We start from the raw sequence: 122040 nt of genomic DNA, 5'->3' as shown, positions 1-122040 counted from the left end.
TTGTAGGGAATGGGAGGGAAGGCTTCTCTGCTTAAGTAAATTGCAAATGTTGGGAGGCAGTAATCCAGCTAAAGATCTGTAAATAAAAATATTCCAGTGGTACTAAGAAGTCCATCCAAATTGTTCATACAGTTCACAGTGAATTTGTCATCAAACAGATCAAACTGTCCAAATGTAACTGACATTCAAACCATAAACAGAAAAAAGAATTTTGTTGTTTCTATTGCTCTTCCTCATAGTTTTTTGTGTTCAATCTTACAAACACTACATAAACTGGCCTCCAATCTGTGAAAGTTTTTTCTTACAGTAAAAACTTTAAAACATCAATATCCACAAAGATATTTTAAAAACAGGATAGTGCTTAGGATCAGTTTTTTATTTTAGCAAGGCTGACGGTTTTTGGTAAAATAAACTTCAGACTTATGAATGATCATTATAAAATAAGTATAAAAACACATACGCGCGTGTGTGTTTTTGTGTTCCTATACAGAGTGACATATTAGGAAGAGGGGTATTTCAACTGAAAGACTTCCCAATTGTTTCAAATTTATACCTGCACCTGTGCTCCAACAACTATGACTTTTTTTAAATAGGCATTGATGAGGGGGTAATTGCATTTGGATTTACTGAGGTGTTGATACTGCATTCCAGTGAGAGAGAGAGGGGGGGGGGGGGGGTGTTTATGTGCATGTGTTTGCTTGCCTAAAATGAGCTTAAAGGATTGCATTAGTCAAGAATTTGCTTTTTACCTAAATTGATTCATTTTAAGAAAGTAAGGAACCCAGACACTTCTTCAACTCATTATTGTCATTTTTTTTTTTAGAATTTACTGCTTGATTAAATGCCTCTGGAAAACTTTTTTTATTTTATTTTGCACGGTGATGCAAAAGTTTCAATACAGAAAAAAACACCATTTCCATTGTGACAGTGATGGGGTAATGCTCCGTTACTCTCTGCACAAATGTTTTTTCATATTGGTTTGCTTGAACAGTTTTAATCAGGAAGTCTCCAAAACCAACATGCTGATGGGGTTTTACCACAGCAGCTCTGCAGAATGAGGACAGCCTGAGGGGGGGGGGAAGTCAAAAGCTCTGTGGTTGATCTGTAGCTGATCTCTCCCCCAGACAGATGCCAAAAGTGTGTGTGTTCCTCTGAATGTGAAGTATTTGCTTTGGGAGAGCAGGAGCCGAAGCGCGAGCTCTGATGATATTTTCATATCTGTGGCTGCCTTCTTTTCTTCCCTCTTCTGAGCTGCTGTGCCGACAGTGGAGTTGAGGCGGGGGCCAAGTGAGCTCCCCGCTGTAGGCTGACTGAAGATATCTCCTTACACTCTGTGGGCTTCGGGGGGCCACAGCAGTCCTTCTGGAGCACAAGCTCTCATGGAAAACAGTCAGGACAGCCAGGCGATGATTTAAAAACACATTTGAGCCATATTGGTTTTTCGAAATAAACATGACCCCCCCCATGAAAAATGGCACGTCTATTAACAGGGAAATAATCAGGGGGAAAAAATAAAAAAAAACTTCAATTTCTGGAGTAAAATTTGCTCATCTAATGGTTGTATGACAAAAGGATGCGATGGAATCCTCCTGACAAAAATCTTTAGAGAAAGGTTTGCCCTCTTGTCTGAGCTTCATCCAACCAGATGTTTTTGACATTTTTTTTTCCTTTGGGTAAGCATCTCCTGCAAAATGTCTGCTGTTGTGACATGATAACTTTTACCCAGTAAGAACAAACCCCCTAGAAATAAGACAAAAATGAGAGAAATTGTATTTTAATTTGCAAAAATCTGCCTATGGGGTAAGAAAAAGGCTCTAACCAAGAATTCTTATTTTAAGAAAGAATTCTTGTCAATGAGACATGTTTTCCTAAACTAAGGTAAATTTTCTGTTGAAATCCATCTATTTTCTTAATCTGCTGTATCACTTTTGAGGTCATGGAGTTGCTGGAACCTGTCCTAACTACTGCTGGGCGAAGGCGGGGTACACCCTGGACAGGTCGCCAGTTTGTCGCGGGGGGAAAAACTGTCTTGATAGGATTATTTTTCTTGCAAGACAGAAAAATAAGAACAATTGTTAATGTCTTAGCATTATGTTTTTGCAGTTTACTATGCATAAACAGTTAGCTTCTTTTGGATGAATATTTTGATACATGCAAATGTCTGGAAATAGATTTTAAAAAAAATCATTATATAAAACAGTTTCAGAAGATAGACTGCAGTCTCTTCTGTGTCATCACAAGTAGGAGCAAAGTTAAAAGGAAACATCCAGGAAAAGCCTCCTTTGTTTCCATGGAATGAAAAAAAAACCACACACCCTCACATATGTTTCCTCATCTTGCTCGTAAGAAGGGAATTTCATGGAAATTCCCATAAAGTTAATGACAGAGAGAGGCGTTACAGATACAGGAGGGGAAATAAAGGTTCTCTTTGAATTGTAAAAATAAATAAACATGTTTGGGCTTATGGCCTGCAGCATTAAGAATCTTTCCTGGCAGAGTCCCAGCAGAAGATGAAAGGCAATCCTGCTTTAAACACATGAGAAGAAAAGTATCATTTATCGTTCCCCATTATGGCAGGTCAGAGCTGTTATGATCTGATGGCTCAGGTGGAGCACATTTCTCTTTGTTTCTGGAATATTCACATACAAATACTTTGAGCCCGATCTTTGTGTACTTTTTGACTTTTTGTGCAGCGGAGAAAAACAATATCCTGTTTTTGTATGTTCAAAGCTATAAAGATGAACCTCCTTCAGTACTTAATTGATTGAATTAATCTCACTAAACATCATGAAGTGTCTTTTAGCTTTTTTTTTTTTTTTTTTTTAACTTGTCCTGTCCAACAGCTAGGCAGGCAGATGAGAGCTGAGGGCCTCTTGTGTTGGACATATTTTACTTTAACAAGAGGGGTTATTAATCTTCAGACAAACCAAAGGTATGACTGAACAAACCCCTTTTGTAATTGAGGCCAAACTTTTATTCATTTCAACCATGATTGAAAATCTTTGGTGTTGGACCGGACGGAAAATGAAAGAAGGGAAGAAGAGGGAGGGATGTCAGAGGGGGGGGGGGGGGGGGTGATAGTGAGAGGGGGGGGTAAGACCATGAAGCAGCATAAAGCAGACAGGTTTACTGGTTGTTTATCATTACGGTACAGTTCAAATGTAGTACAAAAAGGGCGGGGCCTGTTCACACACACTCAAATATTATCAACACACCTGCTAGCTGCAAAAAAATGTTCACATGTCAACATGTACACAAAACAGATAGTGTTCACGAACGCATACCTATGCCTTTAAACCAACTAGTGTGAAATCTTTCATTCATTCAATCATGCAAACTATAAGTGCAAAGTGAGCTAACACCTGTGCTCAGGTGAGTGTTTATGTTCTTCTAAAATGGATGGTGGAATGTGAAAAGAAGGAGGAGGAGCGCCCAGCCACCCCCACACCCAGACCCCCACCACAGCAGCAGCGGCAGCCGGAATTCCCCCAACGCCACACGGGAACAGGCAGGGAACGACCGCCCCCCGGGCGACCAAGACCGCCACCCAGGCCAGGGCCAGCAGGACCGCCGCGAGGCCCCCAGAGCCAGAGAGCAGGGAGGCGCGGAGGGAAAGATAGCGCCGCCCCAGCCCAGCCAGGAAAGCAGCCCCCCAGCCGCGCCGGAAGAGCCCAACGCAGGGCCCCACCGGAGAAGGACGCCCACAGCCCCAGACGAGCACCCCTCCACCACCCAGGAGTTCCGGGCATCCCCCCGCCCCAACCCCAGGTACGAGCCAGGACCCCCCAAGGGAGACCCGCTCCGCACTCCAGGCAGCCACCCACCCGGCCCACGGTTGGTCCAGGGAGGAGCAAGGCAGGGGCCCGCCGCCCCCGCCCAGGAGGGGGGAACCCCGGAGAAAAAAGGGTGGCCCACAAGGGGTGTTATAAATATGGCCCGACCAGGCTCGGCCATGTTGGAAGTTTGGCGGGGCCCAGCGCTCAGGGGCAAGGACCAGGACCCACCCCCCAGGGACACGAACACCCCCGGCTCAGGTGTAATATGAACCCCCCCACCGTGCGGAGAGAGCACCGCCGGGCCCAGGGAGCCGGCACCCAAGGGACACGGCCACCATCACCAAGGGGCTCGCACCCCCCACCAGGGAAGGGGTAGGGGACAGATGGACCCAGGTCCCACCTTCCTTGCAAAATGTGTGTACGTGTATGTGTGTATGAGAGGGTGTGTGTGTGCATGTGTGTGTGTTTATGTTGGAATGTATATATTGAAGGGGGAGGGGTGTGTGTACTAAGGAGGGTGCAGTTAAAATTGGCGAGTAGGGCACAAGGGGGACATCTCCTGATTACTCACAGTGATGTCCCCTCACCCTCCCCACCAAGGGGCCCTAAATGTCTAAGGTGCGGTTAAAATTGGCGGGTAGGGTGCCAGGAGGACATCTGCTGCTTGCTTGCAGTGATGTCCAAGCACCCCCCCTACCAAGGACCCTACATGTCTAAGGTGCAAATAAAACCGAAAGAGGGGGGGCCCACTCCATACGGCAACCATAGGAGGGGGGCCACTGCCAAGTAGCCCCCCCCCAAGGCGCATCGCAGGCTAGACCCCCCACCCCCTCACCCTAATATGAGGTTATATGAGGAAGGGGGTAAGTTGGGGACAGCTGGTAGACTGTCCCCCGGTGGTCAAACAGCTGTCCCCCAGCCCCCCCCCCCCAGCAAAGAGGCCAGGGCCACCCAGCCCAGGGGCCCCACCCCCGGAGGCGCCGACACCCCAGGCCCGGCACCACCCACCCCCCACAGAGAGAGAGGAGCCAGAGAGCGCCCCCCCCCCCCCCCCCCCCCCCCCCCCCCGGAGCAAGCCCAGGCCCCCACCCCCAGACGCCGGCCCTAGAGGAGCTCTGGTCAGGCCAACATCATGAAGTTTCTAATCTTAACAGTTTATACTCTTACAACAGTAATCACCTTTGCCTTGCTTCTAAAAGCTCATATTTAATCTTTTTGGTGTTTCCTCTTGTCTGACGGAAGTGATTATGTCACGCCCACACTAATGTGAGGTCATTTTTGATTGGTTAACCCATCAGGGTATGATGTGCTGCCTTTTTTTATATAACTTACCCTTTAGAGGTGAAACACAACAATGTATCCATTCATAGAATCACAGATAGGATCACAGATCTTGGTGGGAAAAGAAACAAGTCTGCTGTCTTTCACAGCCAAAAAAACTTTATTTTGTGTATCTACAAAATCTTGGAAAATTTTTCCCCCCAAAACACTCTTTCAAACTTACATTTCAAATGTGAATTTAGGACATTTATTTCAAAATTTTGGCAACAGGTGTGAGAAGAGCAACTGCTGCAAAGTCAAACTGAAAAATGGGATGTTTTAGCCCTCAAATCCTAAACATTTCCATTGTTCAATAAAAAAACGACATAAAAACAAGTCATCAATTAAAAATGTACTGCTCGAAATGCTTGTCAAAAAAGTGCATAAAAAAGAAAAGAATATAAGAGAAGTGGGAAAGGTAAAACTTAATGATGGATGATGTTTGGCGGGCTCTTTTCCATGCATCAGATGGTGCCGATTAAAATCTGAGTTCTGAGAATCTGGGAACATCTGTTCAGGATACAGAGGAGATCTAAATATTTAATTAACCACGCTGGTTGTTTCTCCTCCGGCAGCCCAGAAGGGAAGCAACCAGTGATTTTCTTATTCAGGGGATGAGGAAGAAATAACTCCCTCTTAACAATTGAGTGCTTTTAATAAGTTTGCTAGGATTTAGAAACAATCATAAACCCATGTTTTGAGCTGAATGATTGCCTTAAATGTACAATTAGTTTTTCCATCTGGTGTTTTTACAACTTCATACAATTATTGTTGATTGAATTTATTACTTTTTAGCGTGAAAAACCCTTATACGAGCAGCTATTTAAGGGACATTTTGGGAACTTGAGGCTTTTCCTTTAAGCAGCAACTGTTTTACCATCATTTCTTTTTAGGGTCTTTTTCTGGCTGCTGGATTTCACCTGCCAGAACTGCTGTGATGCATGAATTTGAAATTCATTGGATTATCGTATCTCACCAGTAAGCCGTGAATTTTTGATTTTAAAGGGCTGCAGCATTATAACAGGCTCCGTCCAGAATGAGGTCAGTAGTGGCTGTGAACGCAGAATTGCTTATGCAGACTGGAGCACATATCAGCCCAGGAAGTTTTCATCCAAACTGAAGAGATAAGAGTGGAACGTTTGAGAAACAACCAATGAGTTTCTCTGCGGTCTGCATGGAGTTTCACAGAGGGGAGTCTGATGGCCATATGGCGACAGAAAACACGGTCTCCCACAAAATAGGGATTGCCAAAAAAAAAAAGAGCATTTACTCATTAAGTACCTTTTGTCACCTGCAGACCCATGCAAGTTCTTTGGATGTCTAGGGGTTGCAGACTGGTGCGGCACCGTCTTGCAGTTCCCCTGAGACTTGTGCAGTCATGAAAATGAAACATACTATTCCCATGCATGCAGTAAATGTATTGTAACACACTTATGACATACGGGTGAGGGCTGTCATACGGTGCCCTTACATTGAACTTTAGTGAGTTGCGCATACTGGCTCCTTACTGACTGCACACATGGGATGTCCATGTGAGGTGCAAGTGCCCATAGGACGCCCTGTGACTGCGTCTCACCTACCTCACCCTTAGTTACCCTACATGTTGTAAAAGCGTTCACTACGACCTGTTGCCCACTGCATGCCTTTAGAAAAAAGGTGCATGGACATTTTTGCTCTACGGGCTCACTGAGTGCTCTTCGATCTTAAAATTTTGTGGGGCCACCTGCGTGCCTCAACCTGGTTTCCCCATTTTTTGTCTGCAGACAGCCCATGTCCATCTGTAAGGACAGATTGGGAGTTGGGTCATCTAGACCCACTAGACAGTGCTCTGAACCTTTTTTCTTCAATGATTTGTGATCTTCATTGGTGTCCATGGATAACATGAAATCTTTCCACCTTCATCCACCTTTGTCATGGTAGGAATAACACGTCAATGTAAGGGTGGGGTCATCTAAGATAGCACAAGGGTCAATTGCATCCCATCATTTTTAGATGTTTCAAAATGACCAGGCAGTTGATTTTAGTGTTGTCTTGGCATGTAAGTGAATTATCACAATAGATGGAAGGTAAATCCCAGCAAAGTATTAAATTTGTGTTTTAAATTGAAGACGATTTTGATTTTGGTTTCTGCTTCTACTTCTACGTAGTAAAAGAAGGAAAGAAAAGAAAGAAAAAAATATGAAAAATCTGTGACAAACCAAATGTGTGAATCAGTGAAAGCAGATTTGTTGTTGTGACCCCTGAAGGGATATGCTGAAAGGCAAACAACATTTCCAGCTCGTGCACTTTAGCTTTTAATTAATCCAAAAATATGCACCAACAGTCAGTTCTAAAGGAGCAAATCCACACTCTACATCATCTTTTAACACAATCCAAAAGAGTATTTATCACTGAGATTACAAATACAAAAAGCTGAGAAATCCTCACTTGTCAGTGGTGACAACTGAAACCGAAATAAGTGCACTTCAGCCCTGTGCTGTGATCTGAGCTGAGACGACTGCAGAAAGATGTGAAGGTACTTTCTGTCAGTGGTCTTTTCCTGTAAGCATTCTCCGTATGTTCATCTGTCATTAGCCCTGCTTTACCGCTGTAACAAGCTGGCAGCTCATGCAGATAATCACCATGTGGTCCAGCACAGTCACGGCACAGCTGCTGACGTTCTGCCAGCACACAATCAAGATTCCTGCTCCAGATTATCGCGCTGTGAACACACTGGCACAGGCGCCTTCCTCCATATACGCCGGGGCTTCTTTCTTTCACTGGGATTAGCTTTCCAGTCGTCAGATGCCAAGCTGGCCTCAATACCTTTCTATGCTGTGTAATTATGTGAGTAAAAAAAGCATGACAGTCAGACAAAAACACAAATCCAGGCCAGTCAGCACACAGAGAAGTTTCCTGATCTAAATATTTGTAAAGAGTTCAAAAAAAAGAAGCTGTTACCTTTAATTACACCACACATAATATGTGACATCACTGGAGAAACGTGTGCAGTGTCAGAACATTAAGATGTGCACAGACTTGTTTTTTGTTTTTGCTTGTTTTGTCAATGCTCTTGCTCTGTAAGTAGAAAAGCTTTTATGAAGTCTTCTCTCTGAATCTCAGAGATTCTGAGAAATGTTTTCTTTTAAGCCTTATGGCATTGTCCTCCCCAAATATGATCTCGTCATTTAGTGAAGAGAAACCCAACTTCTTAAGCATATCTTTACAAGAAGAATAGGCATGTTTTAAAGGCAAATATAAAAAAAAGGATGACAGAAAGCAAGGATCATAAAGGTCTGCCCCTACAGACTAACTGTACTGTCGACACCAGCAGGTAATACAGAGCATCACCTCAATCTGTCTTCTTCTTACCCCAAATGCAGCCATGACTGGAATAGTCAATGTTGTTTCCCTTTCGGCTTTTTCCATCAGGGGTCGCCACAGCAAACGAGTCGCATGGTAAACTTGGCAATGTTTTACGCCGGATGCCCTTCCTGACGCAACCTTCTCAAAGCAACTGGGCTTGGGACCGACACAGAAGTAGAGAAGGGAATCTGGAATAGTCAATAAACAAAACAAAAAAAATAAAAAACAGCTTTATCAGGAGTGCTTTTCATCAAAAAATTCCTCCCAAAAAGTGTCATACCATTGATTTGCAGTCATTACAGGGCGGCCGCGGTGCAGCGGTAGGGCGGTCAACCCCTTGATCGTAATATTGCAGGTTCAATTCCCACCTTGCACGCCCATATGTCGAAGTGTCCTTGGTCAAGACATCGAACCCCACCCTGCCTCTGGTGGGAGGTTGGTGCCAGTGTTCGGGAGTGGAGCCACCATAAGTGTTTGAATTTGTGTGTGAATGTGACTGTAAAGCGCTTTGGGCCTTCGAAACAAGGTAGAAAGTGCTATATAAGTAAACGACCATTTACCATTACATTTTGTAGAAGTTAAAATGGACACAAAACTATTATCACTGATTTTCAGCCATCATACTTTTATAATTTATTAAAGTCAGAAAACTCATGCAGTAAAGAAGATTTATTTCCATTTTTCTTTTAGTTTGGCACAAGGCTCCGTTCAGATACATAAAACAAAGATCTCCATAGAAAACTTTGGGTTTTAAACTACCCCTAACGGAGCTTACAGGTGGAAGCCGGATTGGAGGGTGGGGTGATGAACGCAGAGCTTGCGGAAATGGAAGAAGAGGAATTGGACCGCACCTGTGGCACTTAAGTAGGACGCTAAACAGGTATGTTAATTAGACTGAACTGCCCGCGGGGAGGAGTAACCAGATAAACACACTGCTCGAGTTGCCTGCCTGAAATGCTGCAGTCGGAACAAGATGTTACAAAGGTTATCCATCCGGCACACAACAATACACAACCCAGAGATTTTGTGAGGCATTTTCTCTGAATAATACAACTCCTCTGCAGGTTTTGCCTGCATGAGGGAATCAAGATGAGCAAGGATTCAAACTAAATGATGTCATGCAAAAATGGTTACTTTTGATAAGTCTGCTATCTATCTACAATGCAAATTGTTTTTCTTGCACTACAGCAAATCTTGATTTGGGCAGTAAAAAAGAAAACTAAATGAAATACAACACTTTAAATGGTGGTCATGATTTCACAAGTATTTTTATGCCAAGTAGGTGTGGCTGACTCCAGTTTGGCTCAGACATCACATGATTTTATTAATACATTTTACAGAAATGTTGGTCGAGGACAATTAGGTATTACAAAAAATAAATCAGGAACAGTGCAAAAAAAAGCATAGACATACTTAAAAAGGACTTGATGATACTGAAACTTATTAGTTTGTCTATTCTGGGGATACATTTCTTTATAGTCATCAACTTTTTAACTGAAACCAACAATCTAAATTATTGGTGCTGTACTGCACTTGCCCGAATTAGTCAAAATAAGTTAAGGTTTTACCTCAAATAAGGGAAAAAACTGATGTGTTGTGATTCAAGGATGTTCATACATGTGCATGCAGGATAAACCCCCCGGTGGATCAAATCTATGATTGATTAAGCTGTAAAAAGAATTAAATAAATAAAACACAAAAATGTGTTTGTGAGAAGATTAAAAAGAAAGTTTAAATACCGTAATAGGAAGACTTGAATTAGTGCAGCAGATAATCATAACGCAGATCATAAATATTTCATCGGAGAGCCGTTTTAACAGGTCGTTGCACAGGTGTCTGTGCCCCGTGGCAGACTGTGTGAGGTCTTAAAAAGCCCACAACTTCTGACTTTGAACTAAAGTCCGTTGTTAGGTCTAGTTTATTGTTTCAAATAAAATCAAAATATTTAAAATATGCACTGCAAATATTAAATCTTAACAAAAAGAAGACTTGTTTAAAAACATTCTTATTTTCTTTCCTGGAAGAAAAATGATTTTATCAAGAAAGTTTTTCAATTATAAAATAATTTTAAATGTGAAAAAAACTATCTGAAGAGGCCAGTTTTTCTTACAGATTTTTCTTTTTTTTGTTTATTAAACAAAATCTACCAATGTGATAAGAAACGTACGTCTCAAGGGCCTGTTTTTGTAGTGTACTCAAAAGCAGAAGTCTCAATTAGCAAGACAAAGAAACACAACTTGGCTACAGATGAAAAACAAAATCTGACACATATCATGTTTTTGACACTGCCACAGTCTTGAAAAGCGAACACAAAAATGCAGCACCAGAATTTGGTCGAAAGTCTCCCTTTTGCCCTCTGACCTTTTGCTACTATTTGGGATGTAACTGTCTTCAGTAAATCTGGCTTGAGTCTTACAGTCTAGCACACAAACAAGGAGCTTGGCATTCCTGTGAATGTGGGAGTCAGACACTGGGACATCCATGATGATTTATCTTTCCCTCCTGCAAGCGTGCCTTTGTCTGCGGTAAGACTTGCTGACACGAAACAAGTTGGAGCTGCGGTGCTGTCCGGTCACCAGAGAAAAGGTTGTTTGCTCACTCGTTCCCCTGACTAGAGCCTTGGTTTATTTCTGTGGTGTGACAAAAGATAACTTGAACTGAATTTGGTGGAAGAAGCAAAAGAAAGGAGAATCAAAGCTAAAAATAAATGAAAAAAATTACGGCAAGCAGAAAAAAAAAGGAAATTAAAAACAGATTCACATACAAAGGCTAAGTTTGCAAAAAGGTGCCTGTTTTTTCCTAAAATATCAGCTCTTTCCACTTTAGCCTTTGAGAGGCTGCTGACAGCACACAAACCTCACTGACGGTTCTGCTTATTAGGTTTGAGAGTTCAAAACGAAGCTGCGTGGATGTACAAAAGCAAACAGAAGTTACACAACCCTGAGCTTGATGTGAGGCAATCTCTGCAAAGGGAATACACTAAGACAAGACAAAAGACACAACAAAAAATGTCTGACTTAATCATATCAAAGTGAAATGACAAATTTACATTTTTATGATATCTATCTATCCATCTATCTATCCATCTATCTATCTATCTATCTATCTATCTATCTATCTATCTATCTATCTATCTATCTATCTATCTATCTATCTATCTATCTATCTATCTATCTATCTATCTATCTATCTATCTATCTATCTATCTATCTATCTATCTATCTATCTATCTATCTATCTATCTATCTATCTATCTATCTATCTATCTATCTATCTATCTATCTATCTATCTATCTATCTATCTATCTATCTATCTATCTATCTATCTATCTATCTATCTATCTGTCTGTCTGTCTGTCTGTCTGTCTGTCTGTCTGTCTGTCTGTCTGTCTGTCTGTCTATATCTGCATGTTGACATTAACACCATTTTACAACAAATATTAAAAAAAGAATCTTATCTTAATGATTGGTTTCTTTTAAATGGGTCACTTTAATTTAGCTTTATGATTTATATTGGTGAAGGTTTCTAAATGTATTCTTGATTTAATCCAGTAAAGAAAAATAATTTTCTGCTTTTTAGCAGTAAGTACATGATCTTGTCATGACACCTCCACTGATCTGTGGCAGTTTGTCATCAAAGGTTTAGTCCAGCTTTAAGTTCAAGCCAAAAGCAACAAGGTTTCAGATTTCACTTACAGTTTTTCTCCATTGGTTTGGTTCTTTTCTTGAAACAGAAATTATTCATCTTCTTTACCGTTTATTCCCTTTCGGGGTCACAGGGCTGCCGGAGCCTATCCCGGCCACTTGGGCGTAGGCAAGGGATGCCCTGGACTGGTCGCCAGTCTGTCGCAGGGTAGAATGTCCTCAATCACACATGCATTCGCTCTCACACTCACACCTATGGTCAATTTAGAGTTGCCAATCAACCTATTATATTCTGAAAATTCTAAGATCATTTGGTCTTACAGTTCAGCACAACACTATAGCTCACTTGCAAAATCTAATATATCTCCCAAAACTGTTCACTCATGCTTCCAAAACTAAATTCATTTCCCATGTAAAGAGTCAGTGCCACAAAAATGGCAAAGATCCTTCTCAATTGCTTTGGCTCATTTCTTGAAGCAGACTGGACGTTCTCAACACTCTTGGTGCTTTTGCCAAAATAATGTGGATGGTTCGGCACAACACCATGGTTCTCCTGCAAAAGCTCATATCTCTCCCAAAACAATTCCTTCTCATTTACAGTCAGTGCCCCCAAAATACTTTCTCCCTTTGGCATTGTGTAGGCACTGCAAGTCAAAATGATTAGATGTTTTGTCACTACAGCAGAGGACCATTGAAATATCCCTCATGTCCACCTTTCAGTCTTAGCTCAGTCCATTATTGACAATGGTTACTGTACTGTTAGTGTGTAGCTAACAGAATACAATTTTGTATAAAACTGAGAAACAGAAAAAGGATTTTAGGGTAAGAGTAGCCTCTTAGGTTTACAGTAACAGCACATATTGCACTCATACTGCCAAGGAAATCGTAACCATTATCATTCACACACATATAACTTTCATACATCAGAGTAAAAAAAAATGTATACAGCATACAGTTTTTCTCAGTCGCTTTAGTACAATTCTCAGATCAGAATGAAATTCCCAAAACTATTTGTTCAATCTTCACATCATGATGTCACTTGTGCACATCATATAAGCAGTTTCTCACTTCTTTGAACAAGTTGCAATTGCTTTGGTACATCCATGCAAATGATTATGTACAGTTCTCTGCTCTTTGCTACATCATCAATTGTTTATGTCATGTTGATCAAAATGTATTATATAGTTCACTGTGCAATAGTCTTACTCCTCAAAACACCTAGTCATTAGTTCATCGTATAAGTCATTAACAGCAAAATGGTTGACCAAGTTGTCATAATGTGACAAACATATTTCGCAGCATTGCAAGAGAGGATATTCGCTGTGATGTGGATGAGAATTTGTGGCCTAACATACAGGAACGACAAGAGGTGTAGGAAGACCACACCAATTCCTACTGCACTGCCTGTACCGTTGTACAGAATATTGTCCTATCTTTTTTTCCCTTTGTGTTACTGTTTGCAGTGGGTTTTTTCTATGTTGGTATGACATGGTCTGTCAACAAATTACAATATGAACAATAAAAGTGTAAATGGGAATCTTGTCCAGTCTCTTGCAATCAAACAAAAAAGGTGTAACTTCCATTTTACAATAATTGTCATCAAAACTTTAGCCATAGTTTACATCAGAACCTCCCTCTAAAGTACACAGTTATATTGACAACGTGACTAAGTCATTTGACTGTCTTGTTCGTAGACAATGACACAAGGACTTGACATTCTGATGGCACTGACATGTTCAATGACATAAAGACTTAGTTTTGAGAGATGAACTAAAGATTTTTAAGCAAGTTACAGGCTTTTGCAAGAAATCCCTAGAGTTTTGCTATTTGAACAAATTGTTTTGAGAAATGCACACACATATTTGCAAACTTCAATTCTGATCTGAGAATTGTACTAAGGCGACTGAGAAAAACTGTAATATACTTTATAATATAAACACAAAGAAAAAACAATGAAAATGACATGCAGCTTACAGTGCTGTAAATAATGCTTGAGTTTCACAACTATCAGTTCTTCACTGGTCGCTGTCCTCACCCTCCCTCTCCTGGCCATCGTCTTCACCCTGCTGGCCATCCTCACGCTGCTGTCTGTCTGGCCACAGATTCTCGTCCACATCACAGAGTATAGTCTCCCTTGTGATGCAACGAGGGAAGAAACGGCGTGCATGTCGCAACCATCCCCTACACTGATCTTCTGTTACATCCTCACAAGCAGCATCCATCGCATGGAGCAGGGACCTCTGATCTTGAGCCCGATGCTCAAACACTCTCCACCTCCAAGCGGAGAAAAACTCCTCAATAGGATTGATGAATACGGAGAGTAAGGTGGTAGGAACACTATGACCATCCTTGGTTGAGTAGTGAACCAGGCCCTGATGAGCGGGCCACGGTGGAAATTCACATTGTCCCATAACATATAGTGGTAGGTGAGGCCCTACAAGACCACCCTCATTTTCAGGGATCAAAATGAAGGCGGTCCAAGAAGATGAGGAGCTTCTGTGTATTGTATGGGCCAAGATTGGGGATGTGAGTGGCCACACCATTCTCAGATATGGCACCACACATAGTTATATTGCCCCCTTCCTGGCCTGGAACATCCTCCTTCGTTAGTCAAGTTCTAGTCTAGACTGTCAATTTCTGTAATAAATGTATCAAACGTTCCAAGGGATTCATATATCGTATTAATGATATTATGTTCTTGACTGATTTTGACAATTGAACAGACTATTGTGCATGTGATGACTTACACAATCAAATGATGCTGAGTCATTTTGGAGCGAACAACCATTAGACTGAGAATCAACAATCAGTTTAGATCAGCAAGATCTATTAACTTGGAAATTGTGCTAAATGTAGGCTACCTGTACTTAATCAATTGCAAAGATGTACTGAGACATTGAGACATGTACTAAGACATTTGCAATTTGATGAAACTAATGAGAAATTCCATTCTGTTGTGAACAATTGCCAAGTGGTTTGGAGGTTTGTCCATGTTTTTTTGAGAATGTAATTTCTGTTTCAAGAAATGAGCCAAAACAATGGAGAAAAAGTGTAATTTAGTGCTGATCTCACAAAAAACATGAAGCGAAATTACAGACTGGGTCAAGGAAACACAGCGTGATAAATCTAAAGAGCCTCGTTCTGACATTATGCCGTAAGATGGTTATCATAAAGATTAAAGTAAAACGTCTGAAGGAGATCTTCATATTTAAGACCTAAATACGTCTTAAATTCTGCACGCTGTCTTGACTTGTAACCATTGAACCTTTTGTGTATGGCATCTTAAATCAGCAGACATGCGGCAGAATGCAAACACTAGCCTGATAAGACACTGTATTGTTCAATCAGCGCATTCCTGCAGGTTCATTCTGTATTTGAATACATTTTTTCACGCAATGCTAAAGAACCATGATTCAAAGACTGCTAATTGCTTTCATTCAGACAGGACGCACAAAAATAAATTTGTTTGCTTCTTTAATCTCATCAAGAACAGTTGCGCTTTCATTTTTGTTACTCTGAGATTGTCATCAACATTGCTGCAGAAAAAAAAACATAAGGTCTGGGGAAAAAAGTGAATTAAAAAGATTTATTAAAGTTTGAGAGGAAAAAAAGTGACTTTAAATAGAGATCATAAATTTTGCTACATAACTGGCTGCGTGGTTTCATTAGAGCCATGCAGGTGGTATTCATTTGGCGCTGATGAGACTTGCTGGAGATGTGATAACAAAATAATTTACAACCTGTTGGGAAAAAAAAACAGTCACAAAAAAATTGGGGAGTTGCCGAAGGAATTTTACCACCATCGGATATGGTTAACAGGGAAGTTGTTAGAGCAGAGGTGAGTGCGTGCTTGTTTGTGCGTGCTTGTGGGTGCGTGCGTATAGGAGAAGAATAAGTGGCACCTTTGGATAGCACTTAAATATAGATAATTCCACATACTGCTCCCTGTAATCTAACTTCAGACTAAAATGTGGCAATAAAATATCAATCAATCAAAAGCTTGATTGAAAACATTATAAATGAATGCAAAACAGTGTTTGAAGGAGCTTTTAGCTGACATGAAAATGCTGCTTTGCCTTTGTATATGTAAATATGCAACAGTAGTTAGGGTAGATTTGTTTTTCTGACAGTGAAGAAGGTTTGGTAATGCTAACCTTGTGCATGTACAGTCTTGTGTGTTTTACTTACACAAGATTTTTTTTTTCTTCATTGGGAAAGCAACAAAAATAGTTTCACTAAAATAGATGGGACCATAACGGATCTCATATGGCAAAAAAGAAGAAGTCATTTTATAAAACAAACCAGTTTTACTTGACAGGTTATTGAAATATTTTCTCTTTTCTATGCCCAGCATTTTTAAGAAAAGAATAGTATAGGGTTGTCTTTCAGTTCCATATTTTGATGTGGAGTAATCTAATGCTAATTTAGTAAAAGTACCGTAATATGTTGGCGCTGGTTTCTGTAAATATGTTGGTAATACTTTTGTGAGGTCAAATCCATCTTTTTTTACTATGCATATTTGAAACCTTTAACATTGCTTTGACATACCGTAACTCTTCAACTGTTTCTGCAATCAACATTGATGCAAACCCGTTTTTCTCCGCGACAGAATCAGCTGATTTACATTGCTTGCATGAGCACTTCACTACTGTAAAGTGTTGCATATCAACGCAAAGATGCTTTTCTCTGCATCTGAATCCGCTGGAATGACATTAGTAGCATAAACGGTTTAAGAGTTACGGTAGTCAAAGGAATGTCAACGCGGGAGTTAAAGCTCTGGTGTTAAAGGGTCTATTTAGTGTTAAATGAAGAGCAGCTGCTAAATTGTCCTACGTTTGGGTAGGCAACAAATACATCACCAAGTCAAACAATGACTTTAGAAAACCTTCCTAGATTTTGTCACATTTACAAAAAAAAAATAATAAAAAATACAGTGGCTGGGGAGTGAGGGGTGGTGGTCAGAAAGGTTGTTCAATATGGCAACTAAATGGCTTAAGTTGGGTAGTAGACATACTCCATCATGTGTTGTGCTCCATAGTAATACAACACACACAGGAATTTATATTTCTAGTGAGATGTGATGAAAGGTATGGTGCTATAATCCATGGGTCCATTTAGCTGCAGATGCATGAAACCACACATAGTTTCCTTTCATTTTACCATGTTTTCCTTTGTGTCTTTGTCTTAAATCTGTGGAGTTTATCGAACAAAGATAAAGTACAAACTCACAGCAGATATATTTCCCATTTTTTCTACTTTGATTTTAGTTGATAAAATATTTTTTTAACTTTAGACTACATCACAGAGATCATCCTATGGAATGTTAAGGTTAAAAGTGTTTACAATTCAACCGATACCTACGTTAAACACACATCCCTATTCTCCCTATACACTAAATTTATAGAAGAAAAGCTTTTTATAATAACCAGGTGTTGTTATTTGCAAATGCTTAAGGGAAAGTATCATTTACAGATGAAAATGACCAGAAATTCTTGCGCCCTGAAAACAATATAATCAAATCAGAGGTTCCAACAGACATTCAACTGCATATACAGACTCAGAGGACATCATACATTAAACAACCAGTTTTTGAAATGTGAGCTTTCAGAACAATTTCAGAGAACATCCTATGCTATATTTAATTTACTTTGAGACTACATAGTGTTATGTCATAAAAAGGATGACTTTTTTTAAGTAGAGTATAACCAAATATTTAAAAGTAGATTTTTCTTTCCATAGGAACTAAGTAATTAATACTATTACAAATATAAATAAATGAATAAATAAATGCACAAATGAATAAAACCCAAACAAAAATTTTAAAGGAAAATAAACATTATATACAAAATAATACAGGTCTATTTAGTGACATTCAGGAAAGAAAATTGAGATGAAAGCTGAAATTCATTCCAGTTTGCTCTCTTTAGTCTTTAGTTTTTTTTTTTCTTTTTTTTTAACATCTTGTCCATCCTTTTGCAGTTGTCTTCACTGGGGCTTCATTCTTGTTTTCTCAAAGTCTTTCTTGAGTTTAATCATAAATGGTGATTCCTGCAAAAAAAAAAAAAGAGTCTAAATAAGCAGCAGGACAGTCAAAGAGAGAAGTTGAAACAAACGTTTTATACAACTACGGTGATTGAAGAATCATCGAAAACTGAAAAAAAGGTAAGAACTACTGCTACTGCACCAGGAAATGCAGATTTATCTTTGGGAAAAGTCTAAGACGAAGAACTGCATTTTTTGAAGGTTTAAGCTCCTTGTCTGTAAAATGCAGTTCATAACTGTAAAAAAAAAAAAAAAATTAAACAAGAAAAGTTTGATGTGTTAAAAAGATCATAGGAACAACTTTTTCATCAGTTTGCGTTCACCAAAATTAGACTAATTCTTTTTCCCCATCAAATTAAAACTACTAATTTTTTTCAGTACTGTCAGTTTTTGGTGCTTTTCCACTTTTGCAAAGCAACATACTATCATCGTTGACTTATTCTGCAAAGCAAACCCACAAAGGAGGATTTATGTGAAGCTTGTGCTAATTTAAAGGGTGAATTCAAAGTGATGAAATAGCTGCACATACCAAGACTTTTGTTTTCATAGACAGAAAAGTCGAGTGGGAAGGCGAGCTGGTGTGGGAAGCGGGAGACACGGACCACTTGTAACACTCACTAGACACAAGAACACAACCAGAGAGTGGCTTGCTTTTACTTACGCAGATACAACTGCACTCACAGCAGAGCTTACATCTTCTTCCAGCCTAATGACATATTTTCAGTTTTTTCTTCTGGGCCTCATTGAATAAAAGACTTAATGTTAGCAAGTGCTGTCATTTGTGTTTGTATATCAACCTTTCCGCGGCGCAGTGAACAAATAGTGATAGTTTCCTGTGAAAAAGGCAGTCTTTGTAGCTCTGTAGTCGGAATGCTCAGTTTTCAATGTTTTGTAACATTGTGATTTACTTCCAGCTTTACTGTCGCACAGCAAAACCAACACCTCCACACCCACTCAAGAGTGTGAGTGATGAATTACTGCTGCTGCGAAGCAGCCACAAGCAACCCTTTGGTTTGGTGTGCTCTGCCTGTTCTTGGTTCTTGTGGTGGGAGGACTATGTTGTCATGCAATTTCACTCCAATACCTCAACACGACATTGTGTTTTTGCCAATAAACACTTTTAAATGCTCCACACTAGTTTAAAAAAGCTATGTTAATGCTTAAAGTCCCACACTGATTGTCTTTTGATCTATTGTAAAAGCGTTTCCAGTGGTTTTTTACTTATGATTAAGCCATTTTAGGCCAAAATCAAAAAAATAAAAAACTGTTGTTTTCCAGGGTTTCAGCGGAGCGGCAGGAGTTCTTTAGAAATTTGCCTCTGCGTTGCGGGTGAGACTGTTGGTGTACATGGATCTAATTGTCTACAAGGGAATGGAGTGGAGCAGGGATTTTGTGGTTCGCCCAGAGTATTTTCTACATAACAAATACAATCCTTGATCATCAGCTCCTGATTTACAATGACTTGAATAGAGAAATACACAGAAATGCAATTTTAAGCTTAGTTTTTTTACCTTAAGCTAAGCTTAGTCTTACCTCTGATATGGCGTCTTCAAGCTGCTTCAGCTCCTCATAGTGGTCACGGGAGTCTCTTAAAGGCTGAACCATGATCTCCTCTATTTGAGGAAAAAGCTGAAACAAAAATAACACAATAAACATTAGTTAATTGCATTAAATAGTGTCTCTCAGTGAAAAATGGTGGTAGTAACATGAATCTACCTTCATGACTGTCTCAAACATGGGAATCAGCACAAACTTGATGAATCCAATCTGTGCAGTGGGTTTGGTGACTTTATCTCTGTCCATGAAAGGGGCCACTGGGAGGCCCTCGGACTTCTCCCTGTCGCTCTTAAATGACCACAGCACCATCCAGTCAGTATTCTCAGCTTTTTCTTCAAGCTGACACTCGTGGTTAATGTGAGTTACCTGCATGAAATACTCTTCCAGCAAACAGTCCACCCATGGCTCAGCAACCTCGGCTGGTCTCACCTCGTTTGAAATATCACAGCACTTGATCATAACCGTTTTAAGCTGAAAACGCACAGATAAGTGTAAATAAACATTTAATATGCTTGCAAGCAGACGATTAAAGAAAACAAACCCTATCTAGCCTATTTAGTAAGGCTCTGACATGGATTTGGTGCACTGGGGTTCTGTCCTCTATTCTCATTTAATTCTTCTCTCCTCTATTCTTGATCATTTATTTATTATTTAGTTCTCCATGCCTCTGTTTGGTGCAGTGTGATTGATGGAGGAGCGGGAGCGATTCCAGAATCAAGTTGGCTCGTCTGTAATTTTCTACCTGGCCGTGGACCTCGCCTCTGGCTCGTCTCGCGCCCCTGACGCTCCTCGAATTCTATCTGGATGAAGCCAATCTGCTATTCAAACATGTAGTGTAGTGTTAGATAAGCCAATTCTGCTCTAAGAGTTCTGGTACATCGCCTCTCCATCCTGGAAGACGATCCCCCCTTCATATGGACATCCCTGAGGTTTCGCTTTTTTTTCTTTACCGAGAAGGAGGGTCTAAGGGCAGGGATGTTAAGTTTAGCTTAGTCTATATAGTTTAGTTTAGCAATTACATGTTGTATTCTCTAACTGATTTCATGTTCTTATATAATTACCAGTATGAAGCCCATTGAGACAACTATGTTTTAATATTGTACTACATAAATAAAATTGAGTTGAACTCAACTTTGCAAGCAAAACGTGTACATACACTTGCCACGTGCTCTTCATTGGTGAAGTCAAAGTGATCCACATTTAGCTTAAAAGTCTCAAGTATTTCCCCGTGTCTGGCCATGTCGGTGGCCAGAATGAGAGTGATTATTCCCTGGAAACACAAAAGTATCACATTTTTTTGGCAATCAAAGAAGTTTTGAAATCACCAAAGAAATTCCATGTCCTGTCAGCCTTAGCTACAAGAAATCCATTCTTCTTCAAATCAGTGGACTAAGACTAATATTGCAAAAATAAAAGTCTGAATTTTTCATCATATTTAGCACCCATTCTGATTATGTATTTTCCACACTATAAGGTGCACATAAAAGCCTTAATTTTTTTCAAAAAATGAATGTGTGCCTTCTCCAGAGCACCTTAAATATGGATTAATTCTGGTTGTGTTTACTGCTGTCGAAACAATTTTGAGACAATGTGTCAGAATATCAGCCTGTTTGCTCATGTGGTACTAACAAGGTTGGGGGTTAGTAAAGTCACAGGTACGTTTGTTTTAGCTGTATCTGTGGTTTTTTTTTACATTTTCCAAACAAGGTCGGGAGTTACAGGTTTTTGAAATACACTAGCGCGGCTAAAGTGCATCTGTATTGGACTGTTTTTTTTTTTTACATGTTACTATCAAGGTTGCGAATTAGCATTTTCTGCCCTACAGTTTGGAAAATATGGTATATTTTACATTTCTGAGTTTTTAACATGATTTTTTTTTAGTCATTAAGTACTAAAATGTCAATTAAAAAAAGAGGTAAAAAGCCAGATGTGTCAAAGAAAATGCAACCAAATTGTGAGCTAAAAAACTTTAAGAACATAAAGGTAGTATCTTTGTAATAAAAAAAGGTAAACAAAAGGTTTTAGCTTGTCAAGAAACAGGTATAAAGGTAGTTCTAGATTCTGAACATCAACAATAAAGTTTAAATATTTGCAAAGATTGAGTTGTTCATAATTTCAGTATTAGTTATTTTATATTTCTGAAATTTAAAGTTGTGAATTCAAACAAAAAGATATACAGTACATGTGCATTTGAATCATCTAGTCCAAAGGTGACTCTGGCTGTCACGAAAAGGCAATTTAAATTTTTAGCCCTCTAAGTAGAGTGCCTTCAAGATAAAATGATGACACTGAATAGCCAGGGCATGTAATGCCACATCTAGTAAAACATTGGAGATTTCACATCCCACCTGGCGGATCTTTTTGAACGCTTCTGGATCCACGTTGGCAAAGATGTTACACTCAGGAAGAGAAAGTATCTGAAAGGCCACGGCACAGTGATGGTTCTCCAGGGGGGAGATGTCGTTGTAGCGTACTGCCAGCTCTGTCCGAGCATTGATTTGGTACCTGATAGATGGACGACAGCGTTTAAATGGATGGCTTGAAGATGGCTAGATAGTCCATTCTCTGGGATTTTCTACTGATAAGAGGGGTTCTCACCAGCTTGAAGCCCATCCAAAAACAACACGATTATCTCAATCAGCTTGTTTTCATACCTGATCTCGATTGAAGCTGAACTAGTTTCACAGTTCATCAACAACAATAGGGGGTCAATAGGCCTTCGCACTGCTGTGCCTCTCAACACTTTTGCGAATAGAATAGTGAATCTTACGTGTTGTTGTAACCAGGGTGGTCCAGGTCATGGCACACTGCAGCTGTCATTAAAATTCCCAGATTTGTGAGAGTCAGCTTCTCCTGAACAAGGAGAGGTACTGTCAGGACAAGCAGAACTTACCTTGGGCAGAAGGTGTGGATCATTCAGATGAATAATACCCTAAAGAAGCATTCATACACATAAAAAAGTTGGCCCAATACCTGCAGGTTGCAGAGGTGGATCATGCCATACATCATTTGACTAACACAGAAGCAGTGGCGAAAGTTATGGAAGGGGTTGTTGCGGTAGTTCTCCTGAATTGCCAACTGTAAGACAGATAATTACCCATTTTATCTTTTTATTAGAAACTCTTTATTACATTTTTTTAAAATTAGGTCTGCCACTCCTTTATGGTAGCACAACTGTAGTTTTGGTGAAACTAAACTAATTGCAGTGCAACCATACCAGCCAGCGCTTCAGTGTGATGGGGTTCATGTTAAATTCCTTCACTAGGCCCAAGTCGTGGTACATGTACTCCAGACAACTCAGCATCTACCGCCGCAAAGACAAAGAAAGAAATAAAGCCAACATTTGGTCACATGGATGGTACAGAGTAGTAATAGATGATGAAGATCAACAAACCTCATTGTGTTCCCAATGCCAGACATCAAATGTTGGCTTCTTTAACGCATCAATGGTCTCCTGAGAGAGTGTGTACTATATGTTCCACAACAGTATAGTCATTAGAACACTGAAAGAATTTAAAGAACTGAGAAGTCTCCACAGCTGTATGTGTCTCAGATACCTTTGGATAACTGGGGACATCTCTTCTTGGAGTGACCTTCCTGCCATCGTCTAAGAGGGTTGATTTGCAGGGACAGTTTACCCTGTGATGGCAACAGACACCTTAAAAAAAGTCATTATGTTGTGATGTACAGGATTCAACTCCATGAGGGACTTCATGTCACCTGCCACCGTGTTTCGTGCTCATCTCATCTTGAAGTTTCCTCAGATCGTTTTTGCACTTCTCAATTTCCACAACTTTCAGACCCTCCACTAAAAAAACACAAATAAACAATGCATTGATGTTTAAGACATATTTGGTTATAATGGTTCTGCTGTGGTGTGTTCCGCTGTCTGCAGCACTCACGTTCCACTCTCTTCTCCAACACTGCCAGTCTGTTGATGACCTCAGTCTTCAGCTCCTTAATCTGAAAAGCTCTATCAGGGAAAAGCAAAACATGAAAATGGATTACTGGGAAATTTTTGTGTATGACTGACCTCCCAAGAGTCGACTTTGTGAGAGCAGACTGCGTGACTAAGAGGAGGGCTTAAGTCATAACATAAAAAGGTGTTACCTGCTGAACTGCTCGGCCACCTGGGACAGCACATTCTCAACCAGGTCTTCCTTGTCTGCGAACACACACAAAAAAACCCTGACTTTGAACCTTGTTACATTGTAAGACTTTATTATGGAGAAGAAAAAGCAGAAGAAACTCTACCTCCAGGCTGAGCGGTAGACAAAGGGACAACTTTATACAAAGAGCTGTGAAAGAATCAAATGATCATTCATTAGAATTACAAATGATCTCTTTTGTTGTCTCCTTACAAAGATGTGCACTTTCACATGAGAAAAAAGAAAAGAAAATAGGAACCACACCATTTAAATATCAATAATAAAGGTAACTAACTAACTAAAAATAAGATATGTTGGAGACTTGTAACTTTAGATTTAACAAGCAACACAAAAATAAAACGTTTGTATGTTACTTTGGAGAGTTGGCAGGCATGGTAGGATCGATGGAGACCATTGCACCTTCTGGACCCACAAGTGTGATGGCCGTATTCCTGTAGTCAGAGCATGTCTTTTGGTCATTCGATCTAATTTCTACCCATATCCACTGTTTACTTTATTTTTATTTTTACTAATCTGCAGATATATTTTTATTTTTGAAAAAGGTTTTTGTGTTTGCATGGCTTAAAGTTAGGCTTGTCCCAAACAACAAACAGCACATTTACAGTTTGGTCTTCATTACACTCAGGTTGATGTGTGTTTGCCTGTGTTCCACTCTGATTTACATGTCCCCTGCTGCTTGTTTCGACTAAAGTTCTTTTCACTGGTGAAAGCACAGGATACTGGGGGAAAGCACAAAATGCTGCTTTTGTCATTCATCGTTGCTTTCTTTGATGTGCCCTGCTAATGCAGCCTGTCCTTTTGATCACTGTGAGACGTGTTCGATATTCATCACATTCACTGTGTTTCTTAACCTTCATTTGTATTTTTGCTGCAGTTTTCCAAAGCGACGTAAATGTAAAGCAAAGACAAAAAAAACAACAAAAAAATCAAAACAAACCTGGGAATATTGGATGAGGAACATAGAAGCTCTTTGATGTCACACGAATTGCAGTGCCGACTGAACAACACCTGAAATATAAAAAGTGTTCTTTTATTGATTGGTAAGAATACATAGGCTCCACTACCTTTTTATTCTCAATACTTTGTCATCTGTATAGTTCAAATATAATTCATGAGGCTTTCATATGTTATGCAAACATTTTCATTTATCACAAATATATATTTCTAACAAATAAATCGGTCCAGCTGGAAGGCTCACTGCAGTGTCATCTGCAGCCCTCTACTTGAAACACACTCTATCATCAGATCAGCAAGAGCTCCACTTGCATGACACTAAAGCTTATGCGTCTGCTGTTCTTACTCTGTGAGCAATCAGCTGTATATTTGTTTTTTTTTCCAATGGTCCAATTATACCATGTCTTAAAGAAATGAAAGGTGCTTTAAGCATTTTACAAGGAGGTGTTTGCTTCTGTCAGTAACACCTGTAAGACTAACCCAATTTTAGCTCCAGCTCAGGTGGGGATATTCTACAGGGAAAAGCTGCTGTTCCGTCTTGGATATGGAAATAGAAAGGCTTCATTATTGTCATGCTTGTTTGGAGTTCATTTTGCAATTAGGTTTTATGTAAATACACACTCAGATTATTTCTCAAAACCTCTCAAACAATTTTAATTTACTACCAAACTCATAGAAGTTGAAAAAAATGGTTTGGATCATCAAACAAACAAACCAAAAAAGTAATTAATTATCGCTTTTTTTATTTTTACCTGCATAGTTCATGTAAACAAATAGGTTTATTCTGGACGTGTGGCACACAGTTTTAAATGTCATTTCACAATCACTGCAGTCCTGTTAGTTTAAATTATGCCACTCATTACTATTAAGCTGAAGTCTTTCCTATCTATCTAAGTGATATTTAAACCAAAAACACACATTGCTAAGCAGAAAAAAAAAACATTACCTTATTTAAAGATTTCAGTGAACTTAAAATGAATAGAAAGGAAGCTATCAAAAAATTTATTAAAATGAAACATAAAAATATAGCAATTCCAAATAAAGACACACCTTTTGCATTCTTCCATTTACATCAAGGTAAATGGTTCTGGGGGCGTAACAGGAGGAGCTGGAGCCCATAGTAGTCTGCCTCTTCTCCCAGAGCACCCACCAAGGTTATGGTTTGAAACTTTGCTAAATCTAAAGAGCCAACAGCCAGGATTTTACTTAGCAGGGTTCTGCTTAGTAAAACCATGAATGACATCATGCTATTAGAGACAATTATGTATGTGAAATGAAAAGCATTTTCAAACATTAATATAGCAGAAAAAAAAAACCATCCGCAACAGTTTCTGGTTCCAACGAACATGCAAAAGTAGAGAATGCTTATGTAAAAATGTAAAAGTATAAGACATTAACTTAACTTAACTTTTGTTGTCTGCAACTATTTACAAGTGTAACATTACATTATGTCTCCTCAATATGAAAAAAAAAACATCTCTCCCACTTAAAAAAGTTTTTTTCTAATATATACACAGAAAAATATTGGAAAGTGTCAGTGCATCTGTTGTTCAACTCACAATATCAGCGATGCGTCGTCCCCCGCAATGACTGGAAGTGATGTCCTGGGTGCTGAGAGTGCAGCTGACTCACTCACACACAGAAGCTTAGATAAGCCCATGCAAATTGAAATCTGTGGGGAGGAGAGGATGGTTATGAGTGATGTACCTGGTCATGAAGGCCATGTGATAGATCTGGAGTACTGGTGACAACATATAAACCCCACAGTGGTTGCTATGGCACTTGTTATGTGCAGAAAAAGGGAAAATCTCCTATGATGACAGAAGCTTTATCTGTAACACTTTAACAATGAGAATGGATGGTAAGATATGTTATTTCTGAACATATTAGGTTACAATTGAAATCTCAAATATGCCTTAAAGGCGGACAATATAAATATCAGTTCGTAAGATAAAAGTGACAAAATGAAATGTTTTCCTACAAGACAGTCACTTTATTCAACTGAAAAATTTACACGTACAAGTTAGGGTTAACACGATATTTCTAGAGGCATAACAAGGCCACAAAAGGATGTAATTTCATGTAAAAAGGATCATACATCGTCTCAATTTAATACAATTTGGACTCCTCCACACCCACTTGTGGTACACCAACACACTCAATATTTTTTTTTTTTTTACTCTCAGTTGTGATGCCATTCCCAAGAGTCTAATTACTTCCCACATTTCCACGATCTTCTGCAACCCTGGAGAAAACGTGGAACATGACCGGACAGAACGTAGGACCATGTGTCATTGGGAGCAAGGTAAGAATGACCCACTTTTATTACCTTTTTGTCTTGTTGGAAAGCATGAATGATTCTGGATTTTGCTTGCCTGCTGTTATGTGAGTGGGCAGGGATCCAGGATTATTCATGAGTCTGTGCGACTGTGAATGAAGACAACGGCAACAAGATCAAACCGGGAGGACCACATTTGGTTGCATAATCATTAGATTCACACTTTCAGTGATAGAAGATAAAAAGACAAGTTGATTACATTTATGCAGATTTTTATTTCAAAAGGCACCCAGCTGTGCTTCTGATGGGATCTTTTTATGCTCGGGATGGAGACACTTTATGTGTGCTTTCAATTGTATCTTTATACTTACACTTAACTCAAAGTACTCTTTGGGGGACTTTTTTTTTTCAGATCATCTCAAGGTAATATACCTACAGTTGTGTTGTACATTTTGGAAATCCCTCCTTTTGGCTTCTATTCCTGCTTGTGCAGGGTCACAAGGTTGCTGGAGCTTATCCCAGTGGATTCAAGGCAAAGACATAGCACTGGATTAAACACATTAACCTAAGTGGCAATTGTGATTTAAAAAAAAACGCATGAAACAAAACCCACAAATACTCAGGTAACATGCAAACTTTGCACTGAAAAGACATAGCCAGGATTCTGGATTTGACCAGGGTATTCTTTCTTCTTAAGGCCCGTACACACCGGGACGAATATTCGCCAGGCGTTATTCGCCAGCGTTTTTCGCCACGTTTTTTGTGTTCACACCCAGGCGATTTTCGCTGACGATGAGCCGAGCGACCATGCAATTTCATTCCCTGACATTAGATGGCGCTTAATGTAAACAGAAATGCTCCTGTACACAAGGTGGCGCTGCGCAACTTTACGCTTCTTAAAGTCGCTTTTCACTCAGAAGAAGAGAGCAAGTATTTACGTGATTGTCAGAATCAAACAAAGAAAACATGAATATTTCAAGCACCAGTAGCTCCAACTGGTGCTTGGTTCGGGGATATTGTAGAATGTCCTTCATTATTTCTTCGCGGCAGTGTAGACGCTACTTGGCGTCTATCTTCTTCGCTGGTATGTGTGCTCAGCAAGGCGGTTTTGTGTTTGAGCGCCCCCAAGTTGTGTTTTACTGTAACTTCAGAAGCTCCAGACACGTGTGCAAAAGCGCCAATCTCATTGGTCGAGTAGATTTCGACGCGATGCGTCGAAAAAAAAAAACGAACCCGAGGCGTTTTTTTTTTTTGACGCTTCGACGCCTGGCGTTTTTTCGCGTCTGTGTGCACACTCTCATTGGTGCCCTTTGTTTAGTCACGAGGCGTTAAACGTCGGCGAAAATCGCCGGCGAAATTCGTCCCGGTGTGAACAGGCCTTTAGGGTGTATTCAGAGTGGAAAGGTCCATGCACTGAAAAAACGGGAAAAGTGGGGTTGTTCAATTTACAAATAGTAAACATGTTTGTTTAATATGAACAAATTATGTTTACCTTCGAAACATAATATAATCTTGAAAATCACACATAATTTCTTGCTGAGTTACTTTTATATATTTAAATCATGTTGACAAAACATGAAATAGTTATGCTTGATCCTTTGCCCCTTAATTTTGGATAAGTAAACCCCATCGGTGAAGAAGCATTCCAGGAGGGGAAACTTTGCAGTCAGCCATTTTAGAGAAGCTACAAGCACCTGCTCTGGCTGGAGGAACTTAAAAAAGGTAAGTTAATTTACTCTAACAAATTAATTTAAGAAAGTGGAAGGCGTAAATGTATCATTAGTGTTATTTTTTTCCACGGGGAAGAGCTTTGTAATCCACTTTTGTCGTAGTTATCAAAGTTAAGGCTCTGCGCGCCACTTTTGTCCCTGCCGGCCGCAGCCCTCGGACGGCAGGTAGGGGGGAGGTGTGTGTGCGCGGTAAATTGTACTTTCACGTCGCAGGCAGATTCAGCTGTAAACGCGGTGATTTCAAATGATGTACGGGGAAGAGTGGTGAGTAGTTATGCCGTAGGAATTCGCTTTTGACAGAGGGCAGTGGGCGCTGGCGGGCACGGCGTTTTTTTTCCACAGGCAGAAACTCTGCCAGGGGAATTTTCATCGTCACTAAGTGGATTTCTTTTTGCTAAATTCTGCGTTGTGGAGACCGAAATTGAAGGAAAATGTGAGAAGCTATCATTACTATTGTCATTATATAGTTTTTCCATACCGTTCCACCATGAGCTAGTTTAAGGACAGCATTATTTGACCAGCAAACAGCACCGCACTTCTGTCTCAGTCAGCTGTCAATCATTCTCCGTGCGCGTCTCGTGCACAGAATGCGTTTGGTGTGTCCAGTTTACATAAATCTTTGGTTTCAATCAGAGCTTTGTTTTCATTCTATGATGCTGAACATATTTTTTATTTTAGCTTTGAGAGTTTAATTGAGTGAAAATATTCATGTCCTTTTGGAACAAGTGTAAAATGTGTAGTAAAAAGTTGACTGCCTTATAATAATGTCTGTAATCCTACTTCACATATTCCTCCCATTTGTGATAAATTCATATGGGAATCCTTTATGGGTGGGGGGGGATTATCCACTCCCGATCTGCTAGTTTAGTTTTGCAGTTTCCATTTCAAAATTCGCGGGTTCTCACAAGCGTGGTTTGAATCCTGTGGGGGGAGGAGGTGTCTAATGTTCTTTCTGGTCTAATTTCTTCAGAATATTTTTGCAGCTATTTATTTCAAACCAATGCATGTTTAGTTATTAAAATGATACAACAAAGCTGTGGAAGTCTCACTCTCTATATTTATTTGAAATGTAACTAATAAACCTCCGTCCTGATTACAGAGCTCATCACACAACACTTCCAACTGCTCCTCCCTGATCATGCTGGGCTCCATGCTCCAGTCTTCACTGAGTCAGGTGGGTCACCATGCATTTACTATATATTATTGGAATTATTGTCTCCTGGATTGTCATCGAATCGGGAGGTAACCAAGATTGCCAGCCCTACTCTTTACACACACCTTTTATGTAGAGAGATACATACATAATAAATAATGAAATTGATGATTGATCAGTTATCCCACTACCTCTGTTAACATGACACTAAGGATATAATGATTTTGTTAACACAGTAACTATAACATTTATTGATGAGCCAAGAGTAAGAATTGTATTTTTCCAAAGTTTTCATGTGAATTTAAAATTTTTTGACTCTTTGTATTTCAGACTGCTGAACTTCTCGCCAATATAAGCAAGTTCAGGGGTTTATTCAAAGTATAGGTGAGTTGTGTAATCTAGACGCTTTAACTAAACTTCAAATGTGAACTGTGCACACAAATATCTTCTGTGTTCTTCAGAATGAAGACCATGCAGCAATCCAGGAGGCAATCGAGGACACCACGGTGGGAATTTCCCTCCTAATGGAAACTGGCAGTGGTGAGGAAGAGGACATTCTCGTGGTCCACATCTCCCAGGCTGTGGTGGTCGACCCACCAAGTGTCTGAGTGGCAGATGCCAAGGCTTTTTTGGCCTTATTTACAGCACAAATCTGATTACCATCCTCATCTCAGAAACACCTTGTCATGGGGCCGTGACTTTGCTCCTGCTATGATCTCCTGGAGGCCCTTCCCTTCTTGAGCTCTCCCGCTGGTCACAGGTGTTGTGTATTATGTTGATTGGTTTGTCTATTTATGCAGTGTCTGATCTTGTTTCTGTGTCGGAGCGTCTTCGTTCTACGCTCTGGTGTTATGGTTCTCTGGCATTAAAGCCCCTTCGAGTGAACTATTGGATTTGGGTCGTTCTTCCTGCTCTTGGGTTCTCTCCCTTGGACATTCCGTCACACACCTTTGAGGTAATCCAAAAAAAAACTGTATTAGAGTTGTAAGGCAAAGTGGTGTCTAAGGTTTCAGGCTTAAAGATCCGACTCTTTGAATAAAATGACCTTTAAATAGTTTAACTTTTTCCTAAGAAGGGATTCCAGCTGTTTGCTTTGGCTCTGTTATCTTCTGTTTAATAAAAATGGCAAGCCCAATTTATTGTGATTTGTCATTTTATGCTACACTGTAAACATATTTTTCAAGTTTAGATAATAAAAAAGTTAAATCTGAAATTTGTTTTCAGTGTCATATGTTCATTGGATTTTCATAATGCACAAGAAAGTATTTGCTTTAAATAATAATCTGCAATTTTATTTTTCAATTTAAATTTTATTAAAATAATTTATAAATTAAATGAACTATGTAGGTAATTTCAAACAAATAATAGTGTTTTAAATGTTTGAAAAAATTATGGTAAATGACATAATAAAATCTTGTTTGTTTATGTAAAATTATTAGGTGCAGAAACAAAGAAGCATTCATTACAGTAGAACATGATTTTATTATGAGCAATAATTATATTGGTTCAACATGATTTTTTTGCGCGCAACCGCTGTCCATGATTTTTTTATGTCAATCCAACAGGTCTTTTTTTTCAGTGTGGGTCCGGATCGAGTCCCAAACCTTGCACTTGGTCTATGTGCATTTTACAGTTCACTCAGTGAAAATACACATGGTGAGGTGGCTGTTTTAATATATTATAAATTTTGTTAAAGAAAAAAAGAAAAAGTAAAAAACGTCCACATAAAAAACCCTTAGTCGGCTATGGACGTCGGTTAACCTCAACACCACTCAGCGGCCTGTAATGCTTTATGAAAGCTTCGGGTGACACCTATAGGTTGAGAGAAGTATTGCAGTCCAGAATCCCCAAAATAAAACAGGTAAATGAAAAAAGGTAATTTTAAACTAGGATCAAAAGAGATGAAGGCACAGCATAAACATCTGTGATTTTATTGTTACAAAAATACATACCCAGATACATACATTTTTATTATTTTGAGTTTAACAGTGACTCTACTTTGGGGTAAAAAATAAAGTGTGGTTTAATTATTTAACAGAAACAAATTGTTTTTAACCATAAATCTATAAACTTACATATTTACAGGGGTGTGTCATAATATCCAACTGTAAATTGCCTATTGATGCAATATCATAATCATAAAATACTACATTGTGTTGAAAAGACTTATTTTTTTTTCCCTTGAAAAGGTCTTAATCAAACCCAACACAGTAGAACGGTGCAGAACAGAAACAGATGTGACGGATAAGGGGAGCTGGCAGAAAGTGAACTAACCTCTCACCCTCCTGCTTCACATATTCTCACATCAGAGTAACAGACTATATGTTTTACAAGGTGAAAACTAACATCTGCACATGCAGGCATCAGTGTTGTGATGGAGTCTGATCATTCTCATCTGTACATTCTGGCTCCACAGGTAGGTGACTGGTTGGGATGCCTACAGGAGGCCGGATTTTTCTTATTGGGCTGAAACTGCGTGGAGATGAGCCTGGGGAGTGAGCAGGGGAGCAAACAGGGGAGCGGATGGGGCAAAAAGGAGGAGCTGGAAGTGGGTGTGGGAGAGGTTGTGCTAGTGGAGAGGGGCTGCGGGGGTATCTCCGTGGGGCAGACCAGATCGGCCGCTCAGTCCGTTTAGAGGCAGGGGGAAGCACTGGAGCGTAGGTAGGAGGGCTTAGTATTTCTGATTGGAGGACAGCAGTTCCAGAATCTTCTTCCAGACGCTCCAGCGTCTCCTGTAAAAATAATCGCACGTTACACCCCACTCCACCTAACTTCATCTATAAATCAGTCGGTTAAAGACCCACTCCAATCATCTATTGATCTACTTTAAAAACCACTGCTCTTTTAATTATTAAGATGCTGTTTTTAGGGCCCCCCCCCCCCACACACACACACACATACAAAAAAACCCTGTAATTTTCTAGGACATAGTTTCTGCATAGCAACAATAGAATCTCGCTTCTGAGTTGTGGGAAAGCAACCCCAACCCCTTACTGTCACCCATAACGGATGTGATGTATACCAGTTTACTTTGACAGAAACATTTTTAAAGGAACCTTTTGGAGTTTTACACACACAGATCTACAAAGTATTAGGTGGTGTTTCTTCTTTGCAGAAAACACTTTTTATAATTGCGAAACTACTCACATCCTCGTTTAGAACATACAGGGGCATTGGACTCCTTCTCCCCAGAGTAGTTGGTTTGGGTACAACATCAACTGCAAAAGATGTGTTGACAAGTTTAGAGTACTTTCCAAAAAGTTGCATTAAAAAATGGTCACTTTTGCTTACCATCATGCCCGTTTTCACTTTGGTCCATGTAAACCGGAGCGCTTTGAGGAACAGGTCTGTGCTTTTTTCTGTTACAACAAAGAAAAACATAAACACAAGTTAGAAAAAAATACGTTCAACCTAGAAAACTCTTCATCTCTCCTCTTCTGACATGAAGCTACTTTGAATTCAACTCACATTCTTGTGTGAAATGTCAAAGACAATGAAAGGGAAGGTGAAATAAAGGAAGAAGAGATGAAAGTGGAGCTCTCACTTGGAAGGTTTCCAACAGGCACACACAGTCACCAGGGTGATTAGAAGGAAAATGCCCCCAGTGGACAGGATGATGTATAGCGAGCTTCTTCCTGAACCACAGAGAAAAAAAGTTATGTTTAAACTCTCTGTACTGCAATTTTACCTGTTATAAAGTTTTTATTTTTCTGATCATGTTATCATAGTATTTTTAAATATCCCATTTTTTTTCTTTTTGCTCATGTTTTGAAAATACCGCCTTTCAAAATGAGATGAAGCTGTATCTTTAAAGAGACAGAACAGGCCCAGGAAGTGGAGCATGAACACATTATTTTATTTATTCATTTAATTTTTACATTGCTTGTCACTTTAGAAATGCGGCGGCATGAGCTGGAAGCAGTGAACTAAGAGATTTGAGTAGTCACTTCAAGGCTTGCCGTCAGAGCATGCTTGAGAGCCCGTAGGTGTCTGTTCATGCATCACATCACAGTACAGCACAAAGGAAGTCAGAATTATTGAGGTCCACTTAGGCAAACCATCCTCTCCACCTGCTGTAGTTTCCCTCTCCCTCCTCATGAATAACTGTTCTGCCATTGGATGAGGCCGCCTCTGCCTCCCAGCCTGACACGGATCCCCATTGGCGCTCAGTAGCAGAGGCTCTGAGCCAACTCTCATACAATAACAGCAGGGCTTCAGACTTCTTGTAAACAACATTGTTTTAGGAGGCGAGCATTTGTGGGGTGTATTGGTCCGTATGGGACTATAATTGCTTCTTCGGGCCAGAGAAAATTGATGTTTTTTTTCTCCAAGCACTGAAATGTACAATGCATTCATACCCAATGTATTTGCATTTTTTATGTTACTTTACGAAGGTAATGAAGCCCCAAAACTACTGATTTTTGGTGGGAAAAAATGAAATTGGTCAAAATTGGTACAGAGCATACTTTCATACTTTTATACTGATTTTACATAAAAAAGGTATATATTATCATTTTCAAAAATATTATTTTTTAGTTTAAAAATCACTTTTTTATTACAGTAATTAAAACCTTTTAAATTCTCATACTAATTGATTTAATAGGATCTCAGTGATGCACCTACTGTAGACTGTGAGTCTGACAGGGATGCTCTTGGTGCTGCTGATTGAGTTCTCCACCGTGCAGGCGTAGACGTCGTCATCTGACATCAGGACGCGCAAGATGGTCAGCACCTTTTGGTCGGGCGAAAGCAGCAGGCGCGAGTCGTTGGTCAGCACCTTGCCTCCCTTCATCCAGCTGTAGATGGGTTTTGTGCCGTTGTCGTGGGAGCAGTGCAAGTTGAAGTGCTCGGTGTACTCCAGGACAGAGGATGCCATCATCTGGATGTAAGGTTTAGACACAGGAACTGAGGAGGACAAAGGGAGAGGATTTAGGGTTTAAATGTGTAAATGACCACTATCTATTACTTTCATTTGATTTAGACATTCAAGACATGAGAAAAGGTTTGCATACCGTCTACAGTTAGCTCAATGTAGTGCTCCCCTGTGAATGTGTCATCTGTGATGGAGATCTCCACTTCGTATGCACCTTCGTCTGAAAGCTGCAGGTTGTGAAGCAGCAAAGAGCCATTCTCAAACAACACAATGCGATTGCGGTACTCAGGCCTCAGGTTCCCTATGATCTCTGTTCCGATGGACTGAACCACCGTCACAGGCTTCACTTTGTCCCTCTTGAGCTGCCACTTGATGACAGGCTTGTCGGAGCTGGCGCTGGAATAACTCACTGACAGGAGGGCCTCCCTGCCCACCGTGCCCCTCACCACTTGGGTCTGGCTGGTCACGTTCACACCTGAGACCCCTCCTGTAGAAAGAGAAGATTTGAATCTGAAAACAACAAACTGACAAGAAAGATTCTGAAATCATGCACACAAAAAAAACAAAACTAATATAATCAAACATACAAAACCTGTGAGGAAATTGAAAGATGCATAGAAGTATGTTAAAGAATTTATCTTCTTCAATTCATCTCTAGATTTCTTTTCAAATATAAACTTTAAAGCATTGACAAATAATTGTATTGATACAAATTTTACTCAAACCCAAATAAATTGTAAATTTAGCTAAAACTGAGTCAATCTAAACTAGAATTTTCCAGTAAAAGTAGCTCTTTTCTTTTTGCTTTTGCATTTTTAACACTCATGCTTTACCACAACATGAAACATTTATCATAATTTGACCTAAATGTTGTGTGCTTCATTTTCTTCACACTTCACTGGTTGTCAAAAAAATGAACAACAATGGAATGCACACAATTAATAATTATATCCAAATTATTATCAACCTTGATGGAGTAAGGGATTTTCTGCTCAGATCATTTTTCAGGACTTCCTTTTAACCCATTGTTGCCTATTGATGCAAATATGAATCAACCCCCTTCGGTTCCAAAATTATCTTAATGTGGCATCTTCTTTAAGGCAAAAGCATAAACAATTTTTTTTTTAATTACTGGGAATAAATTTAGGGTGACAGGGTTAACATTCCTTCTTTCTGTTTTTTTTTGTGTTCATGTGATGTAAAGTTGCAAAGCAGTAGTTCAGCCTTTTGCTTTTTCTTAATTTTCAATTTCAGTACCATTCGGGTCAAAAAGAATGTCAAGGAATCTGAAAGGAAAGCTCAATATATATTAAAAGATAAACTTTTTTTTAACTTTAGTTTCACTTTTTTTCTTTGGAGATTCACATAAAGAATTCTTAAAAAGTTGTTTATATTCCAAATTTTGTGTAAAATGCAACTTTTTACCTATTCCAGTGGACAGTTCTGCATTGTATTTACTATTCTACGATTTTACTCAGTCCGTGTTTTTCCAGTTCACATCTCAAACACAAATATGTTGCTTAGAAACTCTCCCTGGAGGAATTCCTCATGACCTACTGTGAATCTGTATTGCACTAATTCTGATTTGTGTTCCTCAGTTATTACCCGGGGTCCCTCGTGGTTATCACAAACAAGTGAGTTGTGGACGACGTGTGTACCTTTATAGGCGGCCCTGCCTTGGAAACTAAACAAAGCAGAGCTATTATGTTCACAGCAGAGGCTCCTATAACTCAGCTGTGGCCGGACACATGGAGGTCTAAACATTTGCTTGGCTTTGAGGGGGCATCCCACTGTTAGCCTCAGTGATGGAGAGATCAGCCTCAGAGAGGAGAGCGGGAGAAAAGGAGTGAGCAAGTGACTGTGCACTGTTCACTATTCTTTGCTGCGAGCCAGTTAGCAGGGCATCGCCTCATTGCCTTGGTAACCATTCGGTCCGCTTGACATGGGTTGCCAAGGCAATAAGACAAAGGGCATGATTGTTGAGGCTGGTTTCCTCCCTTGAAAAGAGTGAGAGAGAGGTTGGAGAGAGAAACTCTTTGTCACTGGTGAGGCAGGAGATTGACACGGGATCCAGTGGTTCTGTCTAATCTGGCCTGGTTGGGTAAACAGGTTCTTTGATGTGAAATCAAACGAGACATTATCAAACTTTGAACTTTTATTGAATCACAATTTCCCTCAAATTTAGCCAATCATAGGCTGACACAATGTTCTTTTGACGTCACATTTAACCTTTGCTTCTCCTTTAAACAGCCTCAATAGCCCCTCCAATCTCATTTCAGCTCTCAGTGAAAGGTACTTCCCATGAAGAAAGCTTACAACTTGAGTAATAAAAGCAGAAACATCTGAAACGTTCACCAAGTTCAATCAAAAAAAGAATTTTAACAAGTTATAAAAAGTTGTAAAACTTCCAGAAGTCCATGCTATTGCTGACTAGACAGATACTTACCAATGAAGAGTAGGAGAAGAAACAAGAGGCCTGAGAGTGACAGCAAAGGAGGAATGTCAGTAAAACTGTCGCCTGTAGAGGAAAGCTTCCTCTCCACCTTCATTTTGCGTCCCGGGCAGAGTCTTTCTCCCTCTTAGTGAGCATAGTTTATCCACCCTGGGCACGTCTCTGCAGTGCAACACTCCCTCCGCTGCCTGCCTGTCTGCAACACTGGCCTCTGCCTGGATGAACTGAGCCCCACTCTCCCAACAGCACCCCAGTCACAGCCAACAACAGCCAACTGTGTGTGTGTGAGACAGAGTCGTAGTGTAGATGAGATCCTCACATCCTCTCAACTTTGCCCTTTAAGAAGTAGCTTAAAGAAAAAGATTGTTTTTTATTTTATTTTAAGGCAGCCGTTTGTCTTGAATAGTTCAAGACTTCTTGAAAAGAGTCTTTTTTTATTCCAGAACAAACAACAAAAACTCTGTTCCAACATCATCAAAGTTATAATTCTCAAGCAACTATTAATTTAAAGGAACAAATAAAAGCTTTTGCTCATGCCCACTCTCTTGACTTAAACCTTGTACTAAATCTTTTTGATGGCTTCCCAGCAATAAAAGCAGGACATTCAAAGAAATAAAGCAACAAAGTGGACTACCTTGTCCTCCAGGTGGAGCAGAAGATATGTTGAGGATTAAGCTTATAGAAACCTAAATGTCTATAAGAAAGATGTCTTGTTTTGACATAAACTGTAATATGGAGAAAAAAATCTTCAAGGAGTAAAAATAAGAATTTTTAAATTGAGCACAAATAAGGCGGAGTTTTTCTCAACAAAAGTGAGGCTACTCGTGTTACACACTTATTGCAGTTTGTGTTTCCATGTGAGCCAGTTACATCAGAATACATCTGAACCTAAATCTTTTTCAACTTTGCCAAATCTCGTTTGGAGACAGAGGAAACTTCTTTGCAAGGACTGTTGGAGCCATCGGTCCTCCCAGTGCACAGCGTCTTCAGTGTAGCAAGCGATCAAAGTCTAGCCTTTCCCCTTCACCTCTGCCCTCTTTAAAAGTAGCACATCCCCATTCCTCTCATCTTCCAAAGCTATTTAAGCCAATAGGGACCTTTCATTTATTGATCTTCTAAACCCGTTTTGTCCCTTTCGGGGTCACAGGCTGCCGGAGCTTTTCCCACCCAGCCACTCGTGGACAGAGGCAGGGGACATCCTGGACAGGTCGGCAGTCTGTCGCAGGCCAGACAGACTTTTTCTAGTGAAAAACTAAAGAGTTTACCTGGGTGAATATTTTATCGGAGAAGCTATAATGACGTTTTTAAACAAACAATGTACACTTTTTCTTTTTTTAACTTAGTTCACTCTATGTTTTTACAAACCTGATGTACATAACCCTGCTGTTTTAGGTGAAGTATATGCAGCTTTAAGGTAGTAGTTCTGAAGTTTCTCATTATAGCTCAGCGGTGAAACCGACTTTAAAAAAAAGTCCTTCCTATGAAGGCCAAGCCAGCAGAATAACCACTGGCAAAAGTATAAATGCGCCCCCTGCTGTCTGTCCTAGCTCATGCTTCTCTAATTATCTCCCCAGAGACTGAGAATCTCCTCATGCTGACAAGCTGCTTGACTGATAAAGTGAGGCAGTTTTGTCCTATGATGTTTTCCTAAAATAGTGCAGGTCCAACTAAACATGCTGTAAATGGCAAAGATATTATGTTATGATGTGTTTCAGCTACCATGTGTTTCATGCTGATATCAACGTTCCAACACAATTTCCATGAAAACGTTTCTTTTTATCCCCTACTGTCAGTATTTCAATCTACAGCAAAAGGTGGGAGCTGTGCTATGTTTGGAGGTGTGCATTTTATTGATTGTTCACCCACAGTCATTAAAGAGACAGCAGAGCATGGCCGTGGGCCCCACCAACCCCCTCATGGGACTGGGTAGGAGAAAAAAAAAAGGCGAAATGGGTCTACATCCAACCTAAGCAGGATGTTGATAAAGAAGAGGTGGAGAAAAGATGGCAGCCTGAAAAGGAAGTCTGTGCTCCTGCTTTGCAAAACCACTTCTAACAAGATGTTGGTGTGTCTACAGCTGGTGATACAGCTCCGTCAGAGAGTGCATGTGTGTGTGTGTGTGGTATGTGTGTATGTGCACAAGTGGGAATGAGTAACTTGAGTGAGATGCATGCTGAAGCATGGGTCGTGTTCTTCCTGTGAGAGAATACATGTGCAGTTTGAGATTGTGCCATGTGCTGTGTGGCTCAGATGTGTGTGGGTGGGCTGAGTGGGTGCGCTGGGAGGCTGAAGATGCACTATCCTGCTTCTCACAAAGCGAACAAGACCGCCTGGCCAAATGAGGATGAAACTCTGTTACACTTTTTGTTATTTAAACAGCCCTGTTGCAAAGAAGCAGGTGTTTTAAAACCTTCAGCAATCAGACATGCCACTGGGTGGATCAAGTGTTTGGGATTACTTTGAAAATGGTTCCAGATTAAGGCAAAACACAGTCTTTAACTGTGCACTGAAAAAATTAATAATAATAATTAAAGCAGGTTTCATGTAATAGAGCGTTTTGCAACTGAATCTAGCATTTTCAGTTGGTTGCGTATGAAATATTCAGGGGAATATCTGATGTAAGAAACCATTGTGTCCGTTTTACGGAAACCTGCATCCTTCAATTAAACTCAATTTTTTTTGTTTTGCAGATAAACAGTGTAAAAACACTCAGTAATTCAATTATGAAACTAAAGTAACATTAGGATTTCTGTTTGGATGGAAAAACTCCCTTACATCAAATTTAAAAAGGACATTTCACTCTATTTATGGAGGATTTATTAGCACTGAAGCACGACGACTCCAAAGTTCAACAAGGTACTGTTCAAGTACTTATGTAGCACAAAGGCTCCTGCAAACTCTTAAAATACAAATACACAGCTGTATTCACAGTAGTTGGGGGAAAAAAAGTCCATTGGCAAGATGTGAAACAAATGGATTTGGAAGGAGGACAAAAAAATATTGAAAGAATGCATGCTCACTGTGGGAGATCAGATTTATAGAAAATGCTCTTAAAAGTGAAAGGAGACCTATTGTGGGTAAAGAAACAGTGATAAACAAAAAGGACATAGATAACTACTATTTTTGTTCATTTTGGAAATTTTAATAATTTTGCAATTGCAGGGTTTATTAGATACAAGCAGGTCAAAAGAAAAGAAAAAGCCAAAAGCCACTAATCACTAAAAGTGATGCACACAAAGTGTCTATACTGTAGACAATATGCACGTATCCATCAAAAAAGCCCTGTTTAGCATTTAGAGGACATTCATCTTCACATTCACAGTAAAGTAGCACACTACCAGAAGTTTCACAAGTACATGCAGTGAGTTGCAAATTCTGGGTCAAAGACATCCGGACTGATGAGGCTGCTGAAGAAGCAGAGAAGGAGTGTTAAAGTTCACAAAATTCACATAACACACCCTCAACAGTTCATTTTCTACTGCTAAATTGTGCTTAAAAAAAGAAAAGAAAAAAAAAAGCCTCCTGGGGTTAAAAAGATGTGTCTAAGAGCCATCCGATGCCAGCCATCTCTCCCCGCCGCGCCTCTCCTCTTTCTCTTCATCCAGGTAAGGACAGGGGGGCGTTAGTGTTCTGGTGCAGATGTGTCATCCTTCCCTACTGTCCCCGATCTTCCTGTCTCTTAAAACAGAAACAGGAGCAGCATAGTTTACAAAAACTGTTCCTCCTTCGTTCAAGGTTAGTCTATGACACCGAGGAAAACTAGGAGAAAACTTGTCAACAAAATGAAACTGAACCAACTAAAATAGATCAAACCCTGATTCCAATTTTTGTATTTATGTAGCTGCTGTCACTAAAATTAACACAGTTTTAAAGGAATGCGCAGACTGTGAATTTAATTCCCTATGATTTCTGATAATGACAGATGCGTACTCTAGTTATAAAAAGAGAAAAAAAAGGGGTCTACCCCAGTGAGAGGAGCTAAAGATGCTCGCTTCCATTCTGACAGGTCCATTAATTCTGCTTGGCCCTTTTAAACATAAACTGCAGTGAGAAACACCTGAAGCTAAATATACATTTCCTACCTGAGGATAAAAAGCAGCTGCAACTAGGTTACGGAAAAACCATTGATGCAGATCATTTGTGTTTTCCGCACATTCCCTCCCTACTTTTAGTTTGGATGTTTTACATACAAAGAACAGGTTTGCAAGGCTATTAAAAACATGAAAATGTTTTTTTTTCTTTTCTTTAGAAAGCATTTCAAATAGTTTTTAAAAAGCTCTGGAAGTAGGTTTCCAATGTGAAAACACAAAGCCTAAGTGGCAGAAAATATTTTTCTTGAAAAAAAAAAGTCAGATTTTCTTCCTCTAATGATGCAAAATGACATTTTCCTAGAAAGAAGACCTTTTTTGGCATATGTGATTTCACATTAAACCAAAAGTAGATTCATCCAAACCCTTAAGCAGAAAATGGCTGAAAGACTCATCAGTTGTTGAAGACAGTATGGGGTAATTAAATGAGTCATGCAGTTGAGTCTTGCGCATATCACCCTTGAGTTAAGCCTAAAGGCGCTTTAATAAATGTACTTAATTGTGTTAGGATTCGAATGAATTTCTTCATCTTTAAAATGGTAATCTCTTTGTCACTTTGTCTAATATTTGTAATTTTTTTTAATAATAACATCAAGGCTTTAAGTCTTCAAAAACATCTCCCTCTAACCCAAATCTTGCAACTTCCTGTATTGACAGCTTCTGTAAGTCAGTAACTCAAAATAGGAGGATTCCTTTGACCTATTGGTTTTGGCCTTTGAGCTCCATCTTACTGCTGCTTACCTCCTCCCCTTCTGTTTTGTCTTCTGGTTTCAGCTTCTTACGGGTCATGTGGCCACGAAATCCCGCTTGGATCTTGGCCGCTGCCCTGTTGGCCTCAGGGTCGTCCAGGGGGATGTCCATGATGTCCTCCTCCTCCTGGGGCCGGCTGCACTCCTCCTGGTAAAACAGCAATCCAGTCGTAGCTCATCTCAGCAGGAGAAACAGATTTTGGGATCATCTGATGATGATTTCTCAATAAAAGCACTACTGAGAGTGAGAATATTTCAGCTTTGACAAATTGAAAGACCATGTTTTGGAAGTGAAACGGTATACGCCCAACTGCTTTATCTCTTCGGGTGAGGTTTTCTAAGCAGCAGGTCTCTTCTTCTCTTCAAATTTGCTTTTTTTCGCAATAAATTGCTAAAAAAAATTTTTTTCTCATTTGTCACTATTTCCATCACATGTATGTATTTAGTACATAGGAAAAAAAAGTCAAAAATCTTTTTCCAAAATCTGAAAAACATGTAAAAAAAAATATTCACAAAAAAAGGATTAAAAGTTCTTGTTCTTCAAGTTTCCCAAGAAGGATGACCCAGCAGAAATGTCGCTACAGTCAACACTCTCAGCTCCTCTCTACTGCGAGTACAGTGTCCCAAAGGAAAGCGAGGGTGGGTGGAGGAAAAAAAAAAACCCTGGCTTGTCAGACTGTCAAAAAAAATAATGCCAAGGCTTTTTGAAAAGTTATATAAACACCTATTTAAACTGTGTGGAAGAAAAAGAGATCAACTGAAGCCCGTGCTTTTCCTGTGGTGGAAGACTGACATTTCATACAAAGGCAGCCCATAGAATGATCCCACTGTCATCCCACTATCTTGCTGAGGCAGTGCATCATGTCTCCAGTGAAACCCCTCCAGTGTGGGAGTGTGACCACCCACCTGTGCAGCCAGCTTTCATTAGCCTATCAGTCTGACTGCTCACCGAGCAGCCAGCATCCAGCTCTGACAGTAACAGAGATGGACTGTATTTTTACGGCCAAAATAAAAATAACAAAAACTCGCCTTCATTGCCACACAAACCTTCTGGCTTTTTATCTGACTTAGACCTCCTTTGACAAAGAACTGATGTCAACATTCAAACACTAATATCCTATAATCTTATTAAAATATATATATATATATATATATATATATATATATATATATATATATATATATATACTTTCAAGCCTTAGTTATAAGAGAAATGTACATTTTTAGAAGCACAAGTAAACAACAGATAGCATTGATAGAGGACCAACAATCCTCCAAAGCACCATTTACCACATAAAAAAGCTATTTGTGTTTTCTAAATAACTGTATTTATAGTTACAGAAAAAAGAAAACAGATTTCACGACAAAAAAAAGTTGATCGGAAGCATCTACTCACATTGTGACAGTCCATGTCTTTTCTCAGAGGTGGCTTTAGTCTTCCCGTGAGCGGACCCACTGGAACTTGCCTAAATTTTTCCTTTTGAAAATAAGTCTCTGAAATAATACAGATGCCTGGCTGGCTCTCACTAACAATCCCCCTGTATGTTCAGAAACCGCCGCTCACGCAGAATGAGAAGAGCGCGAGGAGAGAAAGAGGGACGGATGGAGGGAGGGAAAGAGAGACCTCCTACAAACACAGCAGCATGTGTTTCATCTTTTCTGTCTCATTAAGGTTTCTGACCCGCTGAGTTCATTTTACTTTAAACAAAAGAAAAGGCAGTGTAGCTACATAGACACGTTATTACCTGTGTAAGGTGACAGCAAAAAAAAAAAAAAAGAAGAGGTTTAACAGGAGTTTCACAGCTTTTTGACACTAAACTGTGAAAGTAAAAGGCATAGAAAAATACTCTCTTTTAGAAACTAACTCCAGAAATAAGTAAAGATGACCAATATAGAGTTGCACTGTAAAACCCAGATGGTCGTAAACGATATTTGCTGAGTTCCGGATTCTCCAAATAGTGTGAAAAACCAAACAGTCAAAGCATCTTGGATTATTTTACACTGGGAGGTGTTGTACATTCATTAGAGGCCGAGTGAGCTTTCAGCCCTCTCCATCCTTGTGATCCCAGTTGGTATGGCCGCCCACACGCCTCTGCCAGCCTCACAGACAAGACAGGGAGATTCAGAAAACATCCATCTATCAGAGGTATATGCCTGACGATAATGCTCTCATGTCAGCTTGCTAACCATTCACAATATATTTTAAAGTTGTGTCTAATGGCTTGGAGGTGGCTTTATCAGCCTTAGTTCATATTCTTATCAATTATGTAGTAAAACTGATGTTGAGAATGAAAATGATGCAGGTGCTTTATGATCACGGCAGAACAATCATTGACGATTCTCCACCTGACATGACTGAGGTAAAATATATGTATAGGGCTTTATAGTAAACTGTAAATTTGAAGTGTAAACTTTACAACACCATATGGAAAAGCTGCCAGGTCACAGCCGAGTGGCCGTGAGGCAGCAGTTTTAGCTGATAGAACTTGTACAAAACCGAACCGCACAGGGGGATGTTTTGCTTGTAATAAGTGAGTTAGGAACTAGTCTGAAAGGCAGATAACTGTTACCAGGGTGCCTAGCAACTATCTGCATCACCATCTTCTATTAATTCCATGACGACACCAAAAGCGAGCTGGATGGTGGGGGGGTTACCATGGTAACACTCTGAGTACCCCCATCCCACACTCCCACCCTGTTGTGATTAGAGCGAGTCCGGAGGAATCTGACAGGGCTAACAGTCACAGCATAAAAATGTTAAAGGGCCACTTCAGAGGACAAATTGTTTGGCGTTTTCCCTTTTTATGATTACAGATTACTGACTCAAGTTCCTGTCTTTGCTCCGCTTTCAGAGGGGAGGAGAGCTGATGCACTGCAGATTTTATAACCATGTGGCAGAGCACAAGGCCTCAAATGGCATCCAACACACTTCAATGGAAATTGCTGCCACGCTTTGAAGCAGAAGTCTGTGATGAATGTCACATAGAATATGGTACACTTCTGAAGACGTTTTTGATCGTTTAACGGCAGAAAGTTTAAAGCTCTGATTCTTCTTGTGTGTGACTCTTGTGGGAGTGACATCAATAGGGAGTGATGAAAGCAGGGCACACTGTAATCTCTTCATCACACCTTTAACCTCCCTGTGAGTGAAGAGGAGGTTTTTATCCACAGTCTGTGACACTCAACTTATGGTGGCAAATATAAAGCCAGCACGTCTATGTACATTTGTCAGGCACAATTTGTGGAAAAAATAAAGAGTTCAGATTACCTTTTGACTTATAGGTTCTGATGGGTCCCTTTCAGGTTCATCTGCCCTTTCTCCTTCATGGCTTTCAGTTATTATGTCTGCATTATGGGAGAGGTTGCTGGTTTGCTCATATTCCAGTGGAACACTCTTCTCCTGTGGATTTAAATCAGTCATTTCATCCTGGGCGACCTCTTTTTTTCCCACCGTGTTCTCTCGCTGTGTCTCCACAAGAGCTTTCTGACTTTCCTCCTTCTCCTGTGGTGAGAGGCGTGCACTTTCCTCACAGGTTTCGCTCTCTGCCTCCATTCCAGCCATAGATCCACTTAACTGGGTTAATTGTGATGGATCGGCATCCATCTCACCATCTTTCATTTCTTGGTTCCCCACCTCACCTTTACCCTGCATACATGTTTCCCCTTCATCTCCGTCCCCCGCGTCTGTCCCCTCGTCTTCTCTTGAGCAAGGATGTGCCTCTTTTTCTGTCTCTTGACTCTGCTCATCCTGGCCTTCACTCATCTCCTCTTCATCTTTATGATCTGCTTTATCCACTCGAATGTCATTTTCTGCCTCGGTGGTGGGCTGATCTGATGCGCTGATGCTTTTAACGCCTTTATCCTTCTCACCATCATCACTGTCATTTAAATTGGAGTTATTTTTGTCCATATCCTCTTCCATTATTTCAAATGCCAAAGACCGGTTTTCCATTTGTTCCCCTTCAGAGTCAACCTCCATTTCAGGTTTAGATTGGTCTTCTGTATCACTTCTGATTTGGTCTACTAAACCAACAGGAGGCTCAGTTAACGCTTCCTTCTGCTGCTCTTCTAACAAGTTCATTTGTGTGTTTTCAGCTGAAGTCTTTTCTTCTGACCCTTCCATTCTAACTGAACTTGAGGGCTGATCTGAGCTCAGCTCAGCCAAAGAATCCTCCTTTGGGATGTCATCAAAAACTAATGTGGCATCAGTTGGAATCCCACCATCATCGTTTTCGCCACATGAAGCAACAGCATCCTCATCATCTGCACTCTGGGCTTGTTCTGGTTCATCCTGGCTGCCCTGAGAGATTTTGCTTTGAGAAAGGAACAACTCTTCATTAGCTACCTCAAGCTGAAGTTTCACACTTTTTTCTTCTTCAGAAACAGGTGCGTCACCTTCAAATGATTCCTCAGTTTTATGAAGTTCTACATCGTCTACATCAGCTAGTCCAGAGTTTGTGGGATTTTTCACTGATTCTGCAGGTTGTAAGACTTCCTCTGCTTCTAGATCTAAAAATTGATTATGTGTAAGTGGACTTCTTTGCACATCACCTCCTTTATCCACTAACTCCACATCAACATTTGAAGTTCCCGCCAATGACAATGCACTCGTTGGTTTGGAGTCCGTGTTGCCCATTTCAACATCTGGACTGTTTAGGTTTAGGTGTTGGTCTCCGTCGGTCCCACTCGATTCATCTGATCGCACGTCAGATTCTTCAGAGCTTTGGGACAAAAGCGAATTTTCAGAGGCAGTGATGGGTTTGGTCAGAAGAGCTGAGGATTCTGTAGGATAACTTGATTCTTCTTTTATTTGAGGCTTCTCAAATGCATCTCTATGAAGTAAAAAAAAAAAAAAGAGGGTCGCAAAAATGAGAAGGAAGCCAAGCTAGTGATTAAATCAATTCTTGTGGAAGAAAAAAATAAAAAAGACAGTCTTCTACACACTGAATGGAATTCTGGGATTGCTCTTCTGTAGCTTTTGGTCTCATGATAATAAATTCTGCCTCTACCTCTAAGTTTTGTGGGATTGCAAGTCTAAACGTACTGCACTGATCTAAGCACTTAAAAAAAATTAATTTAAACCATGAAGACTCAAGGACTGATCCTTTAAAATCCTTAAACATTTTAATCCTCATAAAATTGGATGCCAACTTTAAAAAAAAGGTGTTTATCCATTAATTTCTACAGTAAATGAACTTCTTCGTGAGTACAGCTTATTACTGGTGACTGATGACACATTTTTTCTAGGATGCTTTAATTCAGACCAGATAAATAAATCACCGTATCTAAAATTGGAATCCTCTAAGAACCAGTGTTATTGATAAGGAACGCTGTAATTTTATTACAGCCCGGCTGGCCTTTGCTTCTATCTGTCCCTCTCTGTCTTCTGTTGATCCTTCTCACTGAAAACAGAGTGAGACTCACGTAGAACAAGTCATCTCGGGTGCACTTTTCTTTTCAGCCACCTGCAATAGGCAGAAGAAAAAATGTTATTAGACTAAAGATAAAAAGTAGCAAAAACAGGATCAAAGCAACTTCCCAGATTTACTATTTTTCATAAGCAATTATTACAACAATGACATAAAAACTGTTCATACCAGGGAATGTAATGAAATTATTTAATCTGTGCCAAAGGTTACATAAAGCTATAGGAAGAGAAAAGGTAAAAAGAAAATAACCAGAGAAAAAAACCCTTTTCTTTCAATTTATTGAAGTTCTTGGTATGGATAACATCTGCACAATGTGGTTTGAGAAAAGAAAGTGCAGGGCTGGGGTGGAGTCATCTTGTGGTTATGAACTTTACATAGAAATATGATATTTAAATCAGAAACAATGGTTATTGGTCTGTCTTGCTTAAAGCATATTAGGGTTAAAAATACTTTTGTTTTTTACTTATTAATTTAAAATGTGATTTCAAGAAATTATATTACAGTTAAACTTTTACAGGAAATAGTAGTTAGAATGGAAACCATACATCAGTGAAGTCATGGTTGTTGTGGTATCTATCTTCTAGTTTGGCCGCCCACGCAGCAGGGTCCACGCCACTCTCTAGGAAAGAAAGAAACAAAAGTACCATACCATTCATTCATCTTCTAAACCCAATTTGTCCCTTTCAGGGTCACTGAGCTGCCGGAGCCTATCTCGGCCACTCGTGGGCAAAGGCAGGGGACACCCTGGACCACAATCACACACCCATGCACACTCACATTCACAGCTAGGGACAATTTATAGCAACCAGTTAACCCACGTTTTTGGATGATGGGAGGAAGCCAGAGTCCCCAGAGAAAACCCACGCATGCACAGGGAGAACATGCAAACTCCACACAAAAAGGTTCCCCATTGGTGTTCTGTTTCAGGTCCCCCAGCCGGGACTTAAACTAGGAGGCCTTTTTGCTGTGAGGGAAAAGTGCTACGCCACCATGATATTATACTAGGATATTATAGAAAGTATTTTTTTCATTCAAAAAGAGAGTACAACAAGCCTGAATATAGGCATGGGAAACAGGGGGCAATGCGGTGACTGTCCCTCAAATGTGAAAAATGGTAAATCGCATTTATTTATGTATATACTTATAGCCCTCCCCAAACTCTCAGCAATTCCAGACCCCCCGGGTACTGCACGTACTGCACTTACCTTCTCTTTGTCGGAGAAGTCCATTAAAATAGTTTGCAGCATATTCTGGGATGTTTTCCGGCTGATCCCGGAGGACTTCCCGGGCCAGTCCCTCTATGACGGCACCGAGCCCCCGAGGGACCCGCAGGTGAGCGGTGAAGAAATGCGCTGACATTGAATCTCTGTGTTTTTGCTATAAGAGAAGTTTGAACGTTTTTTGTTTTGCTAGTCCAAAATTAAGCTAACCCAACCAAGAGCAAAATTAGTGGTAATATTTAGCTTAACAGAACAGAAAACCACTTAAAGTATCTCTTTTTTAAGGTTGACAAAGTTTTGTGACACTACTAATATGCCACATTTCAACCTTAAAGTATTTTTTTAAAAAGGTTACTTTCACAGTTAAACACTGGCTACTGACGAAGGTCTCTTTCACTTGTTGACATCTGTTTCCAGGCAACATCATTGTGTAGGTGAACCGAGAAGGACCAAAAATCGCGGGCAAGTGGCAAGAAAAGCGATTTTATTTAAAGAAAATATTTACACAATTTACATCCCATGCATGAAAAAATTAAACATTTATGATCAAAAGCCAAGAAAAAATATTTTTAAAGACACGTTTTGAGGCATCTCTTCGGCAGGTCAAATCCGTTAAGCGTAGGTGATGACCGCATACTCGGAGGTGGTGCTCATTTTGCGGCTAACCTCGCGGGGTTGCGGCACGTGCAGCCTGTCAGCAGAACGTGACGCGTGCAGAAGGGACCGCGAGCCGTCTCCCCACCTCTGGAAACAAAGAACAGGCAAAGGAAGGGGACCATGTTGTTAATCCGAAGCAAAGGGTGACTTAAAAGTTTTCAAACTTTGTGTCTGGGTTCTGTTATGACACCTGGACTTGTGTCGTGAGTAAAAAAAATTATTAACAAAATTAACATTAAAGACTTGACCTAAAGAAGTAAAGATTTCTTCTTTTTTTTTTAATTTATTTTTCAAATTATTTTTAATTAATTTTTCATAGTTTGTTTTGTTTGTTTTTCAATTTTTGTTTCAATGCACTTTTCAAAATAAAATTCCCATGGACTTTTAATCCTTGTGCTATCTTAGATGACCCCATCCTTACATTGACGTGTTATTCCTACCTTGAAAAAGGTGGATAAAGGTGGAAAGATTTCATGTAATCCATGGAAACCAGTGAGGTTCACAAATCATTAAAGAAAAAAGGTTCAGCGCACTGTCTAGTGGGTCCAGATGACCCAACTCCCAATGTTAAAGTGCCTAGGATAGCACAAGGGTTAAAAACCTTGCACACAAAGGAGTACAGAGGTGTGCTATCACTGATCAGTTTACACATTTTTTTTTGATAAACAAACACAATAACATACAGCATCACAATCTTTTTCTGAAACTAGAAAGATATTTTTGATTTATACCAGGCCCCATTTTAAATTCCAAATATAGAAGCAGAATGCTATTTAAAGTATATTAAGAAAATAAAGGATTGTATTTGATGCTGGAAACACTTTGAAACCACAATCTATGTCTAATTTGCTGACTTACCACTTCTAATCTTTATTTTATTCACCTGGGGGTGTGGATCCCTCCCAATTTTTCATGCTAGTGTACTGAAAAAAGTAACTTTATTTATGCAGTTCTAGCAGGTAATACGACTGAATAGGAATGCTTGATGCATGCTGCAAAACACAACTGTTTTTTAGGTTTAGTTTTACATGACCACAAAAATTCCCCAGCCAAAAAAGGAGTAGAAGAATGAAATAAAATACAAAAATTGTTGAACAGCTGAATACTGGCTTATACCTCTCCGATTGTCAGGCAGTTGACTTGTGAGAGCTCTGGTGTACTGACGCCTCGGACTGTTATTGTTATGTCTGCATATGGAACCTCAGTATCACTCTCATCATCTGGGTCAAAGAAACAAATCATTCACAGTAATCATCAGTTTATGCACTTTAGTGTATACTTTTCCATCCATTTTGTCTGAATTAAAAATCATCTCACCAGGTGGAGGAATCCGCAAAGTCACCCTTTCCCCTTGTGTTGTTTGTGTACCTGAAAAAAGGCATTTTTTAGATTGCAGCTCTAAATTGGGGAGCTAGAAACTGTGTTCATTTTATGACTTTACACTATACCTTTCCCTGACATGCTGCCAGTGTTTGTTGGTTCTGGGGAGCTGAAACTGTCAAAGATGAAGAGATTACCAATTGACACGTTAAAGTTAAAATGAATTGAAACTAAAAGTATAACCCGACTTACCTTGATCTAAATGAACATGTATCCCCTGTAACTGTTAAAACATAGATGTTACAAACGAAAAAAAGTGTTATTTTTTTAAAGCTTGTTCTTACTTTTTCTGCTAAATATTAGTGATTTATTTCAATTGCTTTACCGATCCATCTATCCATGCAAAAGCTGACAGCCTTGAAGATAAGCATCGCTGAAAAACCCACGGCGACAATGATAATCCCAGCAGTCTTCATTTCAGCTTCCATTTCTCTTGACACTGATACGAATACAATGAGTGGCTTTTACTTACATACTCTTCTTTTTTAGACAAATGAGCGTGTAGTATTTCTGCATATGCAGAGAAATCTATTGGAATGTATATCGAATAACCTTATAGTAACATAATTTAACAAATGAACCTGTCAAGACTTACCACTTTTTTCATCAGTTTCCATGGCCACTGTCCAGGTTGGGACAGCTTTTTCAACTATATGGGAAAAAATATTTTTGTAATTTTTGGTAAAAAGAAAAAAAAAAGTTTTACTTTTGCTTTACCTGGACGATGAAGAGAAAAAATACACTCTGGTTTTTTTGAAAGGTTTGGGTCGGCTGTATCTTCGGTATAGCACGTGTAGTTCTTGTTTAAGTCATTAGCTGACACATTCGATAGGCAGAGGGAAGTAGTACACATGGTGGTACTTGAAATTGTTCCACATGCACTAGAATTATCAGGCTCTTTTTCCCAGTAGCTACGAATAAATCCAGAGGAACAGTTGTAGGTGCAGTTCAGCGTGACAGTGCCCCCCAATTCTACAGCCACAAAGTCAACACGAGTCTTTGTGTTGTCACAGCTGGCACAATCTGCAAAGACGACAAATCGGATTAACTTCACAGTAAAATATTACCTCATATAACTTAGAAAAAACTTTTATAATTGACTTATTACTCACTGTGTGCGACCCCTAAAGAGAGAAAGGTTAAGGGGATAAGAAACATCATTGTTGGTCTTTGTTTTTCTGACTTGTTCCTACGTCGACATGCAGTTAAATATACTGTGCTTTTGCACTGTAGTGGTGCATGCACCTGCAAATCTCTCTGAAGCACCCACATGTATGTTCCTACAGGAAGTGGCTGATGACAGAATCCAGAGTTGTGTAAAAATAATTCACAACTTTCCATTTATTGCATCTAAGGTTCCTAAAAGAAAACGTTGGTTCAAATTTTAAATGTCAAATGGGGATTGGAACATGATAGCACTACATTGATGGATAAAGCTATGTATATATGTATATATTTCTTTTCTTTTTCGTTTTTTTGGGCTTAAATACAATATTCTTGCATGGTTTTGACACCCAGCTTGGAAAACACCCCTCTTCGTGGTAATCTAGATTCAGTAGTGTAACATCCTCCCTGCTTCAACAGAACTAAATCATTTCCTATTTTTAATGATTAATTTAGCAATTGCATAACCTGACAGATTAAAAAAAGGACATTTAACCATTTTTTATGAGCAAACTGTAGTTTTAGTATCTTACAGGTAAACCTCATGCTGCTTCATAAATTTCTTACATTATGCTACATGGCCAACATGAATAATTGCCACACTAGACACAACATCTAGGCTAGCTCTCACACAAACTCATGCATTATGAAAGCAGCAGATTCGGTTAAAGCAGCTAATTGCACTGCGCTGTCAGCCTGAACAACCATACAGGAATCACATTTCTAGCTCATTTCACTTTCCGGCTGAGGGCCTTTCCTTTTCCATTGCTCTAAACTATTCTTCTTAAATTCCTAGGTCAAACAGTATGAAATTTAACCTTTGCAATTTCCCCCCCTGAGTACTTGATTAGAATTCCAACAATAATGCACTCTTTGAAAGCAATGCACTTGTTCTGTTTTCCAACATCATGGATATATTTGCTACTGACTCAATATGGAGGCGCTTCAGGTAAGAGCGGACAAAAAGTTTTACAATCTATAATATGATATTCATTAATATGATGGCAAATTTCAACTTCCCTTCTTAAATCTATTTGTAAGAATTCCTTGAGGGGAGTGCAGATCTCTTTCTCAGTGAAAAAACAGAGCCTGATGAGTGTCCACCTGGAAAATACATCTCTAGCCAGCGTTGCTTGGAGTGTCCCGCTGGTCATTTGTGAGTCTTTCAGATATTGTACAATCTATTTTTTCTATGATAAAGCTTGCTCTCAAATTAAGTTTTATAAACATATTTGTATATTTAAATGAAATTTAATCTTTCTTTCCTAGTTGCCCAGGCAACGTATCTGCACCAAACCGATGCCCTAGGGGAACCTTCAATCTGCACACAGGGAAGCACACTATCAATGACTGCAAGGTCAAGAAAATAAAATCAATACAGATTTTTTTAGGCCATGCCTTTTCTTGAAAGTACTGAAAATTGTTCAATTTGTTAGAAAAATCATTTGCACATTTTCCTTTTGTCTTCACTGTGTAATATGGTAAGACATTTAAACTTTTGAATATGAGAAGGCTTTAAATCAATAGATCGCTTTTCTTTTGTGAAAAAAACATCAATTATTTTTTTTTCATATAAAAATAATTTTCATATTTATTGATTCAATTTTCGTTTGAATCCCAAGTTATATGGCAACTGTTTTTCCTAACAAGACAAATTTGACTGCCGTCCAGCTCTATTCAGAAATAAAACATCAGCTAGCGCTTTACGCAAGAATAAAAGATGACCCCCGAGAGGGAGTTCATTGTCATTCTGCCTACTCATAACTAATTCTTTCATGTTGCAGCCGTGTTTTCCAGGTCTGATCAGCTCAGAGGATAGAGTGGACTGTAAGCTGTGTCCTGCAGGCTTCTCCTGTGACACAGACAGTGGGACTCTTCATTTATGCCCTTCAGGACAATTTTCTCCCGAAGGGGTTCTGCAATGCTTGTCCTGCCCTGCAGATTCTGTCTGCATGGATGGCTTCCCTCATAAGGTTTTGACTAGAATTACATAGCGTGGGTAAAATTTAGTTAGCAGCTGAACTTTTCACTGATTCCTGTGATACATGATCCTCTCAGTGTGAGCCTGGAAAGGAGCCCAACATGGGAAACACTGAGTGCACCGAATGTCCACTAGGTTTTTATTCCACACCTTGCACAGTCTGGTGTCTGCAGTGCCCGGCAGGTAATACAACAACTAAAGAGCCTTTATTTGACTATATTTGTATTTGATGCTGACCATTTTGTGAGAGTTATAAATAAACATCTCCCAGGAAGCTTCTGTCCAGACAGTGGGATGTTCCAGCCACTACCCTGTCCTCCAGGCTCATCATCTGCACTTGGACAAACTTACTGTCACACCTGTAACGACACATCTATTCTGTGTGGGGGAGCTGCGTCCCCCCGCTGGAGCCACTCAGTCCAAAGGTCAGTTCAACCCACCACCTGTCAACCAGGAACATACATGCAAGCGAAAGAAGATCTGTCGTGCATCACCTGTCCTAGAGGTTGGTGTTTTCCTCTTTTTATTGATGCTTTTTTGCTTCTGCAGAAAGCTAAATGTGGTTTATTGCTTTTTTCTTCATCCCAGGTCATTATTGTGTGGGAGGTGCTGCATTTCCTTGTCCTGCAGGCACTTATAGCTCCAAAGAAGGCCTGCAGAGACTAAGAGATTGTACAATCTGCCCTGCAGGTATAGAGTCCTAATGGTTGCTCACTTTTCTTATCCTTTTTATAAAAAAATAAAAAAAATACCTGTAGAGTATCATTAGAAAACCTTAAAAACCTAGTAGCAGATTTCCAAATCCTCATACACTAGTTCCCAAACTGTTTTTTTTACCTTTGTTATGTGTGCTAAAACCCTTAAAATATGTTCTCTTTGTCTATTAATATTTTCCTCTAGGGTTTTACTGTCTGGAAGGTAGCTCGCAAAGACCCACCTCCCAGTTCATGTGCCCGCTAGGTTATTACTGTGAGGAGGGCACAGCTACCCCTCATGGGTCACCTTGCCCCGCTGGTACAGCAGGGGAACAACTGGGTCAGACAAGTAGGGCAGCCTGCAAGAGATGTGGGGAAGGACGCTACTGTCCACCAGGTAAGTCTTAGTTCTAATACGCCCACTTTAAAGGAGTAAAAAAAGCTGCAACAGATGTGCCCCATAAGATTGCCTTATTCACACTTAAAAAGGGAAATGTTAGCCTGAGATGCCACTTTTGGCTGCATTTCCAAGTAACCCAACGTCTACAGGACCAAAAAGAGTGAAAAATGACACTTATTCCCACTTTAAAAGAGCAAAGTGTAATGGAAATTCCAACAAATACTGTATCTGAAGACTGGTATTGTAATTATGTGTGTTCAACAGGCTCAGCAGGTCCTGGATTGCCATGTGCTCGTGGCAGGTTCTGTCCTGCTGGGACCCTGAGGGAAGTGACATGTCCCCCAGGCACCTACACTGCTCATCAAGGGGCAATAAGTACATATAATTGCTGCTTTTTATTTATTTCACAGTAAACAATAGTTTAATTAGACATAGATCACTGTTTTAAAGAGGCTGTACATTTCAATTTTTTTATTGTTTGTAGTAATTTTATTATTTTATAATTACACATCTAAATTCACTATCACCATCCAGAGTAATTGTATAGCCTCATTATTTTTAAACAAAATCTAAAGCCATACGTAATCCTGGGACAGTGATTCATACAAGAATACTATTGTAACTCTGTATATGTTTACCATAGGTAAACAGGCCATATGGATGAAAAACACCACCAGATGGATGCTTGAAAGAACAAACAAAAAATGTCTAATTTTAGAAAGAAAAAAGCACTATTTGTTGAGGAGCTTTTATTTTTATAGAGAACCAAAGACAGATGAATGAAAAGCAACAGAAGTCTTCCTAAATTAGAATTGACACCTTTGGATGCTGATGATATAAATAACAATGTAGAAGATTTAAAGGCATTAGCAGTCTTTTGTTTAATTTAGCTGTTTCTTCCAGGTGTAAAGGATTGCCTCAAATGTCCACCTGGTTTTTACTGTCCAGAGGGCACAAGTGACCCAATTCCCTGTCCAGCGGGTTCTTTTAACCCCTTAGAGGGCCAGGATGAGCTGACAGACTGCAGACAGTGCATTGCAGGAAAGGCCTGCACACAGATAGCTCTGAGAGCCCCTGATGTAGATTGCATGCAAGGGTAAATCTGTTTTTGTGGTTATTTATTAATTACATTTCTTTTATTTTGTAATTTACAACTGAAACTGGGCTAAATCAAATTCTACTTCTGTTTTGTGTGAATCTATACAGGCATGTTTGCCCTCCTGGCTCATCCAAACCCAATGCACCAGCCAATGGCTGCCCACCAGGAACGTTCAGCAATCGCACTGACCTAACTGACCGCTCTCAGTGTCAGCGGTGTCCGGCCCGATACGCCTGCCTTCGAGGTGATAGTTAAAATATATATTTATGCAGTTTGACTTTAATTAGATCAGGGAACAAAGTTTTGCAACATTGTAAACAAGTTGACACGTTCTTACTTTTCTGGGCATCTTTAAGTGACTTTCCCTGCCCACGGTACTGTGCCATTACAATTATATTTAGAGTATAATCACCTTGAAAGCACTTTTCAATCTATGGTAAATATATTTTCTGAGCTGAAATGGTTGGTTTTCATTTTTTTGAAATATTTAATAAAAATCTGAATACAGGTTTCAGAAGAGCATACATAGTAACAGTGTCTTATGTTGTTTGCTTGTTTCTGCACAAGCTATAGAAGTGCAACACCTTATTTATTTCTATTTTCTTTCATTACTACAGCTTAGTTTAAACATATCTCTTTGATACTTAGATGTTTTTTTCTATCTGCCTCAACAGAATTCACGTATGTATTTCAGAGTTCTGTACAGTGTGCCACTATCCTTTGATTTTTGCATCAAACCTTGGATTTTTCACAATTTTAGATAAAAAAAAATTGTTTTTTAAAAAGATAAGTTCCATCTTATAACCAGCTTAGTAGGAAAATACTGTACTATATTTGCTTGAAATACACATTCTTTGATTTATCAGGAACTGGTGGTATCCAAAGGCCGCCTCTTTTCTGCTTCTCTGGGCATTATTGTCCACCCGGAACAATGTTTCCAACCCAGTACAAGTGTCCTGTAGGGACGTGGAATGGTCAGGGTGGACTGGAGAATGAGAGCGACTGCCAGCCGTGCCCTCAAGGCTGGTACTGTTTGGCTGGGTCTTCAGCTCCAACGGGCCGATGCAACTCCGGCCACTACTGTCCTGAAGGTAAAAAAAAGTCAAAGTGGACATTGATAGAGTCTAACAAAGATCAAAGTTAGTCTGAAAGATCTCGAGAGATACTATTTTGTACATTAGATCAAAAAACCTGATCCACAAAGTGATTTTAAAAGTTTTTTTTTAAGCTTTTGCACTCCTTTTCTTGTAATAATGCCAAGTCAGTTATACAGATATAACTATAGATGTTCCATCACTAGGTACTGCATATGGCACCCAGTTCCCTTGTCCTGCAGGGACCTACAGCATCCAGATGGGCAACAGACATACAGAGGACTGCTTGGATTGCCCTGAAGGCTCGTTCTGTGAACAGGGAACCTCCAAGCCTTCACCTTGCCCACCGTGAGTAGAAAATCTCATACATGAAGATGCTGGGACCATGAAATTATTGGAAACATTTAGGTGTGATGGCTCTGACTCAGTAACTGTCCTCTGCCCCATCTTCCTCAGCTCTACATTTCGCCCTCTTAAAGGAGGTCAGAAGCAGGAGGACTGCTCTCCCTGCCCTGCCGGCTATTTTTGTCCCCACTCAGCCACTGTCAACCCCAGAGTGTGTGGAGCTGGCAGCTACTCTGTAAGGCCCTGTCTAGCACAGTCCAGTGGGACCAAAGTGACAGAACTAGCGGAACCAAAAATTATATATTCTTGTCTGTCCATGGAGCCATTTTGATTGTCCTATTTTTAGTGTTTCCCTCGCCTACATAGCATTCTCTTTCATTACTCACACAGTATGTAAATCTTTAAATGTCAGCAAGAGAAATAGTTATTATTCATCTTTGTTGCCGATCAATACTGTGTTCTGTTTCTCCAGCATTTCCATCCTATCTTCCTCCTTTACACCCCCACGGGTTGATATCTTTAACTACCTGAATCTTTCTTCGCATTCTCTTGTGTGTAGGACGAAGGCTCTGAGGATTGTTCGCCATGCCTGCAGGGCCACTACTGCAGCGATGAGACCACCAGTGAGGAAGCCATGTTAAGTGTTATGGTGTGCCCCCCAGGTTTCCTCTGCTCACAGGGTTTGGCCAGAGACCCCCAGCGCTCAGCCACTCTCTGCCCTCGAGGTTTCTACTGTCCCGGAGGAGGCATTGTGAGTCAGCGTGAGAGCACATGAAGAAAAAAAATTGGTTTAAAACGAAAATCCGTGTTGGCTAAATATTTCTTCATATCATAGAATCCAAACCCCATTCCTTGCCCCAACGGCACATACGGAGATTCCCCTGGGCTTCGGGATGTCGCAGAGTGTTTTAAGTGTCCTGAGGGGAAGTACTGTTTTTCCCAGCATCCTTATGAACAGCCCATCACAAAGCCTGTAAGAAAAATGAACATTCATAATGATGCTGAATGCATAGCACCCTCCAATAACAATAAATAATGTTGTTATATTTAAGACAGGGGAGTGTCCTGATGGACACTACTGCCCCGCAGGGACAGGCCACCCTTTAACCTATCAGTGCCATACTGGCAGGTACAGAAACAACACTCTTGGTCACGGTGGAGAAGTGTGTATTCTCTGTCCGTCCAGGCATTTCTGCAACAGCCTGGGAACATCTGCCCCTACAATCTGCCCTCAGGTCAGAAATTACTTAAAAAATGTTCTGCTGCACAAAAGTGATGAAAAACTATTTTATTTATGTTGCTCTATAACTATATTCAGGGTTTTTTCTGTCCAAATGGTACCTCCACTCCCATACCTTGTCCTGAGGGGACCTACAGCTCGCGCTCTGCACTTGGTGATGTATCAGAGTGCTCCCCTTGTGGTGGAGGAGAGTATTGCGCTGGTGTGGGACTCAAAGAGCCTTCTGGAAGCTGCAAGGAGCGTTTCTACTGTAGAGTAGGAGCTACGTCTTCAGTATGGCTACCCTTTTTCTAAATATGTTTTAGTTGCAGATAAAATGCAATTAATTTCCAACATTTTTGTAAATTGTCTTGTTTTAGCCTGTTTAGTTCTAACAGACACATGCAAACAAGAGTTTAGTAACTGGATGAGTCAATTGTGTAAAACATAAAACACAATTCTGATTTTTTTAAGCTTTTTTGAATATATGCGGTTTGGAATAAAAAAGTTTTTCAAACAATTGAAAGTTCTTGGTTCTGTTTTTTCATTCAGACTCCAGCTGATGGACCGACAGGAGGTCTATGTCCTCCAGGAAGTTACTGTCCTCCAGCTTCAGCCTCTCCGCTCCCCTGTCCTCCTGGCACCTTTAGCAACAGCGTTGGCCTTGGCAGCCCTGCGGAGTGTGCCAGCTGTCCACCAGGGTAATCTCACTTAGCACTCTTGTGAAGCCATTACTCAGATATGAGTAAAGTGGAACGATGTGAAGGTCATGCCCTATGTGCGAGTTAACATACATCTTTCTATGTCAGTTTTTATTGTTCAGGTTTCAACAACACCTCACCTTCAGGACCTTGTTTGTCTGGTTTCTACTGCACTGGTGGCTCAGCCACACCTGTTCAGAACGAGGCAGATGTTGGACACTATACATTGAAAGGGGCAGCCCGATCAACGCCCTGTCCTCCTGGAACTTTTCAGCCAGTATGAATCACCTTACGTTGGGTAAAATGATAGATATTTTTGTTTTAAAATACACATACTCAGCTTACTATCCTTCCCAGCGTCGAGGTGCAGGGTCATGCTTTGAGTGTCAAGGAGGCAGACTGTGCAACAAGACCGGCTTGTCGCAGCCACTACTGTGCCCCGTGGGACACTACTGTCCTCCAGACTCCTCTGCAGCTGTCCCTTGTCCTTCAGTCAGTATCTCTCCATTATTATGTGTGTGACAACACCGGTGTTTTCACTCATCTCTTCAGAGTGCTTTGTTTGTGTGTCCTTTCTATATAGTTTTTATCCTGGCTGGCTTGCTATAGAAGTTTCATAAAGATGAAATTGAGAAATGAGTTTATCTGATTACTTAGGGGACGTATGCAGAGCAGCCTGGTGGTGAGACGGTGCGGCACTGTCAGCCATGCGAGGCGGGTTCATTCTGCAAAAAAACGGGTCTGTCTGGACCTCAAGGTCTCTGTGACCCGGGACACTTCTGCACGTCTGGAGCCTTCACCGCCTCCCCAGTGAGTTCTTATGAATCTCTATGAAGCTAAACATAGAAATCAGATCACACCCTATGACAGGTTGTTTTGGAGATAAAACAAGGAAAATATCAATAAATATCTAAAGCATCTTATTTATTGTAAAAGACTGTAGACAACCAAATGTATTAGCATACACAGCATAAATATATTTCAAATACCCATAGCGAAGTATGATGTAGAATGAAGGTAAAATAAAGAACTGCTGTTTACTTGTTGGTTTGTTATGCCTTTGCTTTTGGTTTTTCCCAGGGGAGGTAATTTGTGGGGTGCAGTATGGGAGCAGAAAAGAGCACAAACAAGGAAAAATGACAGGCTAATCAAGGAGGTGGAATATTCTTGGTGTTGAATCAGTGCACTTAATTTAATGGCAGCTGTTTTTGTTTCTTTTACACTCACTGTGTCATTTAATTTTCATGGTTCTATGTACGGTAAACATGAATCCAGGACAGTGCTTCTCTTCCAGTTTGTATAAGAACCTGCAGTTGGATGAGCTGGTTTAATGTTGCGTTGGAAAAAGCTTGATGGCCACCAACCTGAGCTGCCCACAGCTTCAAGTAAAAACTCTAAGAGGAGTCAGAACAGAGCCAAAAAGATTTTGTGTTCTGAAGCCCAATTTCTTTAGTCGGAGTTCAAAATCAAAACTCCAAATTATGTTGTTTGGCTTCATTTTCCACATTTATGATATGACTGATGTTGATTTGACATCAACGTTATTGCTTTTCTGAATCATAGGTGGGTTTAGCTTGTGGTGGTGTGTGTCCTGTGGGTTATATTTGCCCAAAGGGCACAAAACATCCGCACCAGTACCCCTGTCCTGTCGGAACTTGGAGCAGCTCTGTGGGAGCTCAGAACCTGTCTTTCTGTCATCCCTGCCCTCCTGGACTTCACTGCAACAGTTCTGGACTAAGTCAGCCTTCAGGAATATGTGTTGGAGGTAGAGCTTTTACATATATTATTTGCTTAACTTCTCTCCAACAGATTTTGTCTTATTTCATTTTTTGTCCTTAAAAATAAACTGAAAGAGCTAAAACAAATAGATATTAGGTTACTATGTTCACATATTTTTAAAAATTATTTTTAGGTTATTATTGTGTAGAAGGAGCAGCTTTTGAGAGACCCTCAGATGGAGTGACAGGAAATATTTGTCCAGTTGGACACTATTGTCCTCCAGGCTCAGATTTTCCTATAGAATGCCCGGATGGCACATTCTCAAACACAACAGGTATGAACAAAAAAATTAAAACTGCATAAGATATTGTATAATAAAATTATTTTAAATTTATTAAAATTAAAAGTAGAATTTTTTGATGCTTTTCTAGGAGCAGAGTTGTGTGAAGACTGTCCCGTGGGAACATACTGTCTGTCAGGTGAAGGTGTCCAGCCCTGTCCAGCTGGTCATTACTGCCTTGGTGGAGGTGTTGAGGGGATTCTGCCTTGTCCGCCTGGCACATTCAACCCTCGCTTTGGCCTCAGTCAGGTGGAGCAGTGCCTCGTTTGTCCAGCAGGTGACAATATAGCCTCACAGTTTTCAGCACTCTGTCTGGAGGACTTAGGCAATCCAAACAAACAACAACAACAAAAAAGATTTTAATTTGTGAAATTGCTTTTAATTTATGTGGCAGATTGGAGCTAATTGATATTAATGAAAAGTAATTATGTATATTTCCCCATGTTTAATTAACTAAATATGGAGAAGATTATGTTGTGATGAGAGTGGTGCTATGAACTGTTCCTGCTACTTCATATTGGCTTTTTTTTTTAGGATTTTACTGTGAAGACTGGGGGCTGTTTGAGCCCAGTGGACCCTGTCAGGCTGGTTACTACTGCCAAGCGGGTAAACACCATTAAAGAAGCTCTCAAATGTCCTTCTATTCTCTGTTTGTGTTAGTCTAACCTTGACAATCTGCTTCTGTGGACTGAACCTTAAACTCTAAACTTAAGGTGTAAACTTTGAGAATCCAGACAGCAACTTCAGCACAGGAATAGGAGGAGTATGCCCCAAGGGGAGTTACTGTCCTGTGGGCAGCAGTCTGCCTCTGGCCTGTCCACCAGGGACTTACTCCAACAGGTTGACTGTTGAAAATCTTAAACACATCATGGCAACCCCATAACTGCAGATATTTGAATGCAAGTGCTTGCCCTTTTTGTGGTTGCAGTCTTTATCTGACAGATGCCTCTGGCTGTAGTCCATGTCCAGCGGGTCAATACTGTGGCGCTCCAGGTCTAACTCGCCCGTCTGGTCCCTGCAAGCCCGGATCTTACTGTCCAGGTGGAGACACGACAAGCACAGGTGCAAAGTACTTGGAGTTTTGGTCTTCTCTGCTTTTGCCACAGCTACAATTAGCCTGACTAATTCTTCAAACGGGAAAAACATTGTTTGACAATCGTGGCTGAATAGCTAGAACGGCATTTATTATCCATTAATGTGATTTCTTGCATGGAATAAAACAGCGGGGGAGCAGAATGAATGTATAATGTGTGAATAAAGATCTGTTAAATTAGCATCACACAGAGGAAAGCGGTTGCTTTTCTGTTGTTGATGGAGGCAACACAAACATGTGGAGCTGTTTGGTTAAATGAATAATTAATGCCTTAATCAGGCATTTATTGCTGGCTATTGTTTTTTTTCATATCACAGCAGTGAAAGTTTTTGCGCTCTGTTGTAATTAATGAATCTTCTTTGTTTTTGTTCGAAAGGAGGACTTTGCCCACCAAGTCATTACTGCCCCGAGGGGATTGATAGCCCAATGCCGTGCCCTGCAGGAACCTACAACAACCTGACGGGTCAGCCAGTGTGTTCCCGCTGTCCTGCAGGATATTACTGCCCCGAAATGACTGGCAATTTTACTAAATTCCCTTGTCCCCATGGTTTCTACTGCCCCGATGGTAATGTCACCCAAACACACTTGCACCTGGGATTTCCAGACTTTTTTACACATCCTCGTTAGTGCATATTGGTCAGAACAGTGGACAGCTCTTCACAGCAGTTTCAAAACATTTAATAGTACTTTTGATTTGCATTACTGCACACTAACTTTGGTTAAGTCACATTGTTTTGACTTATAGTATTTTTTATAAGTTCATTGCTGTGTGTAATATAGATAAATAGAGAAATGTTGTTTTGTACAATTTTGTACAAATATGCACATTCATATTAATTAATCAAATTTAAAAGGATTGTTTAGGTTATTTTGAATCCAGCAAGTAAAAAAAAACATGTTTGTTGCTGCAGTGAGTTATGGCTTGCTGTCAAAGATAATTAGCTTTAGCCTTTATGACCCAATTAAAGCTGTTGGATTGCAAATACCAACAGAGCTTCTGCTTGTTTTCTGCATCTTTCCTGTATTTTATGAACAGGAACTAGGCATGCCACCCAATTCCCTTGTCCTCGGGGATACTACAACCCAGAGCCAATGACTCAGAGTCTGGATAGTTGCCTGCCTTGTCCTCCAGGACACTACTGTGAGAAAGAACGGCTGACCAAAGTGTCTGGAAAATGCAAGCCTGGTCAGTAATGGTTTCTTTGTTCATTTTGACCAAACACACAAATGCAGACATGCAGCTTGGGCTCACAGCAGCAGTTCTTTGCCCTCTGTGGATGCTCGTTGGGCTCCAGGAGCTGACAAACTAGTCCAAGGGAGTCTGGTAGACTTTAGGAAAGGAACAAAGAGAGCACAGTAAGCAGGAGGAGCCCAACATTAGGAGCGTTCTGCCATCAGCTGCTTTTAAATAATTCTTTCTATATCATTTATTTATGCACAAAAATGCAAAAAAAAAAAACAAACAAAAAAACGCCCAGCTCTATATGTTAGCTGCATCTGGCTCCAACTCAGACAAAAATGAGCGGAATGCTTGTCTAATTTATGAAGCTGTTTTCTTTTTTTTCGCAGCAGTGACTCATTTGTGTCACCGTGATCTGTGTGGTTGTCTTCTTGTGATGTTAAATGCCTTGCTGCAAGAAGACAGTCATGTGCTTTGTCTCTTGCTGTGTTTGTTCTTTTCAGGGTGGTTCTGTGTGTCAGCAGCATGGAACTCTCAGCCCTTTGACCTGGACAATTACACAAATGCCAACTGTCTATGTCCAGCAACCTCCACAGGGGGGCGCTGTCAAGTGGGCTTTTATTGTCCTCTGGGAAGTCCTGAGCCCTTACCCTGTCCCCCAGGAGCCTTCTGCAACCTTTCTGGTATTTAATTATTGACAGCATATGTGATAGGGCACAGAATGCACCTACTTATGTGAATCATTTATCAATCATCAACTTAAGCATATTCGCTTAGCTAAACAGTTTGCATGAGGTAATATAAATGACCTATAAAAATAAAAAAAAACCTGAGCAAAAAGTTAATTTGAGTGTACTACGTGTATACTTTGTCTATACCAGGGGTGCTCATTACGCCGATCGCAAAGTACATTTGGATAGATCGCATATATATATATATATATATATATATATATATATATATATATATATATATATATATATATATATATATATATATATATATATATATATATATACTAAAAGAGAGGCATTGTTTATTGACTATTATCATATTGTAGGCTTAAAATGTTATATTTCTGTCTGAAGAAGTATTTGGTTAGTACTTACTTCCTATGCAATGTGTACATGGTCTATACTACCTGCTATACTTAAAGTCAAATATACTTAAAATAAAAAAATAAATAAGTAAATAAGATAAACTTCAATTGACCTACTTTTTCCAAAGAGAGACTATTGAAAATAGTGCTCATTGTCAATTGCTCAAGTAAGGCCACATTTCTCGTTATAAATGTTGAAAATTTTTCTAAGAACTATTTGGTCAAACATTTAAGGTGAAGTTGCAGGATATTCCAGTATTTGTTAATGCACAAACATTTCTCTTAGCAAAAACTAGTTTATTTAAATGTTCTACAGGTAGTCTATACTGAAAGTGTAGCAGTATACTTAAAGTTTAATTTTACTATTTATATACTTAAAACTTAAAATGTTCCAATTTAGTCAAAAGAAGTATTCAGTTAGTATACTTCCTACACTGGTCTATAGTAGACTTGTTGTACTTATACTCAAGTATACTTTATAAAACATATTTTGGTTGTACTACTTTTTAATAAGAGTCCTAAAAATATCAATATCCAAAGTTGTTACTTGACAAGCAGTTATTGTCTTAAAAGATAACTGTTGGTTTTCGTTTGGTGAAGAAATATTTGTACAGCGACAGATGCAAACAGCCAACATTAGCTTCTGAACAAAAGATAGACAAGGGCTAGCTATGAGCGAGAACAGAAAGCACATCTTTTCACTCCTTGAAGCAACTCAAACTTCAGTCGCAAAAAGTTATAGTGGTTCTCTTTGTGGATCCTTAGAGTGCAACTTTGGCACTCTTAGCAACATGGCTTCATGCTCCATAGACTAGAATAACGAGGTCCATGCTGGCCTATTTTTAACATCAAAGGAAAACTTCTCTTCACGTTGGCTTTTATCCAGTTTTCAAGTCAGCACAAAGTTATCTTAAAGGGATTAAGAGTGGGTTTCCTTTGATAGTGGGATAATAAGGATGTGCTGAAGCTCATTTCTTCTGGATTCAGAAGTATTCAGAGAATTCTGCTGATTTTTATTTTGAATTCTTTTGATATTAGTAATTATACTCTCACTAAGTCATAATGCTTTGTAAACCACATGACAGATTTTTCTTTTGCACAAGGAAACATTTATGCTGAACAAAACACTAAGTGAGGTGACGTCAAACAAAGAAAAAAAATATAAACTGAAACACAACAAAGACGTTTAGAAAGGAGAAACGCTAAAACAGAAAAATCCAAAATATGCATATCATTTTCAAAGGACCATTATTAGACCTCCTAATTTAAGACATATGTTTAATTTGTTCTGTTAATTGCAATAATCAAATATTATTCATAGCAAGTGTCCAAGCTTATTAAAGGTTTAGAGTTCTTCTATGTTGAACCTATTACTTTAATAAATATATTTACAGTTAACAGTATACCACACATATATTTTACCCTAAAAGGTTTAGCTTTGCCAGCGGGTCCTTGTTCCCCTGGGTATTACTGCACTGGAAGAGCCACTGGGGCCAAGCCAATTGATGGGAAAACAGGGAACATCTGTCCTCCTGGAACATATTGTGGTAAGCCCAGCTTTTCTGCCCTTCAGGGTTGTATTTGAACCAGTATGAAGGTAACAGATGTTAGTTATGTAAAGTTTCTTTGTATAATAGATGGGATGGTAAATCTAGTTGTTTTAATTAGCTTTAGGAGGGGGTCAGAAGACATTGGTTGGGTGGCAACAGCAGAGCGGACAGCGATAAAAAATGAAAGGATCAAAAATATGTATTTTAAAATGTTTAATTATTGTTCTTATTACAATCATAAAACAGCAGTTCTTTTAGTTGATATGCTATTACCGTAATAATATTTAACAAGGCTTGCTAATAACAATCCAAATAGTGACTCAAAAATGGGGGGTGGGGTGGGGGGCAAGTAGGGGGTAAAGCCTTTAGATAGGAGGGCAGCTGCCCCTCCTTGCCCCCGTGTAGCTCAGCATAGGAGCAAGAAGCATTCTTTAGATAGGGGTTTTCACAGCGAAAGACAGCAGGGTAAAGCAGGTTGGAGAAGTTAATCATAATCTTTATGCAGAGAGGTACCTTTTCTGAATAAATCCAGTGGACTTGTATGTTGAAAGCCCCTCGTCCATAAGCCCTTTCTGTGGGTCTTCTTTCTTTCTGTGCTCCAAAGACATGCAAATGGTGGATAATGTACACCTTTTCTAATCTTTCTGCTTATGTGTGAGTCAGCCTATTTCTATTTGTGTTGGCCTCTTGATAAAGTGATGTTCTCCTCAGGCAGTTTTGACAAGAGCATATCCTCATTTAGACAACTTTGCCCTTTCAAATAACCCAGAAAGGGCGTTTTGCAGGTAAAATAGATGAATGATTACAAGGATGAGTGATGGCCCTCTTCATCTGTTTTCTTCTACAGCTGAGGGCTCAGGAGAGCCAGAGTTGTGTCCACCTGGTACCTACTCCCCAGTATCTGCGCTGACTAATGAGGCTGGCTGTCAACCTTGCTCTGCAGGCTTCTATTGCCAAGGAGCGGGACTCATCTCTCCAACAGGACCATGCAGCCAAGGTCAGTCCATATTCCATATGCAGTATCGTGGGTCATTTAAGTCGTATGAATCCTGAAGTTGCCTGTGTCTTTGACACATTTTTTTGCTGAAGCTCCTGACTGTACCCTTCACACTGAATACCTTCACAGGTTACTGGTGTCCTCCTGGTCAGACTGTGGCTACAGCTCTACCATGTCCTCCCGGTCACTTTTGCGTGGAAGGCAGCTCAGCTCCTGAGCCCTGTCCATCAGGGTCGTATCAGAATAGAGGCAAACAGGCTTCCTGCTCTATCTGTGAGGAAGGTAAACAATAAAAAGCATGTACCTTTAGTCTGTTTCAACTGTGTTATTTGCTGTCTTATCATATTCATCAAGTTGCAAAGAGAAACAACTGTTTATGATTGATTAAAAATGACTATATCTGCAACTCAAAGGCTTCATATGGTGCTCCATCAAGTCCCCTGCAGTACTTTTCAATGCCAAATTGAAAGACAACATTTCTCTTCTCTCAAGGGTACTACTGTGATGTGAGACTGGGTGCAGCCAATCTTTCCTCACTGAGGCCTTGCCCTAAAGGACATTACTGTCCTGCAGGTACAGCCCTCCCCACCCAGCACCCCTGCCCCATAGGCTCCTTTAACCCGAGCGAGCGCGCACATAGTCAAACTAGCTGCCTTCCATGTGCCACAGGACATTACTGTCCTTTTGTTGGACTGTCAGAGCCGGCAGGTGAGAAGAAAACAGATCTTTTCTCCTTTCTTCTCTTCTTAACATTAAACATGCATGAGTCTTTTATTTGTGGGGTTAATGAAAAGTTCAAAATAAACCTGCATGGGGATTGATTAAATATTCTATTTGACACATCAAAATCGAAAATAATTTTTGGCTCTTAACTTGTTATCAGTATAGTAACAGATTTGCAAATGAAACGTTGACATACTTGCACTCTGTCAGAGAGTGATATCCCAAAAGTCAACCTTGGAGGCTGTGGTTTTCAAGCATGCAGTTCTGGACTGCAGATATGTCTAGAATACGATTTGATGTGAAGCTGTTGTGATGTTTTTCCACCTGCAGGGGCATGTAAAGCTGGATACTTGTGCAGAGTGGGAGCTTCCTCTCCCACTCCTATGGATGGAGTTCTGGGTTCTGTGTGTCCGCCTGGTCACTACTGCCCTTCAGGTTTTTGGATTTCCATAATAATTGGCCTCCAGCAGCTTGTCAAGGCAGTTACTGATGTTTGAAATTTACCAAGTTCCTGGGGAGCCCTTTTTTCTTCTCGGATGCAATATATTGCAAGGATAAAGTCTAACTTTAGGCTAAGGTGGTCAAATTTATGCTGTAGAAGGCTATTAAAATTCTGCCCTATTGTAGCATAAGGGCACAATGTTTTATTCATTCTAATTAGCATCTGGAGGCCCACAGGAGGTTCTGACAACATATAATAATTTTGTAACCTTTTATGCAGCTGTCTGGGAACTTATCTGTGTACTTAGTCTTTTTTACTTGGCTGACCTAACACCAGTTGCTGTAAGGGGAATTCTGCCCAATTGAAAGGTATTTGGTTCCCTACGCCAGGATGGTTGCTTGATATGCAATACAAGCATACCAGCACTTAAATTCTGAGCACAGTTCATCAAACATTTACACAGCTTTGTAACAGACAAATTCAATGGCTATGTATTGGTAGGAAGCTTTTAAAAGTTTTAGCATAATCTTGCTTATTGGGGCTTAAATGCAAGTTTTTATTTATGTCTTCTTCACAGGCGCTGTAGCTCCTGAGGTCTGCCCTGAAGGAACTTGGTCCAACCGCTCAGGCCTGCGTAGCCGGGAAGATTGTACACCCTGTCTGGGCGGATTTTACTGTGACTCGGCTGGCCTCACTAAACCCAGTGGATTGTGTAACGCAGGGTAGAGGAGCCCCAATTTGTTTTTCATCGCAACACTAACATTATGAAAAAGTAGTTGGCATTCAACTTTTAATCTAACGGTTTTCTTGTTGTCATTGTTTGTGCAGTTATTACTGCATGGAGGGAGCAGTAACATCAACCCCTACAGATGGAGATACAGGGGGACCCTGCCCTGAGGGTCACTACTGCCCAGAGGGATCTGTTCAGCCTGTGCCCTGCCATCCAGGGACCTATGTTACTGTTACACAAGCTACTCAGTGTGACCTTTGTATGCCAGGCTGGTACTGTGTGTCTGGCTCTCTGTACCTCTGTCCTGCAGGTTTGTGGTTCTATTATTGAGAAGTACAAAAAGTCTGTATTTTTTTTCACATTTATGTCTGTTTATTGGCATCTAGGCTTTTACTGCCCTGCTGGAACTGGATTCGACTTGAGGAACTGTCCAGAGGGAACCTATGGTCCCGATCCAGGCTCCTGGTCTGTCGACCAGTGTAGGAAATGTGACGGAGGCCATTACTGCTCTTCCAGAAATGCCACTGCTGTCTCTGGATCATGCCAGGAAGGATATTACTGTTCACATGGAAACATTTCTCCACAGCCACGCTCTCATGATCCAGGCACCAAACAATTTTTGGATGCTCTCTAAATGCTGTTTTTAAAACACGTTTTCTGTTTTTTTCACCTGATTGACAGAGAGGCAAGTGTGTTCAGTTTGAGCTCTCTCTCACCAGGAGAAGGAGGACCCTGTCCTGTTGGCCACTACTGCCCTCGGGCTACCATTCTTCCTGTGCCCTGTCCACAGGGGACATTTTCTAACCTCAGCAAATTAGTCTCCAAGGTCTCTTTTGCTTAGTATTACACTCACCTATCTTTTGTCTGTCAATAGTAGTAAATTCTGTCTGGCTAAAATTACATCTACATTTTGTTAATCCTATTTATTCTAATTTTACAGGATGTCTTTCACAGCAAAGCAATTTAGCATGCAAAAGACAAATCAATGTTTTCTGAAGGCTTTCTTCTTGTTTCTTCCCAGGGAGATTGTCAGCCGTGTCTCCCGGGTTATTATTGTGATGCTACAGGACTCTCTGCACCCTCGGGCAAATGCTGGGAAGGTTTTCTTTGTTTTAAGGGTGCGAATCGTCCTGATCCTCCTGTCAGAGACAGCCATGGAGGGCCATGCCCAAAAGGTGACCTATAGACATCTATTTTATAAACGACAGCTGAGCAGCAGTGTAATTGAATACATTTATGCCAGTATAACACTATACTTGCATTAAAAAAAAAACAACAAAAAAAAACAGTCCAAATGGGAATTTCTCTACACACAATTATGTTTTTACTTTACATAAGCTCAAAGTAAGCTGGGTTAACAGGTAAACAATACCGTCTTTCAAGCTAATAAGGCCGAACGTAAGCAGCTGTTCTTTTGAGACTGGAAATCGAAGCTTATTTCTTGTGGATTGTGTGTCTTAGTGTGTGTGTGTGTGTTCGTTCCTTTCATGACTCTCATCTTCCTACAAACAGGTTATTACTGTTCAGAGGGCTCTGTGGCTCCTCAGCGCTGCCCCTTGGGAACCATCAGCACAGAAGACGGCAGAGCCAGCTGCAGTGCCTGTCCCCAGGGGTAAACTTGCTTATCAGCCACACGCAGTCGCTTGGAATTGTAAACAGATACACATTCTCCCGCACGCTATAAATATAACAGAAGTTGAAAAAAAAGTAACTTTATGTATATTGAATATAGGGTACATCCTTTTGATGCTTACATGCATAAACGATTTTACTCCCGCTTATCCTACGAATGTGTTGCCAGCAGCAGTCGAGAATTAAAGTTTTCATCTCTGTCTTGCTTTGACAGCTTTTACTGCCCTGGCAGAAGTAATGACTCTCTGTGGGTGAGTTTTCAGTGCCCTGTAGGTCATTACTGCCCGCCTGGGACGTGGTCCAAGCACCAGTACCCATGCCCTGCTGGATCATTCAACCCCGACACTCAAAAAACAAAACTCCAGGACTGTCTACCATGCCCTCCAGGTCACACAGTCTTCACTACTAATAATTATTACTGTCTCTCATAAAGAATCTGAGCCACTTGGCAGTTGACCTAAAATTTCTAGAGGATATCCTGAACACAATTACTCAGTGGCAATGCTATTAGAATTTCCATAAAAGTTCCACAATTAGATAGATATGCTCTCCATAATCATTGAAATCAAGACTTCAATGGTAGTTTTTATTGTTTTACCAACCTGATTGTCCTTAAAAATATTTGATTTCACTTTTTAATACCACTTCAGGTTCCTTTTGTGCCTTTCCTGGGAAAGATGGTGCTTCTGGCCCATGCAGTGCAGGATACTTTTGCCTTTCCGGGGCACAGTCACCAACGCCAGATGGGGGGAAGACTGGCGGTAGATGTCCTGAGGGGCATTACTGTCTTCAGGGTTCCCCAGAACCACTCCCCTGCCCCGTGGGATATTATAGCAACACGACAAAAAACAGGCAGCTCTCTGATTGCCTGCCTTGTCCTCCAGGTCGAAAATTATTTAACACATGTTGCACTGATAATTATTTATAGCATTACTCCACTGCTGCATTGCGTAAACCATTTAACAATAATCCTTTTATGTTATGATTTCCTCACAGAGTTTTCTTTGTTTTGTAGGATTTCTCTGTGTCAGTAGAGGGCTCTCTTTGCCTTCCCATATCTGCCCAGCTGGCTCCTACTGTCCAGGCAAAGAAAACAGTAGCCAACAGGACTCACTGTACTGCTCACCGGGAAATAGGTGTCCACCTGGATCTGATAGACAAATACCGTGCTTGCCGGGAACGTATCAGAGTTATTCTGGACAGGTAACAGAGTGTGACTGTTATACTTGATTCTACTCTCCCTGTTTCGTGTGGCCGGTTAGGCTGATATTTCAAACAAATCATGCATTTTGTGGTACAAGCACCAAATTTGGCATGGTTGTACCTTAGGGTCCCTTCTTTCTGAAAAGCCTGTTGTCCACAGGAAAAATCCAAAATATAAACCATTTGTATATATATTTATATTTTTAAGCTTGGATTTTGTCGTGGCTAAAGTGATTTGACAGAAAGACGGGATCCTAAGATCCATTCGTACCAAATGTAGTGCTTGAACCTCAAAATACATTATTATTTTGATAACCGGCTGCACTAAATGTGAAATAATGACATAGTTGCTGTTAAAAATTAAAAAGCTGTGATGTTACTGAGTGATATATGTTTTTGATTTAGACTAATAATTTCATAGTTGTAAACTTTGGAGGCCATGACTGCTGAATATAGAAATATTCTTTTATTGTCTTATTAAAACTGTTTTCTCGAATAAATGTCTTCTGTGTTTCCTAAAAAAAACTATGCATCATGTCCTCCAGACAGAGTGTTTTGAATGCCCAGCAGGGTTTTTCTGTCCTGTCTCATTGGATGGAGACTCTGATGTGTCTGGGACCCAAATACCCAAGCTCTGTCCTGAAGGACATTATTGTCCACCAGGTAGGTAACAGCTGTGTTGTAAGCAGTGGTATTCATAATTACAACACATATACGCAGCTGTGACACAGGTGATAGTGGGGCGAATGAGGTTATTATTTTTCTTCTTTTTTTTATTTATATGTTTCTAAGGTGCTGTGTATCCTGTCAATTGAATAGCTTTTTTTAATTGCATACACAGTTACTTCACTGCATGATTTAGATGGACACAGACTCCACAGATTGTTTTATGATGTTTACTCCTGGACCATCTGCAGAAATTGCATGAATTTATTTGCAGGAACACAGACTCATGTGGCATTCCCATGCCCAGCTGGCACTTTCAGCAGGCAGATGGGGTTATCCAGTATGTCGGACTGTGAGCTCTGCCCCCCAGGGACATATTGCAGCTCTTCTGGACAAGCTGCTCCCACTGGGGTTTGCTCTCCTGGGTGAGCTAAAGGAGAATTCCTCGTCATACTAACTGACAGATTATGACAGATATCTCTTTTTTTATAACTGATACATGTACAGGTACTTGTCTTTCTGCAAACATCTGTGACCTCATCGTGTCTTTGTTTCCAGTTACTACTGTATCAATGGCTCAGTATCTTCCCAACCAGAGGAGGGCCCCACTGGAGGTCGCTGCCCCTCAGGGTTCTACTGTCCAAAGGCAACCAGCTCTGTGATTCCCTGCCCTTCAGGAACCTTTGGTTCTGCAGAAGGTGATGTAAAACTCATGCAGAGCAGATAATAAACCAGTTTGAAAATATTGTAAAATGTTGCAACAGATATTTGCTGGCTTTGTTTTTTGTTATTGTGTATTAAATGGGCAGTTTTGATTCATCAGGGGCAGTCTCTTTAGAGGCATGTCGGTCCTGCACACCCGGTCACTACTGTGCAGAGGCTGGTCTCTCTTCCCCATCTGGACTCTGCAGTGCAGGCTTCTACTGCAGAGAAGGGTCCAGAACTGCCACACCTTTGGCCAATACCTCGGGTGATTCTTTTCTTCTTTTCTCCTTCAACATACACCCTGTCCAGGTGTATGTTGCCTTTCCTCATTATTATCCAGGTTAGGATCTGGCAGCCCTGTGACCCTGAAGGTGATACAGCCGGTTGAGAAAATGGATAGATATATAAAGAAAAGTTTTATGACATTTATTTTGATTACTTTTTGGTTCATGCAGCTTTCTCATGACTTCTGAAGAAGCTTCTACTCTCTGGTCTATAGCTTAAACCACTTTTGATAACAAAAGTTTTAGAGCCAGGTGCAGTTTGCTAAGCAACAACAAGGTTCTTCTTTTAAAAGCAAGGTAAATTGTATTTGTAAAAATAGATGGACACATTTCTAGGCTCTTCAATTAATGTTATTTGGCTAGATTGTTTATTAAAATATCCTGCATATCCTGCTATAATGATTAAAGACCTGAAAAGTCAGACTTTACATCAATTGTACAGACTATACTGGGTCACCTCCCCACACATTTTGTCTGTCTTTATTCATGATCATTGCCTCTGGCAGCACAACCATGTAGGTCCTCCTTTTCTACTTTCTGTTTGTGTTTCAGCCCTAGAGAACTTGGAAAATGGCCTTTTATTGTGCTCTAAATATGAGTAAGGAGGACTAATGAGAGTTTGTTGCCTCATTTACAGATGATACTGCTTCTGCAGCCCAGACTGACAGAGATTCATCCCTTGGTCATTTCTTTGGGGATGTGTGTCCTGCTGGCCACTATTGCCCCAAAGGGAGTGCAAAGCCAAACCCATGTCCACCAGGTAGGATTCCCAAAATAAACTTTAAGAGCTTCAAAAGAGGAAGAAGAAGCTGTCTTCTTGCATGAATCAAGAAATTGCTGCTGTAAAGATTAGTACTCTGCCACTTCCCCACAAAAAAAAAATACTGAAGTAGTCACCATAAAAGCCTCTAGGGATACAGTGTTAGGGTTTAATGCATCCAAATCTTTAGACGGTAGTGTAAAAAATGGAAGTCCAATAAATCTGCCAGAATAATCAGAATGCTCCTTAATCAGGTGGATATATGGGAGTGTCTCTGAAGCATACACAATAATTATGCAATGTAGTTCCTAGTATGGGTTATTTTTGAAAGTAATTTTCCCCATGCAGAGTAATTGTTTCCTCTATGCAGGCACTTTCTCCGGGAAGTCAGCTGCGGAGTCGGAGGCTGACTGTGAAGCTTGTCACCCGGGTTCATATTGTCCCTCGTGGGCTCAGACATCCGTGGATCTTTTCTGTCCCCAGGGGTGGTTTTGTCCAGGCAGATCAGTTTCTGGATATCAAGCAGGTACAGAGAACCATCAGGGTTTAGCGCAGGAATTCACATGGGTTTTCCAAAAAAATTGTCCTTGAATTTCTTTCTTTTTTTTACGTTAAAAGTTTAGGAAAAAACCTTTAGTTGGACTTACTTGACTACTTCTAGCAAGTTTTTAAATTCTATAACTAACATTTTCATCATTTTAACTAACCAAGTATATAAAAAAATCTATTTGATTTGAAAATAATAAAAAGAATACATTTATCAACACATTTTTTATCAATTAATAATACATTTAGTACTGTACAATTTAAGTTGTTGTCTGGAAAGTGAAAAATTGATTTAAACGTTCCCATTTGGCTTATTCTTAGAATATTGAACTTCGAGCAATAGAACATGTACGTGTTTTTCTAGTATATTCTGTTGCTCTGCTGTTGTGAGTTATGCACACAATTATCCATGGGGGTTTTTAGCCCTTCACATTATGTTCTACACAGAGCTGATCCCACGTATAACATGAGTTTCCTTCCTCCTCTAATTTCACCGGCATAAACAAGAACATACCTCTTTTCCCTTTTTATTGAGAAGACATTTCACTAATTTGCGCATGAAATGGCCTGGAACCTATAAATAGCCTTAAGCTCCCGTCTGTGAAGCCTGCTCTTTCTTCTTGATGTCTCTCATTAGATTTATGCTGAAACATTTCTCAAAGAGGATGTGTTACTCATTCATCTAACACTTTGATATGCTTAAACTAAATAGATATGCCTAATTTCATGCCACATTTGTGTTTTTGCTGAGTTTGATGCTGCATACGGTATTTTTCTTGTTTTTGTTTCGAGTTTTTCTAAACTTTTACTGTGTTTTCTTTATTGAACAGGGCGTCAGTGTTCACCTGGCCATGCATGCCCACTTGGCAGTGCTAAGCCGACCGTCTGTTTTCCAGGCACTTTTCAGTCATTACCTGGGCAGTCCGCTTGTGGCAGCTGCCCACGCGGTAAAATTAATTATTTGGTAATCACTGTTTACAGAGATAAATGGTCATCTCCAGTCGAGGATACATTTTCAATCTTTCCAGGCTTTTACTGTACAGAGGGTTCATCTCTCCCAGCTCCGTGTCCGCTGGGACATTTCAGTCCATTAGCCGGCAGGTCATCTCTGAGTGACTGCTCCCCCTGCCCATCTGGCTTCTTTTGCAACAGCAGCGCTCTGACTGAGCCGTCTGGACCCTGCAGCCCAGGTCAGTTAGGCCACTTTCACACTGGAGTATTGATTTGGACCACAGTTTGCCTCCTTAGATAATCGTTTTGGTTAATTTGTGTGTAAACTGTGGAGGAAAACTTTAATGAAAAAAAAACTATAAACCTAATACTGTTAAAAAAAAGTTTATTTGTAACAGCTGCTGTTTTGTATTTTCAATTTTTGTTTGTTGACCAGATTTTTCGTTTATCTCCCTCTTCGCTTTCAGCCCTCACTTTAAATTTTGCAGAGTAGACCCCACTTTCAATGGGGGCTTTGATCCCATTGGCTCAAGCATCCATGATTGTCAATGGGTGACAGAGGTTATTATGACATCATTTCCACTTAGGAACAGCTTGATGGTGGATGGAGGACACAGGTGGGGCAAACAACAGGCGCTGTTCCAGAGAGGAAATTACATCACTAAAACCTCTGTCAGCCAATGGCAATAATGTTCTGGTGTAAGCCCCACCCCACATAAACTCCAAAAACTGAATTGAAACTGTAAATTAGGCAATGAGACAAAGTTATTTTTTTATTTCAAATTTACTATCTGGTTTTTTATTAACTTTAATCTGATTCTAATTGTTATTATATGGATTATTCTCCATCCAGTTTTTTTGTCTTTGCATTGTTTTCATTTTGTGCAATAGTTCTCGATAATTGAGCAGCTGCTGTAACTGCACAGTTTTTTTAGATGGTTTAGTCAATTGTGAAAGTAAACTAAAAAAACAAATTCTACCTATTTGAACTGAGTTTACTGAACTTAGTTTGAAAGCTTTGCTACTCCACAATCACATTCCATTTTAAGATCTCAACTACTATTGTTTTCTGCTCCCCGCGCTTTCCAAAACCTAACCTACAGTTTTTTCACACTGTGTAAGCATTTCAGCATCACTAAGCTCTCCCACCACACTGTCTACTGCAGGTCATTTTTGTTCCCTGGGGTCCATCGAACCCTCTCCTGTCTCCCAGCTTTACGGTGATGTCTGTCCCAGGGGGCACTTCTGTCCTCAGGGTAGCGAGTCTTCCAAACCCTGTCCCGTTGGCACCTTTCTTCCAGAGCCTGGAGCTTTCTCTTTGTCACACTGCCGTCCTTGCCCCCCAGGGCAATACTGCCTCACTCCTGGAGCCTCACAGCCTTCAGGTGGGGTTTGCTGCAATATAACTTTTACACAGTTCAAAAGAAAGCTAGTTGTTAAACAGTTAAGTAAAAATGACAAATCCTGGCAATTTTAAGCTCTAAATCCCTTACTTTACCTCCTCAGGTCAATGTTATAAAGGCTTTTTCTGCTCTGGAGGTGCTGATAGTCCCACACCACGAGCCAACTTATCCTCGGTCATCTGTCTTCTCAAAATACTGGAGCTTTCTTCCATGAATATGGAAGGTGCTGTCTGGAAGCACAATCTGTCCTGCAATGACAACTTTGGTAAGTTTGGGGAAGTATAAGCGGTGTGGGTTTATAACAATTCAAGAAAAGCTTCATTTGACAGAGCAGAACAACTGTTAATTCATATTGTTCTACGAATATCATAGGTTATCACATGCATCATCAAAATGCTTGATATTCTGCTAGGTATTCTATAATAATTAGTAAAATATAATACTGGAAAATTGTCATTTACTTTGAAAAGCTGTTTAATTAGTGTTAAAAAATCCTCTCCGATCATTTTAAAAGATTTATTTTAAAACCAATCTCAGTGGTTATTAAATTATAATTATGCTATTTTTAGCCAAAAAAAAAAAAAATCCATGTCCTCAGCCTTTCTATGACATAGTTTATGCAGAGTGTCATTAGTCCATTAGAAATTAATTGTGGGCACGACCGTTGGTGTAAAGCAACCTTGTCCCCATTACCCTCCTCATGCTGATTACCCATTCTCCCATTAGCTTACAGCCCCTCACACCCCCAGCCTAACATTACAGATGTAGCAATATAGGAGCCATCCATTGTACAGTTTTGCACCAGATGCCAGCTCGGACAATGAAAACAAAGACCTACATGGATCTAGTCGTCTACAAGTGGATGCATCAAAATTGACCCTGTGTTTTTTTTCTACGTAACAAATACAATCTTTTTCAAACTGCATTTTTTTCATCTGCTCCGGATTTACAAGGATTAGATTTAAAGAAATACTTAGAAAGGCAAATTAAAACTTATTATTCTTCATACATGTCATCAGAAAAATGCCCCAATTCAATTCAATTACAATTTTATTTACATACGTAATTGTAAGGTAAACATACAATCAAAAAGGATCATAAATGCATAGAATTCAACAGGATAATACTAAACTTTAACTAAACAGACTAAACTAAACTGGGCATCCCTGCCCTTAGACCCTCCTTTGCGGTAAGGAAAACCTCCTAAAATACAGAATCTAGAAAAAACCAAGAAGCCTCAGGGATGCCCATATGAAGGAGGGATCTTCCCCCAAGAACATGTTAAAAACAAAAACACATCTTTGGGGTCTTTAAGTAAGGCTTAGGATTTTTTCTGTCTACTCAACAAGATTTTCAGTCTTTTAATTTTGTCTGCCTCATCTGCTATGCATTGTTATAGGAAGAAATGCTAACTGGATCAAAGTGGAAACAGTGCTGCAGGCGGATTCAGACCGTGTTGTGAATGACTCAGCTCCTCATCTCAAGAGTCCACATTATACATGTTCCACCTACAGAGGAGATGTATGTCCTCAGGGTGGGTAAATCCTGTTCCTGTGAACTTGCGGATTTACTGTGAGGAACTGTTCATCCCCTCATGTACTTGTCGTCACAATATGGTAACTTCAGTTGCTTCAACATATGACTGTGGGCTACTCTTAGATCCTCATTTTTTGGAATCAAAGGCTAAACAAGGATGAGTATGATTTTAAAACACAGTTCAATGCAGAAAATACCTAAATACTCTCTTCAAGAAAACATTTCTTTACTTCACTGTCAAAGCAAAACAAGATCTTATTGCTTATGCAAATAAGCTGCCATTATGGGAGACTCTTCGCTACTCAAGTCCTCTGTTTGAAGATGTGAAAGTCTGAGAGAGAGAGAGAGATAGTCTGAGAGCTGCAGTTGGGCCTCCCTTTTGCAAAGCAAACTGTGGATGGTTGGGTGCTGATGCATGTGAAAGCAGCACTGAAGTAACTGCTGTTATCAGACCATGAAAGAACAGATTTAAATTCCTGCACCAAAATAATTAGTTCCCTTGAAATGTCAAAGGAGTTGTGCTCGGTGAAAATTAAGGCTTGAAAAACTTGAGAAACACCTCCGTCTCCATCAGGAGTACATGTCTCATAAAGATAATCCTTGTAGTTAAAGTTTTTTTTTTTCTTAATGATTGCTTCTGACTAATTCTGTGGCTGTTTTTACAGGTTTCTATTGTCCTTTGGGATCTGCATATCCTCAGCCTTGTGAAGCTGGCTTTTACTGCAATCATAGGGGTCTGGAAGCCCCAGCAGGATCCTGTGCAGCAGGTTATTTTTGTCCCATTGGCTCTGTAGACCCCAATGCCTATCAATGTCCTGCTGGACACTTCTGCCCTCTGGGGACTCCACTTCCTTTGCCCTGCCCTCTTGGAACTCAAAAAAGTGAGGAGCTTTTGTGAATTCCACAGTACATTTTAAATTTGATTTGTAACGTTATTGTACCCATAAAAAAAGCAAAAGTATCTATTCCCTAGGGTAAGGAGATAATGTAAAGAAAAGCATGAATCTTTGAGTCTTTGATATGTTTTTTGGGATCAGACCCATAGAGAGCTCAATAAAAAAAAGACAGTCTCTCTTTGTAGTTTTACTTAAATGATGTCCTCACATAAACTTGTCTATATTTGCACCTCAGTAATGTGAAAAATGTGAGAACTTCCACTTATCCCGTTGGCATTTCAGAATAATTATTGACACAAAATGTTTTAATCGTATAATTGTGTTTTTGTCTTGAGGCAAACAAGTAGAATCCTATTAAGTAGTGCAGTGACGCAGTTGAATGCTTGCAAATTGAAAAAAAAAGGGATGCGGCACAGGGTTAATTGTAGTTTGCAACACTAAAATTCTCTGCTTTAATGCTTTCCGCCTACAAAGTGATTGAGCTTTTTCCTTTAGCTCCGTGACGTTGTACTCTTGAAAAACCTGTTTTGATAAAGTTATTTGACGTATCTGCGGTGTGTTATTTGCCAGACTACCTTGGTGGCTCCACAGTTGAGGCTTGCCAACCGTGCCCTCCGGGGCACTACTGCAACCAGAGGGGGATAGCTGCACCTAGTGGACAGTGTGCAGCAGGCTACTACTGTCCTGCAGGACAGAGCTCTGAACGACCACAACAGCATGCCTGCACAGTCGGACACTATTGTGAGAAGGTTGGTCCTTTAGGTATTCACTGTCATTAATCCTAAACATTATGTATGGGCACGCCACATTGTATGGGTTAGCCACACACAATTCTTACTCAGTTCTTATAAGTTCAAAACTATATGCTGAAGTCAGTTAATGTTGTCATTATCTAATTTGGTAATTATGACCTCTGGTTTTATGTCACACTACAACTGACTGTATTCTTACTTCTATGTTGTAAGTCTGCCTAATTGGCACGCAATGCTTTTAAAGACCCCCTCCAATCAGCTTTTGAGATATTTTCAAAGCACTCCCAGTCATCTTTTAAATACTATTATGCTGTTTTTAACCAAAATCAAAAACCTGTGTCATTTTCTACAACATAGTTTCTGCAGAAGGGTAGGAGTTCATCAGAAATTCACCTGTGAGTTATAGGTGGGACCCTTGGCACAAAGCAACCCCATCCCCTTTCCCCTCCCCATTCCTGAGAACTTACACACTCTTCCTCCAGCTTATAGCCCATGGTCAGATAAATGCATCTAGACATTAAAGAAAAACACAATTAGAAACAACAGACCACAACAAGAATCAAGTTTCTTGTGCACAAGGGAGAAAAGCAAGTGTGACAGAAAATGTACACCACGCTTCTCTTCTCATAGGATCTGCTTCTCCCTGTGCTCCTTTTATTAAGACTTCAGGTAGGAGGTTCCAATTTCAAGACAAAGAGAAAAAGTTCATTAGGGGGTGTCGTATAATGACCCATTTTGGTTGATTCTAACTTCAAACAGTATCCCTTATCAGCTCAGGACAGTGTGTCGTAAACCCCCCTCGTCCTAGCTGGGATGAGAAGCAGATGAACAAACACACAACTGTTTTCTAAAAAGGTCAATCTGAGTTAACATTTAAATACAAATTTAAACAAATACATTTAAACAATGATAATAATAAAACAATTTCCTTCACACCCCTCACACCCACAACCTAAAATTACAGGTGCAGCAAAAATGTCTAGCATTTTTGGAGCTATCCGGCTGTAAAGTCTTAAGCCAGCTGCCAGCTTGGATAAGGAAAACCATGAAGTACATCATGGATCTAGTCGTCTACAAGTGGATGCATCAGAATTGAGGGGAGCAGGGAGCTTGTGGTCTGCCCAGTGTATTTTCTCCGTAACAAATACCATACTATTCAAATGGCATTTTTTCATCTGCTCCAGATTCACAACTGTTTGAATAAAGAAATACTCAAAAATGCAATTTTAAGCAGAATTTTCTTAAGTTACCGTATGTATTCCATCATCAGAAAAACTGTCACAAGAACATGTTAAAAACACCAAAAACACAATTTTCATGGCAGTGGGTCTTTAATTGTTTTTTTTTAGGGCAGTGTCATCCAGACACCATGTTCGCCTGGCAGCTATCAGCCCAGACAAGGCCAACAGATTTGTGAGACATGTCCTCCTGGGTTTGTTTGTCAAGATCAAGGTAAAGGTGTCTGGTACATGAATTGATCAACTCTATGCATACATCTAATCTGTTTTTAGTTATTTTTGGATATCCTCACATTAGGAATGAGCCTTCCACTTCTCTGTGAAAGAGGATATTATTGCCCCAGTGGGTCAGCAAAACAATGCCCCTGTCCATCAGGAACATATGGAAACATGTCAGGGCTGTCTGAAGAAGCGCAGTGCGTCCTGTGTGATCCTGGCATGTACTGTAAAGAAACAGGTATTCTGTGTGCATCCACTGACAGCTCAGTGTTGAATGTTTGTAGGCAAGGCCAAATCCTCTTTTAGAGTGCTGTTGAAATCAGTGTTTTTTTCTACCTGTCCGTTGAAGGGAGTATTTTCCCCAGTGGGCCATGTGATGCCGGGTTCGTCTGTGTTAGAGGAGCCTCTGAAGCTTCACCATCAGACGGTCTGAGGGGCTTTTCATGCCCACTTGGGTACTTTTGTCCTGTGGGGACTTCTGTACCCAAACCATGTCCAAAAGGAACTTTCAGGTACACGTCCAACATATCTATCCATCTGTTGTCTAAATGTCTTTGCATTCAGAGAGTCTCTTTATTTAGCTATTATAGCTCTCAGACAGAAAAGGACCTAATAAAAAATATATACAGAATATTACAGTAAATGTTGAGACATTTATATTTAAAAACCTGGATCAGATTTTGACATTTTGACATGCACATGTTACTGTAAGTGTCTTTTCAATAACAGTGAATCCGCCTCTGATAAGGCCTTGAAATACAGGAAAAGTATCAAAGGCTCTTGTCTGAAAACAGAAATGAAAGAAAAAGTTGTTTGTTGACAGTGATCAGCGTGGCCTTGTGGATGATACTGAGTGTCAAAGCTGCAGCCCTGGCTTTTACTGTTCTGAGTCGGGCCTCTCCTCTGTTTCTGGGCCCTGTTTGCCTGGTAAAAAAAAATGTCTATTACATTAAAAGTAATGTGTTTTTGCTAAGATGATCCAGTTAGATGTGAATGGCATTATTCTTCATGTTAAAGACATTTGCATGTCTCGACTGTAGGTTTCGTCTGTCTGGAAGGCTCTCAGTCTGCTGCTCCTGTGTCGGGTGACTTTGGTGGGGCTTGTCCAGTCGGTCACTACTGTTCAGAGGGGACCAGTGTTCCCTCACCCTGCCCACCAGGTTTCTATCAGAATGAGGCCGGAGGAAAAAGCAAAGATGACTGCAAACCATGTCCTCTCGGTAACCACCAGTTACCACACAAAACCTTGTAGAGCATCTTCTATTACCCACACATTGCTTCACCCCAATAATCCCACAATTATATCCTGATATGATCTGTGGCTTTATTTAAAAAAATGAATTTTCTTCATGATATACTGTAAATATTCTAAATATTTAACTATTTTAACCTCTAAAAGTATCAATATGTAAAGGAAATAAAAATGAATACACACAGATCATCAGGCCTTAATATGTAAATGTCATCCACAGGTTGGTTTCAGGATTTACCTGGTCAGAAGTCATGCCATCCGTGCCCTCCTGGCTTCCTCTGCCAGGCTCCGAGTGCCAGTTCCACCAGAGGGAGTCCCATTGGAGCCTCCAGCCCTCTGCCTTGTCCAGCTGGCTTCACATGTCCCAGCGAGAATCCAGAAAGTCAGCCCATACCATGCCCTAAAGGCACCTACAGCCCTGTCCAGGGTCTCATTACTACTGGTAATAAGAGGGGCCCAAAACACATTTTTTTACATGAGCAAACACATAAAATCTTTTGAATTGTTACTTTTTTTTATATTTAGCATAAAATCTAAAAATAATTTGTGAGAATTAGTCAAGTAATATGTACTTAAATGTTTTCTTTGATGGCTTAAAAACACCTAGTATTTTAGTTTTAAAAAAACGAGTTTCTGCGCAATATTTGAGTGAACTGAACAGGAACAAATGCAAAGCAGCTCTTGATCATGGAGAAAGTTGACGTGTTAACAAGCAACAACTAAGAATTAAATTTTCATAAAATGTTTATAGATTATACACATTTGTCTTTGAATAATTACAAAAATATTTATTTCAACTATGAACTTTTGGTATTTTTCACATTCCTATTCACACCCCTTCATGTCTTGGTTTGCAGGCCAGTGTTTAGTGTGTCCATCAGGTCAGTTCTGTGGCTCTGAGGGTTTGATTGAACCTTCTGGACAGTGTGCTGCTGGGTTTCTTTGTTTCACGGGTGCAAAGATGCCAAATCCAACTGATAACATAACTGGATCTCTTTGTCCGCCGGGGGGCTTCTGTCAAGGGGGCCTCAAAGAAGGTAAATGTATCATCATGAGAGTAGAAATTTCCCTAAAGAAATGGAATCTAAATACAACATAAATTGTTTGTTAGTTTGTACCTTTTAAATTTAGTTAAATTTTTAAATAAAATAGATTGAAGTATGAGTCCATCAGCAGAAATATGTTTGATTGCCCCCCCCCCTTGTGTTTTAGGTGATTGCTGGGCAGGGTTTTACTGTGCTTGGGGATCCAGCAAAGCAGATGGAACTCTGTGCCCTGCTGGGTTCTTTTGTCCCAATGGGACAAAAAACCCAATTCCTTGCCCGGCAGGAACATTCACCTCTGAAATGGGCAGCACTGATCAAGGCAACTGTAAGACCTGTTTGCCTGGATACTACTGTCAAGGTAAGGAGCACTAAGGATCCTAAAGTGATATGTTGTAACTTGGGAAAGAAAGACACAGGAAAGAAGAATACGTTTGTTTTATTGGTTATTCCAGTAATGATTAATAATGCAATACAAGTCAAACAAAATAGGTTTTAGAATCAACATTTCAAAGATAATCGATAATAAACCAAATCATAAATTAAAATGATTAATGACCCCACAAATGGATTTTTCTTGTTACTTATAACATTTTTCAAAAATATACTGTATTTAAATGACATTGTCAGAATGTCAGTTTCTCTAACATACCGGTATCTGTTTTTCTTTAATGTATTTATATTTGAGCTAAAAATCTACAATTTATTTTAATATTTTTAAGAAATCTAGCCACAGGGGTTGCAAGCCAGTTGCCTCTGTGCCGGTCCCAAGCCCGGATAAATAGAGAGGGTTGCGTCAGGAAGGGCATCCGGCGTAAAAATTGCCAAAATAACTATGCGAATCATCCACACCACTTTAGACATACCGGATCGGTCGAGGCCCGGGTTAACAACGACCGCCACCGATGCTGTTAACCTACAGGGTGTCGGTGGAAATTTGACTACTGTTGGTCGAAGAAAGAGGGGAGGCAGAAGGGTCCGTGACCAGAGAGAGAAGGGAAAAGGCAGGAACATAGGTTTGAGAATAGGGACTCTTAACGTTGGCACAATGACAGGGAAAGGCAGAGAGCTGGCAGACATGATGGAGAGAAGGAAGGTAGATGTACTGTGTGTGCAGGAGACAAGGTGGAAGGGCAGCAAGGCACGTACTATTGGAGGAGGATACAAACTGTTCTATCATGGTGTTGATAGGAAGAGAAACGGGGTAGGAGTGATTCTGAAGGGGGAGTTTGTAAACAGGGTTCTAGAGGTGAAAAGAGTCTCAGACAGGATGATGAGCCTAAAGTTGGAAATTGAAGGGGTGATGGTGAATGTAGTCAGTGGGTATGCGCCACAGGTTGGCTGTGAGTTAGAAGTGAAGGAGAGATTCTGGAGTGAGTTGGATGAGGTCATCGAGAGTATCCCCAGAGGAGAGAGAGTTGTTATTGGAGCAGACTTTAATGGGCATGTTGGTGAGGGCAACAGAGGTGATGAGGAGGTGATGGGCAGGTTTGGTGTGAAGGAAAGGAATCTGGAAGGACAGATGGCGGTGGACTTTGCGAAGAGGATGGAAATGGCTGTAGTCAACACTTACTTCCAGAAGAGAGAGGAACATAGAGTGACATACAGAAGTGGAGGTAGGAGTACTCAGGTGGACTACATCCTATGTAGACGAGGTCATTTGAGAGAGGTTAATGACTGCAAAGTGGTAGTAGGAGAGAGTGTAGCCAGACAGCACCGCATGGTGGTGTGTAAGATGACTCTGGAGGTCAGGAAGAAGAAGAGAGGGAAAACAGAAAAGAAGACCAAGTGGTGGAAGCTACAGAATGAAGAAACTTGTGAGGAATTTAGGCAGAAGTTGAGACAGGTCCTGGGTGGTCAGGATGAGCTTCCAGATGACTGGGAAACTACAGCAGAGGTTATCAGGGAAACAGGTAGGAAGGTGCTTGGTGTGTCATCTGGAAAGAGGAAAGACGGTAAAGAGACTTGGTGGTGGAATGAGGAAGTACAGGAATGCGTCCAGAGGAAGAGGTTGGCTAAAAAGAAGTGGGATGTAGAAAGGACTGAGGAAGGTAGACAGGAGTACAAGGAAGCGCAGCGTAGAGTGAAGAGAGAGGTGGCAAAGGCCAAACAGAAAGCTTATGATGAGCTATATGACAGGTTAGACACAAAGGAAGGAGAGAAGGACTTGTACAGACTAGCCAGACAGAGAGACAGAGATGGGAAGGACGTGCAACAGGTAAGAGTGATAAAGGACAGAGATGGAAAGGTGCTAACAACCCAGGAGAGTGTACAGAAAAGATGGAAGGAGTATTTTGAGGAGCTGATGAACGTGGAAAATGACAGGGAAAGAAGGGAGGAAGATGTGGTTGTTGTGGAGCAGGAAGTAGCAGAGATTGGAAAGGATGAGGTTAGGAAGGCTCTGAAAAGGATGAAGAGCGGAAAGGCCGTTGGTCCTGATGACGTACCTGTGGAGGTATGGAAGTGCTTAGGAGAGACAGCAGTGGAATTTCTAACGAGGTTGTTCAATAGGATTTTAGAGAGTGAGAAGATGCCCGAGGAATGGAGGAGAAGCGTTCTGGTTCCGATCTTTAAGAACAAGGGTGACACGCAGAACTGCAGCAACTATAGAGGAATAAAGTTGATGAGCCACACAATGAAGCTGTGGGAAAGAGTAGTGGAAGCCAGGCTTAGGAAGAAGGTGGAGATTTGTGAGCAGCAGTATGGTTTCATGCCCCGTAAGAGCACCACTGATGCCATTTTTGCTTTGAGAATGTTGATGGAAAAGTACAGAGATGGTCAGAAGGAGCTGCATTGTGTGTTCGTAGATTTAGAGAAGGCGTATGACAGGGTGCCGAGGGAGGAGCTGTGGTACTGTATGAGATTGTCTGGAGTGGCAGAGAAGTATGTCAGAGTAGTTCAGGACATGTATGAGAGAAGTATGACGGTGGTGAGATGTGCTGTAGGTCAGACAGAGGAGTTCAAGGTGGAGGTGGGACTACACCAAGGATCAGCTTTGAGTCCTTTTTTGTTTGCTATGCTGATGGACAGGCTGACAGACGAGGTAAGACAGGAATCTCCCTGGACAATGATGTTTGCGGATGACATTGTAATTTGCAGTGAGAGTAGAGAGCAGGTGGAGAAACAGCTAGAGAGGTGGAGGTTTGCTCTGGAAAGAAGAGGCATGAAGGTCAGTCATAGTAAGACAGAATACATGTGTCTGAACGAGAGGGATCAAGGTAGAAGCGTTAGGTTACAGGGGGCTGAGGTGAAGAAGGTGCAGGAGTTTAAGTACTTGGGGTCAACAGTTCAGTGTGATGGGGAGTGTGGAAAAGAGGTGAAGAGGCGAGTGCAGGCAGGTTGGAGCGGGTGGAGGAAAGTGTCAGGAGTGTTGTGTGACAGAAGAGTGTCAGCAAGACTCAAAGGAAAGGTGTACAAGACAGTGGTGAGACCAGCTCTGCTCTATGGGTTAGAGACGGTAGCAGTGAGACAGAGACAAGAGGCTGAGATGGAGGTAGCGGAGATGAAGATGTTGAGGTTCTCCTTAGGAGTGACCAGGTTAGACAGGATAAGGAACGAGTACATCAGAGGGACGGCTCATGTTGCCTGTGTTAGGGACAAAGTCAGAGAAGCCAGACTGAGATGGTTTGGACATGTTCAGAGGAGGGATAGTGGATATATTGGTAGAAGGATGTTGGAGATGGAGCTGCCTGGCAGGAGGGCAAGAGGACGGCCAAAGAGGAGATATATGGATGTCTTAACAGAGGACATGAAGTTGGCTGGTGTTAGGGTAGAAGATGTCCATGATAGAGTGAGGTGGAGGACGATGATTCGCTGTGGCGACCCCTGATGGGAAAAGCCGAAAGAGAAAGAAGAAGAATTTAATATTTTTAAGACACTAATATTTTACATTGACTCAATAATTGTTATGATTCTAAGATATGGCATTTCAAATCTGCCATAAAGTGAAAAGGCGTAAAGACAACTGAGCGGGCGTATTCAGGAACTGAGTGAGCAAACCGTACAACCGCACAGATTGCATTTTTTTTTCTTTCTCCTCTTGTGATGCAGATGAAGGTACTTCCCAGCCTGCCTTGTGTCCTGTTGGATACTATTGTCCAGCAGGTCTCATTTATGGGGTGGAGTTCCCTTGTCCTCCTGGTACAGTGCAGAACCAGCTTGGGGCCTCCAACCCTGAAGCTTGTCTACCGTGCCCAGCTGGTATAAAAAGAAACGAAAAAGATTTCAATACCAGACAAAATTTTAATGCATGTTAACATTCATATTTGATTTGGCCGATGTCCAAACTTGTAAAAAAGATGTACTGTCATGAATGAGTCCAGACAAGGTGTTTTATTTCTTTTTGACTGACTTTTTCTTCCTGCAGGAATGTTCTGCTTTCAGCCTGGCCTGTCGAAGCCCACAGGTCTCTGTCAAGCTGGATACTTCTGCCCTGCAGGATCAACAAGCCCAAACTCCGCTGACTATCAGGTGCATACAAGTAGACTGTTGTATCTGTAGGGTCAACTTGTGCTTGCCCCCTGGGATTTTCTTTGTAATCATATCAACAAACCAGAAGCCTCTTTTTTATTATAAACTTAAATCAACAAATCTGCATCTCCACAGGAAAATTATCGGTAATGTAAAAATATATTGGATGTTAAAAAGATAGAAAGTTTGCTTTGCTTTGCCTGGCTTTTCCTGAGCCAAATTCAGTCTGATAAATTGTTTTCTCCTCTGATTATGACAAAAATTGCTACTACTACTGAATCAAAGGTTTATTTTTTTTATTTTTAGGGAAATACCACCATGAGCCAACTTTGTCCACCTGGTCATTACTGCCCCTCTGGAGCTGGATATCCACTCCCTTGCCCTCCAGGCTCTTTGTCTGTGTCACAAGGACTGAAAACCATTGAAGAATGTCCACCATGTCCCCCAGGGTTATTCTGTGGCAGTCCTAAAATGGCTAATCTCTCAGATGCTCTTCCATGTGGGGCTGGGTAAATACCAATGCATTTTCACCTTAATGAAACGCATTTCATTGGTGCTGTTTTTTTTTTCTTTTTACAAATATATTTGATTAAATTACATCTTTTAGATGCATAAAAAACACTACATTATGGACGCTGAATAAGGTAATTGCAAGATAGTGCTTGGGTAACAAAATGGTCACTATGTCAAACATTTCGGCTTAAATACGAAAACAACTTAATATAGATTAAGAGAAGTTTTAAGAGAACATTAGTATTTGTTATATATTTTTTTTACCGATTTACCAAATTAACTGGATAAAATATCTATGGTAAGTTAAAAAAGACGGTAAATGATTCATTCTGCTCTTTATTTATTTATTTATTTTTGTTTGCTTTGAAACATTAAAATGTTTCATATTCTAATTTTTTTAACAAACTTTCTATGTGTAACCAAATACATTGAAACAAACAAACATTGCAAACAGTTTTGGGCTCTGACTTTCTTCAGTGCCTTTAGAAGGAACAACAGTTATAAGCGTGGAGTTTCATTCCTTCTCAAATTGGATTTTTCCTTATCTTCAAAAAAAAAGATAGAAAACATAGAAGTTTATGTAAAATATCTTCACTAACAGATTTCTTTGTAACTGAGCAGGACAGTTTATTTTCTTTGTTTATGCCCACAGGTTTGTGTGCTTGGGTGGCAGCTCTAGTCCCACTCCATCTGATGGTTCCCATGGCTACCCCTGCCCCGCTGGCTATAGCTGTCCTATTGGCTCAACAATTGAGGTGCCCTGTGAACCTGGCACTTACAACCCTGCTCCTGGAGCGGGACATTGCATGTTGTGCCTGAAAGGAAGCATGTGTCCCTCTTTAGCTACTCAGGAGCCCTTGACCTGTCCAGCTGGTAAGGGTGTGATACAATCTTACCCAAAGGGCCTCAATTATTTACATGTTTGGATATAGGAACAACTTTCTTTGACTGACTGTGTTTTTTTTTTATTCCTGGACTTGTTATAAAACATTGTTTAGGTAGTTTTTGCCCTGCTGGAACAGTTCTGGCCCAGGCCTGCCCTCCAGGAACATTTAGTAAGCAGACAGGTGCTCAGTCCCGCTCAGTCTGCACACCCTGTCCCCCTGGAGTGTACTGTAGTTTATATGGAGCCACAACACCGCAAGGTAAACAAAAGTATTTGCTGCATTACTTTAAGTTTTTGTAAATGAGTATACTTGTGCTTATGTGTTACTTTATTTACAAGAGATAGTCAAACAAAGGTATTTTCTTTGGTGTAGGTCCATGTTTAGAGGGATACTTCTGCCAGGGTGGTGCAACAGAACCAACACCTGATAGTTCTGTTGATTTTCCAAAGAATGGCCCCTGTCCTGCTGGCCACTACTGCCCATCAGGATGTCTGTCTCCGATCCCATGTCCTCTCGGCAGTGTTCGCAATGCTAGCGGTACATTTAGTGCCCAAACTCCTCGTGGAAATGGCAGTTTACTGTCATAGTCAAACAGTTGTGAATAAAACACTAACAGTTGATGTACTTAATTAGATTGATTAGGACATTCTGATGACATTTTTTTTCCAGTTTCTCAACATTTCACTCAATGAGTGTCTGTTGCTCATAGGTGGTGTGTCCATGGAAGACTGTTTTACCTGCCCTGCTGGCCACTACTGCTCTATAGAGGGTCTGTCGAGCCCCAGTGGTCCATGCGCTGCTGGTTTCTTTTGCCCTTTTGATTTTTCTTCCACTACTCCATATGCCTTTATCTGTCCCAAGGTAAGTATATTTGTGCATACTTGATTTAAAAAAAAAAACTGCATTCTTATTTGCCATTGATTTCCCTCTCTTTGTGGTAGTTGGTGATTATTGAGGTACCATACACTTTTATTATTTTTATGCTATTTTAGGGACACTTTTGTCCAGAAGGGTCTGCCTTCGCCTTCCCTTGCCCCACAGGGGAGTACCAGCCAAATCCAGGATCGGAGAACTGCATCCCATGCCGACCTGGGTTCTACTGTGAAGAGGCCATAGTGGGAGAGCCACGGCCCTGCCCACCACATGCATACTGTCCTGCAGGTATGCCACAAAACTGGGTTGAAACTAGAGACAATTAACATAGTGTGTTGGTTTTATGGGGAATATGATCATCAAAGCTTAGACTAAACCATAGTGTTCATTTTTTATTGCTGTTTTGTTCATTCTTATTTAGTTTTTGCTTCTTTTTCCAGGCACAATGGTGCCTCAGCCATGTCCTAATGGGACATATACTGCTTCAAACCACGAAGGGTTACAGGAAGAGAGTGAGTGCTTGCCGTGCCCGCCGGGAAAGTTCTGCAGGTACTCTGCATGCATTTTCCTTTTTTCAATGCATGCTGAAACATTCAGTACACACCCAACCAGTCATACACTGCACTGGCACACGTCTGAGACACTTCTAGCATTCAGAAAGCCACATGCTCAGAGGCAAACACTCATCTCTGAATTGATTACGCCCACAATTAAGAGAAAGCATGACTGAACTACATTTAGGCCTTCTGTGTTAAACAAAAGGGGAATTAGCAGCCTAATATTCATAAGGATATTTAATGCAGATTAGGCTAAATTAGTGTTGTGTAATTACATTTCTGTTTATCTAGTAAGGCAGGCATTCTCGTGTCATATAATTATATTGACTTAACCTCATGTGTGCTTTTTTAGGGCTGGTAAAATCCAGGGATTATGTGCTGCAGGCTATCTTTGTCTTTCTGGGAGCACAGATTTCCTTCCTCAGGGGCCAGTGTCAAACATAACTGTATGCCAGTGGGGTGTGCGGTGTGCCGGACCATGTCCGCCAGGTAAATAAAAATGTCCAATAAAAAAAGGAAATAAAATACCATCATTATTTTTCAGATAATATACCGGTAAGTCGGAATTCATGCTTTCTATTTCACATAAAGCGTCAATTATTTTAAATAACTATTTAAATACAATATTTTTTTTCTTTCTTGGAGGTTTTTTTTGCCCTGAAGGCACACAAGAAGCTCAGTTGTGTCCTGCAAACACAATCAGAAGCTCCCCCAGAGGTGTTAGTCTACAGGACTGCTTACCATGCCCACCTCGGTACTGGTGTAAGCCTGGTACGTGCGGGCAATAATGAAGCTGTTTGTGCCGACCATGTAAGGATAAAAGTGCAGAAAGAAATGTACTAGGATGGCTACACTTTGATTTTGAAATAAAAGGAAGAGTAAAATATAAATAAGTAAATTTTGATCTTTTTGAAGCAGCGTAAAGCTTTTTATCTTTTTTGTTCATAACTGTGCCCCATGTAATGCAAAGAGGCAATGCTGATACCTGTGGGGTTGCATGTGCGTCAGATAAAACAGACTGCTGAGTATCAGAAAGAAGTGAGAGATCCCTGCTAATACAACTTTAACTGAAATCTTGCTCAATAAATGTTAACATGATAGAAATGTAGCCAGTGGCAAAGCTTGATGAGCTTTACAGAACATCAATACGACTTTAAAGAAAACTAATCTGCTGACAATGTTGGGTGAAACAAAAAAAGAATAAATCAAGCATGAACTCCAGAAAGTCCTGACTCTTTCTCCACTATTTTTGGTTTTGCAGGCGACCCGGTCTTTCATCTGTGTCCTGCTGGTCATTACTGTGACGGTCTGCCTGGCAGCGACTTTAATGGAAGTAGTGGACCCAGGCCGTGTCCACTGTATACTTATCGAGTTTTTCCAGGAGCTGGTAGCAAGGGTGACTGCCTGCCATGTCCCCCTGGTTCACACTGTAACAGCACAGGTCTGACCCACAGTTTCTTTCATAGAGCACTTATTAAAACCTCTCCTCAAAAATAGTAATTTGAAAAAAAAACATATATATATATATATATATATATATATATATATATATATATATATATATATATATATATATATATATATATATATATATAAATATAAAGCCCATTTTTCCCACTTCAGGCCAAAGGAAAAAAATCTATTTTTCAGTCAGTAGTATCTACACAGCAGGGAGAAGTACTACCTAGTGCAAAATACACCCTACTATTTTTCGTTTTTGTGGCTTTTAATTTATAATTTTAATTTTTACTTTTTCAAAGCGAATTATCTGTATTCATTTCCATATATATGCTTTTCGTCATACTTGTGCCTGAGCCAGTCCCTAAGATAGGGGTGGCAAAAAATGCAGTCCTTATATAAAGGCATTGAATTAAAAACTCATTACCCACAGAAAATGCGAAGTAGTGGATGGTAAAAAAAAGCAAAAGTTCTTTTGCATTCCAACTCATGAATACTTAATGGGTTCAGATTGAGCTGGACAGCTTTGCAATACCCAGTAGACGGTTACCCTACATACTCCCCATTTATATTATTTGTATTTGCAGAAAGACTCTTTACGAACAATAAATATTGACGAAGTATGAGTTATTTTAGAAAGCTGTGGACGTTTACAAGTCAAATACATGGTTGTTAATGCAGCAAAATAATGGAAGTGCAGTTTTCTTGAAAAACTCTTTTTCTTTAGGCTTTACAAACTACTCCAGTACTCCCTGCCCACCCGGTTTCTGGTGCAGTGGGTCTGGACCCCCTATTCTGTGCCCAGCGGGAACCAAAAGGCAGCTCCCAGGAGCTGCTGCCCCTGATCATTGTGAACCCTGTGTGGGGGGAACTTACTGTCCAGATCCTCGCATAACAGGAAAGCCCAACGTAGAAGGGATTCCCTGTAGAGCCGCTTACCAATGTCCTGCTGGTAGGTCAAACACAAATACAAATAGCTTATGTCAAATCTGCTTCTGGATTTAATGAATTATTTTTTATGATCATTATCCCTCCCTTTTAACTCAGTGAAACTGAAGTCCTGCCGTTTTAATGACTTTTCATTTTTAGGGGCAGCTTCAGAAAAGCCGTGCAGAGCCGGCTCGTACTGTGGACCTCAGACTGCGGAGCCCCAAATCTGTCCAGAAGGCTACATTTGCCCTGAGGGATCCCTTTTGTATAATAACCCTAAACAAATGTGAATGCAGAAAAAGCCCAACTACATGTCAATACTAAAAGAACACTTTAAATGTTTTAAAATTATAGATACAAGGTTGGGGATAAGGGAACTGTATTTATATGTTCTGCAGGTGTCCTTTTCCATACTACTGTCCAGCCAACAGCTCCTTCATGAGGTCCTGTGAAGGAGGCTCCATGCCTGTTAACATCGTCGGGCTCAGAGGGTCCAAAAGCAGCTGCTGTCGGTTGTGTGACGGGGGCTTCTATAGAATCCACCTCTCGCCAAATCTGCAATGCCTTCCATGTCCACCAGGGTACTATTGCCCTGCAGGTAATGTACTAAAAGTTCACAGAATCACCTTTATTTAAAACTATCACTTACAGTTTATTGAAACAGGTACAGACAACTACAAAAGTACTCCCTGTCCTCTGGGGTACATTTGCCCCATGGGCTCAACACAACCAGTCCCTTGCCCGCCTGGCACTTTTGGTAACATCAATCATGGTGAGAAGACAGAGGACTGTCACCCATGTCCAGCTAACACTTTCAACCATCTTCCTGCTCAGAAAGCCTGTTTTCCCTGTGGGAGCTCTTCCACCTCATCAGCAGGTAAAAAGCTCCAAAATCTGCTATTTATTTTTTTTTTTTTTGCTTGTTGCGTTTCAATGTTAACACAAAACACAAAACAAACAAGGAGTGTAAGGACACTCAATCTCAAGTTGATCAATCGCTAAAGGTAAATTGAAATGTTGCTGTACTTAATTTTAGTCACGATCAGTCATTGTACAGAGCTGTTGAATAGAATTATTGCTGTGGGCAGAAACGACCTGCTTTTATGGAGCAAAAATAGAGAAACTCAAGCATTAAAAATGGTCTCAGCCATTATCCTCTCTGTGCAGCATTAATTATACTCTTGAGAGCACTTTCATTATATAATCCTGTATAGTGCTGTCTGTTGGGAAGTTTGTTGTGTTTTTTAACTTGTAATAAATACTGTTAATAATACAAAAAAATCACAAATGTTAAATCAACCCTGAATTAAAGGCTGAGGTTTTAAGCATTTTAAATATAAAATAATATGAATCTGATCCCATGTTGGGTAAATGTGTTACAGGGGCATACTGGAGAGGTTTATAATGCTTGAAAACATGACTAAAGTGTACAAACTTCAAACTAAAACATGTTTAAATGTGCACTGAAACATTTACAGAATACTGAAAACTAATAAATGCATTTAATTTTGAGTTTTTTTGGAGTAAAAGCATCAGATCCCAGCATTTTGAGTGTTTATTCACCACAACTTGAAATCATAATTTTCGCATGTAATGTTAAACCATGAATCATTGCACAAAATACAAGCTGCAGACAGTATCCAGTATTCACGGAAATGAACATGTTTCGATAAATGTTTATTAAAGTGTGTGTCGACAGGCTCTTCTGCATGTACCTGCCGTGGTAAAAACCGAGCTTTCCATTACTCTGATGGATCCTGTTTGTGCAGAACTGGGTTCATCTTCTACAACGAGCTGGATTTCAAAAGCTCTGTATCTGACAGTGAATTGGACTGTCAGCCTGAGGTCAGTGAAACATTTTAGTTTTGTTTTTGAAAGATGAGTTAGAAAAATGCAAAAAGCAATTATTGGTTTATTGTTCACCTTTGATCAAATTCCCACCACAGTTAGACTTTATTAATGTATTATTATAATTTATATCAACTGGTAAATTTAATTGACAATATTTTACAGGAGCAGATGGAATAAGTTTTGCAGATGCCAGTCAATTTGATTTTAATTGAACTTCTTAATTTGCTTTGTAGCTTTCACATTTTTTTTTATGCTTGAAAGGTTTAAGAGTATCAACTTGAGCTGGAGGGTGTTTGAAACTCAGCTCATGTGTGATGCAACAAACAGCAACACTCTTGTGTTTGAAGCATCTTGAAGTGTACGTGTGTGTGTTTGTGGACTCAGGTGAACAGACGATGTTCAACAGGAGAGGTGCGTTTGGCAGCATCCAGAGACTGTGTGTTTCCCTCACTTCACTCATGTAACGTCACCTGTGGAAAACATGGAGGAACTCTGGATGTGGAAATGGGCATGTGAGGGTTTTTTTTTTTTGTTGTTTAATCAAATCCCTTCAAATTAATTACAGGTTTAAAATTTACAATAAAACTGATCCAACTGACAGGTTACTCAGTTTTTCCATTATTTTAAGCTGACATACATCCTGCTGTCTCGGTTTCTATCTTCCTGACAATGGGACACAAGCTGCCACTGTGAGCAGTACGTGTCTGCAGAGGAGCTTTGCAACACTTCCTGCCTCTCCAGACTGCCTCAGCTTTCTGCCCAGTTTTCACCAGATGGAGACATTCTACTTAGCCTCAAAGAAAGAGACAGCATGGTCTGGACCAAGGTGAGAATAAACTGACAAGAATCACTGACGGCTGAGGACCAGCTCCACCTGAATGCTCATAGAATGGTCGAGTAAATTATTTAGAATGATCCTGTTAAATCCTGTTATTTACTAGACATGTCTGCATGACTAAAAGAGAGATATTAAATATATTTAAAAAAAATAAAATGAACAATACAGCATCAGCAACCAGACTTTTGGTTCCACATAAGCAGATTTGTTAGTGAAAAACATGGCACAGCATTTACTAGCCTTGACTACACTAAGAAAAATAATACAGTTGCAGATTTGGAGATTTTTTTTGCACAAGGTTAGGAGAGAGTTATGAGTATTGCATTATTGGAACAACATGATCGCTTCCTGTGTTACACATCTTGTAAAATTTATGTTTATGTGTAATGGACTTTAGTTTCTTTCGGAGACATTTATCTGTTCTGGGGCATTGTGAGATTTAAGATTAAGATTAAGATCAACTTTATTAATCCCCGTAGGGAAATTCAGTTGTAGTAGCAGCACCATAAAATAAAATAAATACAAAATATACAGGGAATAAAAATATACAGGCCAAACTCTAAAAACTGTAAAAACTGTAAAAACTCTAAAAAACTCTAAAACTTTACCTAGAACTTTACCCAGAACACTTTGCTTCATATGGAGTTGTTTATTTATTTGTTAACTTCAACCATCCAAACATGATCTGGCTCCTCTTTTGAGGTTCTTCATTAAAAATGAAAGTCACAATTGAAATCAGATGATGTTACTCCTTAGGTAAAACTTTACAGCTGTTTATCTCACATGGGGAAATTAAAGGATGAATGTCCAGTCCACCAAACAACATAATAGCTAAATACTTTTTCACATCATCCATCCAGAGTTTGCTTGGATAAATACCTGTTATTTAACATTTAAGCATAACTTGGTGGTTACTTGTTTGAAATTTGTTGCTCTGCACAGTGGGTTTAGTATTTTTAGTGCCACATTTGCTCTTTATTTAAATCCATAATGCTGCTGTGACGAACTGCTGTAATGTTCCAATTCTCACCAGTTTATTTATTTATTTTTTCTCATTTGCATCCAGAGAGTAATCAGTGTTTTAGGTCCAGACATCCATGCAAAGACATCTGGAAAAACCTATTTGGTCCAGTTTGACTCTGATGGAGTGTTTGGTTGGATTCCCTCACAGAAGGACCTTGTCTATCAGTTTCTATCAGGTGACTAAATGTGTCGTTATTGATTATTTTTCTATCTTGATTACTCCACTCATACATTTCTGTATTCAGATGTGACTTAGAGCTGCTGGATAAAAAAAGTTAACAGAAACTAATTATTTTTTTAGAGCCTTTTGAAGCCCTAAACACTAGAACTAGAAAAAGGAGAAATGCAGATGATGATGATGGCGCACTGACCATCCTGCCAAGAATCCCAAATCCCATTGCCTGCCTTTCTTCTGGTGATATGCTCATTTTCCATCTTACCATCAATCACACCGGTAACTAAAACGTTTCTATGAATCCATAAGCTTTGAAACTGATTTCAAGAGAACGTCACTAAAACTTGGGGTTCAACATCTTATGACTTGATTTACTTATTTAGACCGCCATTATAGCCACTTTCCAGTGTACCAAAAAGACCACCTGTTCAACAGTAACCCAAAGTGGGACTTTGGTGCCTTCAGACACCTGCAGATACTCATGAAGCAGACCAAGTTCAACTCTTCATGGTAGTATAACCCGAATATGCTGTAAATTACAGTTTGTAGCAATGGTTTCTTCTTTATTTTTGGCTTCCTGTCCTCAGGTTCGCTCATGTGTTTTCTGAGGCAGGGAAGTATGTGTTTGTGGACAGTGCAGTGCCTCAGAGGAGCATGGTGGTGGTGGTCGGTGAGGAGGGGGCAGAGTGTGACCCCAGGGCCACTGCATTTCAGCCTATGACCCCTGCTCACCTGGTCAGATATGGAGTTGTTAAACAGCACCGACTTAACCTTCTGCCTGACTGGGGACTGATTTTAGGTACCTATTTTTTGCCCTTCAACAGCAGCCTCTACATTTATGTTATGGTGTTCTGAAGTATTAATTTTTGAAATGTTTGCTCTCTCCTTCTGACTCCTGACTGCCTGAAGCTGTCCTCTGTCTGCTGCTAGTTGTGGTTGTTGTGTTGACCATAACAGTGCTGGTTTTGCAGCCAGACAAAGCAAAGCTTGTCCCACACTGGAGGTCAAAGCCGAAATGGCGCAGCCTTGGGGAACCCTTCTGTCCAGTAGAGTGTGTTTGCAGCAGAGAAAGGTCTGTTATTTATGTCAAGATGCAGAGATGTTTAATAGATGCAATGTTATGTTTTCAAGGCTTTTCTGCAGTACTAAAACCATTCATAATATCAAAAACAGCCCAGATTTGTTTCAGTTTATTCAACTGAAATGGGGATTATTTGATTGGTTCTGAACTGTAGCAAATGTTACCTATCAATGTATCTAAAAAACAATGAGTGAAACTGATAAGTACAGGGATGACCCAGGACAGACAGCTGACAGATATCTGGGTCTTGTGTCTTGTTGAACACAGAATATGGTGTTTGTGATTGCAATCGGACTACAAAAGTCAGGTCATGTTTTGTATAGTGACATTGCATGACAAAAAACCCAAACTTGTCTCCTTCTGGTCCTAAAAAAAAAACAACAAAATAAACTTGTTTTTACTAAAAATGAGTAGTATTTTGTAATGAAAGGCATCAACCTGGCAACATTTTAACCCTTATCAACACTGCTACACTCACTGCGCACCACTCTTGTATCTATCCTCACAACTGCAGCATGATATGAACATCTTTTGTAAAGCCTTTCAACTTTAATTTTACCTTTAAAAAAATAATTTTCCTGAAACTTTATCAGGCAGCAGCCATAGTTCAGGAACTCTTTGCAAATAGGGAAGCTGTTTTTCTGTGATAAAAGTAGGACTGGTAATTAGCCGTTAGTCAGTTGCTGAAGAAATGGACAACATAGATGACTTGCTATGGACTGAAAGCATTGTTAGAGTTCTATTTATAACATTACTGTATTTAATAGCAGCATCAGTTTTGCTCATGGTCTTTCATAGCATGCCTGGATCCTGAATTTAGCCTTAGAAAGCTTCTACAGAGAGTTCCTAAAGTACACTTTGATTTATTAATTGACTCAAACGTTTAAAATTTCCTTACTATTAAGCAAAAAAGGTTTTTTTTCATGAGTCAGAATTAGCACTAAAGGAGATTTTAGGGGTGTAACAATTAATAGACTTAATCAATTAATCTATTTATATTCCTAAAATCCAGATTGTATTTTGAATCCAATCAAATAAACCATTACAAAATTCTTTCAAAACGAAATAAATTTATTGTATTGATCTTGGAAAAATACCATTTGGATTAAGGCACAGTAGGTTTATTTTACTATGACGTAAAAACTACCTACGCATCACAGCGTACAACATACAGGTGATGTAAGAAAAAAAGGATCACGCCATCATTCCAGTCCAATGTGTGGAAACACTTTGAATTTAGCAAAGACATGTGACCATACAGGGTGTCAGAATGTTCTAATAATGTTCCCTTTTGATTGTTTGGATGTGGAAAAAAAACAGTGGGCTGAACTTTATCACACAGGAATGTGAATGGATTTGCCATTAATTCTTGTTTACTTGTTTGTTAATAAACATATCTAATTTACACTACTTATCTTGCCAGAAATACAAGGAATCTGGAAAACTTCACATGCACTGTTAAAATCTAGGTATTTATCTCTGACAAATTTTTGCTAAAGATGTCCTGGATCTTGTCCTGGATTTTAGATCAGTGAATCGGATCAAAGCGGATTGTTCAAATAAACCAAGAACAACTATGAATCCTATCGTCAATCACAAATTATATGAATCCTATCGCCGTTAAAATGAATCGTTACACCCTTAGGAGATTTGGTTTGCTTTTAGACACAATGTAAACCTATTAGAATGTAAATGTTATTTTAAAAGGCAACATCACCCACAATAAAGCTTTATGGTTTTTCAGCACAGTCATCCAAAGCCCAGCTGGCATCCTTGGCAGCAGAGGGGTTGGAGAGGGAGCAGAAACCGAGGAACCAGCTGTTTCAAAGGGTGGTAAGCTCATGTGTGGCATCATAAACCGCAGTTTGGGTTACTCTCTATGTAATGGATTTCAACACATTTTAAATGGCATGTTTTTAGTCTGTAAGTCCCCTCTGTCTGCACTGTTAACATGGATTGATGGGGAGTTTGACTGCCTGTTCCCTAAGTCATTATGAAATAATCAAAAATGACTTGCAATTGGCGGCCTATTTAAGTCTGTCTAATGATAAAAAAAGCTAATATTGCACTCTAATGACTTTGTGCATGTTATAATTTTAGATTGTGATAGACTGCTGAATTGATGTGGAGGCAAATTATGAAAGGTCTTCATTTGAATCATGAGTAATGTCCCTGAGAATATCTCCTGGTAATTGGTATTTACTGCTCTCATTTAGGCAGTGTGTCTGGGTGCTGCGATCTGGAGGAGTTCAATGTGAAAACTCTTTATGACAAACTGGAGGATCAAAATCTCCACATAGCTTCTCAGCTGGCTCGGCACCGCAAGGACATGCAGGAATTTTACAGAAATATCTGTGAACACGCTGAATCCCTTAAGGTGAAACTTATTTCAATGAAATCATTGCTTAGAAAAATGTTAAAATGAGCACTGATATTTAAAATACCACCTGGTTTTGTCAGATTGTTTTAAAATTTCGCCCTGAACTATACACTTTTAATTTCTGTTTATATCACATACAACTAAAAAATGTAACAAATTGAATTTGATCAAAATGTTGGGTGGCATTTTCAAATAATTATTGCTACCCATTAAATGTTTTACTAATTAATCTATTTCTTACTGTTAAGACATTAAAACGTAGCAAAAGGGGATCATTAAAGTCCCACTCCAATCATCTTTTGATCTATTTTAAAAGCATTCCAAGTGGTCTTTTATTATGATTATGCCGTTTTTAGCCAAATCAAAAAACCTTGGCCGTTTTCTGGGAAATAGTTTCTGCCGAGCGGAAGGAGTTTATTAGAATTTCGCCTCTGAGTTGTGAGCTGGACTGTTGGGATAGAAGTAAACCTCCGCTCCTTTCCTGTCATCCCAGTGTTTGCAATTTCCCCCGCTAGCTAACTGCCCTTTGCAACCCCAACCCAACATAAGCGGTGCAACAAAAATGGTGAGCAATGTTGGCGCTAGACAGTCGAGCAGTTTTCCAGCTCAGATGAAAAAAAAAGGATGACCTGAATGGATCTATTTGTCAAAATGGAGCGGAGCAGTGAGACTTTAGCCTGCGGATTTCACTTGCTGCGTCACAAAAGAACGTTTTTTTCAAACAGCTTTTTTTTGTCTACTCTTGAGCAATCCCGATTTGAGAAAATATGTCCTCTATTTAGAAAAAAAGCTATAAGAACATGTTAAAAACATGATTTTTATTGGAGTGGGTCTTTAACATCTCAGTCTTAAAAGTAACAAGTCAACAATGGAATAATTACAGTGGAAAAAGAATTTATTTGCAAATAACACATTGTGAATCAATCAATGCATCTTAGAGCAAGACACTTTTGCAAACAGTTTTGGCAAATGCAAATACAAAAAACCCACATTAATTATTATAAAATGTATATTATTTTTCAGAATGTCATTGAGAATCTGGACAGTAAAAAACTGAGTGTCCTTAAAGAAATTCTCACTGATAAGGCGGTGAAGGAGAAACCATCACACAGCAGTGTCGAAGACTCTGGTTCTCAAGGTAAAAGTAAAAAGGCATCAAATAACCTTACAACAGAAAGAATATTGTTCTGTCAAAGGTCATGTGCTTAAAGCACTCTCCTCTAATCTCTGCATGCTTGTCACCAAGATGGGGCCTGTGTATTTTTACTGGGAGCTGTTCTCAAATCAGTGGAAGCTCTCTTGTTCAAGCTAACTGGGGAAGCATGGCAGAACCAGGATTTGTGTGGATTCCAATACTGTCCAACTACTCATCCCCACATGAGAGACTGTGAGCCTCAAGCTGGATATGTGCAAACCACAGAGACCAACATGTGTTTTACACAGGTAAATGCAGCTGCTGGATGTTGTTATATATTTTATTCAAAATAAAAGAGAGGTTTTACCAATTTGTCAAATATCCACAGTTTTCACTCATGACCAAAGCAGGAGGTGACACTAATGAAACAGGTAAAACAAATCTTTTTGTTAAAGGCAGATGGAATCATTCAGTGGCTCTTTTATTTCTCTCTTCCCTAGATCACATGCAGACCACAGGTCCATGCGTCAGTGACCATGATCTGTCCAAGCTGGTCGCCTTGTCTCCTCTGTTTAAAACCCTGCAGGAGATTCAGCAGTCCTTACAAAATCTCTCCACAGATGAGACACGTCAACATTGTCACAATGGTACAAACAAAACTGTCTAAAGAAGTTGTATGTTGTTGTGAATATCTTGAGGTACACTAAACACAGCATTTACATTTTTTCATTTTTATTTTTAGCAGCTATGCTGCATTCCGTCCAGGTTGACTATGTTGGACACCTCACTCCAACTTCACTGGAAAAGCTCTCACCACAACACTCTGCCGTTTTCCTGTTTGGTTGTCAGGTGATGCAGTTGCTTTCAAACAGCCCCAGGTTCCCCTCTGTACTGCTTCTGCTGGCCAAGTCAATCCCCTCTTCCTCATCAGTCTCTAACGAGAGTCTGCTGGCACATTGCTCTGAGGACTATTACTTTGATGCAGCCAATCAAATCCTTTATTTGTCAGAGGCAAAGCTTCAGCACGTGGGACATTTCATCGCAGTCATCCTGCAGTCCATGGCCCACATAGCAGCAGGTAATCAGAAAAATAAACCACAGACCTGAAAGCCAATCTGGTATCCTGGCTTCAGACCCCTTACATGTGGTGAATCACAATAGTCAAATCATTTTCCTAAAGCAGAAAGTATCTAATCATCTCAGAGAACAATATAAGTTATGTATTTTCCTTTGGCACAGGATCCACGCCTCAGAGGTTTATGCAAGCTCTTGATGAGGCCATTTCCGCTCTCAGCCTTCAGCTGTTCAATCTGTCATTCAAATGGAGTGCAGCAGAGGTATGTAACGTGCTGTTTAATACTCCCATCATCTGAAGACTTTGCTCACTTAGGCAGTCTTTTCTTTGCTTCCATTTCATAGGCAAATTTGGATGCATCCAACGGGGAGCATGGCACACTAGCTGAACAATTTTTCACTGTCAGGGTTCCCTCTGAGACGCTATTCACTGAACATTTACTTGCTAGCAGGTTTGTGATGAAAATTTCAGCCAGAAAAAGGGATTTCAGCTGTGAAATGTAAGCAAATGATGTTTTTTCTGTTCCTTAATATAGAATAGAGAAGTATAAATATTTCAAGTTGGAGCAGCTCATCTGTAATTCCAAACAAAGTTTTGTTCCAGACACTGACACAGGTATGGGTAATATTTACTATTTTACCACAATCACAATACATTTAACACAAAATGTGCATTTCAACAAGGGTTGAAATGGACCATCAAAATAAAAACATACAGTTAAAACAATCAATTAGAAATAAAATACAATTCAAATGAACTGTATAAAAATAATAAAATATAAAATAAGATAATAAATCATGAGTTATACAGTCAGATCAAGAGTGACATGCATATTTTTTTAAAAGCTCAAAAAGCTTTGCTTTAAAGCAAATGCATTTAAGATTAAATATCGATCTCCCTGTATAAAAACTTCTAAAAATGTTGTAAAGTAACAACTAAATGTTGATAATTTTGCACCAATGAAGACTTAATGGGGGTGGCAAAAAATTGTAAGTAGTTTACAGAAGAATATAACAAAACTTGCAAAAAACAGTGCCTTTTCCTACTGGAGGATCCTGTTTAAGGGTTGAATCCCAGTCTGCTGTGACTAAGAGGAGTTTATCTGCTGCTCTGAGAGGGAAAACATAGTACCAGTTCACACATTACACAGCAAAACAGACATGTTTGCTAAGCTGGACTGAGTTAAAATAACCAAACCAAAAAAAATTCCCTTAAATATACCTGTCCTATTCTACAAATAATTTACTATAGTTCTATGAAATGTAAATAAATATAGTCTATAAGTAATTAAATATAAAAATGCAACATAAAAATTTAAAAGTAAAAGTTCTAACTCCCGGATAAGCGGAGGAAGATGGATGGATGGATGGAGTTCTAATTCATGGCTAGAACTTAAACGCAAGAAATGATAAAATGTAAATATAAGAAAATATCACTAATAAATTAAAGCAAAAAATGCAGTAAGGAAACATCAAAAAGTAAACATTTTTACAAGCTGGACAAATAAAATTTAAAAAGTACAAAAAGTAGAATAGATGGCAGTGAAGCTCTTTTAAAGACAGCAGAAAAATGTGTTTTTCATTGTTTTGAGGATCTTTTCAGCACAGCTAAGATCAGCTCATTAGTGGACTTCAAAGTTCTGGAAGATGCGGTGGGTCAATAGCTCTTAAATCTATAGGGAATTGTATACCGGTAACTTATATGCAAACATTGAACGCTTACAATGAATCCTGTAGCTGATGGAAAGCCAGTGCACTGAAGATGAAAAAAAGGGTTGAATTCCTTATAGCACCTGGAGATGATTCATAGAGAACCAGTCCAAACAGAAATGCAAGGAGTTACCAAACTTAAAGCAACGGGACGATGTTGCTCCGCCCCAACAGTCCCACCCACAGCACAGATGTAAATTTCTGATGAACGACTGCCGCTCTGCAGAAACGATGTCCTAAAAACAACACGTTTCTTGATTTTGGATAAAAACAGCATAATCATAATTAAAACACCACTGAGAACATTTAAAATCAGTGGGACTTTAAGGCAGTTTGGAAAAGCTGGCCATGGCCACACCAAGGCTCTTCACTGACAAGTGAAGGTGCCCTGAATACAGGGCACCTATGGGACAAGTAGGTTCCATTAATTCTGCTAGATTTGCATCAAAAAGATTTTTTGTTTTTCATATCTAATAATGTAATTATTAGATATCAAAGAGTTTGGTAGAAATTTCATGCCAGTAATATCACATATTATACCTGATAACTTATTTGTCTATTGCTCATCAGAACAAATTAATTCTATAGCCATCATAAATAACAAAATCTTTTGTTTAATATATGCAGGTTTTCCACCTAAAGGGACACCTGTGCAGGTAAAACTGTCCTTTACTGATTTCAGAACTTGCAAATGATGAAAGTAAAATTGTTAACCAGTCCTTTATAGTCCTCAGCTTTCTTGGTGACTTCTTGCTCTCCAGATTTCATGTATCGAGGAAGAAATTGACCGCATGAGTGAGTCTTTCCTGCAGCTAAGCATGCAGCTTCAGAGGAGAAGTCAAATGAGCACATGGCTAAACGACAGAGAGAACATTGCTGAAAGCCAGACGGTAACCATCGGCAAAATTACACAATGTATTTCATCTCTTTTGCTGCTTGCTTTTAACCATTGTAAATCTTAACCATAAAGTGTTAACTTAATTTCCTTCAGCAACACAACACCCTAATCCGTCTAATATAAATACCTTGAAATGTGTGCAACCAAAAGTGGCTCTATTAAATTCACATGAATACAAAAATGAAATGACTTTGGCTACTATGCCTAACCAAAAAGCTAAAATGTGTAGAAAATGTTGCCTCTTTATGGTGATGAATTGTTGAAATAAATCCTCTTCATACAGATATCACGTAGGTCTCATTGAGCCTCAGAACCAGAACAGGACTCATTTTGTATCTGACTTTTATGTGCCTGCATTTGCATCTTTATGTCTCTTGCTAATGCATCAATTTGTCTGTCCCTTTTTGAAAATCATTTACAGTTCTTCTTCTTTTTTTTTTTTTTGCAGAGGAGATCTTCAGCAAGCACACCAAGCCTGAGTCGCAGCGGAACGGTCCTGCTGGAACTCAAGAGACACCTTGTATCGCAGCGCCTCGATGAGCTAAAAGTCACATTAGACCTAATGAGACGGCGCCAGCAGCACGACAGCAAGTTGAAAGACGGAGCAGGAGGCCGTACCCAAAGTGACAGCTCCATCATTCAGCAGGAGGAAAGTGAGCATGTTTCTACTTCAGATGGATGCAAAACAGCCAGTGACCAGCACGGCTGTGACACCTCTGCTAATTAAAGTCAAATGCATGGGGAGAGCAGACAATACAGTTATTCTTACTGAAAAGTCATATTTCTGACCAGCAACAGAGCCGGAGTGACCACTAGACAATCTGCCCCACTGCTGAACCCACACCCACACACACACAAAACACACACACATAAAATACAGACATGGAAAAGGAGTGCAACTACTGAACAGAAAGTAAAATTATCTATGTAAAAATGTTGCTGAAATAATATTTAATTTGTCTGTTCTTTTGTCTTTGATTTCTTTCTACCCTGTCATGTTTGGCCTTGAATAAATATGTATTTGTTGTTCCCTGTTAAACTGAAAATGATACAAGTGACTTTTAATAGTAACTTTCACCAGCTTCAAATATCTTAACTGTTTTGCTTATGCTTCATGTGTTTCTAAGTTAAAAATAAAAAACTTCTTGAAGCAAACTGAGGCGTTACCCTGACTATAAAGTTATTGTTGTTGTTTTTTTACTTAACAATCTTCGTATTCTTTTTTTCAAAAAAGAAACTTCCACTGCATAAAAAGGTGACACTCACATTTTCTATGCTGCCCCCTAAAGGTGACAAGATGCATCTTTTTGTCTGTAATGAACTATAACTATGTCCTTTCCCTTTTTTTGTTCGGAACACATGTAAAATTCCCCTTTAACCAGAGAGAGCAGTGATCTGTGCTGCAAGACTGAGGCCTTCTTCTGGTTCAGTGCTTTATCTGACACATGGGGTTGTGGGTCTTATAATAGAAAGCCAGTATTTCTAGAGGAGGCCATGAGCCAAATCAGAAGGTCAGATGGAAGAAGTCTTCACTTGCTATCAGTGTTAGCTTAAAGCTGTGTGCCAAGTGCTCCTGGCTGAATTTGGCATTGCCCTGTGGATGTGTTTGTGTGTACTTTTGTGAGTAATGTGTGTGGAAGGGAGTTTTGTTCTGTGGCTTATCAATTAGATTAGCTGCTTTGCAGCTGATGTGGGCCTGCATGTTTACCTCAGCAGGACACAGAAGAATGCAACTGTGCTAAAGCTGTGCTTGTGTGTGTTGTGTAAATCTGCTATTGTGGGATTTGCAGTAGTACAAAATTACATTTGCTCCAGTTGTCCAAATCAAAACAGTGGTTGCCTTAGTGGATCTGGCTTTAGGTGTTATTTGTTCCAGAATATGAACATCCGAGTTTGGAGAGGTTTATTGTATTATTTTTGAAAGACTTTTCCAGCAGTACCTGCAATACTTTTATCCCAAATCCACACAAATGTTGCTGACAACAAATGTTTTTACTTAAAAAAAGAAAAAGAAAATTCACCTAAAAACAACAGATGCAAACAAAACAGAGATAAATTATAAGCAAAAAGTCAAGCTCCGCTAATGCTCTGCAAACTCCAGCATTAGGAGGTTTTTATTGTAAACAGCACGAGATTTGTATCTCAATTTCCATCATATTTGATCCATAGCTCTGTGTTGTAATCATTCTATAATCTTGAAATCCTTCCAAATCCCTGAAAATCTGCTCTGTACGGCATATCCTCGAGGACCTCGCTCAGGCATGCACACGCACACACATATGAAGACATACTTGAGCACAAACAGACGTAACCTATAAACCCAAAAACTCAAGATGCCTGAATTACTTCTCCTTACTCCATATACACATTCTCATGGCCTTTCATGTGTTTACATTGCAGCACATGGAGCAGCTAGTTTCCTCCATTTTACAGTTGCCTGCACCGCTGTGGTAAAGATCAGAACACATTGTATTTATTTGCTGTTGTATTTGAGCTTCTTTGTTTATTGGGGATGGGATGATGGTTATTGTCTGTTGCTCGTTAAGCAGACCCAACTGTAGTCACCATGGCACTGTGCGACTGTTGCTATGGTTTCTCTATCTGCAGGATGTGGTTTCAGTAGACATACCATATTTAGTCTGTCCCTCAGTGCACCAGTCTGCAGCTGATTCGAACAGCACTGATAAAGCATCCAGCTCCAGTCTGCCTTCCTCTGTTAAATAAAATACCAGTTTAGCCGTTTACAATGCAGATCAATCCAAGCTATAAATGTAAATGAGTTGGGTTCAAATTTTTCTCTATTAATGACGCAACATTAGAAATACCTTAAGCATCTGGTAAAGTGTAGGAAAATCCAATCCATTATTATTATTATTAACTGTTTTTATTCCTTGTGTTATTCAAGGTACTTAAATGTTGGGAGTGGGGTCATCTGGACCCCACAAGAAAGTGCGCTGAACCTTTTTTCTTCAATGCTTTTTGATCTTCACTGGTGTCCATGGATTACACGAAATCCTCTTCACCTCTATCCACCTTTGTCATGGTAGGGAGAACACATCAATGTAAGGGTGGGGTCATTTTGAACCCACAAGATAGCACAATTGTTAAGATGAATCAAATCAAATCAAATATAACTTTATTTGTAAAAAAAAAAAAAAAAAGTAGGGCTTCTAATACATTGTGGAACTCGAAGCACTTTAACATTTAGAACAAAAAATAAAATAAAAAACACACAATATTACAATAAAAAACCCACCCTATACCCTTCCCACTCCCCTCTGTTAAAAGATACGACTCATGACCCCACATACAATGAGTACTGATAAAAGTAACTACTAAAAGAAATTTAAGGCTTGGCTCTGTTGTGAGGAAAGAGTCTCTTCATACCAGGAGCCAGTTCAGCGGTACACACATTGCCACTGTGCCCACCCAGACCAGGATGGCAAAGGGGTCCACTTCACAGCCATGAGGCTGCAATGTTGAACTCCAGCTGCCCCAGCAAGGGCGACACCCGCAACAACAGCCACCAACCAAGCTGGCAAGCTCTGGCTGATAATATTCCCACAAGAAACAGTGGGGCTAAAATCCTCATAAGATGCTACAATTAAAAACAGAAGACGAATATAAAAACATAAAATTGAGAGTAAGATTAAATGCATAAAGTGCCAAAATGTTGAGTGATCTCTTTTTCAAGCTAAATGCTTGATCTAGTTCAAATTCTTTGTGTAAAAATAATTTTTCTCTTTCTCTGAGTTTCTGAATAATTTTGTGGAAAATGTCCTGCCATGAGGAATTCCTTTAAAACATGCAATATGAATCAATCCTATAAATAACAAAAAATGTCATTACATGCGGATCAGTCACAGAATGCACACGATTTAGGTCAAACATGGGCTACAAGTTAAAGGAAGAACCAAAAGTTGAAGTACAAACACATATAACTTTTATAAGGAATTATTTTCTTTAACTTGATTATAAGTGGATTACAGAATTGTGGATTTATTTTAAACATGTTGTTCACCATTCAGCATATCTCCTCAGGGTTCACTATAGCAAATCAGCTTTCAATGATTCACACAGGTAGTTTGGCAGAGATGTTTAATGCCGGATGCCCTTCCTGACACCCTGTATTTTATACAGGATGGGGACCAGCAACAGGCCTTCTTGTGGCTAGTAAGGAAATCGCACAAAGGGTCTTTCCCAAGAGCCCAAACTGGATATTTTGAACCTTGAGCTGCCTTGATTTCTCATTTTAGCCTTAGATCGCCAGAGAGCAGCTTGTGAAGCAGAAAAATAATGAAGCGCATGTGTAACAAACATTGTTTTGACAAGAATCTCTGCCAGAAGCAGCTGCTAAACAGGATTATGTAACAATGACCTATATGTATTTCCTCCATCCTGCTCAACAGCATGTGAACTCACATGAAAATATTGGGTTTTAAACATAAACAATATTTTATACTGAGATCAGTTCATTTAAAACTGCAGTAATAATAATCAGACAAGCATGCAGGCCTGCATGATGAGGTTTGGCTGACCAGTATTGGCAATTTTATGTTCATGCTCATTGTAGTGTAGGAGGGAGTGACTCACGCATGCGTATCAAACGCCGCGCTCCTGCCAGTGTTGAGTGTCTACTGGGAAAAAAGAAAAGAAAACAAAGGCAGCGAGCTGCAGCTGGGAAATGTCATCAGTTATCTGTCAATGGAGGACACAATTTTCTAGCAATCAATATAGTCCTGCCTCTGTTTGAGAGTGAAGGAAAGCGAGCCGGCTTTTTGGCTGTTACAGGAAAGCCTCACCTCGCAGGAAGAGTGAGTAATTTATATTATCAGTCACAGAGAATCCACAGGTTCCGCCTCCCTGTTCACATCAGAACCGTCTTTGGATGTTTCCGCTCCAAACAGCAGGAGTTGCGGCCGAGAAAACTGTTGCATCATTCGAGACGCTGCCGCGCACCGCCGACTTGTTTGTTCCTCCGAGCGCAGCAAACTGTCGATTTCCTGCAGTGACAACGATCATTTAGGACGATTTTTTTCCATAAGGAACTAATTTCAGCTCCTGATAGCGCTGTGACGCGAAGGTTCGGTTCGGATGTTCGGCAGTACAGAAGGGGGGTACCTGCAGAGGCGCTGTCCGTGGTGCTGAAGTCGTCCGGTCTCAGCCTGAACCTCCAGCTTCAGACAAAGTAAACTTCCAGAGACTCTTAGCCTCTGCAGCTCCCAAAATAGATAAATATGCTCACTCTGAACAGACTTTATCTAAACACTGTGGCCTTTTTGATTTTATTTGGTAAGTATTATATGCATTTTATGAAAATGTTGCATGTTTTGTCTAGTTTCCAACGCAACCTTTCGAATGCCTTTTCCTTTTATTGTTTATGAGCTCAAATCAAATCCTGTTATGTCTTGTGCCTTTCCCCAGTTTGTCCCCCAGACAGTAACTGTTTTTCCTGTTTCTGAAGAGCACAAAAAGATGTTGTCACTGTCTGCCTGCTGGGGGGTTTTGTTATATAAGAGCACTGGGCCGTGCATGCATCTGATGTGATCCTCACATAATGTTAGAAATCTGAAAGCTTTCAAACTCAGGAAATGTTTTCTTTTTACATAAAGATCCTACTCTGTATTCAGCTGCTAATGTAATTCTTGATTTGGTCCTTTTATTCAGCTTGCTCATGACACTTAACAGCCCCCTTCAACACTCATAGCTTCCATCCACTCATTTGTTCCTCCCACATGTTCTCTAGCAGAGGCCATCATTCATGTGGTCTGAATGACCTTTGATTTGCCAACAGTACTGTGAATCCAGCGCAAGATAATTGAATTTGTCTCTCTTTTTAATGCTTGTGGGCTTTTTATTTTTTTGTCCTGATGATTTTGCTTCTCTGGAAATGTGGGGGGATGAGTAACCTAAAAAAAAATAATACTGACTCATCAGGAGTTTAAAATTCTGCTTCTCAACAACTTTGATTGTAGCTCTGCTTTGGGTCAGCACAACTTTCAAAAACTTTGATGAATTCCATTTGCATTTGTCAGCACTTCTGCTCTGAAATACACAAAACCAGTGACAAGTATTGAATAACACTGTGGCTGGATAGTGTTTATACTTTCCAGTTTTCATCATTGCTGTCAAAGAAAAACCTCAACACAGACATTTATACAAATTTGGGAGAAATAGCCTGAAAGGGTGTTTGTGTAACATCTCCATGCCCGTCTAGTCCAATTGTGCAGACCTGTATGTGTGGATGTACCGTCTGATACTGAAGCAGTCATCGGGACCCAGATGAGGCTGACCTGCATCTCCTGTATGAAGAGGGAGGAGGTCAAAGCACGGACACTCGTGAACTGGTTCTACTTTTCAGATTCAGGTGACATGACACATGTAAGTTGCTGCCACTGTATACCTCCTAACGTTCAGCCTTTTGTATCCTTGCAACATTCCAAGCAAGTCATCTCTCTATTCTAGATATACAAATACGAAAACACTAAAGAGACAGATCTGGACGGACCCTTTAAAGGTCGCTTGGCCTGGAATGGGAGCAAAGACTTGCAAGATCTCTCGATTGTGATCCTCAACGTCACCTTAAACGACAGTGGTTTATACCAGTGCGAGGTTTCTCGGGAGTTTGATTTTCGCTTCTTTACTCCCACCTTTTTCATCAGAAAGAACATCACTCTAACGGTGAAAGAGAGAGGTCAGTGATTTTAAAAAGCAGAGTGTCAAATGCAGTATATGTCATTCTCTTGGCTGCTCGTGTTTAGAAAAACATGGAATTATGACCCATGTAGAAAGTTGTGAATCAATAATTAATATACATTCTTAGTCCAGCTTTGATGGTAGAAATATATTTAGAATATCAATTTTTTTGCAAATGAACCTTTCTTATGTTTTATTAAGTTAGATTGCTTTTCTAGCCTGTACGCACAGGAATTTCAAAGCTGATTGTCAAAATACTCATGATTTATATCCTCCCAACAGCACTGCACATTTGAACCCTAGGAGATGTGCTGTGCTGGCCTGTGTGTACTGAGAAGTCTCTCTGTGTGGTGCATTGGCTTCATCTGATGCTGCAAAAAACAAACACAAAAATGTGTTAGTTGTTCACCAGATGTGGCCCATGTAGTTAGATTTCACGCTTGGTGTTTTTGCTGGTGATGCATCAGAATGAAGGTAGTCTGCCACAAACGACTGTATACCATTTTCCAATCTTCATTTGTTTCCTTGTAACCGCTCTGATTGATTTGGAATAATTCTGTTTTGTTCGTCTTCATTTATTGGCCTTCGATGCTGTCTTCTGTTTTCAGTGAAGGGGTTAAAACAAACCAGCTACTTTGCTATCTGTTAAAAAGGGGTAACGTATTCTGCTTTCTGAATGCTCGGCTTGCTGAATGTGTCATTTACCATCCTGATCGAAAATATACGACACGTATATTTGGTTCCTCGATCGTCCCTCATCTTCTTTGAATTTTTCATTTTTGTGCTTGCATATGGTTAGGCTTCAGTTAGAGGCAGTGCCAGAGACAAGTTTGTAGCAACAAAGTGTCGTATTTTCTAAGTATTTGGTTTCTGCAGGTCCATCCTAAAAGTTTGGCACTGTTTGATTCTTTACTATACATATATTAAAAGCTTTCTTCATTTTTCATATAACAGTGGTGTCAAATTTCAGAAAGCCTTCAGTGAAGTGGGTATATACATGGGTATCATATTGCAGTAATGATGTCTTTCAAGGCAGAATGGAACAGCTCAGTGCTGCTCTTTCCCTTCTGTGCGATTGGGTTTCAATAACAGTTTCTATTTTCAGAACCAGATCAGTTAATCTGTCACATTCTGGACAAATGGCTTTCTGGAATTTGGTAAACACTCAGTAATTAACAACTTCACAGTGGCTCCAAACCAAAATACGGTAAAAGAGGAAAAGCTTGAATTTCTTTGAACGTTTGGCAAAAATTTGCCTACAAAAAGATTCTTGATTGAAATGTTGATGACGTAAATAAAAGGGAAACCAATCGTAAATATTTTGACTTTTTCAAAATCTCTGCAGATAGAATTATGTTGTAAAGTAAAGGATAGGAGTGAATTTTATTGCCCTAAGATGGGCACAAAATGAAACACTTTGGAACAATTCACTATAAAATCACAAATTTGTTTTTTTTCTGGTTTAAACGTCTGTGCTCATTTTTTTAAAAAAAAATACAAAAGAGATTAAGGCAACAATTTAACACTCGTACATTTTCATTTTAGTATAAGCACAAGAGCTCTATTTTCCTGTTTTAAACAATTCTATCAATCTTGTTACCTCTCCTGAAGTTTTCACATTTATTGGCAGCTTGTGGGATGAATCTGAATGTGCGCTTAAGCGGCTAATTTGCAGCTGCACCGCCAACTCACGCATACGCTTAGAAACCCACACAACATTTATTGAAGGTTTCTTTTTCTTCTGCAGTTCTGAGAATGCATCAGAGGGTTTACCATCTGTCCTAAAATTGAAGATCCACTGTGACTTTGTACATTTTTCTAATTTCCTCTGTAAAAGGTTCCCTGTGGAGTTTATTTTAGGATTCCAAGAACAAGTTTTTACAGAGTAAGCCTTTCATTTTTTTAAAAATGTTTATTTTAAATAAATCTCCACAGCGGACCTTTAACCTCTAATTTAAGGTTATCAAATCATCATAGACAAATAGACTTATACTTTTCATGCACACCTTTTGCCTGCATCTTCTAAATCTAAATGTAAAAAGGTTTTATATTGAAAGTTTTACAAAATGTTTCACGTGTGACGAACTTGCACTTGATCCATATCATGGTAAACGTGTCATTTTAGATTTTAATGATAGTGTTAGAATGTGCTTTCCATTGTTCAGTATAGACTAAACTTAAATGTTACCTTAAAACACTTTTTAATATAGTCCTCCCACAAGTAAATCCTAAAACCCTGCAAAAAGAATATCCCACAATAGTAAGCAGCATGGAATGTGAAAACATATCTGATCATTATTTGTGATGAAAAGTTGTGACAAAAGTTTCCATATTTTAAAATTAATGAAAAGCACTAGTCAGAGGAAGTAAACTTTTTAAGTAAAAGTGGGGACATATCATCTTGTTCATAATTTATGATATACAGATAGTGTGCCAGCAGGGTTACAAATAAAAAATTACCATATTCTTTCAAAGCAACAAAAGAAGTCTCTTTTTTTCCTTCAAAATAGTAGCTCTTTTTCTCTAGAAAACTTCAGACAATGAATGCATGCTGAATAAAACATGTCCCTATCTGCTATTTGTGCTTCACAGCCTCTGAGGACACGACAGCAATCTACTCTGAGATCATGATGTATGTGTTGCTTGTGTTCTTGACCTTCTGGCTTCTGGTAGAAATGGTGTACTGCTACAGAAAGATCTCCAAATCTGATGACCAGGCGCAGGACACGGCGTGAGTCTCACTTTACTGCATTTACAGATCCCTACTAATGCAACTGGACAGCAAAGTGAAACAGTGTTTGAGCTGTGACATGTTCAAAGGTGTATGTCAATTCAAATTGTGTTTGTTTAAAACCCATGAAAGCATGAGGGTACATAAAGAGTGTGGCAAAAATGGTATTTGTCACAGATTCTGTAAGTTGTTCCACTGAAAAAGATGGAGCGGTGTGTTCATCATGGGTGTGAGATGTGAGTTGCATTTTGTTAAAAATATCCAAGAAATAAAATTGTGTCAATTTTAATCAATGTTATAATAGTCCCGAAAGTAAGTATAAGCAATCTGTCCCTCACAGACCAGTCACTTCTTCTTTGAGAAGCTCTTCTTCTAGATTCTCTACTCGTTACCCTTTTTTAATGGCAGCTTTTTTAACTGGTTATCCATATAAAAGCCACCTCTTCAAACTCTCAAACAGACAGACTGTAACAACTCCACTTTGACCATGACCAAAGAGCCGTCTAAGGACCCCAGGTATGAGATTATAAACCTTAACAAGACTAGGATAAACAAATTTACTATAAGCAAGCAGTTTGGTGAGAAGAGATCAACTGTAAATTCAAGACCACTGACAATTCCTCATTATTCTCAAGATCCCACCTCAAATGATCTTGAGAATAATAAGGAAACATCATAAAACAATACAGAAAAACAAATCAATGACCTGAAAAGAGTTGGAACCACAGTAACAAAGGTTGCGTTTGGTAACACACTACATCATCATGGATTCAGGTCCTGCAGAGCTCCAAAAGTCCCCCTGCTTGAGTCAGCAATGTCTACGCCTGTCTAAAGATTGCCAGAGACCATCTTCTGGATGATCCAGAGGATGATTAGCTGAAAATCATTGAGAAAAGGATTAGTGGGGCCACGAGTAGTGAGATTTTAGGCAAAAACCTCTTTTCATCAGTGAGAATATTGAAGATGAAATATGCCTGGATATTCCGACAATAATCTTTAACACGAAAAGCATGTCAAGGTTCTGGAGAGGTCTAGCTAGTCTCCATTTCTCATTCAACAGAAAATTTGTGGAGAGAGTTGAAATTATGTGTTGCCTTGCAAAACATCACAGCTCTAGAGGAGATCTGCATGGATTAATGGGCCAAAATAGCAGCTACAGTGTGTGACAAACCTGGTGACTTTTCTTATGATCAAATCCTTACTTTCTGCCCTATTATCCAAGAAATTCTTAACATCTTTCAATGTGATTTTCCAGATTCTTTTACTTAAATTCTGTCTCTCACTGTACATTAGTGATGAACATCACATCTCTTCCATCTTTTTAACCGGTAAATCTTGCAGAACTTACTGCCAAATACTTTTTTGCCCCACTGTATTACATAATGATGAATAAACATCTAAAGAAAATAATTGACTGCAAAAAGCTAGACAGAAGACAGGAACATGACAGACAGCAGTAATTGAGTCAAAGAAACGTTTGCTTTTAACCTTCCTGCAACTTTAATTCCTCTTAACATTTAAGAATGTCAGCAGACTTGAATAATTTTAAGGTCTGCTGACTGCTCTTTATTCTAAATGAGCCTTAACAGCCGAAATGGATTTTCACCTCCTTCTGAAAGTGACTTTCTGCACACCCTCTGTGCCGTAAGAGACTGGATTATGCAAGTCAATCCACACTGACAACTTCTGCAGATAATTCATATCCTGCAGAAGTAGTACTGGCAGAAAGTTCACAAGACATGGATATTATTTATTAAATAAAAAACAAAAACACTTAAGGCTGATTCCAAATCTCACATAAAAACATAGGCATAAGAAAATGTTATTGACATTTTTTTTAAATCAAGGAATAACATTTTAATCTTTACAATTCAAATTATACCTTTTTGTTAAAATAGAGAATGAGAGCAGTAAGAGTTGGAATAAATGTTGTGTTAGTTAATGATTGGTAACTGGGATTGACTGTAGCTGCATACAAATGGATAGATAGGTTTAAAGATTAAAAAAAGAAATTACACTCAATATTTTTAGTACATATTTTATTGCACATACATAGAAAAAAAGTTTAAGTTTAAACAATTGCCCTGTTTGGTTGCTTTTTTGAACAATTGACTGTATATCAGAACAGAACTACTTCTGGTTTCAGTGACACTAAGTAAAGTCAGTCGCCATTTTTGCGCGATATAGGAACGTCACTATGTTGGAACCAGGAATTGTTAGTAAGCAGTGATTGGTCCAAGTCAGTCAGCATTTCTATGGCAAACAGTCTCGCCAGTCAGGACGGAACTTGTTGAAAGACCACAACCCTACCACTTGAAAGCGGGCTTGGGAGAATCTGTCAAACGCTTTGACCGATTTCGACATTAGACCACATATTTTTACTACGGCATTTCATTGGTCAGTTTATAACTTGAATAACTTGCCCAAACAAAAGAATATCATGAAAAAAATAGAAATAGCAAGAACATACAAGGTAGGAGAACATAAATGTTGATTTTGACAAATATGACTGAGTAATAGCTGTTTATTTCTCAAAGAAGTCTATAGGATTTTGACTTCTTGGAATCAGTGGGTACTTCCTGTTTGGAATGCGAGGGGGGAGGGGTCACTCAGTCCATTTCTCATATACAGTCAATGATTTGAGCCCATCAAGGGCTGCCTCTTTTGTATGAAATCACTTTTTCTCTGCGTTTAAGCCGATTGCTGATCCGTGAACAGATGGGAAGAGCACTGAATGTGTGCAACTCTAAACATCACCTGCAATTTAAAGGGTTAATGGGTTGTGGCCGGATCATTATTTAACCCTGACACTTCTGTAGTGAGCAGTCTTGCTCAAAGAAGCAGCTTTGTCTAACAAGTTTAATGAGCCTGATTATGTTAGTTGTTCAGGTCATAATAATTATATTAATAGAGAAAAAGATGGGGGGGGGGGGGGGGGTCAAACAAGTAACACTTAGCAAAAAAGTTGGACAAAAAAACTTTAAAAATTGCTGACAGTCATTGACTCCTAAAATATACACATTTGCTTCATCCACAAGCTGAATCATGAAGCTGAAAGCCTTTTTTAGTTGTAGCACTTTCATTAGACTGAGTTTGCTGTTAAATACTAAATGTAGATGTCAAGATTCCTCCATGTACAGTCTCTCACCACTGATCGCACTAAAGTAATGAGTTCTATCTCCTAAAATTAACTCTCTTTGCTGGTGAAGAAGTGTGACTGAAAAGGTAAGTCTCAGCATGAATGCTGCCCTGGTCCAAAAGTTAAGAGAACTCATTCATCTGTGTTGTATCTTGCTAGAAAGGGCATTATAACAAGCTTTTAGATACTCTGCTGTTTTTCTATCAATCTGCCCACAGGACAAACTACCTAGCCATTCCTTCAGAGCAGAAAGACAATCCAGCTGCTGCAGTTACCGAATAGTTACCGGTTTTCATTGACACGGTACTTTACACAGGATTCTGTCAGCCTGACCCCTGATCACTGAAGTCATCCCTTCTTTGTTTTGAATCATGGCCTGGTTGCTCATAACTGTGCAGTTTTGGGGTAAAGTCGTGCTGTGTTAACAACCTCCATGTCTCATTCTGCTCATTCCCTTCACAGGCTTTCACAAAGCCCCATTTGTGGTGCCATCCAAAACTGTCTCTGTTTTGCATCCATCACATTTGATTAAAAACCATAAAGCCACACTCATGTATGCAATTTTAAACACACTGCAACTATCTGCACAGGAATGTTTGTTGAAATTGTTAAAGGTGTCTCTCATTTTTGGTAGAAGTCCCACTCAAATCATGGAGTTCTTTAGAAATTCACCTCTGAGTTGTGGGGGGGGGGACTGCTGGTGCGAAAGTAAGAATGCACTGACTACCCATCATCCCTTTGTTTACAGTCTCTCCAGCTAGCTTGCAGCCCCTCACCACCCTGAGCTAACATTAGTGATGCAACAAAAATAGCGAGCAATATTGGAGCTATTCTGTTGTAGAGTTCTGTAGAGTTCCACATACAAGCTAAGGACAGGAATGCATCTATTTGTCTACAAGTGGATGCATCAAAATGGATCCCCACAATTTGAATAAAGAAATACTCAGAAAATGCTATTTTAATCTTATTTCTCTTTTATATCTATGTCCTCCATCATGACAAAAATGCTACAAGAACATGTTAAAAACACCAAAAGCACTATTTCAATTAGAGTGTGTCTTTAAAGGTTCAGTTGTTATGTGGTCCTTGATGAAAACATGTTCTTCTCTTTTTCTTTTTTTTTTTTTAGGTATTGATCAGTCACTACCAGACTTCTGTCATGGGGCAACTGTACCGACGCCATGATCACATCAATGTTGCTATCATATCATAACTGTAAGCCATGCAGATTTACTGTGTGACAGATTTGTTTTTGTGAAGAGCCAATCGACATAGCCACGTTTTTTGTTCTTCAATGTTCTTCTCTCTTTTTCTACCTTGATGATAGGCTTCTGAAATCAAGTGCTTTCACAAATACCATTACTGCCCTGCACTTTTTACAGTAATAAGTAACAGCCATGCTCTTTTTGGACCTGTCATTATATAGACTAGATGACTCTTTCCTAATAGTCAGTAGTGCCTCTGTGATTTTATAACTTTTATGAACTTTTACCTTATATGCTTTTCCTTCTGTGGTCAAGCCTAAAAAACTCAAACTTCTACAATAATTCTATAATGCTAGCTTAATATTTTTATTATGTTTTCTATGAAATGATGTGATTTTTGGGTCACATTTTTATTTGTACTGGTGCAATGTCAGGATTGTAAATCTTTTTTACAGGATGCATCTTTCACAGCTTTTTTTTATGTATGCATTTTTGAATTTCCATTATAACAATATATATAATAATACATCCAAATCCTTTTTTTTAAATTCAGAACTAACCTGTACATGTATTTCTTTTCCTTAATTTGCCTGTATATTTAATCCTCATTCATCCCTGATGTCAGAGATTAGCAGGTCAAATCTTACTGCACTTGATTAGACAGAAATGTAACTTTTGAGCTTTGACAGTTGCTATTGCGACTAAATGTGTGCCTCTTTCTATATTGCAATGCTGAATAAATGTTTATGATTTGATTCAGTCATGCAATGCTGTTGTTATCTGCAACAGAAGCAGTGCATCTCATGTGTGACTGAGCTACTTTTGAACGATTAAACACAGTGTATCCAACCAAGCTGTGAGCTGAGTTATTCATTTTTCTGACGCTCTTGCACAGATGCTGATAAAAAGCTATGGGTCCAAAACATTTTGTTTATTTTCATACTTTTACTAGAAAACAGAATTGACTTTCTGTGCATTCACCTTGTTATGTGTGAGTGTGGTTGTTAGGGGGTGGGGGGGTGGGCTGATCTTAAATCAACCCTCAGAAAGCATCCCTGGTGTTTTTCAGCGCTCATAATACTGCAGAAAAGCAACATACAGAAGAAAAACTTTTGATCTGTTTGTCTTTGATTTAAAAAAAGGGAAGGAATAACCATTTCTCTGAAACAAAGTGACGATTAAGCTTTTTGTTGATTGACACCACCCCCCTCTTTTTTTTCCATGTGAGCAATGAGATACTTTATATTATTCAAGGCCAGGCGGTCTGTGGAAAACAACAAGAGAAACATGGACTGACATTCTGGACAAGATGGGATGTATGTTGCTCTTTTAGGTAGCCATGACCCAGCAGTGACAGATATAGCAGCAGCTGTTGTTATAGCAACCCAATCATGTCTGTAACAAGGCAGACTCCTCTGGAAACATAACAGTATTTGATAGCTAAGCATTACTATTATGGTTTGATATTTACAAAAAAAAAAAAAAAAAAAACAGAGCACTAATAACTGCTTCATTCAAGAGGAAGCCAGACGTGTAACAAGCAGCAAAAGTATAGAAGAAATGTCACCACAAACATTAAAAAGCCTTTTTCTACGGGTGTGCCCTTTACGGCCATGAATCAAGTTCACATAAATTGGTTATTGATTGTCCACCACAATCTATAAACTCACCAACAATATGCCATTATGGCTTTCAGATACACTGTGAGAGTGCAATTCTGTAGCCTCCAATAAATAGCTGTCTCTTCCGCTTTTCCGTGCTATTGTCCCAATGTAGCTCCCTCAGGATACAACCTAGTAACATGCCCCACATCCTGCAGATACGTTCCAAATGAACCATCATGCTCAGCAGCTCCAGTCTGAATGAGCTGTTTAGGGCCGCATCCCAACCACGGAAGTGACAGTTAACAACTCTTGAATTTGGTGATAAGGGACCAAAGCAC

General features: G+C 39.7%; 8 protein-coding genes and 2 long non-coding RNA genes across 16 annotated transcripts; 6 read left to right on the top strand and 4 right to left on the bottom strand.

Annotated features, from left to right (window-relative positions):
- Positions 1–15547: 15547 nt before the first annotated feature.
- On the bottom strand, positions 15548–26494 carry pde9a (phosphodiesterase 9A). The gene is made up of 19 exons (XM_020708286.2): positions 26368–26494; positions 25859–25987; positions 24792–24862; positions 24208–24285; positions 23940–23983; positions 23796–23850; positions 23588–23658; positions 23406–23493; positions 23243–23324; positions 23080–23154; positions 22903–22989; positions 22659–22763; positions 22456–22538; positions 22034–22190; positions 20842–20955; positions 20052–20156; positions 19845–19973; positions 19662–19757; positions 15548–18134 (listed from the first exon to the last, which is right to left on the bottom strand). Exons 2-19 carry the CDS (start codon positions 25925–25927, stop codon positions 18072–18074), a joined length of 1572 nt encoding a protein of 523 aa, XP_020563945.2. The 5' UTR covers positions 25928–25987; positions 26368–26494; the 3' UTR covers positions 15548–18071.
- Positions 26495–28505: 2011 nt separating this feature from the next.
- On the top strand, positions 28506–31104 carry LOC105355320. Its single transcript, XR_002874518.1, has 4 exons — positions 28506–28808; positions 29916–29990; positions 30300–30353; positions 30431–31104. It is a non-coding gene; the product is annotated as an uncharacterized LOC105355320 (long non-coding RNA).
- Positions 31105–31884: 780 nt separating this feature from the next.
- Positions 31885–37567, bottom strand: LOC101165491 (hepatocyte cell adhesion molecule). 2 transcript variants are annotated; one of them, XM_004075417.4, is made up of 7 exons: positions 37289–37567; positions 34982–35329; positions 34593–34874; positions 33514–33604; positions 33261–33328; positions 33117–33187; positions 31885–32701 (listed from the first exon to the last, which is right to left on the bottom strand). In XM_004075417.4, the coding sequence occupies exons 1-7, from the start codon at positions 37389–37391 to the stop codon at positions 32333–32335; spliced, it is 1332 nt and encodes a 443-aa protein (XP_004075465.1). In that variant the 5' UTR covers positions 37392–37567; the 3' UTR covers positions 31885–32332. The 2 variants fall into 2 exon arrangements, with proteins under 2 accessions (XP_004075465.1, XP_020563944.1); XM_020708285.2 differs by lacking the exon at positions 33514–33604.
- Positions 37568–40412: 2845 nt separating this feature from the next.
- Positions 40413–43716, bottom strand: nrgn (neurogranin). Its single transcript, XM_023961730.1, has 3 exons — positions 43528–43716; positions 42124–42279; positions 40413–40972 (listed from the first exon to the last, which is right to left on the bottom strand). Exons 1-3 carry the CDS (start codon positions 43540–43542, stop codon positions 40949–40951), a joined length of 195 nt encoding a protein of 64 aa, XP_023817498.1. The 5' UTR covers positions 43543–43716; the 3' UTR covers positions 40413–40948.
- On the bottom strand, positions 43610–52263 carry spa17 (sperm autoantigenic protein 17). 3 transcript variants are annotated; one of them, XM_023961728.1, is made up of 12 exons: positions 51930–52263; positions 51535–51840; positions 51413–51466; positions 51143–51256; positions 51010–51040; positions 50886–50932; positions 50755–50805; positions 50554–50657; positions 48766–49524; positions 48106–48179; positions 47556–47596; positions 43610–46963 (listed from the first exon to the last, which is right to left on the bottom strand). In XM_023961728.1, exons 9-12 carry the CDS (start codon positions 48917–48919, stop codon positions 45391–45393), a joined length of 1842 nt encoding a protein of 613 aa, XP_023817496.1. In that variant the 5' UTR covers positions 48920–49524; positions 50554–50657; positions 50755–50805; positions 50886–50932; positions 51010–51040; positions 51143–51256; positions 51413–51466; positions 51535–51840; positions 51930–52263; the 3' UTR covers positions 43610–45390. The 3 variants fall into 3 exon arrangements, with proteins under 3 accessions (XP_023817496.1, XP_011480877.1, XP_023817497.1); XM_011482575.3 differs by lacking the exon at positions 43610–46963 and having other exon boundaries at positions 47418–47596; XM_023961729.1 differs by lacking the exons at positions 43610–46963; positions 50554–50657; positions 50755–50805; ... (4 more) ...; positions 51535–51840; positions 51930–52263 and having other exon boundaries at positions 47418–47596; positions 48766–49221.
- Positions 52264–58115: 5852 nt separating this feature from the next.
- On the top strand, positions 58116–59202 carry LOC111948474. The gene is made up of 3 exons (XM_023961774.1): positions 58116–58346; positions 58431–58568; positions 58648–59202. The coding sequence occupies exons 1-3, from the start codon at positions 58230–58232 to the stop codon at positions 59092–59094; spliced, it is 702 nt and encodes a 233-aa protein (XP_023817542.1). The 5' UTR covers positions 58116–58229; the 3' UTR covers positions 59095–59202.
- Positions 59203–59573: 371 nt separating this feature from the next.
- On the top strand, positions 59574–60426 carry LOC111948475. The gene is made up of 3 exons (XR_002874490.1): positions 59574–59792; positions 59873–60007; positions 60173–60426. It is a non-coding gene; the product is annotated as an uncharacterized LOC111948475 (long non-coding RNA).
- A 658-nt stretch (positions 60427–61084) lies between these two features.
- Positions 61085–69718, top strand: LOC110016221 (multiple epidermal growth factor-like domains protein 6). Its single transcript, XM_023961861.1, has 16 exons — positions 61085–61280; positions 61428–61568; positions 61666–61851; positions 62109–62180; positions 62288–62414; positions 62503–62636; positions 63044–63232; positions 63704–63853; positions 64351–64530; positions 66377–66493; positions 67344–67493; positions 67623–67775; positions 67986–68201; positions 69236–69380; positions 69487–69647; positions 69699–69718. Exons 7-16 carry the CDS (start codon positions 63094–63096, stop codon positions 69716–69718), a joined length of 1431 nt encoding a protein of 476 aa, XP_023817629.1. The 5' UTR covers positions 61085–61280; positions 61428–61568; positions 61666–61851; positions 62109–62180; positions 62288–62414; positions 62503–62636; positions 63044–63093.
- LOC105355468 (zonadhesin-like) lies at positions 69161–109318 on the top strand. 3 transcript variants are annotated; one of them, XM_023961773.1, is made up of 66 exons: positions 69161–69380; positions 69487–69698; positions 69775–70214; positions 70410–70563; positions 70901–71000; positions 71235–71407; positions 71671–71904; positions 72036–72223; positions 72769–72886; positions 73164–73314; positions 73448–73587; positions 73713–73859; positions 74516–74638; positions 75009–75164; positions 76015–76131; positions 76213–76374; positions 77302–77520; positions 77642–77803; positions 78938–79072; positions 79740–79955; positions 80541–80719; positions 82072–82174; positions 82259–82417; positions 82529–82691; positions 83003–83106; positions 83220–83399; positions 83652–83873; positions 84289–84468; positions 84644–84835; positions 88525–88674; positions 88841–88944; positions 89251–89453; positions 90110–90330; positions 90456–90602; positions 90717–90881; positions 91054–91205; positions 91337–91505; positions 91658–91766; positions 92127–92263; positions 92420–92545; positions 93036–93215; positions 93960–94184; positions 94322–94448; positions 94561–94760; positions 94827–95039; positions 95862–96007; positions 96398–96525; positions 96695–96839; positions 97918–98050; positions 98176–98328; positions 98433–98559; positions 98637–98848; positions 98959–99121; positions 100875–100963; positions 101347–101507; positions 102534–102648; positions 102757–102953; positions 103034–103076; positions 103146–103292; positions 103388–103723; positions 103885–103982; positions 104065–104171; positions 104256–104335; positions 106057–106085; positions 106191–106344; positions 106776–106879. In XM_023961773.1, coding segments are annotated over exons 3-66 (9762 nt in total). In that variant the 5' UTR covers positions 69161–69380; positions 69487–69698; positions 69775–70022; the 3' UTR covers positions 106778–106879. The 3 variants fall into 3 exon arrangements, with proteins under 3 accessions (XP_023817541.1, XP_023817540.1, XP_023817539.1); XM_023961772.1 differs by having other exon boundaries at positions 69164–69380; positions 103391–103723; positions 106191–106319; positions 106776–109318; XM_023961771.1 differs by having other exon boundaries at positions 69164–69380; positions 106191–106319; positions 106776–109318.
- A 1555-nt stretch (positions 109319–110873) lies between these two features.
- Positions 110874–120951, top strand: scn3b (sodium voltage-gated channel beta subunit 3). Of its 2 annotated transcripts, XM_011482572.3 has the most exons (6): positions 110876–111619; positions 112545–112708; positions 112793–113021; positions 115616–115754; positions 119112–119196; positions 120023–120951. In XM_011482572.3, the coding sequence occupies exons 1-5, from the start codon at positions 111565–111567 to the stop codon at positions 119173–119175; spliced, it is 651 nt and encodes a 216-aa protein (XP_011480874.1). In that variant the 5' UTR covers positions 110876–111564; the 3' UTR covers positions 119176–119196; positions 120023–120951. The 2 variants fall into 2 exon arrangements, with proteins under 2 accessions (XP_011480875.1, XP_011480874.1); XM_011482573.3 differs by lacking the exon at positions 119112–119196 and having other exon boundaries at positions 110874–111619.
- The last annotated feature ends 1089 nt before the right edge of the window (positions 120952–122040 follow it).

Source organism: Oryzias latipes, chromosome 13, assembly GCF_002234675.1.
Source record: "Oryzias latipes chromosome 13, ASM223467v1".
In the NCBI taxonomy this organism is placed as follows: domain Eukaryota; kingdom Metazoa; phylum Chordata; class Actinopteri; order Beloniformes; family Adrianichthyidae; genus Oryzias; species Oryzias latipes.
The sequence above is the reverse complement of the archived record's forward strand: the minus strand, read 5'-3'. Positions and strand labels throughout refer to the sequence as shown.

Bases quoted from the DNA above. Each gene is read 5' to 3' on its own strand.
- LOC110016221 (XM_023961861.1), top strand. From the start codon at position 63,094: ATGCCGTGCCCTGCAGGAACCTACAACAACCTGACGGGTCAGCCAGTG. The intron at 67,494-67,622 runs GTCAGTCCATAT...ATACCTTCACAG, and splicing joins AACAGGACCATGCAGCCAAG to GTTACTGGTGTCCTCCTGGT. The intron at 68,202-69,235 runs GTGAGAAGAAAA...TCTTCTTCACAG, and splicing joins TGGACTGTCAGAGCCGGCAG to GCGCTGTAGCTCCTGAGGTC.
- pde9a (XM_020708286.2), bottom strand. From the start codon at position 25,927: ATGGGCTCCAGCTCCTCCTGTTACGCCCCCAGAACCATTTACCTTGAT. The intron at 23,659-23,795 runs GTAACACCTTTT...TTTCCCTGATAG, and splicing joins GTGGCCGAGCAGTTCAGCAG to AGCTTTTCAGATTAAGGAGC. The intron at 22,539-22,658 runs GTATTGGGCCAA...CTCCTTGTTCAG, and splicing joins TCCACCTCTGCAACCTGCAG to GAGAAGCTGACTCTCACAAA.
- LOC101165491 (XM_004075417.4), bottom strand. From the start codon at position 37,391: ATGAAGGTGGAGAGGAAGCTTTCCTCTACAGGCGACAGTTTTACTGAC. The intron at 34,875-34,981 runs GTATGCAAACCT...TGTCCTCCTCAG, and splicing joins CATTGAGCTAACTGTAGACG to TTCCTGTGTCTAAACCTTAC. The intron at 32,702-33,116 runs GTGAGTAGTTTC...TTATTTTTACAG, and splicing joins TGTATGTTCTAAACGAGGAT to GAGACGCTGGAGCGTCTGGA.
- spa17 (XM_023961728.1), bottom strand. From the start codon at position 48,919: ATGTCAGCGCATTTCTTCACCGCTCACCTGCGGGTCCCTCGGGGGCTC. The intron at 48,180-48,765 runs GTAAGTGCAGTA...TTTCTTTCCTAG, and splicing joins ACTTCTCCGACAAAGAGAAG to AGAGTGGCGTGGACCCTGCT. The intron at 47,597-48,105 runs GTATGGTTTCCA...TGCCTATTGCAG, and splicing joins ACAACCATGACTTCACTGAT to GTGGCTGAAAAGAAAAGTGC.
- scn3b (XM_011482572.3), top strand. From the start codon at position 111,565: ATGCTCACTCTGAACAGACTTTATCTAAACACTGTGGCCTTTTTGATT. The intron at 111,620-112,544 runs GTAAGTATTATA...ATGCCCGTCTAG, and splicing joins GGCCTTTTTGATTTTATTTG to TCCAATTGTGCAGACCTGTA. The intron at 115,755-119,111 runs GTGAGTCTCACT...ATCTGCCCACAG, and splicing joins GACCAGGCGCAGGACACGGC to GACAAACTACCTAGCCATTC.
- nrgn (XM_023961730.1), bottom strand. The intron at 40,973-42,123 runs GTAAGCAGCAGT...TTCTGTTTTAAG, and splicing joins ACAAAACAGAAGGGGAGGAG to AGACAGGAAGATCGGGGACA.
- LOC111948474 (XM_023961774.1), top strand. From the start codon at position 58,230: ATGTTAAGTGTTATGGTGTGCCCCCCAGGTTTCCTCTGCTCACAGGGT. The intron at 58,347-58,430 runs GTGAGTCAGCGT...TTCATATCATAG, and splicing joins ACTGTCCCGGAGGAGGCATT to AATCCAAACCCCATTCCTTG. The intron at 58,569-58,647 runs GTAAGAAAAATG...GTTATATTTAAG, and splicing joins AACAGCCCATCACAAAGCCT to ACAGGGGAGTGTCCTGATGG.
- LOC105355468 (XM_023961771.1), top strand. From the start codon at position 70,023: ATGCTGTTTTTAAAACACGTTTTCTGTTTTTTTCACCTGATTGACAGA. The intron at 91,767-92,126 runs GTACTCTGCATG...GTGCTTTTTTAG, and splicing joins CCGCCGGGAAAGTTCTGCAG to GGCTGGTAAAATCCAGGGAT. The intron at 106,320-106,775 runs GTAACCATCGGC...TTTTTTTTGCAG, and splicing joins ACATTGCTGAAAGCCAGACG to AGGAGATCTTCAGCAAGCAC.